Raw genomic sequence first — 144,179 nt, 5'->3', positions numbered from 1 at the left:
TCCCTGGCACTTAAATGTTGGCTGTTGGCCAGAAAATATCTCCGTTGCCTATGTCCAAGTATTTAAAGAAACTTTTATAAATGTATGTATAAAAAAATGTATGTATAAAAAACAGAATACGTTAAAAAAAATAGAAAAAAGTTAAAGATTTTCTGTCATTCAGAAAGTTATATAGAGAAATTCCACACAGTGACATATTTGAATTTTGTATTTCTTGTAATTTTGACGGTTAAGACTAGTTGCAAAGAAAGAAAACTCAAAGTTCTGCGTCTCAGAAAATGTGATAATTACATAAAACAGTATGAACTGACGAGCAGAGCTGATGAAACAAAACTGAACTTTTGCACAGAATTAGGTCTGTCACAATAAAACATTTTGCTGGACTTTAAGTTGTCCCAGATGCTTTTGCGATAAATGATGATATTGTTGTTTTGAGGCCATTTTGAAGTAATATTATTGCAATAGCATAATAATGCAAGAATGCCTTTTGAAGATAAATAAACTTTAAATTCTAATCAACATTTAACACTGAAACTGGAAGTATTTTCAAATATCCAAAATAAATAAACAAAAGAAACAACAAATCAAATGAATTATGAAGTCTTTGCAAGCAAAATTGTGCTTCGAAAAAAGGTTAGTTAAGGCTTTTGTTATCCAGTTTTGGTAGAAAGAGAGACACAAGAGAAAATGGATAAATTATGAAAATGGAAATTATTGAGCTCGTTTTAATTTATCATGCAGTTAATTGATGTGACAGGTCTACTCACACGTCCAAAGTCATCTTTTCATTTAGAGTGAGAGTTGGCAGTTGGGATGACACCACTGTTTGTTTTTAGAGGAGATATCTGTTACTGGAGAAGAAGGTAGTCAGTCTGGAGGAAGAAACAGCCCAGCTCAGGAAGAAACTGTATTTGACTGTCAAAGAAGAGGAACAGCGACTGACTCGACAGAGTCGATTACAGCAGTCCAAACATTTGGATCAAGCTACAAAGAGGACCTCTGCCTCCGTCTCCCCTTCTTTCAAAACCATCCTCAAGGTATTTCTCTAAGCCGTTCCTGTTGTGTTCAGGTTGTGTTCTGAAAGCAGGTCTGATTCCTGGGCTTGTGCCCAGACACATCAGGACCAGCAGAAGGAAGGCAGCTCTCGCATACAGGAGTTGGAGGAAGAGGTGCAACGGCTCAAGACAGAACTGGACACAAGGTGTGTTTGTCACCAAAGATGGTTTTGAACTAGACTTCATGTGACTGTTTGTGAGTTTAGGCCAAGAAAAGAGACACCAGATAAGATGGATATCTCTAAATAGGGTGGAATAATACCTTAATAGGTCAAATGGGTCATGTAAAGGTTTTACACTATTGAGAAGTGAGGAATCACATTTATGAATATCTATTTCAATAGTTCAAGCAACAAATAAACACACGAACACACACAACTTTGCATATGAATACTTGGCTTGACAGCAGAAGCTACCACTACGGGCTTCGTTATCTCTGCCAATCAGTGCCAAGGAAAATAAATGATGCTTCTGGATTAGCTGCTTTGCAAATGCCAGCCAATAGCATAAGGAGCATTGCGCCTAGGTATTTCAGCTTTCCAAGCTACATTGTCTATATATTAAATAAGCTCTATGGAACTGCAACGGTTGATTGATTCAAAATGGATTTATCTAAAGCTCAGTACTGAAACAGGAAGTAGTTTTGTTTTGAAGCAATCTGCTTTTTTGCACTGATTAGATGTAGAAGTGACCTCACTGGGAACACCATGGACCAGTCCAAAACCTCCAGGCAACGGGTCCAGTATCACCACGTAAGTCAGCTTTCCTCTGAGCAGATTAGTTTGTGGTAATTTCCTGTCTGTCAACGCTTTGTTCCAATTTTTCTGCTCTTCAGCTGTTGACTGAGATCAACACACTCGTTATCAATCCCAGGCTGCAGCAGTACCAACGCTGGCCCAGAGAATCGGAGGAAGCAGAATTCCAGGTTGTCCTTCCCACTCTGGAGCAGTGGTCCCAGCAGCTCCTCATGTTCAGGGTAAATACTCAGACAGCCTCGGTGTTGACTCAGTGCTGGAAGCTGCTCTGACCAGAGTGTTTCTGTGTTCAGGATCTTCAAAGCCGACTGAATAAACTGAGTGCCACACTGATGCCACTGCATCCCTGTGATGCTGATGCAAAAACACTTAAGGTGGAGGACATGATGCTGCTGGTGGAGGCACTGCTGGAGAATGCCTCTTCTGACGATAAACAGGTTAATCTGTACTTTTCTGAGATTAAAACTCAGCTTTTTGTTCCTGGTGCTGAAGTCTTCATGCTTGTCCTGCCAGAAGCTCAGGAGTCCCACTCGATACACCTTGGCTTCCATGGTGGCTCACTTCCAGAAACTGTTTGACGTTCCCTCCCTCAGCGGAGTTTACCCTCGAATGAACGAGGTCTACACCCGACTGGGAGAGATGACCAACACCATGAGGAACCTCCAAAATGTTCTGGACCTAGGTGACTTTGAAAAATTCACTTCAGTTGTCCATGTTTCACGTAAAGCCTCGCTAACCTTTCCATGGGATGTTAGACAGCAAAGCTTCTCCTACTGAAGTTGTGGACCAGGTCTCCAGACTGGTCTCCTTGGATCCAGGATTGGGTCGGGCAGACATTGACAGGTTCAGTATCCCACCAGCAGCACTTTGTTTTTTCTTGTTACGTGTTCTGTGCTGGTCTTCATGAAGCTGCTTTTCTGTTGTCTGCTTTGTTTTTCAGCATCATTATCAAAGTGAAGCAACATGATGAGTTTTTCCCTGCTTTCCACAACCTCGTGACAGAAATCTTAAAGCTACTTGGTATCTTTGCTTTACTCCAGTCAAAGTTTAAAATGACTACATGGTCTCCTTTCCTCTGCATGATCTGCTGACATGGCTCTCTGTGTGTTGCAGGTGTGAGTCACCTGGACGACATACTTCCTGCTCTGCAGTCTCTGAAACAGACGGCTCAGTGATCCTCCTTTCTCCACTGGACGTATACTGCTTACATTTACTTACTATGTTGCCATCACAACTGCGGCCATCAAGTTTCAGACATTGATGGCTGCAGAACCGTCCACTGAGCTTAGTAGTATGTTTGTCACCATCAGATGGCAGCACACAACGACCATGTGCCTAAAATAAAGCAGAGATCCAACTGAAAATGTTTAGTTTCAGATTCTTCAACAGGAATTGCCTGATCCACCTTTCCCAGAAACTAGATCTGTACAGTGGAAATTACAGGATTAAATTCCTGTGAATGACTGTGTAACCTCTCTCATACAATCCTGCCAGGATTGCACCATACACTCTAAAAAGAAAAAGTCGAACCAACTTAATTGAATTGCTTCTATGGGGTAACAAGCAATTCAATTAAGTTTATCCAACTTAATTTATTAAGTTTAACCAATTCAATATATTCTAATCGTCCAACTCAATTTGCTAATTTTTTAAACAAATGTATTAAGTATGTTTAAGATAACAGATTTAAGTCAGTCTTACTAAAATCATTTAGTTTACTTCAAAAAATGGTCTGAACTTACACAGTACTTTTCCAGTCACTTTGACTACTCAAAGCACTTCACATTAGAGTCCCATTCACACAACAATATCCATATGTTTCAGGAGGAAGCTGGAATTGAACCTACAACCTTGTGATCACAAGACGACTACTCTACCCACAGAGCCACAGTCTCTACCATTGAATCTGTCTCTGGTCAGCTTGAGTCATGGTCAGATGTGGGATACAAATATGGTATTGAACTTAATTATTTCAAGTCAAAGTAAAAAGGTCCTTTAAGGAAAAGATTTGTAATTTTTAAATTAGAGTATTAGAGTATAGAGGACACTGTAAAAAGAGTTTTAGACTGCAAACTAAGAAGTTCGCCCAAAGCCAAAAATATTTAGTTTGCAGCTACTTAAAAGTTTGAGTTGACTTTCTGAAGAATTAAGTCAAAGAGATTTTAAATGTTTATTAAAAGAAAATAAATGATTTGAGTAAGAGTGACTTAAATCTGTTACCTTAAACATACTTAATAAATTTGGTAAAATTAACAAATTAAGTTGGATGATTAGAATATATTGAATTGGTTAAACTTAAATTAAGTTGGATAAACTTAATTGAATTGCTTGTTACCTATGGAAGCAATTGAAGCAATTCAATTAAGTTGGTTCAACTATTTTCTTTTTAGAGTAAGTTTTGAGTTAAATGAACACAAAAAAGTAAGTTGGCATAGCAAAAGAATTAAGTTAAATTAATGTAAATAAGTCCATAAGATGAGCTTCAGCTCAAAAACACTTTATTTAGAGTGGCTGGAAAAACATGGAATTAACTTTTAGTCATTTCAGTGATGAAATGATGAAAAAATCTCAAAAGCAAGTTTATAAACGTGTGTTCCAACCATGTTCTTACGTCATTTTACTCTATATCCTCCTGACTACCAGTAGTTCATTTTTGTCCTCTGTAGAGGACATTTCTAAATGTGAATATCTCCCCCCCTCTCTGCATTCTACTGAATTAATTCCTTTTGGTATCTGGAGGCATTTAGGGCTTTTCAATGATACCACATGTGAAGGGGTGGGACTTTTGTAGTATCTTTTTCTAATTCATAAAAATGGCATTTATCAGTAATAACACATTTTATGGGAAGAGACAAAGTAAGTCACCCTGGACAGGTCACAAGTCCATCACAGTGCCATGAAAGACAACAACAAATAAAAAAATGAAAGATAAATGTAAAGGAGAATAAATTCTGTCCAGTTATCTTTAAATCAAATCATGTTTATTAAGCACTTAGTTTTGGTAACACAGCAGTTTTTGTTGTTGAAAATGTAGCTGGCTCCTCATTGAAACAACAAACTTACATCATGAAGACGATGTGAAGGTTCATCCTCAGAGCTGGTTGGTGACCTGGTGGAGTCAAAGCTTCTTCTGAGACAGAAAGTCTTTATGTTTCCTAACACCTGATTTCTCTGGCTTCCTCTTTCATCTCCATTTGCTTAGACTGCAAATATATGTTGAAGATAAAATCATTGATGAACGAGTTAGAACAACAACCTCACAATATCAAAGTCTCTCTGTCTTATGGAGCTTAATTAAAACCAGGTTAGTTTATGAATTAAAGTATAAGTCGCAACAAACAGCCTCCATGCAGTTATAACATGAAGCTGAATGATTGCTATAGTAATCATAAGTCACAATAAAATTGATAAAATAATTTATGAAACCAATGTAAGTTATATATCTTTACTGCACTGTTTATAATTAAATTAATATAATTAATAAGCAAACTTACCACCAGCTAGCAACACTTAGCAGAGTTCGTCCCTCCGGGTTCCGTTTGTGACACACATTTCATTTCCATTCGTTGTTGTCCCGTTGTGTTGTCGTCTAACTCTGACTAGGACGTCACCAGCTTGAATTTACCAAAATTAGTAACTATTGTCAAGGCCCTCTCTACTTTTTAGGCAATATTATGCGAGTAAAAATAGCTAATTTAAACAGCATCTGTTATCTTCCCTGCGTTCAAGTTTTTCTTCTCTTTGTGGCGTTTTTTAAATAAATGAAAATGTGCAATACCGCCACCATCTGGTCTGGAGTATGAACTGGAGCTAATGCCGTTGATTATAAGGTTTTACATCACACATCTGAAAATTGATTTATTCTTTCTTAAAAATTACATCATGATTATCATTTTTTATTGTATGCAATTTTAATAAATAGTAAAAGATTATTAAGGCACTTAAAAATTCATACATATTCATATTTTGTTCACTTAAAGTATACTTTTATTTAATACATTAAAAGTGTATTTTGGTACAATTATGTTTAAGTGTGCTTACAGTATTAATTTCGAAATTGGTACAAGTGTATTTTTAGTATACTTCAGATATAGGTAGAACACTTAATAATTAGTATTCTTAAAGTGTACTTTCACAAATGTAAGTATGTTTGAAGTATATTATACTTTTTTTTCACCTCGGCAGTCATTGTGAAAACCTAAATTAGAAAACGTCTAAGATGGAAATTATATCTTCAAAGTTCTTTGACAATCAACAGCAATGTTGTAAAAATTGTTCAGCTCCACCAGGAGGAGAAGCAGTTTGGTGTAGAACTGGACCAGCTGGACTTCCTGCCACTAAAGACTGATTCACAGGTCTGTCAGGAGGAACGCTAACACACCCTGTCTGCATGTAAATACTCCCTGCAAGCATGACTGGTTGCTGCAGAGCAACCAGCCATGTTTCCCCACAACAAACAGCTGCTACAACCACTGATGTTATCTACTGAACTGGAATAAGGCTCAGCTTCATGTCCAAAATGACTGTCCACTTTGTGGATGGTTCTCCAGTTCTAGGCCACCTTCTCTTTTCCTTGTATTGGCTTTAAACTTGGAAGACATGGAATTGTTTTTCATTTGTATGCAGCTCTCAGGTCTATACTAAAATAAATAAATAAAAGGCACATACTCTGCCCAGGCTTTAATGTCTTAATTAAGACATTAATGCCTTGATGTCGTTAAAGCCTGCATCAGCACTTACCTTCCTAAATATTAAGTCAATCTTTTCATCTTGACATTTGACACACTTTAAGATGTTAATTTTAATTATTTCTGTTTTTTGTTATTTTTATGTCATATAGTTGTTTGCAACTTTTGTCCATTATGTTTTTAATGTGTTTATTTTATTCATCTAATTTTACAAACTAATTTTATACATAAAGTGTTTTATAAATAAAGTTGTATTGGATTGGGTTGGAGCTGACCAGGATATGTTTTCGATCAGAAACAGAAAATTAAACTGTTTCTGTTTCAGTACATAAATTAAGTGAAAACTATAATAATCTATTCTAAAATGAGGTCATCAACATTTTAGACGTCCAGTAGCTTTAGAATAAAACTTATTTTTTTAGGTTTTGGTAGCAAGACCAACAGTTTTCTACTTCTCTTATTGATTTCGAAACAAACTATTAAGTGCTAGAATAAATATAATGTAGACTAAATAACATGGAAGGCTTTTGGTAGACATTAGGAGGTAAATGAACACACACGTTGTCCTTATTTTGATTTATTTCAGGAGTAAAACTAAAGCAATTTTTGAAGATAAAAACCATCCCTCGAAATGAGTTCACAGTAATTTTTGAGTTTGTTATTGGGAAACTGCTTTTGACCGTATAAGGCCCAGACCGGAAGTCTCCCGTTGCTAGGAGGCGGAGAACGCTGGGGATAAAATGCTGCTTTCTGCTCTGCTGCCTGGAGGATCGGTTTGATTCTGTCAGGGTGTTCTCAGTCTGTTGTGCTCCAGGGAATGTGTTCCTCATGGCCAGCGGCTTCAGCCAGGACTCCATAGCGGACTTTCTGAGGCAGAGAGGAGGAACCGTCCCGAGCCCGGAGCTCCTGGAGCGTTTTAAAGCCGAGTTCCCACAGGAGCCGCACAGCAGGGCTGCTGTCCGCAGCATCTTTAAGACTTGCGTGGACAGCGTGGCTTTCGTGAAGACAGACAGCGGAGTCAAACATGTCTGTCTGAGGAGACAGTTCCGTTTCTGTCCTGCGTCCCCCTCACCTGACGACCAGGTGAGCCGCGATGACGCAGCCGCGAGCGCTCAGGTACAGCACAAATCAGCGCGCGACTCATGTTACGGAAATGACTGGAGGAGAGTTCCGCATATTATCACTGCAGAGAGAGACCAACCGGACAAACCGGAGCAGGACTGTGGACAGCAGGGTTTGCTTGGTGCTCTGGATGAAGTGGCCGGCAGCTCAGCTCACATGGGAAACTCTGGGAGCTTCAGTGCGCAGAGGAAGGACTCCAGGAAGGAAAAGGTCGCGAAACTTGCCATTCCACAAATCACAGTGATTCAGGCTTCGCCGCTCCCTGTGGACGGATCTGTCTTCATCCTGCCTGGGCCTGAGTGTTCTGCAACTGCAGCTGACGTACACACCGACTGGACGCCTGAGGGCCTGAGAGAGGAAGAGCAACAACCTAAGCAGAGGTTCCTCTCCACCAAGCAGGACTCGGAAGAGAAGGAGGATGAACGCAGCAGCTTGTCTGGCAGCGAGGACAGCTGCAGTCCGAAGGGCAGCCGGAAGCACTTCATCCAAGTGATGATGAACAGTTCTCCTGAAGTGAGGAACAGTATAGAACTCCGCAGCCCCGTCTGCCTCACCACCAGGAGTGAAGGTGACTCGGCCTCGCTGGGCTCTGCCAGCCTGGACGTGGACAGGACCTCCGTCACCCTGGACCCTGCGGAACACGAGTGGATGATGTGCGCCTCGGATGCAGAGTGGGACAGCCTCCACGCCCTCCTCAGCAATGAACCCAACCTGGTCCTGAAGAAGGACTTTGTCACTGGTTTCACCTGCCTGCACTGGGCTGCTAAGCATGGCAAGCAAGAGCTGATTGCTCTGATCATCAACTTTGCCAAACATCACAACCTTCCCATTAGCGTGGATGTTCGCTCCAACATGGGCTACACGCCGCTGCACATAGCTGCCATCCACAGCCACATGGAGGTGCTGAAGCTCCTGGTGGGGGCTTACAACGCAGACGTGGAAATCAGGGACTACAGTGGGAGGAAGGCCTGTCACTACCTCACCAACAACGTGAGTGTGGACATTAGAGACATCATAGGAGCATATGAGCTCACTGAATCCAAAGGTGCAGAGCCTAGGGTTGGAGGTCGCTGGAGGTTCTCCAAAGTCCTTCAGAACAACCTGAAACCCATCCACCAGCTCAGCCTCAGAGACAGCGACCTTACGGGGGGCGAGGACCACCTCAGGAGCAAACCCGTCCGGAGGAGGTCTTCGCTTAGCAGGATGAAGCCCAACCTGCAGAAGATACGCCAGAGGGCGTCCCAGCTCGTTCACAGCACTTCTTTCCGGGATAAACGGGAGCTGGATGAATCTGAGGAGAAACCCTCCAGGTCCAGACCTAGAACTCATTTCCTCGATTGAGCCCAAGTCTGCTACATGATGCTTCTGATGGATTTTGCTTAATCATGTTTGCAGGTATCTTTGATTCCCTCACTCCTTGATGCTTCACACTGCTGGTCAGCTGGCTGAAAGAAGGCTTCTGATTTCTCCCTTGCATACAACAAAATCTGATTCATCTGCATAGAAATATTTCCAGCTGTGAAAAGCAGGAAGCACCACTTGTCACCTCTTTAAGATGGCATTGCAGTTGAGCAACTGACTGCAGACTTCAACAGAGCAGATAGCCTGACTAAATAAATACACAAATGAAACTCAATCCTATAATTTTATATAAACCAGTTTATGATGGGGGTTTTCTGTTTTGTCCTAACTGGTTTTGCTTAATTACGGTCCAAAGTTTAAGTGACCCGTAAGAAGCTGAAAAACTAATCCAGATTAAGCAGTTGTGACATCCTGACCCGGCTCTGGGTTGGCCTGCTTCCTTTTATCCGTCCTCAGCTGACAGCCTGGAGCAGGAGCCACCAGGGCTAATCTGGATTTCATGGCACTGACGTGTTAGGTAACGCTGTTCTGTGTCCCTGCACATTTGTAACCTGAACTGACCAAAGTTAGGCCAAAGAAAAGTTGGTTCACAGCTAATGCTTTAGATTTAGAGAGGCTCATGTTTGTTTACAGAAATTAGTTGTAAAAAAGTTGTAAGGTACAGGACACAGTTTCAGTTAATGTACAGTGTCCTGTTTGTCTGGGCAATAAATCATTAACAATACAAATTGTGATAAACAGATGCTCAATATCAATAGAAAATACATTCAACAGAATATTCCAATAGTTTCAATGAACAAGTTAGAACCGCAATGCATTCTGGGGGATGTAGGCTAAGGAAAGGCGTTAGCTGGTCAACGATTCATTCATTGGTAAGCTAGCAATAACTTGCTGAGTAATTTGTGCAGCAGCAGTTTGTTGTTTTGCCACTGGGCCTCTAGCCTGGCCTTTGCCTTCCTGTGCAATTCTGCTCAATTCTCACTTTACAGACAGTTTGGGCTTTCTCTCATTCACTTGGATTCCTTCAGTAGAATTTCTACCAGACCAATCAGTGAACAGGAGAAAATGTGAAAGATGTCAACATTTCTCTGTATTCTGGCTGTAGCTTTAGCAGTGGTCGTGGAGGTTGTTTGCAATTTCTGACGCTTTGAACTGGTGCATTATATATGTCATGGCAAAACGTTTGTAATTGGGTAAAGTTTCAAACTTCAACAGAGCCCACACCTACAGGAAGTAATTGTTTCTCAATAGCGGAGAGTCTACAGCATCTGTACGCAGCAAAGCATAGACAAACAAGGGGCTGTGCTTCACCAGGACTCATTTTCTGAAAGGACAAAATGAGTACAACAGCTCAAGAGGAAATTGTGGACAAAGCAGGACAGGTCAGTTTGGCAGTATTTTGGACATGTACAACAAAAAACCAATCAAACTCATATTATATGTTTTTCAGTCATATTGCCCAGCCCTACTGCCAGTCATATTCTGAGCACAATCCTTGGTTTTTGGATGTGAATAGAGAAGAATAATCTTTATTTGTGCCTCCATGGGAAAATAGAGACAGAAGGTAGTGAGATAACCCAGCATGATGCCCCCACCACCTTGTTTCACCATAGTGTATCCAGGGTTATTTTTTTTCCACTCAGTGTTTTGCATATAGGCCAGAAAGTTCCATTTTGTTCTCCTCAGAGCAGAACACATTCTTCCACATGCTTGTAGCAAACGGCAGTCAGAACTTCTGGGGACTTCAGGTTTTATGTTGGATTCGTCAGTCTTCATGGCGCCGTTGTGTGTGGGTGTTGTGCACTGAGACGCAGCCCTTCTCTGAGCTAACAGCTCCACTTGAAGAAATTCATCATTCACCAACATGCTGCGTCATGTCAGAGATCAGCCTCGCCCACACGCTGCACTGACTTCTCATTCCACAACCAGCTGGAACTTTCCACAACCAGCCTACAAAAACACTGTATTTTTCAGACAGAAACTTCTTTACTGTACACATTTTGACGCCACCTGTGATAAACTGGATCAGACACTTGGCTCTTCAGGTTCAGGATCAGCTGCTATGAATGTTTCTGATTTAAGGGTTCTGCTGCCCTCTCGAACTTCTGTTTGCACAGTGTGTTTTACAATTCTGCTTATAAGGGCTGTATGTGTCTTTTTGGGAGCACAGATCAAAATGTATAATGGGGTAAGAATTTATGAGTTATCTCAGAAGAGATTTTGAAGAAAATCTATTGGATTAAAAATATATATTTGAAAACAAAAATAATCTACTCTACTGTTGTGTTTCTTCTCTACAAGTTAAGTTGCTGCTGTCATAAATGATATATGAAAATGAATGAAACATTTCAGCTTCACTCTGTTGTAATCTCAGGTTCCCCCACTAGATGTCAGTGTAGGACAGCAGTGGAACATCAGTGCTGAGACTGAAGAAGATCACATTCTGATGAATAATATCTATATTGATAGTCACATGAATAAGTGATAGTCCTACACTGACATCTAGTGGGGGAACCTGAGATTACAACAGAGTGAAGCTGAAATGTTTCATTTTCAGACATGCACACACAAAAGACGGAGATTTAAACAGTTTGCAACTTAGTTTATAATAGTTCAATTATTTAGATTTTAAGTTGAATAGTGTTAACATAAAAAGTTACTTATAAGCAGTGTTAAGCTAAACAGGTTTAGCGTGATTAGAAAATGTCTTGTGTCCTAAACCATGGCATCAATCAACATGCAAGAGTAGTAACATGCAATTTAATCATTTTTTTTGAATCTCTTATATTATTTGTGATATAAACAAATAAGCAGATGAGGTGAAGTGTATTCAACTCTTAACAGCAACTGGTGAGACATTTCCTATACATAATTTATTCTTTGCTGCTTATTTTCAATAAAAACACAGATTTTAAAGTGCAAGTCTATTAAAGGAGAAATGCTTTATTAAAGGATTGTGTAGTAATACAATGCTTTGCAAAAGTATGCTGTGTTTTTCTTCAGCATTGCAAGTCATGGCTTTACTCGTGACAAAAAGGACATCAACTTGTGTTTAAAGAATCTCCTTCATTATATCTAACAGAAACAGCCAGTTTGTCTCAAATCAGGAAGAGACACGTATTAAAAACCTGCAGCAGAATATTACCTGAATATTAATAACACTTTTCATTGTGTGTGTGTTTTTTACAGCATAACCACTTTTTCCCACTTGACAATTCTGCACATCTTTGTGTTGGTCTGTCTGTCACATGGAATCCATTTAGGTTTGTGGTTGGAACAGGACAAAATGTGTGAAATCTGAAAATATAAGACCTTTGATAAATGTTTTTGGTCAAATGTTTCACTATGACATGAAGAAGACAGAAAAGGTTCCAAACAAATGATGTTGAATTACAAAGAAAGTCTTCTCTGTCCACACCATGATGCAGTCATCTTCACACCCTAAATGTTCACACTTGCTGCTTCGCTTACATGATTTAAGCAAAACTGGAGAAACATTTAGATCACTTTTCATGTACTTTAAAAAATACAAACAATAACAAAAAAGGCACTTAACGGGCTGAAAGGGAGCCGTTTGATATTATTTTATTAGTCAACATTAACTGTTTCAGAGTCTGGTTTAAGTTTTTAAATGTTCACATTGCAATACAGAAATCCTGCTGCCCCCTAGTGTTTGGATGGAGAAGAAGCAGGTTTTACAGATATACACATAACTTTAAAAAGCATCATTCTAACCACAGAAACTTCACCGTTCAGCCACTGAGTCGGCATGAGGATCTTGTCCTCAGAAGAATAAAACAGGCTGTAAAGGCTTCTGAAGCACAGTGGTATGTAACTGAAGAGTTTTACAGTGAAAGGTCAAGTCACTCTGGAAGTCAGGTCAGTTAAAGTCACGAGGCTGCATTATTGCTGGCTTGTGAAAATAGAGTACATATCTGATTTCTCTGCATAATGTTTCTTGTTTGAGTCACATCAAACAGGACTTGAGCATAAAATCCCCACAGAGGTTAAAGCTGGCAGAAGTTCACTCTGATCTTTTGACCCTTTGCATGAGATGCCGTCCTCTTGGCCATGATGCACATCAAAACAACTTATGTGCACGTTGACTCCTGTAGAGATTGTCCAGAAAAGTAATTTTTTTAAAAATTGCACAGTTGATGTCACTGTACAATACTCACAGGTGCTGCACAGACTAGGATGCAAACCAAACTTCTCATTTGATCATAAACCTTTGATGAGGAAACAAGGTGGCGATGGATAGCAAGTGTTGCTTGAAAGGACTGGCAGCTCTTGGTGCAAGAAGATGCAATGAAAGATTGTATTATGCAGAGAATGTATGCTTCTAATCATTAGTAACCTTCAAGACAAATAGAATGTAGCCATCCATGTACCAAATAAACTGATAAGCATCTAGATTTTCGACACCATTAAAGGGAAATGCCGTTTACGACATATTTCATAAGTCTTGTGCCATGACTTCAGGCAGAGTTGATTATTTGATCAAATCAACAAACACGTCAGGAGGGAGAAGGCGTGGTCCGATTTCTAAGCTAGCCATTTCCAACTTTAATAAATACTGCCATCTATGAGAAGAATAAAACAATTAGGTCTACTACTTTTGCAGACAAATTAACTTGACTGGACACTTTGAAATGCCTTGTTGCTGAAAAAGTGCTATAGAAATCAAATGTTTTCTTCTGAACAAGTAGAAGTCATGTCTGTATTGGCAAAAACAACTTGGTAAAACAATCAAAGTCACACCTGGTGTCATGTCCGACAATCGTCACAGTGCCTCAACGTGGTTGGGTGAAGTAGTTGTGAATGATCAATAAATGAGGAACATTGTGGAAATGGAAGTACTCCAGGTATCAGGCCTTGAGTCCCACAAGCTCACAGCTCTTTTTCCACAGCTTGGCCTGCAGCTCAGAGTCGTAGGACAGATCAGAGGACTGAGTCTTCTGACCGTTGTACAGATAACAGCCGCCCACTCCTTCCATCTCAGAGGCAGCTGCAGCATACACCGATATGGAGGCCCCCTCTGCTGGAGTCTGAGGACAACAGTACAACCAGTTCTAAACTAGTCTTGACAAAGCTAGATTAAGGTTTTAAAGACATACCCTGAACAGAATACTGGCCACTGGTTTCTTCATCATCTGTGCTAATGTCCAGAGGTTATTGTACAGCGCCGTGTCCACCATCCCAGGGTCCACAGCATTGACAATGACAGAGAATCCTCCAGCCGTCAGCTGCTCTTGAAGGTAGTAGGTGAAGAGGACCAGGGCCAACTTGCTTTGGCAGTAGGCACCATGGGAGCTGTAGACCACTCTGTTGGGAAAGAGGAAGTAAAACAAGATCATGTACAACAATCAATTTCCTGCTCAGAGAGTCTATGGTGGTTTCATGGTTGCACATACGTCTTGTTCAGGTCCTGCAGGTTTATCTCTCCTGCGTAGTGTGTGGCAGAGGCCATGTTGACAATTCTTGAGCAGCGACCCTGCCTTCCAGACGCCTTCAGCAGGTCCAGCAGCATGTTGGTCAGCAGGAAGTGGCTCAAGTAGTTCAGGCAGAAGTGGAATTCAAAGCCGTCCTCTGTCCGTGTCTCAGGAACCAGCATGGTTCCAGCTGCGTCAAAGTGGAACAGCTGTCTTTAGAGTCAGACAACAAAGAATCTGCTTTCATTAACGGTGACCATCTAATGGAAGATATGAGGAGCCTACCATTGTTAATGAGAACATGCAGAGGCAGAGATCTGTCTCTGAACGTCTGGACAAAGCGCCTGACTGATTTCAGGGAGGTCAGGTCCACAAAGACAAACTCAGCTGGAAGCAGAAAAGATGCGTTTCAGTTCTCAACCACAGTTCTGACAGAACACAGCTGAGCTCCCAGTACAACATTCTGGGCTGAAATCACAATTTCAGCCCAGAAATTGGGCTGAAATTTCTGTTATTATTAATAATACTCTTAAAAATCAGAGAATTATTAAGCAAGCAGAAGGTTTGATCCACTATGGGGGAGCTGATTAAATATGCAGACTAGAAATGATTCTAGCAATAACTGGATTTACACGGAGCTGATGAATGAAGACACATCAGAACACACCACTGAGAAACCTTCACACTGCCTGACACCACACTGTGGGCACATTTATTAGGCAAGTTTTAGTTTTGACCACATCATCATTTTTATACATATTTTCCAACTCCAAGCTGTATAAACTCAAGTGCTTGTTGAATTTAAACATGTCAGCTGGTGTTTAGTTGTTTAATGAGGGAGGATCAACATCCTACATGAAGGTGTGAATAATTATTAGGCAGCTTTTATTCCTCAGTCAAAATTAGCCAAAAGAGATTTAAGAGACTCTGAAAAGTCCAAAATTGTAAAGTCTTTCAGAAGGATGCAGCATTCTTTAAATTGCTAAGATCACAGAAATAATGCAAATAAATTATATTTCACTAGATCTTTTACTACAATTTGTAGTTTAGTTGATTACCTTTTCCTTCATAGCATTCTTCATTTATCCTGCTAACAGCTGCAGCGCCCTCTTCTGGCTCGTTCCCAGCTGGAGATCATAGAGATCATAAAGAGGCTTGGTGGGCTGATGTCCAGTATGTGGTTTACTTTAACTAGACCCTTCTGTCTGAGACATCAAACTGATCATATTCATGTATTAAATGACAGGCCATTGCATGCAAAACTAAAAAATAACTTAACAGATGTCACAAAAAAATTCACACATTGCTGTCATCTCCTTGCCTCTGCTTTGCAAGAATTAGAGTAGAAGGAAAACATGTCAAAGTCATAATGATCTGACAAAAGGAACATCTTATTAATGAGGCAGCAGCCTACCTATGATGACATGCATGCTCAGGCTTGCCAGGTGTCTTGCAGTCTCAAACCCCATTCCTCTGGTACCCCCAGTCACTATGGCAACCCTTCCCTTTTGCTTGGGTAAGGCTAAGAAAAGAATGTGAGAAGAAGCTATTAATTTCTAGATAAAGAAATGGAGTTAAATCACAGAGTGCAGAAAACTGTTTTAGATCCACTTTATTCTAAACAAGTTCAGGATTTTATCGGGATGAAGCTGCACACTTCTCACTCACCCTCCAAGTTACGTTGACAAAAGAAAGTTTTATCTAGATTTTTAAAAAACAGCTGGACACCAGTAGCATCAGGTTGGAACCCGTACTGACCACTAAAGGGTAAATCTGTTTGTAAGAAGCTTTTTGTGTTCTTGCACTATGTCACACTTGTTCTGTCTGATTGTGAAATGTATAAGGAACACCAATGGTTGATCCAGTGGTTTTGATCATCTTACAATTTCTATGGTGGATTAAAACTTTTAGAAAGATGAAACCCAGATAAGAAACGGCATGGTGGGATCACATGCTCTGTAAGTTTACAGCAGAACATGAACATGTTGTTTTATCATCTGTGTGTATTCACCAACCTTACAGTCAAGCTCAAAAACGTGAATCAAACTAAAATCTTTATCCAATTTACACGACAGTAATACGGTTGGAAAATTCCCCCATTCATATTCAGCTGCCAACATTCTTGTGAAGATCTGCAAGGGATAAAGAGAACAGTTCTTTCTTTGTTTCCATCCGGGACGCGTGACAACTTTCTCCTCATCCAAATTCAAATAATAAAATCTAAATTCTCCACTCTTATTATTGTCACAACAATTTTGGATGATTTTAGTCTGATTCATTAGTTAAAGTGAGAAAGTCTGCCCATTGTTTCTCATCTATAGTTTTACAGAACATATACATTTATATTTTAAAGTGTAATAATGTTAATGCTGTAAAGCAGGAAGTCCTGCCTGTCACCCAGTGGCAGCTCCAGAGGTTTTATTTCTGCAGGTGTTGATGGGTAATCATTTGTTACTGTTCTCAACACAGAAGCACAAACAGAAGTTCATTCAGAACTTAAACATCTACAACAGTCAAAACAACAAGTTCATTTTCTGTTGCAGTTCAAACGTGAAAGACAAACAGAGGTTAGATCTGACCTGGCATCTCAAAGGTTCGGTTGAACATTTGGTAGAGCAGAACTTTGATTCCACACAGATACAGCCTGAGGAGAGGAACCAGCACTGACAGCAGCCACATTCTGCAACCTGCAGCCGGTGTGACGTAACGCGGCGCGGTGGTGAAATGAGTCCGGCTCTCCGTTCCAACACTATAACATCTCTGTGGTTCCGCCCCCTCACATTTCCACGCAACACTTTGGCATTCCCGTCTGACAAACTACCGCAAACCATCAGATATGGTGTGCTACATTCTGAAAAGCTGTTTATCTTTTACTGTTTCATTTTGGACCAATTTGTTGGCAAAATCAATTCTTTATATTTTATACTTCAGAAATGAAGACATTAATTTGTTACAAATGGCAACGTTGTGCAAGAAGGGTATGAAAAGGATTAATGGGGAATATGCCACGGACTTCCGTTTTAGCACTTCCGCATATTTTTGCCACATAGAATGGTTCCGGTGCACAGGAGACAGTATGTTAACAGTGGCTCCTCAGTAGCTGCAGGACTATTAATTTTGCTTATAGAATTATTCAGATGTCCTGAAACGCTCCAACAACAACAAAGGATTTAAGCTGGATGTGTCAAAACTTCACAATAGCTTTGAAGGCAAGTTAATAAATCGTTTGTATTAACCATAATGCCTCATATGTCTGACGTAGCTAACAGGGACAAGCTTACAAAGATGCTATGTAAATGTTAAGTGTTTTGATTATCTGTGCAGTGGGCAGTCTACATAACTATGCTTTATATATATATATATATATATATATATATATATATATATATATATATATATATATATATATATATAGATCTGTCTATATTGTGCCCAAGCTATCAGTCGAAGCTGAAGTTAGCTTCCGAATGTAGCATCTAATAGCTGAAGGGCACTTAATTTTTCACTATCTTGAGCTTTTTTAATGTGTAGTACTTTAAAAACACCTAGACATTTCAAACCAAACTAGATTATTCTGTACTAACAGCAGAATAAATAAAACATTTGTGAAACCTTCTAATTGATTTGTGAAATTTGTAAAATGTCAATAATAGATTCCAGAATGCATTAGATCTGAATTATTAAATTGGCATTATTTGTTATTTTAACTTTCCATTTTCTTTCTTTTTTTAATCTTTATAATAGTTGGAGTTGGACAGTTCTGTTTGGTGGCTTCCTGGAGGGAGAGATCAGCTGAGCTAATGTTGCCAACAACTTTTCTCCTGCTATTAACTTTTCTGCTTTTCTTTATATAGAAAGTATTTCTATCAGTTGCTTTGTTTCCATTTTGCTCTATTTTTTTATTTTTACCTTAATGTTTACCTGGTCAGGTGAGGTGGAAATGTACATCCTCTTGATTACTGACAAATGTCAGAACCACATGGACTGAGCTGGTTACATCAGATCAATCTGAATCTTTATTTTTCATTAAAACGACTTCCTGTAATTTTAAGACATTGTTATAAAATTTCATCTTTATTCTGCTATAACAATGACTGCATTCTTGCAATTAAAAATTCTTGTATCCTGACCTTAATGCTCCCTTATACAACTCACAGAACAGATGATTGAAATAAAGGCATTTTTTGAAAGTATTTTCTGTGATTTTATTATAGAAATTGAGGACGAGAGGAATCGATTAAAATCAAATCTGGTATGAAAAAAGATTTTGCAAGTCATATCATCCAGCCTCATTCAGTATATTATGTGACTAACTACATATTACTTAATATTCACATTTCTTTGCTGGTATTACCTAAATGTGTTGCATTTTAACATCTCACTTGAATTCCTGATCTACATGCAAATACTTGATTTAATGTAAACACTGAGAAATGTAGATTCAATTTTATTGTAGGAACAAACATGATAGCAAAATGAACAGTGAATATATATAATATACTTCCTAGCAGCTAATCAGACATCAGACTTGTTTTGCCTTTTCTGGTGATGAAAACTCATCACTCTGGAGGAGAGGAAGTCCGGCTCAGCCCCGTCCAGGATGACTGCAGGGTCAGGGTAGCCAACAAAGTCTGCAGGTAGATTTTTGCATATCTGGTTCTAATTTAACCAAGTACTGTAAATAAAAAGTTAGTCCACGTTGTGATGATCCGGCAGACCGTGGACTGATGGACGCCGTCAGCTGGTCCAGGTGCTTGGATCCAATGGAAAGGTAATGGGCACAACGATCATGGCTGAGAAACATCACGAGGTGTTACGATGCAAACCTGAAAAATTAAAAACAAACAAAACTAATAAGCGTCCATATTTAGCTGCACAACGCAATCAAAACTAATAAATCCTCAGCTCTTTTTGAGAGTTTTGCTTGAAAATAAATTGACAATATCTCAGGAAATTAAACGTGTGAGTGAAATAGTTCTGGTATCACAAAGAAACTACAAAAAAAATGTTTCAGAGGTGTAAAAATACTGAAGTTAGGGTAGGGTAGGGAAATATTTACTACTTAGAAAATGCATGTTAAAATCTGAATACTCTTGAAAGTTTGCAGCTGAAATTAATTTAAACTACTAGCAGGCAAAGCAGAGTTCGCCTAATATCTGCACCAACAGTAATACAAAAAATGATGCATATAAGAGGCATTAGTTTATAAAAGTCGAGGCAAACCAAAATTTACCATTTTAAAAACAAAAAGCAGCGGGAGAATGTAACTTCATAACCTAATTTTCTAAGCAGAATCTCAGAGGGAAAAAAAAGAGAAATTACGTTGTGTAACACAAGAACAAATTAAAGCAGCCAAGTGGAAAAATTCACTCTAACGTGGATTATAATTATGAAACAGCAAATGTAGATGTCATATTATCGGGATTTGGGAAATACGTGATTTGTACCATTTGTTCTGTAGGTTTTTTAAGTGGATCAGTGCCACTTAAACGGCTGTAAAGCGAAGGTTTTGGACCTTAATCTGACTGACTTGTGTGGTTTGGATCGGGCTGAAGCGTTTCTGCTCTCGGCTGTTCTTAAATTACCGTGCTCGGTTTAGGAGGGGCTTGTCGCTGGGATACCGATAAATAGTCGGCCTCACCTCGACACATGGCTCTGGTTCTCGAACCAGTCTCCTTGAGAGGGGCTGGACGTACTTCCACTCTGGAGTTGCCCACGGTGAGAGGCGCCGGGCAGGAGTGGGCATACTTGTTGCCCCCCATCTCGGCGCCTGTACGTTGGGGTTTACCCCAGTGAACGAGAGGGTAGCCTCCCTCCGTCTATGGGTGGGGGGACAGGTTCTGACTGTTGTCTGTGCTTATAGGCCGAACGGCAGTTCAGATTACCCACCCTTCTTGGAGTCCTTAGAGGGGGTACTGGAGAGTGCCCCTCCTGGGGACTCCCTTGTTCTACTGGGGGACTTCAACGCTCACGTGGGCAATGACAGTGAGACCTGGAGGGGCGTGGTTGGGAGGAACGGCCCCCCCGATCTGAACTTGAGTGGTGTTCTGTTGTTGGACTTCTGTACTCATCACGGATTGTCCATTACAAACACCATGTTCAAGCATAACGGTGTCCATATGTGCACTTGGCAGCAGGACGCCCTAGGCCGCAGTTCGATGATTGACTTTGTCATCGTCTCATCAGATTTGCGGCCGTAGGTCTTGGACACTCGGGTGAAGAGAGGTGCGGAGCTGTCCACTGACCACTACCTGGTGGTGAGTTGGCTCCGGTGGTGGGGGAGAACGTCGGTCAGACCTGGCAGGTCCAAATGTGTATTGAGGGTCTGCTGGGAACGTCTGGCGGAGTCCCCTGTGAGACGGAGCTTCAACTCCCATCTCCAGCAGAACTTCGAACACGTTCCGGGGGAGGTGGGGGACATTGAGTCTGAGTGGACCATGTTCCGTGCCTTCATTGCCAAGGCGGCCTATCGGAGTTGCGGCCGCAAGGTTGTTGGTGCCTGTCGTGGCGGCAACCCTCGAACCCGTTGGTGGACACCTTCGGTGAGGGATGCTGTCAAGCTGAAGAAGGAGTCCTACCGGGCCTTTTTGGCCTGTGGGACTCCAGAAGCAGCTGATGGGTACCGGCGGGTGAAACAGCATGTGGCTCGGGTGGTCACTGAGGCAAAAACTCGGGCGTGGGAGGAGTTTGGAGAGGCCATGGAGACAGACTTCCGTACGGCTTCGAGGCGATTCTGGTCCACCATCCGGCGTCTCAGGAGGGGGAAGCAGTGCAGCACCAACACTGTTTATAGTGGGGATGGTGTGCTGCTGACCTCAACTCGGGACGTTGTGGGCCGGTGAGCAGAATACTTCGAAGACCTCCTCAATCCCACCAACATGCCTTCTGTTGAGGAAGCTGAGCCTGGGGACTCTGGGTTGGGCTCTCCAATCTCTGGGGACGAGGTTGCCGAGGTGGTCAAAAAGCTCCTCTGTTCCAGGGCCCCGGGGGTGGATGAGATCCGCCCGGAGTTCCTTAAAGCTCTGGATGTTGTAGGGTTGTGTTGGCTAACGCGACTCTGCAATGTCGCATGGATATCAGGGGCAGTTCCCCTGGATTGGCAGAATGGGGTGGTGGTCCCCCTGTTTAAAAAGGGGGACCAGAGGGTGTGCTCCAATTACAGAGGGGTCACAATCTTAAACCTCCCTTGTAAGGTCTATTCAGGGATCCTGGAGAGCAGGGTCTGTCAAATAGTTGAACCTCAGATTCAGGAAGAGCAGTGTGGTTTTCATCCTGGTCGTGGAACACTGGACCAGCTCCACACCCTCAGCAGGGTCCTGGGATCATGGGAGTTCGCCCAACCAGTGTACATGTGTTTTGTGGACTTGGAGAAGGCGTTCGACCGTGTCCCTAGGGGTCTTATGGTGGGTTCTCTGGGAGTATGGGGTACCGGGCCCTTTGATACGGGCTGTCTGGTCCCTGTATGACCAGTGTCAGAGTCTGGTCCGCATTGCCGGCAGTAAGTTGGACTCGTTTCCGGTGAGAGTTGGACTCCGCCAAGGCTGCCCTTTGTCACCGATTCTGTTCATTACCTTCATGGACAGAATTTCTAGGCGCAGCCGAGGTGTTGAGGGGATCCGTTTTGGTGGCCTTAGGATCGCATCTCTGCTTTTTGCGGATGATGTGGTCCTGTTGGCTTCATCGGAACGTGATCTGCAGCTCTTGCTGGAGCGGTTCGTGGCCGAGTGTGAAGCAGTCGGGATGAGGCTCAGTGCCTCCAAATCCGGTCAGTGCCTTGACCGGCCAAGACCATGGTCTTGACTGGAAAAGGGTAGAGTGCCTTCTCCGGGTCAGGGCAGTCGTCCTGCCTCAAGTGGAGGAGTTTAAGTATCTGGGGATCTTGTTCACGAATGAGGGAAGAAGGGAGCGGGAGATCGACAGGTGGATTGGTGCAGCATCTGTACTGGTCCGTCGTGGTGAAGAGAGAGCTGAGCCAAAAAGCGAAGCTCTCGATTTACCGGTCGATCTACGTTCCCACCCTCATCTATGGTCATGAGCTTTGGGTTATGACCGAAAGAACAAGATCACGGATACAAGCGGCCAAAATGGGTTTCCTCCGCAGGGAGGCTGGGCTCTCCCTTAGAGAGAGAAGCTCGGCCATCCGGGAGGGACTCAGAGTAGAGCCGCTGCTCCTCCACGTCGAGAGGAGCCAGTTGAGGCTCGGGCATCTGGTCAGGATGCCTCCTGGACGCCTCCCTGGTGAGGTGTTCCGGGCACATCCCACCGGGAGGAGGCCTCGGGGAAGACCCAGGACACGCTGGAGGGACTATGTCTCTCTACTGGCCTGGGAACGCCTTGGGATTCCCCCAGAGGAGCTGGAAGAAGTGGCTGGGGAGAGGGAAGTCTGGGCCTCCCTTCTTAGGCTGCTGCCCCCGCGACCCGACCCCGGATAAGCGGAAGAAAATGGATGGATGGATGGATGGATGGATGGATGGATGGATGGATGGATGGATGGATGGATGGATGTCACATAAAAAAAAGCTAAGGAGTTGCCTAAAAATAATTTCATACTCCTTAAAACACAAACCCAAACATCAACACACACGTATTGAGTTACCTTGTGCGAATCGCTGCCTCTGTTCTCAGCCTGTTCCCGTAGCAGTGGATTTCCTCCAGCATTATTTTCCTCCAACAAATTATTCCAGTAAACGAAGAACGTACAGATTCCTTTTAACCTCCGTCTCCCCATTACTGACTCTGGATCTTCAACATCCTCAAGCTTTGAAATAGCAGGCAACTACAAACCGTGTGTTAGCTGTAGTGGCTAAGTTGTGGCTACAGTCCGCTGTCGCCTTGATATCAGCAGGAAAATGAAAAAACTAAGCACTGGATGGTACCGGCTAATTACTGGACACAACGACACACCAAAATACTCGATTGTTGTACCAGTAGCTCACAGATACTTTAAGTTTTGCGTCTTGGTCATGGTACAGATCTTGTAGCTTTGGCCAAGAACAATAGGAGCAAGCAGGACCCGGAACCAATCTATGTGGCATAAATTCAAACGGAAATACGTCACCACCTCTCGTGGCATATAACCCCCATTCCGAGGTCATAAAATCTAGAAAATGTCAGCAAAGGATTTATTATTTTGCTGATAAAACACTAAACTTATTGTATGATATGACATAAGAGTGATTCTATAATTGCAGATCTATTTGATAAGCAGAGTCATTTTGTTTGGCCTGCTTTGTTTTCATGTTTTAAAATGTCCCCAATGCATTTGTGACAATATCTGGTGATTTTAATTATGCCCCACTCTCTTCCCACCTTCCAATGTTTCAGCAGTTCGTCAGCTGCTCTACCTGAGAGAGGGCAGCGAAACAAGACATTGGATATTTTTTAGACAAATGACAGATTTGACAACTACCAAAGCAATACCTCAGCTTGGGAAATTAGAACACAACCTTGTGTTTCTCTGCCTCGAATATAAAACCTTTGTTCAGACACAACCTGTAAAGAAGAGAAATGTGAGGAAGTGGTCACATGACACAAACGAGGTGTTTTGAGGCTTGGATTGCTATTTGCCAACCACAAGGAGAGGACATCAGTGCCATGACTGAGTGTGTGTGTGAACAACACCATCCCCACCAGAACAATGAAATGCTTCTCCAATAACAAACCCGGGATCACTAGTGAGCTAACTACTGAATAGAAAGCAGGGCTGTGTGGGGCAGTCTGACAGAGGTGAGGCTGCCATGCACCGGCCCTCTCACTACCAGCAGCAGGCAAGGAGCATGACAACAGAGGCCGACAGAGCAGGAATCAAACCAATAACCTCTGACTGAGTGACAAACTCCTATCACTGCCTCCACCATCATCATTGGCCATAGGAGCTGCTTTTGTTACATTGAAAAAGAGCCTTCGGGGAGGGAGACAGATAATTACTGAAGAGTACATAGAAGCAGCTAAAGCAAATTGTACAGGAACAATATCAACGATGTATGGTTTGGCATGAAGAAGATCACAGGTTTCAAGCAAAAGGAGGATCAGATAGATGGAATCTGGACGGAGCCAATGAGCTGAATTGACACTGTCCAGCTGAACCTGTCAACTAAGAACGCAGAGACTGCCCACAGCCTCTGCAACAACTATTTGAAGTTGTTACAACAACATTTATTTTCCCTTTTGAATTAATAAAGTAACTTTGAATTTAATTGTATTGAATTAATATTTGCCTTTAAAATTATTGACAGAACATTTTGTTGTTATGGGCTGCACAGTGGTGCTGTTGGTAGAGCTGTTGCCTTGCAGCAAGAAGGTCCTGGGTTTGTTTCCCGGCCCGGGGTCTTAATGTGTGGAGTTTGCATGATCTCCCTGTGATGGACTGGCGACCTGTGCAGGGTGACCCAACCTCTTGCCCAAAACATTCACTGGAGAGGCACCAGCAACCCTCATGACCCCATTTCGGACAAGGGTGTAACTAAATGGATGGATGGATCTTGTTGTTATTGTTGGTTTATTTCCCCCATCTTGGATTATAGCATAAAACATGTTTTTCAATATTCTTCTTTTAATTGTCATCATTTTTTGTCTACCTAAATTTAATTTAATAACAATATTGCTTTGAATTAATTAAAAATACCCCCTTTTCTTAAAATGAATAAATCAATATGTCCAAGAATCTTTTGTCAGCTTTGGTACCATATTGCATGAAATGATCTCACTTCCTCCATCCTTACTAATAAAATATGTGCCTTGTTGTGAAATTTCAATCTAAAAAGCATATTATTATATCATAAGAAAAACACCATTGATTTTTATCTTGAGAGATGCTTATTTAAATGTTTTCAAACTCTGATTTCATTAAGGCCGTGTACTTCTTAGAATGTACGCTAACAAGTGATTTTCTAAAGTAAATGTTTAAAATTGTCAATTTTACAGTCAAACTGTGTTGAGTGGACATAAGTTTTTCTGCTGTAATCTGGAATCAAACTTCCAGAAAAGTGGAAAAATGCTGAAACTAACTACTTTCAACTTTGTAGCATCCAAACAACCCTGAGAATTCACTATAGAACATGACAGCCAATAGGAATGCCACGCTGCTTATAGGAACGCATTCCTATAAGCAGCAGCACAACATGTACAAACTCTGAAAAGTTACAGTTTTACAGAATCAGATTTTAAAAAGAAAATCTGTGAGATAAAACATCTTCTTGTTTGGATACTATTTATTGCTCTTTAGATTGTAATTTAGATAAATAAATCAGAAAAGTGTGATGTGTGGTCACCATCCATACTAAAGGGCAGAGTGTTGCTAATGCAGGAACAAATGGTTTCTAACAGTGGGGCGAAGCAGACAAACATAATTGAAAACAGAGAACACTACAGTTCTTGCTGCATTTGTGGGATACTATGCTGCATCAGATGTCTCTTCCTGCCTGTTGCATGTGGTTTTAGTTAGTCATATGAAACAGTAATCACTTGGGACAAACGTCACAGCTTCTTGAGTTTCTTTAAGTGTGAAATGACACACAAATAACAAAAACAAAGCTGGTGTTTCAGTGACTTTAGTTGGTGTATCATGATACCAGGAAGTCAAGACCCTGCCTGTTCTCTTGTTTTACCAAGGTTTGTCTACAATGTAGCGCAATCAGAAATAAGCTTCAAATTTGCCCTCAATAATTCAACAGATACTATGATTAATACGCTATGGACGTTGAATACTTTTTAATTAAGTAATTTACAGTGTTACATGATTTTGACTTATCACGTAAATAAACTTATTCACGTTATTTTAATTGCGTTTCTTATTTTAATGGAAACACCACAGTTGTGAAATTGTGTTTTTTGACATTAGAGGAATATTGGCAAAGATTTACTGCATTTCCATTTGGAAATTCAGCAACCCTCTTGACCCCACTAGGGACAAGGGTGTATAGAAAATGGATGGATGGATATCAATTAGAAATGTGTTAATGATCCAGTGCATGACAACTTCCAATTTCTTCCCAGGTTAGGAGCATACCATCTCCAGCATGCTGTTGGAATTGTGGTGGATTAAATCTCTTCTGTTCCTGTTGATATGTGTATGAGATTAGTGATTCTCTTGTTTTATATTAGACGATATTGCTACAAATGTGTCTGGAGACTTGAGGACAAGGGGAGACGATGACTACACAATAGGGCAGGAGAGGACCAGGATTATGTCTGGACCAGTCAGAACCTCAGGCAGCAAAGCACTAACAACCAATGGATGTGGATGACCAGGAGAAGCTGAAAGAAGCTTGAAAACTGAAAATGAGATCCCAAATTAAATCACAGTACAGCAACAAAATGTTCAGTCCTCAAACATGCAGTCAGAAAGCAAAGGTATGTAAGGAAAGAGATGTAGTCATGCTGTGATCATGACCCTAACCCTATACCTAAAAATGCATTTTGTTACTCATGGGCAGGGGCGCAGTAAAGGGGTGAAAAGAGATGACAATTCTAGGGGCCCTGACCAGCAGGGGCCCTCCACAATTTATTTATAATTTGTTCATCTAAATAAAAAAATAAAAAATTGGGGTGTTGCCAAATACAAAATTAATCATATTGTATTTTCAAAGATTGTTTTTAGCAGTAAAAGTTTAATGTTGCCCCTCCCAGATTAAAAAACACACGTCCGTTTTTGCCCTGAACCCCCCTGGATCTGCATGAAATGGTTTGTTCCTGCATGGAGCTTCACGCTGATGCAGCTGCATTAGTAGAAGCTGCAGCTGAATACAGCTTCCACGAACGACTGTGGCTGTTACTATGTTGCTAAGAAAAGTTATAAAATCAGGTTTTCAAAAACAAAATAGAGAGAGAGAGAGAGAGAGAGAGAGAGAGAGAGAGAGAGAGAGAAAGGCAAGAGTGTTAATTTATAACCCAATTTTTCTCCAAGAAAGGTGAGTAGACTGTGAGATTATCAGCCATTTAGCATAATTAGCTTAGCTACAGACTATTGTTTGCTTCCATTTCACTAGCATTTAATGAATTAAGGGAAAATAAATTACCAACATATTCATATATTTAACTTGTTCCTTGTACCTTTTACCACTTAACAGATGAGTGAGTGAGCAGCAGCTCTAACCCACATCCCTCCTGATCTGTCCTCTCCTGAGTGAAATTAAAGCTGCAGTATGTCACTTTTAAATAAATATTTTTTCCACATATTTTTTAAAACTGTCATTATGTTGTGACAGTATGTTATGAGAGGTCATCTGTGAAAAATCTATTCCCTCTGGCTTCTCCCAGTCAGTGGCAGGAGAGTTTTAGTGCTGTCAATCACAATCTCATGTGGTGCTGCCCATCCTTCCTCCCTCCCCCTTGATTTGTGCCGTGCTGCAGCTAGCATAGCACAGAGCTGTGCAGATTCAAACAGTGAATGCTCAGTTTAGTTAGCATAGCTACTAATGACAGTAGATAAACGGTTTCTTGTAATAATAAGTTGCTTCTCCACCATTAGCACATTTAGTAGTGAGTGAATGAGGCTAGTTGACAGCACTAAGACCCTCCTCCTGGTTCTGATTGGTTGTTCTGGTCAGAACGGTGCATTACTTTAACCAGTAATAGTAATTCAGGAAGGAGGTGGAGGAGATTGATTGTTTTCACAGATTATCTGTCTCATAACAAACTGCTACATGGTGACAGCTTTAACAATTATGGAGAAAACATATTTTTTATTAAAGTTATGTACTGCAGCTTGAATAAAATGCAACTACACAGCATTTTTTAGAAGTCTGGATTGCTCTATGTGTATTTTGCACGTTGCTTTTGACTGTTGCTCATGGAGACATTTCAGTATCCAAAACTAATAGAAAAATGTAAGCATCCTACTTGCATACTGGATGTGGACTGTTGGATGTTCATGAGCAGTAAATATTGTGCTAATTATCAGTATTGAACCAAAGAAAGCAAGGCAGATGCAGCCTTTAAAATTTTGACGCTTTTTATGGATCAAATAGACTCAAACTGTCATGAACCGTGTTTCTATGTGTTTATTTTCTAGTTTCTGTGTGATCCTGTTCCCTTAGTCCTGTCTCTGCGTCTTTCCCCGTTGATTGTCTCCCAGGTGTGTCTCGTTCCCGTGATTGCCCCGTGTGTATTTAGTCTCTCCTGTTGTCTGTGTTCTTCGTCGGGTCCTTGTCAATTGAATGTCAATTGATCGTCTATTGATGTCACCTGTCTCCGTGCTGCCAGTTTCCTCGTGTTGTTCCCCGCTGTTCCTTGTCTTTGGAATTATTCATTAAACATATGATTTTCATCACATCCTGCGTCTCTCCTCACCTATCTCCACATCTCCTCCTGACAGAAGGACCCGACCACTAAAGGGTGAGAAACGCGAACAGGATGAATCCGACGGAGGTGGAATGGGCTTACCTCGAGGACTCCATTAGGGGCTATATGGAGGCCCTGGCTAAGCCGTACTCCGCCCTGCGTCGGCTTGGTTTCGCCACGAGACTGGTACTCCAGTTGGAGTACTGGGCTCCGCGGCTGCCGGTTCTGGGGTTGGAGGAGCTTCTCTTGGAGGCAGAGTGGGAACGCCAGACAGCTATGGCCATCATGGCTGGCGACCCTCTGCCTCCTAAACCGGATACTCCACGCTTCCGCCCCGCCAATCCAACCACCTCTGCATGTCCGTCTCCTGCCGTTGCCGCTGTCGCGGCCCCCGAGCCTCCCGAGTCCGCCGCTGTCGCGGCGTCCGAGCCTCCGCCGGAGTTTCCCGCTGCCGGCGCGCAGCCGCCGGAGTTTCCCGCTGCCGGCGCGCAGCCGCCGGAGTTTCCCGCTGCCGGCGCGCAGCCGCCGGAGTTTCCCGCTGCCGGCGCGCAGCCGCCGGAGTTTCCCGCTGCCGGCGCGCAGCCGCCGGAGTTTCCCGCTGCCGGCGCGCAGCCGCCGGAGTTTCCCGCTGCCGCCACGATCTGCCCGTCTCCAGTCGCCACAGTTCCCGTGGTGATGGGGTTTCAGGGGGCTAGACTGAATCCCTGGTGGGGGACTCGTATGGCGATCTGCCCACCAGGTGTCGGGCCACGACGTCACCAGCGCTCTGAGCCGCCGGAGGTCCCGGCCCCTGGGCGCTGGCGTCACCCTCGCTCTGAGCCGCCGGAGGTCCCGGCCCCGGGGCATCGACGTCGCCGCCGCCCTCAACCACCGGAGTTTCCCGCGTCCGCTGCCGGTGTGCAGCTCCCAGAGCTTCCTAGTGTCCCTCCAGAGTCCCCTAGTGTCCCTCCAGAGTCCCCTAGTGTCCCTCCAGAGTCCCCTAGTGTCCCTCCAGAGTCCCCTAGTGTCCCTCCAGAGTCCCCTAGTGTCCCTCCAGAGTCCCCTAGTGTCCTTCCGCCCGAGCTCCCAGCTCCCGCAGCAGCCGGCGCTCCGCCCGAGACTCCGCCAGGCCGTCCTGCCGGTCCCCCGGCTTCTGCTCCGCCCGAGCCCCAGTCTCCAGCGCCCGCAGCAGCCGGCGCTCCGCCAGAGCTCCCAGCGCCCGCAGCAGCCGGCGCTCCGCCAGAGCTCCCAGCGCCCGCAGCAGCCGGCGCTCCGCCAGAGCTCCCAGCGCCCGCAGCAGCCGGCGCTCCGCCAGAGCTCCCAGCGCCCGCAGCAGCCGGCGCTCCGCCAGAGCTCCCAGCGCCCGCAGCAGCCGGCGCTCCGCCAGAGCTCCCAGCGCCCGCAGCAGCCGGCGCTCCGCCAGAGCTCTCCGAGTCCGCTGCCGGTGCGCAGCTCCCCGGTGCTCCCCCTGAGACTCCAGCCGGCCGTCCTGCCGGTTCCCCGGCCTCTGCTCCGCCCGAGCTCCCAGCGCCCGCAGCAGCCGGCGCTCCGCCAGAGCTCCCCGAGTCCGCTGCCGGTGCGCAGCTCCCCGGCGCTCCGCCGGAGACTCCGCCCGGCCGTCCTGCCGGCTCCCCGGCCTATGCTCCGCCCGAGCCCACGGCCTATGCTCCGCCCGAGCCCACGGCCTATGCTCCGCCCGAGCCCACGGCCTCTGCTCCGCCCGAACCCCAGTCTCCAGCGCCTGCAGCAGCCGGCGCTCCGACCGGCCCACCGCGGCTCAAGCTCCGCCTCCTGCGTCGCCGCCCACCGCGGCTCAAGCTCCGCCTCCTGCGTCGCCGCCCACCGCGGCTCAAGCTCCGCCTCCAGCGTCGCCGCCCACCGCGGCTCAAGCTCCGCCTCCTGCGTCGCCGCCCGCCGGACCTCCCACGAGAGGTCTACCTCCTGTGCCGTGGACGGCCCCCGGAAGGGTTTTTTTGTGTTTGGATTCCTGTTTGGACCTGGGTTTTGTTTTCTGGACTCTGGCCCTCCTACCGTCGCCCCTCCGCCCACCCTGTTGGGATCTGGTTTTGTTTTCTGGACTCTGGCCCTCCTACCGTCGCCCCTCCGCCCACCCTGTTGGGTTGTTTTTTGTTTTTTTCGTTGGACTTTTTCTGTTGGGCGCCTGGTAGTCGCCCCTTGAGGAGGGGGTACTGTCATGATCCGTGTTTCTATGTTTATTTTCTAGTTTCTGTGTGATCCTGTTCCCTTAGTCCTGTCTCTGCGTCTTTCCCCTTTGATTGTCTCCCAGGTGTGTCTCGTTCCCGTGATTGCCCCGTGTGTATTTAGTCTCTCCTGTTGTCTGTGTTCTTCGTCGGGTCCTTGTCAATTGAATGTCAATTGATCGTCTATTGATGTCACCTGTCTCCGTGCTGCCAGTTTCCTCGTGTTGTTCCCCGCTGTTCCTTGTCTTTGGAATTATTCATTAAACATATGATTTTCATCACATCCTGCGTCTCTCCTCACCTATCTCCACATCTCCTCCTGACACAAACAATTGTAACAGCAGCTGCGTGGGGGCCCAAATAAATTATTTGTCAGGGGGCCCAAGATTCCTGATGGTGCCCCTGCTCATGGGTATGTCAAAGTAAGGAGAAAAAGATCCAGTCAGTCTAATGAGGCACACTGAGGAGCTGTTAATTAATACTGCTTTGTTGTTGGGAAATGTTCAACTGACTGCAGGCTTTAATGGGATTTAGCAGCAGTTGATGTGAAGACATGTCAACTGCTATAGGTTCTTCTGTAGGGAATGGTTCTATATTGTAGCAACAGCATTGAGTAACATGAACTGTCTTAATCTTAACCAAATGTTTTCTATTTGTTTTGAAGCAATCTATTGTCATCATGGTCAGGGTCTTTCCTAATTCTCCTCCTCTAATGACCCAGCTGTCTGACACACCCAATCTGCTCTTTAAAACCAACACCTCAGGCTAAGTTTACATTTTGACATCTGTCGTTATCCAGTGCATGCAATCAAAGCTCCAGCCAGCATGACAAAATTCACCTAGCTTCTGTTTCTAGTTGCTGGAACATTGATGGTCCGAGGTAAGAAACATCAAGGCAAGAAGCTGCCCTTCAACAGAGAGGTGGTTTTTGTGTCAAAGGAAAAGGAAAATCTTAGGAATTACCTTCATGATTTGTTTTATGTGTGTTTGATATTCAATCTATCTGTGTAGCTTTCATCCTGGTCAAAGCAGAGGGGACCATCATTTCAAAAGGATGTCATTGAAGTTCAGTTACCTGGCCCACTTGCCTTTTGTGGATCTGGAAAAACTTTGTGACCCTTGAAATATTTTGTGTGGGATTCTGTAGAAGTATGAGCTTCTTTTGAGGGCTGCCTCGTACCTGTAGGCCCAAAGCTAGAACCGTTTTCTGTACTTTTTGCTGGTCGAAGTCCTCATAGTTCTTTAACCTGTTTGTGGTGTTCATGGAAAGAATCTGAATTGAAGGTGTCTGGTTTGGGAACCTCAGGATTCTATCTTTGTTCTTTGCATATGATGTTTTTGCTGCTGACTTCAGACAGTAGTTCTGACATTGACATCTGATTTACTAAGATAAACTCATTTTATTGTCAGATGAAGAATAAATCTAAGTAAATCCTGAAAATCGCTTTCAAATGATGGAACAATCTTTCCAAACCAATCTGGCAACATGTGAAATAGTTATGAATTAAACATGATTAATCATATGTTGGGAGAAGCTTAGTTCAATTTCAGAAGTCAGAGAAGGTTTAGAATCAAAAACTCTTTTAAAGGTCCTGCTAAAAGCAACATTTCACATCCCAATCTAAAGAAATTCTACAACATATGATAAGCAAAATCACTGATATCTGATTTACTAAGATGTTTTTATGGATTTGGGACTTGAAAGAACCACACACAAGAAAACATGGAACAGTTGAAAACATTAAAATCAACAGCCCCATAATTCACAGCTATTCTTTATAGGCAAAGACTTTTATTTTTCTGACTTCCTGTTTAACTTCAAATGAAATGTTTTCAATCAGTCAGTCAATGGTAATTTGCGTGTTGGAGGAATCTGTGCCTCTGTCCTCTTTGACCCATTGTGAAGTACTGACTGTTGCTTTTTCTCAGGTCTGAAACAGAACCTGGCTGTGAGCCGAGTCAAACGTTGGAGTGGTAAGAAAACAAACAGCTCACACTTATTTGTTTCGGTTGTTTTTAGAATCCCAGAGCAAATCACTGCGTCTAACAGGGTGAAAGCTGAAACTAACTGGAACTCCACACTGACTGAACATGTTGTATTGCTGGCAGCCAATTGTGATATAACAGTGTTTGAACAAACTTGGTGACTAATCCAGACCTTCATTAAGTCTACATTTCCAAACATGAGTTTGTTAGTTTGCAAAAGCCTCAAATCCTCTGTGGGTTTTATTCCATCTGAATCTGGGAGTGAAAGGTTGGAAGTTAACTGTGTTTTCCTTAAACAGGGATCAGCTTGTTTGATTCTTTTCATGACAAAGGTGAGTGAACTATCTAATGTTTAAATATGGTGACATTCACCCACAGTCAGTGATTTCCTTTAAAAATCACTGACTGTGGGTCATCCCCCCTTCCATCCATCCGTCCATCCATCCATCCATCTTCTGCTTATCTCAGATACAGTAACATGCCAAACATCCCCATCCTCAGTAACAATATCCCGTTCATTCTGGAAGTTTCCAAGGTGTCCCCAGGCCAGAAGATGTGAACAGCCTGTTCATCAAGCATTTTCCTCTCTGTGGACATTCCCGGGAAATTCCCACAAGGAAACTCATGAGGTTAAAGAACCTCCTAATGGAACAGTGAGACTGATTTCAGCCACTTCAATCAAGCATTTCTTTTTCTGGATCATGATCCTCTCGCTTGTGACCATAGTTGAGGATCTGACTGCAAGCTGACTAATAATGGGAGAGATTTGCCTTTGGATCAGTTTTTTTCTTCACATCAACATTTTAGGAATACTCAGATTACACATAAAGGGTTATTCAGAGGTTTTCTGAATCTATTATAAATTCCTGTTTTCGTGGGTTTTATGACCAAATGATATAAAAATAAACAAACAAATACTTGAAACTGTTCAAACTGTGGGCCCTGACTCTATAATCTATGAAAGTTTAACTTTATGAATGGAATTATGGGAATTAAACAACTCCATCCATCCATCCATCCATCCATCCATCCATCCATCCATCCATCCATCCATCCATCCATCCATCCATCCATCCATCCATCCATCCATCCATTTATCCGGGGTCGGGTCGCGGGGGCAGCAGCTTCAGAAGGGAGGCCCAGACTTCCCTCTCCCCAGCCACTTCTTCCAGCTCCTCCGGGGGAATCCCAAGGCGTTCCCAGGCCAGCCGAGAGACGTAATCCCTCCAGCGTGTCCTGGGTCTTCCCCGAGGCCTCCTCCCGGTGGGACGTGCCCGGAACACCTCACCAGGGAGGCGTCCAGGAGGCATCCTGACCAGATGCCCGAGCCTCAACTGGCTCCTCTCGACGTGGAGGAGCAGCGGCTCTACTCTGAGTCCCTCCCGGATGACCGACCTTCTATCTCTAACGGAGAGCCCAGCCACCCTGCGGAGGAAACCCATTTCAGCCGCTTGTACCCGTGATCTCGTTCTTTCGGTCATGACCCAAAGCTCATGACCATAGATGAGGGTGGGAACGTAGATCGACCGGTAAATCGAGAGCTTTGCTTTTTGGCTCAGCTCTCTCTTCACCACGACGGACCAGTACAGATGCTGCACCAATCCACCTGTCGATCTCCGGCTCCCTTCTTCCCTCATTCGTGAAGAAGATCCCCAGATACTTAAACTCCAACTTTTCCCATGATATTCTAATTTTTTAGAAAGACTTTTTGGAAACTCATCATAGGCACCTCCAATCTCCAAAAAATGTTCTGGTAGTTGGCAATTCTCAGTATTGCAACCAAATTTTATTGAACTGCAATGTTATACTGAAATGGTTAGAAAATGGTTGTATTAGGCAGCAAACCTCTAGCAGACACATTTCAATCTTTTTCCTTTGCAAAAAGAAATTGTGAAAAGGGGAAATGTCAACATCATCTGTGAAAAAGTAAATGTTTCACATAAAAAACCCCATAAAATACTCAATGAACTTTGAATCACTTTGATAAAAGCTTGGCTTACTCTAATGTAACAGACTGTTGTCTTATGATCTGGACTAGAAACAACAATCTTATGTACCATTCACAATGCAATTTTTTTTCTTGTCTATTTTGGAAATAATTATTGAATTCAGTTGAAAATGAGATGCACATAAGATACAACATCCATTTTTTTGGTCAGATTCAGACATTTTCAAATATGTGAGCAGAATTGCCATGTGCCAAATGTTTTGTTTCCCTCCACAAGTTTCTCACAGTAGTTTTCTGGAATTTGAGAGCATTCCTCCTGATAAACATGGTGGGGTCACGTTTGCTCACACAGACCTTTTCAGCTCTGACCAGATATTTTCTGACTTGACATGATGCGGTTTTGATATTTTCACATCATCTTCTTTTCTTATGATGCCACTCTTTATGGTGAACCTTAAGTTGCTGCTCTGTGTGTGAATGTGAAAGTACTTGGAGGATTCTCTATAAACCCAAATATTTTCAAGTTAAATGACTTATCTACTAGTTATTATCTAATTATTAACTGTCTGATGTATTTTCTATTATCAGATGACAATGGATTCAAACTAGAGGATGCCCTGCTGGTGATACATGAGAATTTATTCAACAGCTAAAGCAACTGTTTCTGAAGGGATAGTTAAAGCACCATATGTAACATCTCTATTCTGCACAGTTTAATCAGAACCTCTGCATTAAAGTAGATCAAAATATAAAGACTTTATGATGTATGATTCCCATCTACTTAATTTATAAGAAACTGTTCCTGAATGAGGAGTTACTGTCAGAAATGACTTATTTTTGAGCAGAGGGCGCCACCATGTGGACAGATGACATAGCTACTGCATCCCAGATCTGTGGATCCCAGTAACCTGGGTCTAAGTTAATCTTTCCCAATCTTAATTTTTCATGACTCTGAAACGTAAACAGCAGAAATAAGGGAAAAATGACAAAAATCTATTTAGATTACTCTGGCACTTCCAAAGGAAAAGCCACATATCTTAAATTCTCTGTTTTACTCAACAGTTGATGTAAATTATGTAGTGAAAGATAAATTAAATTAAAATGACTTAAAAATACTTTATTTATCCAAAAGGGATATTAAATGTCTTCATAACTCATATCATCCAGGTATCTTCAGAGAGCCGTTGTGATGGTGATGTTGGACAGGAGGGATTTCTATCACAGTCAGTCATGCAACAAATCTGAAGAGGAATATTTGATTTGAGCTTTAGAGATGCTAATCAGCTGCTCCTGGTTGTACAAGCAAAACTTTGTTGCCACGATTATAAATCCTAAAAACTGTCCGAAAGCAAAAATATTAGAGCAAAAATATTTCCAGCAATGCAGCATCCAAAACCAGAGCGGATAATTTTGTAAAGATGCAACACCTCAATCAAATAAAAAAAATTAAATTAAATTAAGAACAAAATTCTACGAAGTCTATCCATCCGCTATAGTAGGATGTCCTTGTTGGAAGGACATCCAGAGTATGAAGTCAGAGCAGCACCTCTGCCCTGAGGAAGAGGTGCTGCAACACAGACACACGGGGCAAACAACCTATTGCTCATTTGTATTTATTTTTATTTTTATTTATTTTTTTGCTTTTTCTATTTCTTCTTTCATTTTTTGTTTATTTTCACCACTTTTCATCTGTTTTTCCTTCTATCCTCTATCCTTCTCTTTTCTCTTTTTTCTTTCCTTGTTTATTTCCGTTTTTCTTTGACACTTTCTTTCACACATACTACTTATTCTCTATTTTCTAGTCATGAAATTGTGTCAAACTGTGGCGTACAGAGGCTAAATCACAACATAAATATGGCTGAATACACAGAAGTGCAGGAAGTTGTGAGCGATTTGAGCAAAGATTTGAGAAATTTAGCTGCAGTTGGAGGAAGAAGCAAAATCAAGTAATGAAGAAAAAAGGAGCCATTTCTGAAGGACTGCAACAGAACAGTGAACCTAATGGTTTGTTTTTGGACTGCAGAGTTCATCTGTGTGTAATGTCATTTATGAATGCAGTTGTTCTGTTTATTGTAGAGAATAATCAGCATACAGCAGAAGGATGTCTCTCAGTGACTGTGTCTCTTCCTCCTGGTATTAATGGTCTAACTTTTTCCACAGCTGTGAAACCCAGTGGAGGAGGTGAGTCTTGCTTTGTCTCAGACTAAATGGAGAAAAAGAAGCCATCCTTGTTAGTAATGGATCGGACCTTGCTGGGGTTAAGTGGAGTGTAATGTGAAATGTGTGCAGATGACCAAGCTTTTGTAGTCCACAAGCTGAACACGGTGATAGAGAACCAGAACCAGGAGCTGCGCCTGCTGCAGCTGCTTGCTAACCGCTTATGATGAAGCAGGAAGATGAGGATGAGAATATCAAGCTGTTCCCTTCATTCTGCTCAGTTCAGTTTCGTCTGTCTGTTAATTTTGGCTGTTTGTGTTTAAAGGTTGGACGAACAGAGGGATGAAGACTTATTGAAATCTTCTGAAAACAAAGGGATCAATATAAAAGCATGCACTATATAAGCATAGCAAGACATGTGTAAGATGTCCTACTCCAAAATATCTCAATAAAATCAATTGTGGCAAAAAATATACAATTATGCAATTCAGAGAATCTGACAAGGTCAAAACATCTGGCCGAGAAAACAAGATGTTCTTTTCAACAACTTGCAGTGCCTCCAGGCTTTTAGAAGAAATGTCACCATTTTTATTAATATTAGGTGGATTTTGAAACTAGTTATAATAGACATTTTCATATTTCTACCCATAGACAATTTCAGAACCTTAAACTTTGTTAGTTTCACTTTGCACTAAATCTCCCCAGACTTCAGTCAAACAATGACTTTCTTAAAAAACAATGACGATCACTAGAATCACCATCAGAACCAATCAATAAGTATTTCCTCCACATGTCCTTTTCTAGTCTCACAGGCAAATTATGCTACACGTTGACAATAACTTTTGTGGTTTACAGTAGGTTTTCCTATTAATGAGCTGATTAGTGCGGTGTGTTTCTATTCAGACTCCTGAACCATCTGGCTGTAGCTCCAGCAGCTTTAATATACAGACAAAACAGTTCAAGCTCAGTCCGACTGGCCAGGATAGTTTAATACAATTTTTTCTGCCTTGCCACAAATTCTGAGCTGAATTCAGGTCTGAACTTTGACTGGGCCATTGAAACACATTTATCAGTTTTGATTTACATCCACCTAGTATCGTTGGCTGTATGTTAAGGTTGTTGCCTCGAACAGGTTTTCCTCAAGGATTGTCCTGGATTTAGTTCCACCATCTTTCCATCAACTCTAACCAGATTTCCTGATCCTGCTTGAGGAAAACATTCCCACAGCATGATGGTGCCACCACAGTGTTTCACTGAAGAGGAAGTTGCACTCAGGATGATGTGCAGTATGGGTGTCCTTCCATTTTTGCAGCATCTAAAGAGCATGTTGCCTGGTTTTCTTCCTCTAGGTTGATGTCCATGTCTTGGTAGATCTACAGCTTGTCTGTTTTAGAACCTAATTCTGCTTTAACCTTCTCAGCTTTGTCCCTGACCTTTCTGTTGTGTTCCTTGGTCTTTATAGCAGGTTTGTAGTGAAATACAATTACTTTACTTATTTTTCATGTATCTGTACTTAAGTAGATTTAATTGTCAATGCTTTTGTCTTTTACTCCACTACATGCTACATTTAGTATCTGTACTTTCGACTTTACTACGTTTCTATAAGTTGTTGCATTACACATGACTCTCCTGTCACATTGCAACTCCATGTGGTTCAAGACGTGGCTGCAAGTTTTGAAAATGATGTCAGTAAATTAAAATATTGTTCACCTGACGCATTAAAAAAAGGAAAAGTATTTTTTAAACTTGTTGACAGTGAGTGCCTAATATCCTTTTGTTAGGTTTGTCTGGGTCGGTTTTTCAGGCAGACAACGTCTGAATCAAGGCCGTAAATCCCATCTTATTGTTGGGAGGGACCATAAACAGCGACATTTTTTAAGATCAATTTTGGGCGGGTCGGCAAAGTTATAGTAAAATGTGATTTAATTTTTTGTGTGTGTTCAAGCTGCACCCTCAAAAATGACTAGTAAGTAGCAATAAATAACAAAAGTGTTTTTCTCAGTAAACAACCTGTTGAGACCTGTAGAAGTCAAACTAAGATTAAAGTTGCTTAGATACCAGTTTGGTTCAGTCACAGATCTAATCTCTGCTACATCTTTACATAAACGCAAGGCTCTAAATAAAAGCAAGTTTTAATAAATAACTCTACTTAGTAAAATTCCTCATAAATATTGATTTATTGCATCAATATTTCTCCCTAAGACATGACTTCTCATTACAAGTCATGTGTTATTTAAATTATAACTGAAGTTGTTTTAAACTTTTTATTTTTTTCATGTAAAAATGTAAATATGTGGGAATTGAATATTTTGGAAGTTATCATAACTTAAACTTAAAGGTCAGCAGCAGAGTTTTCTAGAAAAATATCCAGATTTTAATTTGTGGTTTTAAAGGCTCTACGTTGAATATGGTAAGAAATAAAGGCATATTTTATTTTGTTTTACTGTCAGCTGCAGTAGCTCCTCTGCTGTCAGCTAGTGCTAATGCTCAGCCGCTCCCTCCAGTTTCAAACTCTTCTTATTAAAGTAAGAGTTAGAGCTAAATATAATTGAAATTGAAGCAGTGAAAGTAAATAAAACATGTTTCATGTCTTTTAACTTTAAGTATTTACTTACTGGAGGGTTTTTTGTTAGTGCTGCAGAGCCACAGCTAACAGCTAACAGCTAACAGCTAACAGCTAGCTCCTCACTTCAGCGGCTCTAACGGCCTGTACCGATCAGACACTTTGGACTGAACCATTGTTCTAACAATGGGGGCGGGGGGCAGACCTAAAAATGAATTCTTATTTTTTTCTTAGCTGAATGGCAGATTTACTTCGTTCTTTGTTTCTATTGCCTTTATTATACACTCTAAACTTTGACAAGTTGACTTTACTTAAAAAAATCTTGGAAACAGATTGCCTTGAAAAAGGTAAGTAAGCTTAACTTACTTATTCGTATGTTTTGTTTACTTAACATATACTTGTTCAGTGTTCTTGAGACCTTGTTGTATGAACTTAACTGTGTCAAGTTAATTTAACTTAGCTTAGTGAAGTTGTTTCAACTTAGAAGTAGCAAGTAAATGATCCTCTTCTTAACTCAACTACACCAAGTTAGTCCAACTTACATGAACAGTGCAGTTTACTTAGCAGAATCTAGGAAACCGATTGCCCTAAATAAATTAAGTAACCACAGCAAAAGATTTTAAGTTCACAAGATTCAACATTTTATCTTCCTTCCTTCCATCCATCCATCCATCCATCCATCCATTTTCTTCCACTTATCCGGGGTCGGGTCGCGGGGGCAGCAGTTTCAGAAGGGAGGCCCAGACTTCCCTCTTCCCAGCCACTTCTTCCAGCTCCTCCAGGGGAATCCCAAGGCGTTCCCAGGCCAGTAGAAAGCAGGGCTTAAAGTAAAAAAATTGACTGGTAATTGAACTGGTTCTACCTCTTTCTAAAACCAAAGTAGAGGTTTACCTAAGGTTTATTTCGGTTCTAAGGCCGCTCACTCCGGCTCTAACGCCGGTTATTAGGCCGCTTACTTTGGCTCTAAAGTCCTAAGTGAACCGACGAGCCCTTGAGGAGGGAGCGGTAGAGAACGGCTGGCCGAAATTAATGTTCAAAAATCGGATTAACCTTGAGCTAAACGCCGCTTGCACCGTGGAGCTCCAATAACTAACTTGAAGCTAACTTCACTGTGGTTTAACGCATGCGCGATCTGATCTCCAAATTATGCCCCGCCCCTTCCGTGACACCTCTCACATACAAAATAATGAGTCTATATTTTATTAGTTTATATGTGCAATCTTAGTCTTGTGACTAAGACAAAAAATTGTTTGCGTGTGTGATATTTTAGTAGTGTGCGTGTGCAGATGTTAGTACAGTGTATGTGTGCGACAAAGATACAATTTGTGTGTGTGAGACATGTTACTGGTGTGTATGTGCAATTTGAGTATTTTTTGAGTGAGTCTTTCATAGTGTGTGTTAGACAAAACAGATTTTGTCCTAACCGGCCCCTCATACAAAAGTGTTTCTTCGACCTTCACCGCCTGTCAGTCAGTCACTGTGTTATTAAACCAACAGTGACGGTGACGGGTGTCTGTGTTGGCAGAACTCGGTGACTCAGCCTGGGTGTTTCCGGACCGGACCGGACCGGACCCGCCCTCTGGCTGACACACCCAGCCTGCGCTGCAGAGGCCGCGGTGACTCACAGTGTAACTCTATACCCGGTTCGGTTCGGTTCAGCTCAGCGGGGAACAGACTGGTGTTCCCAGCTCTCGAGTACTGGATCAAAACCAGTAAAAACTTCAGGAGTATCTCCACCCGGCCTGAGGATGAATTTTTGTCTACGGATATTTTCCCTCCTTTTGCTCATCACTGCAACATTAACGCAGGATGGTGAGTTTGCTGTTTGAAACTTTTAGTCTTTCTTTGTGGGGGGACTCGGAATGTTTCAGTGCAGGCGCGTCGTCTGTTGAGAGACAGACAGAACATAAATACATGTATCGTCAGAAACATTTATTATCTCAGAAACAAAGTAGAAGATGAAAGAATGAGGGAAATTAGGAGTTAATCACAGTAAGCGCTGATTTTTCCGTCAGGTTATTTTTGCACTCAGCTTCATGCTTCAGTTTTTATTGGGTATATAAATAAAATCCTGGAACTGATTACAGTAACGCAGCAGCTCCTAATAGAAAAGGAGGATTTAGGATCTACGTCGTTCCTCTGCAAGAAGCTGGGAGAGTTTTAGTGTTTTGTTTACTACACGGGTTTCCTTTAACGAAGTTTATTCCATAGAGAATTTTGAAGTGCAGCCATTTTCTAGTTGTGTTATTTGATAAGTTGTATTCGCTCCGAGTAATTTCATTTCTTCTCTGGATTTCTGTGTTTCTCAAGTGTCAAAGAAGATTGGGGCGGATCTTTATTGTAGTCAGAAAGTTGAGTGAAAACTTTAGGAACTGAGTTACCAAGTACCTTTTTTAAAGGGAAATGTTAAAAAGCTGTAAAGGTTTATTTCTGAGAAGAGGAACACAGATCTCTGAATCATCAAATGAAGCACACAACCTTTTAGTCTGTAGTAGAAGCATTTAGGAGGAAAAAGTGATTTATTCATCAAAAGTATATTTAAGTTCGTGTACAGAAGAGTTTTGTGTGTTTTTTTTGTTTGTTAAAGGACAGAATGAAAACAGTTTACAAGTAATCTAGACTGGATCAATCGTGGATCATTCATGAAGCTGAGAGAATAGTTGAGTTTAATCTTTAAAAAACAAAACTGTGTCAAAAGCTTGCTGGCAGACCTTACATTCTCTGACAATATTCCTTCAAAAAGATATTTCTGCAGGTAAGAGATCACATCGTTGGTTATGTCTTCACAACCTGGAGCTAAAAAACGTTCAGTGTCTGACATGGTGAACTGTGTTTGACTGTTTTGGATTCTTTGTTACAAGAAGTAAAACCTCAAACCTCTGAGCTCACAACATCTGCATCATCAATAAGTTATAGAACAAGTCTAATATTACAGCTCACAAAACCATATATTATATTATAGAGGTGTGCTGATCGATCGGTCACCGATCATAATCGGCCGATTTTCGTGAAAAAGTGCATGATCAGTGATCGGTGATTATTGGCTCTTGTTGCCGATGCCGATCACCTGCATCTCATTTCTCAGCCTGCCTGTGCAGCTGGTCTCCTCTTTCCTTCACACTGCGCAAACGCACAGCAACAAATCCTAAGCGATGTGGAACTATAACGCACTGAGTGAATGGGGAAGTTTGTGTGTTGCGGCGGAAAATTGAAGCAGGTCAAAATGCATCAACACAACGAAGCTAATACGACATAAAAACAATGTTATACTTGATGGAGTTTGGCTACATCGAGGCTCACTGCAGTGTTACGGCTTGATTGGCCTCATTGGTGTGTTCAGGTTGCAGTTACCTGCCCCTGACTTTGGTTTTTCTGTACTGCAGGTTATTTGGCTAGTTTAAGGTGTTTAACCTTACTAGATTTTGGACATTTTTGATGTTCCATATGTACGTTGTTGGAGGTCCATGAGGATTTTTGTACTTTTGTTGGGGGGGAGAGAGGATCTGGTTTTGTAATAGCTAAGTGCTGTCTGGTATTTATTGTTTTTGGCAACTCCATTTTAGACGACCCTGTTTGTTGTTTTAGTTTGTTATTTTTGGGTTGGACTCTGGGCTGAGGGCACCGCCGTGGTTTGCTGCCTGAGAGGTTTTGGCCTGGAGGGATTTGCTGCCAGCGGTATCTTGGTGCTTAAAGTGCCTTGGCTCTTGGAGGAAGGCCTGAAGACTAGGCTAAGGTTAGTCAGGGTTTTGGCACTTGGTTAGCTGTAGGAAAATGGAGACTTGCCATTTGTTTGTACCAGTCATGCATTTCCTGGTGGTTGTTGTTTAAATAATTTGGTATATTTTGACTTGTATCCATTTTTTTGGAAGTTGGTTTGTTGGGTTAGTTTGGTTTGAAAATGGATACTGTGAGTTTTTTTTTGTCTTCCCCAACATTGGAACTATTGGAAAAGCTTACGAGGGAGCAGATTCGTCAAGTAGCTGAACACTTTGAAGTTGATCTTGAAGCTGCAAAAGGATTAAAGTTACCTCAGCGAAGGAGTTTTTTAAAAGACAAACTTATAAAACTGAATGTCTTTACTGTCTTTCTTTCAGATGCTGATGAAACCTTCCCTGGTTCAGATTCTTTAACTGGTGCCTCAAAGTTGAAAGATGAATTGTCAAGTCCAACAGTTTCTCAAGCTTCTCAATTAAAGTTTCAGTCTAAGAAAACTGAGATGGAAATGCAGTTTGAGTTAGAAAAATTACGACTAGCACATGATCTTGAGGAGAGAAAACTAGCTTTACAAGAAAAGCGGCTGGCTCATGAGCAAGAAGGAAAGAGGTTGGCACATGAGTTGGAGGTACAGAAATGATCTTGGGAAGCTGAGCGTCTGAAGTTGAGGTCTGAGGGCAGATTAAGTGGTGGATCTGTTAATCTGCCCAAAGGTGGTGGGTTTTCTGGACATAACTTGGTTAACATGTTGAAGCTGTTACCTAGGTTTAATGAACAAGATCCTGATGTGTTTTTCTCTTTGTTTGAGGACATGGCAGAGGACAATGACTGGAGTGATCTAGATTGCTCCATGCTGCTGCAAAGTGTGCTGGTGGGTAAGGCCCAAGAAGCCTAAGTTTCATCAACTTCAGCTGAAAGAAAGGTGTACAAACCTGTTAAAGAAGCTGTTTTGAAAGCTTATGAACTGCTTCCTGAGCATTACAGGCAACAATTTAGGAAGTGCAGGAAAGCTGAAAAACAGTCAAATACAGATCTTGTCAGAGAATTAAACACCCAGTTTTATCGCTGGTTATCAGCTGAAGGTGTGGATGATTTTGAATCACTTTGTGACTTGATGGTGTTGGAACAGTTCAAGAACATTATTCCAGATCGGGTGGCTATATACATTAATGAACAAAAAGTAAAAACTGCTGCTAAAGCTGCTGTCTTAGCAGACGAGTATGTTCTGACCCATAAAGCTGTGAGGGATTCTAATTTGAAAGATGACCACAGCCTTAAGGAATCTCATCATAACTGGTTTCCTGGTAAAAATAGATTGGAGCCTACATTGAGATCTAAAGCAGACTTTGTTTGTAACTATTGTCACCAGAAGGGACACTGGAAAAAAGAGTGTCCGCTGAATACCAAAACTAAATCAAGTAGGGGTAAACGGGATCATCAAAAACCTGTGGCTTTAGCCAGTGTTGCACAGCTGCATTCAGTGGAGTCTACACCTCTAGCTAAAGTTGAAAGTGTAAGACCAACTGTTTTAGCTGCACCTGTCGACTTTCAGTCTTTTTCAGAACTGACTGATTCAGATCCCCAGACTTTTGAGAAGGATGTCGGACAAGATTACTCTCCTTTCATCACACATGGGTTTGTTTCTCTGAGTGAAGTTCAAATAAAGTGGCTGTGAAAATTCTGCGTGACACCGGAGCATCCAAGTCTTTCATATTGGATTCTGTTTTGCCATTTTCTCCATGTTCTGATACTGGTTGTAGTGTCTTAATTAAAGGCATTGGGATGGAAACTTTCTCTGTGCCTCTCCATAGGATCTACTTGCAGTCAGAACTGGTACAAGGAGAAGTAACACTAGGTGTTCATCCTTCTTTGCCTGTGGAAGGTGTGTCTCTCATTTTAGGAAACAATCTGGCAGGTGGACGTGTGTGGTGATATGTTGCACCTCCTCTAGTGGCCCGAGCTTCTCCATCTGTTTCTGTGTCGGACAAATGTGCTCAAGACTTTCCTGAGGCATTTCCAGCTTTTGCAGTAACTCGTGCTTTGGCTGATAAGGAGGTTGAGTCTGGTAAGCCTGGTTCTGTTGAGAAGACTGCCTGTTTGCCAACTCTTCCAGTTCCTTTGCCACTCAGTGAGTTGATTGCAGCCCAGCAGGAGGACGTAACCTTAGCTGCTCTGTTTGACCCAAGTCCACACAGCTGAACAGGACACAAAAACATCATGTGGGTATTTTCTACAAGACGATCTGTCGGTACATAAATGGTTGCCTTACAGTGACAGTAATATTGTTGGTCCAATTTATCAAGTTGTTGTTCCAGTCAGGATCAGAAACCTTGTTTTGAAAACTGCTCATGGTGAATTGTCTGGCCATTTTGGAGTCAATAAAACTTATAATCGAGTTTTACGTCATTTTTATTGGCCACGTCTGAAAAAAGATGCGTCTGAAAAAAGATGTTGCTTATTTTGTAAAAACCTGTCACACTTGTCAACTAACTGGGAAACCTAATCAGACCTTGAAACCAGCTCCACTTTTTCCAGTACCTGCTGCTGGTAAGCCTTTTGAACACTTGATCATTGACTGTGTTGGCCCACTGAGTCCTTCAAAGTCAGGATCAGTGTATTTATTGATGGTTATGTGTAAAAGCACTCATTATCCTGCAGCATATGCTCTGAAAACCGTTACAACAAAGTCGGTGGTCAAAGCTTTGTCTAATTTCATTTCAGTATTTGGAATTCCAAAGACCATTCAGACTGACAGAGGTACCAATTTCACTTCACGCATGTTTGGTGAGATTTTGAAACAACTTGGTGTAGTCCATCAACAAAGCAGTGCTTATCATGGTCAAAGCCAGGGGGCGCTAGAGCGTTTTCACCAAACCCTTAAGGCATTGTTGAGGGCATACTGCACAGAGTTGAGTAGAGACTGGGAAGAAGGTCTGCCTTGGCTACTTCTGGCAGCTTGTGAAGTTGTACAAGAGAGCACAGGGTTCAGTCCAAATGAACTAGTGTTTGGACATAATGTGCGTGGTCCTCTTGCTATTCTAAAAACTAACTTAGAGAGATCTGATCCACCATCAAACCTGTTTGACTATGTCAATGGTTTTCGTCGCAGACTTTTCTTGGCTGGCAAACTAGCTTCTGAGAATCTGAAAAAGGCTCAGAAGAAAATGAAGCGGTGGTTTGACCAGAAGGCTGAAAATAGAGTGTTTCATCCAGGAGATGAGGTGCTTGCCTTACTTCCCATTCAGGGTTCACCTTTTCAAGCAAAGTTATATGGTCCGTATTCTGTGTTGAGACGGGTGTCAGCACAAGACTACATGGTTTCTACCCCAGACCGTAAACGACCAACTCAGCTTTGCCATGTAAACTTACTGAAGCCTTACTTTAGTTGTACTTTGGAAGAAAAAGATGTGAAGGCAGTTGCTGCTTCTGTGAAGGCAGATTTGAGCTGCACCGCAGGCTTGGATGAGGATGTGCAGACTCCAGATGACACTGCGTTCCAGCCCAGACTTAAAAACTCTGAGATGTTGTCTAACTTACAGACATTATTGAGTCATTTGTCTGCAGAAAGAAGTGAGCAGTTGAAGCAGTCCATTTTGGATTTTCATGCCTTGTTCAGTGACATTCCAACATGTACTAATTTAATTGAGCATGACATAGATGTGGGAGATGCGCAGCCCATCCGTCAACATTTTTATCGTGTACCTCCTGAGAAAAGTGAGTTTTTGGAGTCAGAAATTCAGTATTTGCTGGACAATGGCCTGGCTAAACCATCTTGTTCCAGTTGGGCTTCGCCATGTTTGCTGGTTAAAAAACCTGACGGTACTTATAGATTCTGCACTGTATATAGGAAACTGAACAGCATTACAAAGCCTGACTCTTACCCACTTCCTCAGATGGAAGATTGTGTTGATCGGGTTGGAACTGCAAGGTATGTGAGTAACTTTGATTTGCTCAACGGTTACTATCAAGTACCCTTGTCTGCTCGAGCCCAAGAGGTGCCTTTATTGTACCATCAGGATTATACTCTTGCACTGTAATGAGTTTTGGCCTTAGGAATGCACCTGCCACTTTCCAGCGGTTGATGAATCAAGTAGTGGCTGGATTGGAAGGTTGTGCTGTCTACTTGGATGATGTAGTGGTCTTCAGTGACACCTGGAATGAACACGTGCTACGTATCCGGAAGTTGTTTCAGTGTTTTCAGGATGCTCGTCTAACTGTGAACTTGGCTAAATGTGAGTTTGCAAGAGCTACAGTGACTTATTTGGGAAAAGTTGTTGGGCAGGCAAGGACATGTAAAACCAGTAAGTGCTAAAGTCCAAGCCATTGATGGTTTCCCACCTCTTCTTCAAAAAAGGAGTTGATGAGGTTTCTGGGGATGGTGGGTTACTGTAGAAACGTTTGTGAGAATTTTTCTACTGTAGTGGCTCCATTAACTGACCTATTAAAGGCTAAAGTCCAGTTTAGGTGGTCATCAGTTTGTCAGAAGACATTTGAAAATGTCATGTTCCTATTAAGCACTACACCAGTTTTGTCTGCTCCAAGATTAGACCGGCCATTCCAGGTACAGGTTGATGCAAGTCAAGTGGGGGCAGGAGCCATTTTGTTGCAGAAGGTGTTGACCATCCAGTGTTTCTTTTCTAAGAAGTTCAATCAACATCAACTTAATTATTTGACCATTGAGAAAGAGGCCTTGGCTCTTATTTGGGCACTGCAGCACTTTGATGTGTATGTGGGTGGGGGTGCGTTTCCTGTTGTGGTATATTCAGATCATAACCCTTTGACCTTTTTGCACTCTTTACAGAGCCCCAATCAGCGGTTGATGCGATGGGCCTTATTTCTACAGCCTTACAACCTTGAAATTCGGCACATCGAGGCACTGAAAATGTGCTGGCTGATGCATTGTCTCATGTCATTGATGGACCAGACTAACAGGAAAAAAATGCCTACAGAGGTCCTAGTTGGGATCCTCTGATTTAAGGGGGAAGGTGTTACGGCTTCAGTGGGTCTCTGCCCTTTTCCTTGTAGGGTTCTGCAGACAGGTCCCTGCAGGTGATGCGTGTTGCCCTGATTGGTGCTCTGCAGCTTTAAAACTGCCATGCATGCAGCAGTCAGGAGGCTTTTCCTCCTCTCTCCTCAGAACCCTATTTGGTTTGGTTTGTATTGTATCTTATGGTTGAGATTTGATAGGTTTGTTTTGCATTTGCTTATTTCTGGTCAACTATAGGTTCTGCTTTAATCTATTTTTGGCTTCTCATTTCAGGCATTCCTTTTTTAAGGTTTATTTCTTTAATATAATTTAATAAATTCTATTTTCATTAAGTCATTGTGTGGTCTCCTTTAATGTTACCCCATCAAAAGAGCCTGGTGGACGTAACAGTAGTAAAAAAGACATATGGAGGATCAGATGGCAGGTAAAGCAGCGCACAGCTACAAACACTCACCCGGATTAGCATGACGGTCAGAAAGCTAAATAAATAACCCGCAAAATTATTTAAGTCTTCGAGCTGCGATGTGGTTCTGTTCTCGCTGTTGAACCGCTGCTACGCTACAGGTAGTAATATTTCACAGACGGAGCGCCGCTTCTGCTCCACCTGGTAGTATTAAGAGAATAAAATCATTCACTTCTGGCTCTTTATATTCTCTTGTGCTCCCGGATTCAATGATGCCATGCGTGGAAACAAAAATCACACAGATGACAGCGTCACAATAATCAACATTTATTCAAGACAGATTGCAGACTATCACCAGAAAAGCACATCACACAACATCAGAAACCTCAGAGCACAAACACATGAATTACCTGAGAGTTTTGAGAGAGGAAAAAAGACAAAAGATGGAAATGACAAACAAAAAGCAAAGACATCTTTGGAGAGTGCTGGATGCAGAAGGAAAATGAAGCAGCAGTCTGAATTGGTACTCCTGGGCACAAACCTTTATACTATAGGCATGCTTTTCTCTTTAATATATTCAAACAAGGCGTATCTTTGCTCATCCAACCAGGACCTGTCTTTGACCCTTTTAAAGTTAGAAACTCCCTGCAATTTGTTCACAAAGGAGAAACACCAGTTTCTCCTTTGTCTAAATAAGGTAGAAGCAGACTCTCCGAACTCCTGCTGGTTTATGGTTTCCACAGATCCATGTGAAAAGCTGGAACTTCCTACTGATTGTTTCCCAGACAGACAAAGAGCAGATCAGAGATCTTGACAAACAATCTGCTTTAACTATAGGTAAAATAAAGGTCAATAGGTGAGAATATGTTGTAAATTTTAAAACTATATTAGGCTATTTCTGTCAAGTCATGTTAAATTTTAAAACTAACTTATTTTAAATTTATTTTCTTGACACTATCCAGCCTCCTGCGGCTTTTCAGTCAAAGCATGTTATTAATAACTAAGAAAAATGTCTTACAAATTAAATGTCGAGTGATTTAAAACATTTTATGTTATATTCAGTTTTTTTCACCATGTCAGATGTTAGTTCTGGAAGACTTATCCTGGTTACGTGAACCGACCAAAGTTCCCTTTCTCAGAGTAATTCAAGTGATACTGTCCTCCACCTTCCTGCATATGTTAATTTATGACCTCCTGTCTTTAATGATAAGACCCCAGGAGTCTGAGCAGAAACTCTCCTGCAGATCTCTATTTTACTTTTTCCATTATTTCAATACTTACCCAGCAATAGTTTTCAAGTTTAAATCACTAACAGAAACCTGTTCAAAATTAAGAAATTTGTTCAAAAAAGATTAAACTATATTAAACACTAAAAATAATCATTTTTCCTGAACAGTAGTGACTCTCACACCAAACCTCTGCTTAAAGCTGCAGCTTATAACTTAAAAAAAATACATTTTACATACGTATTAAAACTTTCGCTGTCCTAACATGAGACAGATAATCTCTGAAAAAATAATCGATTTCCTCCCTGTTCTGCATAATTACTCCGCTCAGTCAGAAACAGCCACTCAGAACTAGCAGTAATCAGCTAGCCGCCATGCTATCAGGAAGTTTTCATTCAGTAACTCAGAATTGTTTATTGTAATGGATCCTGTATTTGCCTTTGAATGTTAAGTTTTATACTTGAATATTTTTGGCAATGTTGAGAGGTTTTATTTTGGCTCTTTGCATTATTTAGCCTCTTCAGAGCCTCCATATGTTATCAGTCTGTTAAAGATAGTATTACTGATAGGAGTACAATTTGCACAATGCCTGTTCTGTTTAGTTTTCTTCTTGGAAAAAGTTATTAAAAACAAGTTTTTGTCTAAATTAAGGTGAATTCATGGTTCCTTTTTCCACATAATGTAACCGGTAGTGTTTATGATAAAAAATAATAATAATTATGTGATCGGTATCGGTGATCGGCCCTCATGGGTGATCGGTATCGGCAGGAAAACACCTGATCGGCACATCTCTATTATCAATAATTTATCAGCTCTGAGGCTTAGAGGGATAACGACTTGCTTCATTAGATTTCTCTATACATTTGGATATCCATGGATGTTAACCATTGTATTTCGTTTCATTGGGGAAAAAATGCTTAGCTGGCCTTTTTAGGTAAATCAATCCGGTCATCAATCGTAACATTTCCTATAAAAGCTGGCAATACATTTACAGAGGGTCAGCACTGAAGTACATTCAGCTTTCCTTTTATTGGCCATATAAATGGTCCTTTAGAAAGATCTCAACAGATCGTTTATCCAGGTGTATTTAAAATATTTTTGGATTTTAATTCCTTTGCATATAAAACTGGATATTTTTTGTTGACTTGTCTTTATTTAATTCCCTTTTATTTAATGATTAATAATGGTTAATGGAGAGAAAGAGTTGTTAAATTTGTTAAAGTGTTTAGTTTATTTTGCAGCTCTCAAATTGGAAGGAAGTGAATAGAATTTGAAAATTAGATCAATTTCTATTCCAAATAACAAAAGTTACATATTTATGGTGGATGATAAAAAGTACATCTGAATGATTTTGTCCATGGTTAACAGAGATCTTTTAAGTTTAGTATCAAAATATGTTTCCGGGAGAAAAGTCAGCATTGCAGTTTTTGCACGACAACAAAAGGCCTTTCTTCTGAGTGACGTCTTTGATGAAGGAGTTTAAAATTCATAACAATGAGATTGAAAGAGAGATAAGCTCCTGATGAAGCTGATATGTGAAATCAACTTCTACAGTCATATGAAAAAGTTTGGGCACCCCTATTAATCTTAATTATTTTTATTTCTAAATATTTGGGTGTTTGCAACAGCTACTTCAGTTTGATATAATAACTGATGGACACAGTAATATTTCAGTATTGAAATTAGGTTTATTGGACTAACAGAAAATGTGCAGTACACATTAACACAAAATTTGACAGGTGCTAAAATTTGGGTCCCCTCATTATTTTATTGATTTGAATAACCTTAACTACTTTTCACTGACTTACTAAAATGCAAAATTGGTTTGGTAACCTCAATAAGCTTTGGACTTCATAGCCAGGTGTAGCCAATCATGAGAAAAGGTATTTAAGGTGGCCTATTGCAAGTTGCTCTCCTATTTGAATCTCCTCTGAAGAGCGGCGTCATGGGCTCCTCAAAACGGCTCTCAAATGATCTGAAAACAAAGATTGTTCAACATAGTTGTTTAGGGGAAGGATACAAAAAGTTTTCTCAGAGATTTCAGCTGTCAGTTTCCACTGTGAGGAGCATAGTAAGGAAATGGAAGACCACTGGGACAGTTCTTGTTAAGCCCAGAAGTGGCAGGCCAAGAAAAATATCAGAGAGGCAGAGAAGAAGAATGGTGAGAACCACTGAGGACAACCCACAGACCACCTCCAAAGACCTGCAGCATCATCTTGCTGCAGATGGTCTTACTGTGCATCGTTCAACCATTCAGCGCACTTTACACAAGGAGAAGCTGTATGGGAGAGGGATGCAAAAGAAGCCGTTTCTGCAAGCACGCCACAAACAGCCGTTTGAGATGAGCAAAAGCACATTTAGACGAGCCAGCTTCATTTTGGAATAAGGTCCTGTGGACTGATGAAACAAAGATTGAGTTGTCTGGTCATAAAAAAGGTGTTATGCCTGGCAGCAAAAAAAAACACAGCTTTCCAAGAAAAACACTTGCTACCCACTGTAAAATTTGGTGGAGGTTCCATCATGCTGTGGGGCTGTGTGGCCAATGCCGGCACTGGGAGTCTTGTTAAAGTTGAAGGTCGCATGGATTCCACTCAATATCAACAGATTCTTTAGAATAATGTTCAAGAATCAGTTACAAAGTTGAAGTTACGCTGGGGATGGATATTTCAGCAAGACATTGATCCAAAGCACCTCTCCAAATCTACTCAGGCATTCATGCAGAGGAACAATTACAATGTTCTGGATGGCCATCCAGTCCGCAGACCTGAATGTCATTGAACATCTGTGGGATGATTTGAAGCGGGCTGTCCATGCTCTGCGACCATCAAACTTAACTGAAGTGGAATTGTTTCGTAAAGAGGAATGGTCAAAAATACCTTCATCCAGGATCCAGGAGCTCATTAATAGCTACAGGAAGCGACTAGAGGCTGTTATTTTTGCAAAAGGAGGATTTACTAAATATTAATGTCACTTTTTTGTTGAGGTGCCTATATTTTTGCACCGGTCAAATTTTGTGTTAATGTGTACTGCACTTTTTCTGTCAGTCCAATAAACCTCATTTCAATACTGAAATATTACTGTGTATATCAGTTATTAGATATATCAAACTGAAATAGCTGTTGCAAACATCCAAATATTTAGAGATAAAAATAATTAGGATTAATAGGGGTGCCCAAACTTTTTCATATGACTGTACATGAAAGAGACGGGTTGAAAACTGGTGAAACCTAAATCCTGAGGAGAGCAAAGCAATAATGTCACCACACCCATGTATGGGCGTAGCTGCTGCTAACTGCACCATATCTGCCAGGTCAGGCTGATAGTTTACTTCTCTTCATGAAAAGGAACCACTCTGCTCGTTATGATGGAGAAACTTTCGTCCTTTTGTTACTCTCCATACAAAGTCTCTGGACCATCCTTATCTTATGTCTTTGTCTTTTTCCAACATGAATCTTTATAAACCACCTTTTCATGTGGCTCTGCTATTCAATGAAGCTGCTTCTGAGAGTTCTGTTTTCTAGGACTATGGCGCTCATTCTGGAGTGGCTTTCACGACAGTTTTGAATTCTTCTTTTTGTAAACTTTTGTCAGTTTTTTGGTTGAGGCATTGAATGCTAGAACAATTATTCCCTCTTTTTTTGGGTGCTGTGCAGCTGAAAGGATGTTTTTCTCATGTAGTCTTATTTTTGGACAGTTGTTATGATGTTTAATCATTGCTTAAAATTACATTTTGTTTCAATTATTTTTGAATTGAATTAAATTCTGCCTCATGGTGTCTCGTATAGATTACTACTGCTGCTCTGAATCCAAGCTTATCTGTTAGAATATTGCAGCTGGTTTCTCCGTCTGTTTAGATTTTGTTTCAGTTATTTTTCTTTGTGGTGGAGATTTTTTAGAAATTTGTGTCGTTTTTGTGGACTACCATCTAGGTGGTTTATTATTAGCTACAGTGGTGGAAAAATTCCATCTGTTTAAACTTCTGGATCACATCACTAAGGTTTACCTTAACACCAGATTTTTAATAATCTATGTTAAAGATTATAGTAACTGCATGTGCTCTCCTACAAGCCCACCATCTTGGTTTTCCTTATGCTTTATTTATCCATCAGGTCAAAACCACAAGGCTGAAGGCAGTCAGCTGAAAAATTGAACAACTTTAATCATTTGTGGCTTTAAGTTGCTGCTATTTCTGATAAAGTGTTTGAAGCTGGTTTAGAGTGTGGTCCAGGCAGCGGGTGGAAACATGGCTGACAGTAACAGTACAAACACACACTATATGTTCACCACCAGAAGGTAACTCACTCATTCAGACTTGAAAAGACTTTAACATAACTTGCACTGTTGATGACTGAAAGTGTTTCAAACATATTTGGGGTTGACCAAATGAACCAAATGTTTTTGCTTAAACTACATTTGGATGGAATCAAAAGCTAAAAAGGTCCCATTGGTTCATATTTTTGGTCTAAGTAAAAATTCGGACTGGCCAACCTTCAGCAGGTGTGTGTGCAGGCGGCCACTCAAACTGTGGTCAAGGACCACTTCACACCCACCGCTGAACAGCATCACTTTTAGTTTAAATAAAAGCCACTCAGAAAAGAAGATTTCTGTTGTAAAAACCGAAGAAGGGAACAGCAAACTGAAACAAAAAGCTTGTGGCATTTTGTATTGTGTTCCATTTTCCTCGGAATGCCTTGGCACAAGATTGAATTCCAACCAGACCAAGTTTTACTTACTTATCATCACTGATTAAGACATCTCATCTGTTAATGCCCCTGAAAGATTTAGATGAGTGATGTTGTGAAACTACATTTTCCCCTCTGAGTCCTGACTTTAGGTAGCCTTCCTGCTGATTTATTTTCCTTTACAAACCCCATAATGAAAACATCCCTGTCCTGTGTTAATGTTGTTTAAAAAGTTGTGATAGTAGATCTGGAAATCAAGATATTTAGAGGGAGGCAAGTCTCTCAAGATATGAAAATTATGCATCCCTGACCTTCCCCCTTCCTTTTTTCCCTGGAGCTTGGATCCCAGCATGTTGTTTGACCGGTTTTAGCATTTCCTTGGAACGATAATACGGTGATATGTCTACTACAGAGGACTACTCATGATTATCACACTACATAAAAAGGCAAATATGTGACATTTCCACCTGCTGCTGTAGAGGCACACCCAACCGTTCAAACATGTGGACAGTCTGGAAACAAAGTACCTGCCTTTAATTTCCCTTTGGGATAAATAAAGTATTTTTGATTTTGAATTGAATTGAATTTATTCAGTAGAACATCTGGAAGATGTGTTCAAGCATCCCCAGACTTGGGTCATCTCGCCACACCTTCATCTGCAATACAATCTAAAGTCCAGGATCAAAGCAGGCTCTATGATCATGTGAATAATTAAATATAATGTAGGAGGATGTGTTCCATTAAATGCACCATTGAACACAGGACTTGCACACGACACACAGAAATGACTTTGAAACATGACTGCACTTTTGTCTTAACATGTCACAAATGTGACATTATTTAATTTACATTAAATAGTGTTGTTGCGCAATACCCCTCCCCCCTCCCCTTCTCTCTCTCCACCCCCACCCCCCTCAGAGGAGGGAGATGTGCAGCCAGCTCTCCATCTAAAGGGTAAATTGAGTTTCCTAAATCTGATGGGATTTTACCCTGTTCAGAACTGAAGTAAACTCTGTTTAAGCTGGCATCGAGAAAGACTAGCCTGGTTTCTAACGACCTCCATCCAGATGTCCCACCTTCTTCACCCTGTGAATTAGCCAGATTGAGCAGCCTGCAACCAACTAGCTTCACAGCTTCACCTGTTAACGGTCGCTCTTTCTCTTTATTACAACGTGCACTTGTTACTGAACCAGGTTGGTTTTAGTGACTCATGCGAGTCCCAAGGATGTTGTTTTGGCTAAAAGCAACCTATAAAACATTTTCCACTTTTTCCTCCCAGAATCAAACTTCATAGCTATTTTATGACCATCAAAGAACTTTAAGGTGACTCATTAATTGAATGTCCACAACATCTTTTAGATTTTCTTACTGCTAATTATTTTATTAGAAAGGCAATTTTGCAAGAGTCAGTACAGCTTAATTCAGTAGCAGAAATAATCAAATAAGTAAAATCAATAATCTAGCCTATCTTTCCCTAATGCTGACACTGTGAACTAAAAAAGGGAAACTTTGAGAGAGACGGACAGAGTTTGGCATCTTGAACCCCAGAACTGGCCTGATGATGAAGAAGGTGTTGCAGCAGCAGGAGGTTCCCAGTACAGGAAGAGTACTGACTTAGAGCGGCAGGTCTCGGGCCTCAGGGTGACTTCCTCATGTGTGTAGCGGTCCTCAGCTTCTTGTCTTGCAGCTCTGTAGCTCCCTTCTCCTCGTCTCACGATCTTCCTGGTCCCATGGAAGGAACACACCAGTTCTTCCTCTTTATCTTTGCCTTTATCTTCATCTTTGCCTTGGTTTTTGTCTTTGGGGGTCTAACCACATGTTGCGGGGCTAACGGGTTGGTCCCCATGTGCAGAACAGTCTCCGGCTCTGTGGCCCCGGCTCTTCTTCAGCTGCAGAGTTCTTTGTCCATCTCCATCTTGGCTCCAAGCTGCCTGAAGGATCCAACCAAAGATTCCTCTTTTGCACCCACCTTATAAAGGGTTTATCCACCTTTTGGTGCGTTTACATTGGCTAGCTTTGTTGCTGTGCCTCTCATTGGCTGACTGCTTGGACAGATGATCCCATATCCATCACCTTGGAGACCTCATGACCTGATGTCTGTTCTAATGTCCCCGAGTTGCTCAACAGTTCCTCCTACCTCTGTTTCCTGCCCAACCTTTTCTTAGGAAAGTCAAAGTTTAGCAATAAGGCCTTGGTCATCTCTGCTGTCCTATCAGTTCGTCTTTTCCCCTGACCTTTCACCTCCCATCTACCTCCAACACAACATCAGTGATCTTTAATTACAGTTTCACATTTTACACCATTTCAAGTTCAATGTCAAAATCACATTTATAACCTTTTAGTTTCTCTGTTTTAAGATTCATTTATAATATTATAATAACCATAACTTATTAATCACTCTTATTATAATCATAATGTGAGTTATTACAGACATTTCTGAAAAGAAACCAAGAATATCCATTATTCTAATTATTTGATACCAAGTTACAGTTATGTTTCATCTTTAAACATTAAAGTACTTCCACAAGTGTAAGAGTAAGTTCAAATATTCTTATAATCAAACCAACATCAACCGCTGGTTAAACCAATATTAATTATTGGCCTAATTATAAGTTATTATTATTAATGTAAGTTTTTCACTCTGGGTTTTATCAAATTACTCAAAATGTTTAGATTTTATTCTTTAAAAACCTTTAATGCTTTAAAATAAGGAATGGTCTGAACTATTTTATACTCATTCAGGCTGGAAACTTCCTCTTTATTAAGGAAACCAGCTCTTCCTGCTCCATGACTCTCTTTCTGCCTGACTATGATTTTTTATGATTAAATAGAAAAAAGAAGAATCTAAGCAAAGTTTTCAGGACACAATAACAACACACACAACCAGATTAATTTTATTACCGTCTGACTCTACTGTTGGGTCTTGATGTCACCTGTGTAATTAATTTTAAAGTCATTTTATTTATTATTACTATTAAACTAAAATCTCCAGCATGGGGAAGTGGGATGAGCTCGACTTTTCTCGACAATAGGAAGTCAAGTTTTGCTGTACATGACCACAATGAAACTGAATGAAATGATGAAGCTGTCAAAAACCCAGTTTTGCTGCCTAGAAGCAAAATATAGTCAAACAAAAATGTAACGTCATCATCATCAGAGTATAAATAAATACTTTGTTACTGCTGTTATATGCTTGAAAATCTTTATCAATCAGTGTGCAAAAACTTTCCAAATTGCTCTATTACATCAACGCTCATTCAAGCAGAATATTTATGTTTATATCAGATACTTTAGCCATGCTTTGTGTGCTGAAAGCACCATGAAAATCCCAAAAACTGTTCACCAAAAGCAGAACAAATCCAAACAGATCCTACTTCAAAAAAATGTTATTACAGATTAGGGTTTAACCCGGCATGGCCCGCTCTACTACCTGGGTTACTGGTTCTTATAAAGTCTTAAAGTCTATCTTCTTAATGCTGAAGATAATTAGAACCATAGACATAAAAACGTAAACGGCTCATTGAGCAGGCTGGCCCATGCTGGGATATGGCACAGCATTCGCCATTTTGGATATGGTGTATCTGCCAGTAGGCTAATACAAGTAAATTGACCGAACTTGATAAAGGGCCGTTCAACCAAGTATTTTACATTAATACCTGTCAGTGACACATTCTCTCACACACCCTAACTTATTGGGGAATCAAAGAAAGCACTAATGGCAGTGTTCCTAACATTTTGATGCAATTATTTAATTGTTTTGGGGGCTTTCTGAATACAGAGCATGTTTACATTTGATACAACTGATTCTAATATGTTGTTTTTATATTGTCATTGATGAACACACACACCTTGAGGGGTGTATTCATGAACATATTTACACAACTCCATAATTTTATGTGCATTTCTATGTTGCCATTTCAACAAATTAAGTTTTTGGGGGTATTTTATTGTAAAGTCAATGAACTTTGATAAATCAGCTACATATTTTTCTTATTATTTTCAGGAAAAACAACTTTTGTTACAGTATAATATTCTAACTCTGCTACGAACATTTTAAACAACGTGTGAGATTAGACACTTCTGGGCAATTTAGTTATATAGGAAATATTTCCTGGTTGTTTAGAGGCTAGTTTCTGTCCACAAGATCAAGGAATTCTGCTTGTAAAATTACATTATTTTCTTTCATCCTTACCTGTGAAAGGTAATGCCAATGGATCTGGTTGGTGCTGTAAAACGGTTGAAACAAGGCCACACAGCACATGAATTGGGACCTCTGATCGCTCCACTGCCACATTCAAGATGGTAATGACTCAACGTTCAATGAGGCGTCTAATCATGTGTGTGATTAGAACCACCTGCAGCCTGGATTGAGACCCGCTGTTCTCAAAGTGATCATGTTGACTGTCCAGAGCTGGAAAGAATTTGAAAGTTCTGTTTGAAAACTTAACCATGACCAGTGAAGGACAAATGGTGGTCTCCTGAGAAAAGGATATTCTTCAGCTGAGACCATGCTGAGTTCTGAAACAACCAGCTGATGTTTGGTCTGTTGGAAGTTAGTCTAATAACATGTTGAACTCTGACAGAGTTTTAGGCAAAGTCACTCTAATTTTAATGGAACCATTTCTTCTATCCATCCATGATGTGTTGGCATTCACCTACCACAGAACAGAGGAAAGAAGAAACAGTCACAATATAAAATGTAGAACTGGCTTACCTTTGGGGTTCTGCCATGTTTTGTGTGAAATATGTAATTCTAATTTAATGAGAAAACACTGGCAGGTTCTGTTTTTTATAGATTGCGTGTGAACAGTCAATCAGTGCAAGGGAAATGAATGACTACTGTATAAGCACTAGCTTATATAGTAGTATAATACCTATTTGAGATGCATACTTTTGAGGAATAATTTTGAGTTATCTTTCACAGAAAGGTCTCTGTGTCCCAGGGTTCCACTGAACTGTTGGCATATTGAAAATGTCATGTTGTGTGTCTGGGGATTTGATGGATACGTTTTGCAATATGCTTCCTCCTCTCCATGAGTTTCCTGCACAGTGTGGCAGGACGAGGTTGACACTGTTAACCATGATCTAAGTCAGTAAGGTTCGCTCACAGCTGGAGTTGAAAATTTAACTTAATGTTGACAATTACTGAGGCAGATATGAAGTGTGTCTTCAGGCAAGTTTTATTTGTTAGGATATTTAACTCATCAACAACCAATGACCTAAGGTTCAAATGGATCATAACCTTGAGGATGGTGACATCAGTGACCATGAACAGTACCGTAGATATTCTGGATAGAACTAGATAGATGCATAGAAAATGTCCATCAGATGAAAAGTTGTTTTAATTCATCCTGTGTCCATTTACTACAGTGTTTAGGTCAATGTTAGCATAGTTAGCTATGTCTAACAAAATAACAAAGACTGAAATGGAGAAATATTTTCAGTAACTGAAATGAATAAAAATGGTAATTAATGTGGAAAACTACAAGTGATTATGAATCTAATACAAACTGAAATTATATGCATAATATCTTTATTTTCATTTTTGTGGATCTCTGTCTTTCGAACTGATGTGAAATAGTTTCTTTTTCCTCACAAGTTTACATCAGCTGTCGGCAAATTACGGTACTCCATAAATGTTCTGGCAGCTCTTACCAGAAGAGTCCCACCCAGCTGATGGTGGGATAAAACACCATCAGTTGTTGTTCAACAATAATTGAATAGATTTTTTGAAAATGGTATATTCTGCTGAGCATTAATTATCTAATCGAAAACGACATAATCACAATATAATACTTTAACCTTTTTGAATTCTGCACCAAAAATTACCAAAATACTACTACTATCACTAATGCAAACTAAACTAAAGCTATAAAACTGAACAATATTTAACTAGTAATAACTAATAAAAACTTGCAAACATACTCTAAAAGCTAATTGAAACTAACTGAATCAGACAAACAAAAAGGATGCAATAAAACAAAACTATAATAAAAAGTACCAAACTATCATAACCCTGGTTCAGGTTAGAATTCCTGATTTTAATGTTTTATCTTTGCTACTAGCTATTCAATCATAATAGAGTAGCTTGAGTTGAGTTGAAAGTGTTTTTACACTTCAGAAGAGTTTTCCTTGCTGTTGGTCAGGGAGAGTCAGCTCTTTGTATCCAAAGCTCCCAGCTTTAAATAGTTTGCACCCAGAAAGCCTAGCAGAACCCCCTCTGATGACTCATGCTATTTAAAGCTGCTCTGAACATCAGTCACTGCTGCCATGGGAACCACCAAATAAATGATAAGATTTCCCCAACTCTGTAGCTGAGCACATGTTTCTGTTGTTAAGCAGAAAATGAAGAACTGTGTTAAAGGAGTCAGCAATCTATCGTTAAACTGCATGAAAACCACGTTTCCATGAACAGACACAGATCTGAGTTCTTCTCACAGTCTGATATAGCAGACTAAACCTTTTCTTTTTACTTTATATCCAAAGGACCTGAAGGGGTTAAATGCCAGAAGGTTACACACACTGACAGTGCTGCGTATGCTCCTAACTGGTTGGTTGACGCATGCTGATGTCATGACTTTATAAGCTTCTGATGGCTTCATGTACAGCAGTCATATGACGGCTCTATAGTTCAGTCAAGAGAAATGACCCAAATTACTGTTAAAGGCTTCTGGAAGCTTAAGTCAGAGAGTTTGAAGGCAATTCTACCAAATACTGAGGAAATAGATGGACATTTCTGGAACAAAAAGGAATAAAATGGCTGACATTCAGCAAATGAAAGTAATTTTTGTGATCATAACTAAAACTGTAGAAGTTTAATCTGATTTTATGTCAGTATATGTACATGTGTGTAACACTGTGTAACTCTAACCATGGTACTCTTTGTCATACAGGATTTGATCTCTCAGACGCTCTCGGACCAGGTGAGAGACTCTCTGTTTGAGCACATTGCTAATTTAGATGACTGAAAGCAGAATTATCAACTCTGCATATGCACTTTCATTCGTTTTAGACCCAACACCAGAAAAGCCCAAAGAGCAGCCAGGGTCTCCGAAGCAATCTGGAAGTGATGGTTTGTATCTCTGCATGCATCATCTCAGCCTCTTCATGCATTATTGCAGCCCAAACAGACCACATATATCTTCCTGTTACTGTTCATTACTCAATGTTATGATAAGGTTATGCTTTCTTCCTAGAGGAAGTGAAACGTTAAACCAGAGCAATGTTGAAGGAAACACCAGTTCTGTCTAACGTGTTACTGATGGTGTTGGAGTGGCTCTGTTACATTAGGTCTGATTTGTTCATCATTGTTTGGTTGAGGTATTGCATTTTAGGACAATTATTCCTTCTGGTTTTGGATGCTGTGCAGCTGAAAGGATTTTTTTCAGTTGTTTTGGCGCATAATCATGGCAAAAAGTTATTGTTTTTAGTTTTGGATCAAATTGAATTCTGCCTTTAGCTTAGTCAGCTTCTCCCATTGGCCTGTGCAGCTACGTCACTTAATCAGACGAGGCACATGACAAACTCCAGTCAATAGTGTGTCAAGTTGCATTGTGGCTAGGTTTTTCAAGATTACGTCTCCTCAGTTTTTCCACAGATTTCTAAAGGACTATCAAAGAGTGTGAAATGACTTTGGACAGTGAGTGTGACCTGCTGTCTGTGTGTGAGAAGCTACAGAAGTAAAACTTCACAATACTGAGACACAGACTGGCATTTGTTCGGTGGTGAGGCAAGGAAACCACTACGATACCAGCTTCTTCCTTCTGCATGTTATGACCCAGATGTTGTCACACACAGGTTGCTATGACTACCCTTTCATAAACGAAACCACATGCACTCATGCAGCTGCAAAGTGTGAAGCGTCATGTTAGCAGTGAATCAAGGTTTCTGATTGGACAGAAGAATGATCAAATATGGCTGGATGTGGGTTTATTTTCCTGAACATGTGGAACCAATCATGCAGTGGCTGAGTTTGTTGAGCATGTTTTATTCAGAGTACAGCCTGAAGGTTTGAAACTGGACTTTGTTTTACCTGTATGCTCAGGTTGCATGAAGTGTGTTTTGCAGAATGACTGAAAGGCGTTTTGTGCTGCAGGGATAATCCGTTTCCATGTGAGACAGGTTGAGTGATCAAATAGAAAAATCCCTGCAATGTTAATACTTCTCCTGTCCTCAGGTGGGCTGAGCCTCTCCGATGCTGTTGGACCAGGTAAGACACAAATCTACTTTCCAGAAACTTTCCTAACGCCCGTCTAACTATGGATTCATTACCTCGAGCCATTTATTATGTCATTATTAATATTAGTTTTTAATTGTACAGATCCAACACCTGCTCCCAAAAAGCCAAGTTCTGGAGATTCTGGTAGGCTGGGGTTTCACACTTAAAGTGTGTAGAGAGCTGAAAGCTAAACTGGAACCAGGTTTTTCTTGTTTACATGTTGGCAAAGTGACCTGATGGGTGTGTGTCCTGCTGCAGGTGGCTTTGGGTTTGACCTGGAGGACGCTCTCAAACCAGGTAGGCCATGAGAAAATCCTTACACACCTGGAGCTTTCCCACATTTATAGATTCTTAGGGGAGAAAAGGGATCAGATAGACAATTTTTCACATTTAGGTTCACTACTGTACATCAAGGCAACTGATATACAAAATCAGTTCTCTTTGTCGCAGTTGCTGTACAAAAATCACATTAATTTGTTCTTGTCATGTTGTCTGCCTCTTCTTGTCTCAAGTGAACATTAATATTTGGAATAAAAGTGCTAGAACTGAATCCTTCTCCCAGAATCATTTCCTTCTGTGACAGACTTCCCTTCTCTAACTTCACAGACATGATGTCCTCTCTGTAATCAACATATTTTATTTTTATCTTGTGTTGTTTTAGTTCAACAGCTAGGTGTTAAACCATTGACCAATCACGTTACTTCATGGATGTCTGCAGTTCTGGACCATTCATCAGGAAAAACAGTCAATTAAAGCAACTTCCACTGATTGTTTTTTATTACGTTTGATGTCTCAACACTTTTGTTTTCAGAGTCTACCATTTCAACTTTATTTTATCACCTCATTTTGTAGGTACTATAGCACAATTGATACATAAAACAACTTTTAAAATATCTTTATTGGTCTAAACACAATTCTTAAAACGGATTAAATTCACGTTCTTGAGCTAAAAACAGAAATCCATGATTGTTATCTTCACATACACACGTCATTAAATAATGCCTTCCTTCCATGTGGTCACATGATGAAGGTTTTTCACAGTTTCCTAGAAACGAGAAGTGGCTCAACTTATCCAGTCATAAAAATGTCAAAGTATTCTTCATCCACTTCCACAGTGGGGCAGATATTTGGCTCTTCCTGTCATTGCTGGCTTATTCAGATCTTGATGACCGTTTGGTCTCTGTGTGCAGGCCCCACCAAGAAACCAAAGAACCCTGGGTACAATCCAAGCGGTGGAGGTGAGTGGACAGTAGATCCAGCTGCTGGTGTAGCAGCCTTATCGACTCACTGAGGCCCAGAACTAGAGCTGTGAAGCTGAGTTGACACAATGCAAAGACTAAAACACCAACATGAGCCTCGGAAACATGGATGTGTCCTGATATGTGGGAGGGAATTCAAACATGGACCTGAACTGCTCTGTTTTTCTTCCAGGAGGAGGAAGTTTTGATGATTCTGACCTAATGGATGTTAGCAAAGATGGTTACAAGCCTGATGATGGAGGACGCTCTGGAGGTAGGACCACATGAATGTCTACCATCTTTAGAAGCTGAAGCTGATGTACTGCTATGGTTTGAGGAGAGCAGAATCTCATGCTTCCAGTCTGGTTTCACCGTGTGGACTGACGGTCCAAGGTTGGAGATGAGTATTTCTGTGAGATTTGGTACCAACATTTGTGGCAGTGACACAACTGAAACCAGATTCTTACATATAAACTGAATAAAGAGACATAAACATATTTATTCTCTTCTCTTCCTGATATCTTGGCTGATTTTCTTTGACTTTTCTATCATGTGAAACAAGAAAGCAGTGTGTTTCAGGAAAGACCTTAAAATACATCCACAGATGTTCCTTCAATTAGCTCATATGTGTCAGTTAACCTATCAGAGGTTTGTGGAAGGAAACCCAAAAGGTTGAATCTGAGTACATACAGTTTAAGGGATAATTATCCCTGACAATGATTAAATGTATGTCAACGTTTGAATTTGAGGGAAGTTATGAACAGGACTATTAAAAATGTAGTAGCCATGTTTTCTGGTATTTAGCAAATATAAATAATTTTGGTAATTCCATTTAACCTAAAACAAGACAAATTAGGTTTGATTTAACTTTACACTGTGAGAAAAAATGTTTGTGTCTTTATTCAGTGTATACCTGCCTTCAAATGTAATCTCTAACAAATTGTACTTTGCTTCTTGTTATTCACATCACAATCAGTAAAAAAAAAACACCAAGTCCTTTTCTAGTTGAGTCCATTTGGTCCATTTCTCACTCACTCGTCATCATGTGTCAAATCATCATGACAACAGCCTGTTTTTCTTTAAACTTCTGTCATCTTCACTGGATTTTCTATAACAAACATAATTATGAGGGGGGAGGAAATGATTCATGGTTAATGTTGAATAGACTGTCTGAGGAGGAGCAAGCAAAAGCAAATGAGGTGGATTAGCAGTGCTTGCCAACAACTGATGTGTCATCCAGGAAATATGGAATATTTTCTCTGCTACCTGAAATGTTAACATGTCATGACAGTCATGAGACTGTCAGACAACAGTCCTCAGTCAGAGGCTTCTTCAGATTTGCTGCAAGACTGACTGATTCCTACTGGAAGGCCCTTTATTCACACATGAGCAAATATCTTTGAAGAGATTCAGGTGATATGAGTTGAACAACATTTGATATGTCTTTCTAAATAAGTAGTTTCTAGTTAATTAAGTCAAAGTTGTGACTCAGGGCTGAATACGACCCTAATCCTAACACTCCCCCACACTATTCAGATGTTCATTTGCTAAATATGTCGGACCTTGAATCATTTCCTTTCAGCGCTAAAGATCTGCACCTCTTTAGTTGGTCTGTCACATAAAACCCACTGAAGGATGGAATGTGAAAACTGGTGGTTCTTCTGCTTGAACTGGTCCATTCTAGAGAATCATGTAACAGAGTCCCACCTTTCTGGTTTGTGTGCTTGTTGGATTTTTCAGCATCATATTAAGTACATGCAATATTTTATTGTTGAAATATTCTTCCTGTCATATATAGTGTATGTTTATTTTCAAGCTAAACATGTGCTTTAAATCTTCCCATTTGAAAGTCCAAACCAATACATACATCCAGAACAATGTTTTTGATTTAGGATTCAGATGAAATAGTAGAAATGTCCCAAAAGGAAAACCTGATATTCCCATGATCCCAGTCATGGTGCTGCCCCTACCTTCCATATGCTGTTTGCCACTTCAGGTTCTCAGCACAAAATGCTGGAGAAGCCTTGATAGTTCTATTACTGCTAAGACATGAAAATAAGTCAATTCAAAAATACTTTATTGATCCCAAAGGGAAATCAAATGTTGTTGTAATTCATTAATTCAAAGTCTTCAAAGAGTTATTGCACATGATGATGGCTGTTGGCAGGACAGTTCTCTTGTAGCTGTCTGTGTCACAGCTACAAGAGGCCTCTGACTGAAGACACTCTGCCTTCCCAAGACAGTCTGATGAAGAGGATGATCAGGGCTGTTCATAACTTTCTTGATTTTATGAAGAACCCTTCTTTGTATAATCCTCTCCACAGGATCCACAGTCATCCCTAAAATAGAACCAGATCAGAACCAGAACAGAACCAGATCAGAACCAGCCTTCTTTATCAGGCTGTTGAGCATTTTTAGGTATCTGGTTCTGGTGCTGCTGCCCTAGCAGATGACGACAGAAGAGATGATTCTCTCAACACAGACTTCTAGAAGATCTGCAGCATCTGGCTGCAAACCTTGAAGGATCTTAGCTTCCTCCACAAGTCCAGTCTGCTCTGTTACTTCTTATATTATAGATGCTTCACTGTTGCATCTCCAGTCCAGCCTGTTTGTCCAGATAAACACCAAGATATTTCTATTCCTCAACCACCTCCACTTCTTCTCCCATGATGGAAACAGGGTTTATCTAATTCTGTTTCTCCTGAAGTTTTCAATCATCTCCTTTGTTTTGTTCACATTTAAGATTGTTTCCACACCGTGACACAAAGCGGTCCACCAGATCTCTGTATTCAGCCTCTTGTCCATCTCTGATACACTGCAGGGTCATCTTAGTATTATTATAGATGACAGAAGTCAGATTTGTGGTGGAAGTCTGAAGTCTGGAGAGTGAAAAGGAACATTGGGAGTGCAGTTGCTGACCACCTGCCACAGCAGATGGTGCTCCTGTGTTGCTGATCACCTGGCTGGACACACAGTCCTTAAGTCTTACAAACTGTGGTCTGATTGTGAGGTACTCATAGATCCAGGCAAAGTGAAAACTTTAGTTTTCTATAAAAAAAATAAAACGGCTTCATTTTTGCTTCTTCCATTCATGTAGAAGCTAAAAATCTCTAACCTGACAAACTTTACTTCTTCTTCTGCATCCAGGCCGTGCAATGGACTCTGGCTATGATGACCAAGGTAAGCTCCTGTGCTTTTGGTTTGGTTTCTACCACCGTTCTGCACATTGGAGATGTTAGTGCAGTTTAGTCTCTTGCTGTGACTCTGCTCTTTAGCTCTGATGCTATCAGCTGTAGCCGTCCTAAGTTTTGCTGAGATGACTGTGCAGGGATGTAAGTGTTGAAGATTAAAATTGAAGAGTGAGATGAGAAACTTTTAAGGCACTCTCTTTTACTTTGCTGCCAAGAGTCTACTTGGATCAATAATTCTCCAGAATGTGGTCTGTCTGCTGGAGAGCTCAGAAGATGGGTGACTTTTAGCATTTCACCATTTGGAAGCCATTGGCCTTTATCTGATTATACTGAGTTTTTTGATTAAGCCAATGTGTTCTTACCTATATTATGAGTATTATGGGTTGAACAACACAGACTGACTTGGTTTCTGATTTTTTTTTTCACAGGTGGAGCTGGTAACTCTCAAGGTAAACCTCTTCTATAAAATGAGCTGTAAACTGATCAAAGCAGCATCTAGAAAGAGGAACCACTTATTGGAACATTTTTTTGTAATTTTTTTCATAAAGAGCCCAGATAAAATCTATGCTTCTTAAACTTCTGCAAAGGTTTAAGAACTTCTTTTTTTTAAGGTTTTATTGCCTCTAGTGGCCTTTATTTGATAGTGAATTGACAGGAAAATAGGTAATGAGAGAGGGGGGAAGACGTGGGACCAAGGTCACCAGGCCGGGAATCAAACCTGCGACAGCCGCGTTGAGGACTAAGGCCTCCTTTTGTGGGCTGTGCTTAACCCCTGCACCACCACAGCACTCAAGTTTAAGAACTTCTTAAACTTCTGCATTAAATTGGTGTATTTTCTCTGATTTTAGGTGACACATCATCACAAAATAGAACAGAACAGTTAGCAGAAATTAGTTTTCAACATAGAATATGTTGCATGTAGATGTTCATTCAGTGTCTTCCACTCTGAGACCCCTAAATATAGAGTAGAGATGTACCAATCAGGTTTATTCCTGCCGATACCAATTCCGATCACCCATGAGGGCCAATCACCGATACCGATCACCAATACTGATACCGATCACATAATTATTATTATTTTTTATCATAAACACTACCGGTTACATTATGTAGAAAAAGGAACCATGAATTCACCTTAATTTAGACAAAAACTTGTTTTTAATAACTTTTTCCAAGAAGAAAACTAAACAAAACAGGCATTGTGCAAATTGTACTCCTATCAGTAATACTATCTTTAACAAACTGACAACATATGGAGGCTCTGAAGAGGCTAAATAATGCAAAGAGCCAAAATAAAACCTCTCAACATTGCCAAAAAAATTCAAGTATAAAACTTAACATTCAAAGGCAAATACAGGTTCCATTACAATAAACAATCCTGAGTTACTGAATGAAAACTTCCTGATAGCATGGCGGCTAGCTGATTACTGCTAGTTCTGATTGGCTGTTTCTGACTGAGCTGATTAATTATGCAGAGCAGGGAGGAGATCGATTATTTTTTTAGAGATTATCTGTCTCATGTTAGGACAGCGAAAGTTTTAATCCGTATGTAAAATGTATTTTTTTAAGTTAGATGCTGCAGCTTTAAACAGAGGTTTGGTGTGAGAGTCACTACCAGGTGGAGCAGAAGCGGCGCTCCGTCTGTGAAATATTACTACCTGTAGCGTAGCAGCGGTTCAACAGCGAGAGCAGAACCAGCGTCTTACATCGCAGCTCCAAGACTTAAATAATTTTGCGGGTTATTTGTTTAGCTTTTTGACCGTCATGCTAATCCAGGTGAGTGTTTGTAGCTGTGCGCTGCTTTACCTGCTATCTGATCCTCCATGTCTTTTTTACTGCAGTGAGCCTCGATGTAGTCAAACTCCGTCAAGTATAACATTGTTTTTATGTCGTATTAGCTTCGTCGTGTTGATGCATTTTGACCTGCTTCAATTTTCCGCCGCAACACGCAAACTTCCCCATTCACTCAGTGCGTTATAGTTCCACATCGCTTAGGATTTGTTGCTGCGCGTTTGCGCAGTGTGAAGGAAAGAGGAGACCAGCTGCACAGGCAGGCTGAGAAATGAGATGCAGGTGATCGGTTTGTGTGATCGGCAACAAGAGACCGTGATCACCGATCACCGATCATACACTTTTTCATGGAAATCGGCCGATTATTATCGGTGGCTGATCGATCGGCAAACCTCTAAATCCACTAATCTAGCTTAGGAAGTTTTGCAGGAACTCTTGTTTAAACTCTTCAGAACTACCTAAACTTTTATTTATTCAAAAGAGAAATTAAATGTAACTCATATCAGCCAAGTATTTTCAAAGAGTCGTTATGGATCCTGATGCTCTTTAAATCTCTGGGCATATTGGTAGGTAAATGTAGGAGTAGTGAATCCACCATCTGATTGTGGTCCTGCTCTGTTCATATGAAGCCAGCGTGAGGGTGTGAATACTTTCATCAGGCTGTGTATTTACTGAAACTCATACTTCTCTTTCCTAAACTCACCGAGTCTATAACAAACTTGGTCTTTTTATTTTCCCCAAGTCTTGATCAGCTCCAGCAGAGGCTGCTGCGTTTACATGTGCAACCTGCAGCACAACATTATGTGCTGGAAAATTGAAATCAGTGCATCGTCATGGTGATTGGAGCGTGCAGCCGAGAGCTCCTTCTTCCTGCCTTAGTGTGTGTAAACTCTCTTTGGGCACCTTGATGGTTTCCTGTTGGATCAGTGTTTTCTGGAGTGTTTTTTTGGGAACTTCTTGCTTCTCCTCCAACAGAATCTATTTAACAGCTGATTGTTTTCCTCACTCACCCAGAACAACGTCCTCATAGCTTCCCTGTGAAGGCTGAGCTGGAATCTTTGTGTACTAAGTCTGTTTGTCTGATTACAAGACAGTGAGTGTGAGTTGGAGGTTCCCACTTAGTTATATTTAGTTTTTCCTCCAGAGATGGAGGTGGTGTGAGGCTCAGTTCAGTTTGATGTTGCCAGCCCTGGTCTGGTTTGTCCTAGCTAAATCCCTGCTTCGATTGTGTGTCGTTGCAGATCCAGATCTTCTGTGGGGCCAAATCCTGAAGATGCTAAATGCTAACATGCCAGAGGAATTCTTTATGTGGATGTCCAACTTAAAGAAAGTTTTAAACCCCCTGTTAGAGAGGGCGATGGAGCTCCTGCAGAATCTGCCCTGAGCATTAGTTAGAGCCACGCTGTTGGTTACAGAACCATCCCTGCTTAGTATTTGTAGTTGAAGCCAGATGTTCACATACAGCCAACAAAAAAGACAAACACATTTATTTTTCAGTTTGAAATTAAATCTGACCAAACTTCTCTTGCTGCAGCTTAGTTAGAATTAACAGAATTATTTGCTAATTATTTCTATTTGCTAAGTGCCAGAAAACTTGGTGAGAACATTTTTTAGAGATTTTTTTTCAAACTCAAAAGTAACATACATTTTTATGGTCAGCATTGGGGTTTTTTAAACTCCAGCAACATGTTGTGAGTTTGTGGGAGGATACGGAAACGTTTGACTCAAATCGGACATTTTAAAAGACTTGATGCTAAACAAATAATTTAATTTGAGGAGTTAAAAATTCTCTAAAAAATGTATCATTAAGTTTTTTGGCAGTTAGCAAATGGAAATAATTATGCTGATGCTAACTGGACATAAAACAAGAAAAGTTTGGTCAGACTAAACTTCAGACAATGATAAAAAAAGGTGATGCATCTGGTTTCAGCTTGGCTGCACTTTTCTGTTGGGTTGTTTTCTGGTCCTGTGGGCTGAAAATGAGAAGTTTCTCTCAAAAGGGGTTTTCCTACTACAATAAGCTATGTGAGCATACAATAGATATTTTCCCATCTGACCACTGGGATTTGGACTGTGGGACCGCCCTCTACTTTACTGCCACTTTCACATATTTTTAGCTCTTTCTTTATAGGAAGGATGTTCTGTAAAAAAACAATCCTGATGATTTGGTGGGATTCAGACTTTGTTGCATGTTTTTTTGTTTACTTTGTTCTGAAAATAAACTAACCACTACTTGTGGTGTTAAATATGGTTATTAATGTATCAGGGTTTTGTTTTGATTTCCAGCCTTTGCAGAACTGATTTTAGCTCATTTATATTTCCAGAGTGAAATGTGAGACAGCTGCTGATTCAGCAGAACCTTAAGCCCAGCAGCCAGGTCTCTTTGTTAAGTCAGAACTTTTTTTTTCCATAACTGTAAGTTCAGTCCTACAAATGAAACTAGCTGCTGTTAAGATCCATTAATAAGCTTTTATGTTGCTGCTCCTTCCTGTGGCTTCTAAATGCAGAGGTTGTCTGGTGAAAACTTTACATGTGGTTGTGTTTGTTTCCTTTACGTGTTCTTCTGTCATGGCTTCATGACTGAAATGCCCCATTTCTGCCCATCTGTTGTCTCACCTTGGATCCCTGTAAGTTGCAGCCTGAGCTCACATTCCCCTCAAGGAGACTGGTTCCAGAACCAGAGCCATGCGTCGAGGTGAGTCCGACTATTTCTAGCCGGAACCTCTCAGCCTCACACATTAGCTCCGGTTCCTTCCCCACCAGAGAGGCGACGTTCCACGTCCCAAGAGCCAGATTCTGCAGCCGAGGATCAGACCGTCAGGGTCCCCTCCCTCGGCTGCTGCCCATAGCACATTATCTTTCACATATTTTTTAAAACTGTCATTATGTTGTGACAGTATGTTATGAGAGGTCATCTGTGAAAAATCTATTCCCTCTGGCTTCTCCCAGTCAGTGGCAGGAGAGTTTTAGTGCTGTCAATCACAATCTCATGTGGTGCTGCCCATCCTTCCTCCCTCCCCCTTGATTTGTGCCGTGCTGCAGCTAGCATAGCACAGAGCTGTGCAGATTCAAACAGTGAATGCTCAGTTTAGTTAGCATAGCTACTAATGACAGTAGATAAACGGTTTCTTGTAATAATAAGTTGCTTCTCCACCATTAGCACATTTAGTAGTGAGTGAATGAGGCTAGTTGACAGCACTAAGACCCTCCTCCTGGTTCTGATTGGTTGTTCTGGTCAGAACGGTGCATTACTTTAACCAGTAATAGTAATTCAGGAAGGAGGTGGAGGAGATTGATTGTTTTCACAGATTATCTGTCTCATAACAAACTGCTACATGGTGACAGCTTTAACAATTATGGAGAAAACATATTTTTTATTAAAGTTATGTACTGCAGCTTGAATAAAATGCAACTACACAGCATTTTTTAGAAGTCTGGATTGCTCTATGTGTATTTTGCACGTTGCTTTTGACTGTTGCTCATGGAGACATTTCAGTATCCAAAACTAATAGAACAAATTTAAGCAACCTACTTGCATACTGGATGTGGACTGTTGGATGTTCATGAGCAGTAAATATTGTGCTAATTATCAGTATTGAACCAAAGAAAGCAAGGCAGATGCAGCCTTTAAAATTTTGACGCTTTTTATGGGTCAAATAGACTCAAACAATTGTAACAGCAGCTGCGTGGGGGTCCAAATAAATTATTTGTCAGGGGGCCCAAGATTCCTGGTGGTGCCCCTGCTTCTGACGTAGGACAGTATCCCCACAGCATGATACCACTGCCAACTTTTTCCATTGTGAGGAGACTGTTTTGAGGGTGAACATTTTTCACCACACAAAGCAATATATTCAGGCCAAAAAGATCAAACTGTCTGTCTTGGCTGCTTCCCTGATAGATGCTGTCAGTAGCTGTATTCCTATTATAAAACCTTGTCTAAAAATACACAATTTTGCAATTGCGGTGTTCCCATTAAATAAGAAAATAATTAAAATTCCATGTGAATAAGTTTGGTCACACAATAAGTCATTACAAAAAAAACTTTGAAGGGAATTTGAATACGATTACATGCCACAATGATCAGATATTTGGGAAATAGCTTCACAGAGATGCAGATGAAATCCTGAAAGCTTCCAGTCGACTCTTGTTGGAACCGGACTGAATGTAACAAAGTGAAGGAATGCGAATATGCTTGGATATGGCTGTAAACGGAACAAGGTTAACGCAATTTCCTGTCTAAGGGTTTTTGTTGACAAAGTAGCAGCAACAATTACTGCAGATTTCCTATCACTACGGAGATGTGAAAAGATAAGGTGCTAACATTAGAGAGCGCCATTCTGCAGCTGGGAGGGAGCAGCTTTAGTCAAGTTCTGCACAAGATCCAGAATCAGACAGAACCCGTTCAGGCGCTCTGTTTGTGTGGGAATCTGGAGTTTATGCTGAGAGCAAATGCCGAAGGTTCCTCAGCAGTAAGTCATTCTGTGAGCTGAAATCTGCTCTGCTTTTCATGTGAGGACGACGCCCTTTTTTTAGCAGAGAATCATCACAAGACATGCATGACTCATGAGTGAGTCAATGCCCTGCAGCCTGGGACTGTCCACTTCCTGTTTTTAGTATTATATTTACTTCCCTCTTGTGGATAACATGAGTCACTGCAAAATTAAACCCTCAAAAGAAAACGTTCAGTTGTGAAACCATTATTTTATGCCACTTTTTCAATGAAATAAAGAAGGTGAATACAATTTCTATTATGCTAACTCAGTTTTTTCAGTCCTTATTAAAGCAAAAAAGAATAAATTATATCAAATTGTTCTAAAATGAATGTAATCTTAACCAAATATTTTGTGTGTTGTCTCTGCTGCAGGAGGTTCTGGACCGCTTGCAGGAATCATTAGTGCTGTAGGCGTCGCTCTGGTGGGAGCTGCGTCCAGTTACTTTGCTTATCAGAAGAAGAAGCTCTGCTTCAAGCTGCAGGGAGGTCAGTGGTGTTTCCTCTGAACAGTCACACATGGTGGAAACAGGAACGCAGTGACATCCTGGTTCTAATCAGACTTTGACTTGTTCAGGTGCAGATCCAGAGAAAGGTCAGCGAGGAGGTCAGTCTAACCCAGGAGACAACCAGAGTGAGTAACTGTGGATTCACATATTGTCAAGAACTTCTAATGTATCACATAGAGTAGATTTGGTTCTAGAGTTTATGTAGTGGTTTCTACCCACAAACACTCACCTTCAATGATACATTATCCTGAAGGTCGAAGGTTATATTTCATAAAAGGTTTATATTTCATAAAGCAACCAGTCTGCTTTATGCCAAAGGCAACCCTGATTTAATGAAGTCAGTCACATTTTTAGGAAAATATGCTTTTTGAAGGGCAAAAATGACCCAGGCACATAAAGGCAACCAGCTTTGTTTGGTTTGCCAAGGCAGGACCTGTGAAATAAACATAAATTTAAAAAATGATTTATTTAAAATCAAATAATTACATATAATCTATGATTATTTTAATAACTACTGTAAATTCTACCCTTTAGTGATTAATTATGTAAAGAAACAAAAGAGGAAGCTGTTTGAGAAAAACATTTCCATGACTGGGGATGACAGTACAAAAGACAATCTGTACCTTGTTCTGGGTTCCCAAGACAAAACCAACAAAAATTCATCCCATCATAGCTGAGAAAACAAAATCACTCATCTACACAAAAATCAAACACTACTCAACTTTCTGACTGGCCATAGAAATAGGAAAGAATTTAGTCAAAGGAAACTCCCCATTTAAACACTAACATGCAAAACATGCAAAAGTTTAAATGTCAATATCAATCAATCAAACACGTTTATTGTTATAGTATATTTCAGAAAGTGCTTTAAAAATACAAAAATAAAATGTCATACAAACAATATACATTCAACAACTAAGGAGCCAGAAACAAACATTACATTTCGATGAGGGCCATCATCAAAATCATCAATACACTTCAAATATTCTGGTCAATGTTCCATTTATTATGGTTCAAAAGCAGCTGAACCGCTGGGCTCCAGGCAGCCATGTCACAGAAAAATGCCCAGGGGAAAAAGTGAAGCAGTTTTTGGATCACTGAAGCTTTCCTGTAGTTCACTGAGGAGGAGGAAGTGGTTCCAGGTGAGACAGCAGGCCTGCAAACAAAGAGGAGCAAAGGTGGTCCTCCAATATGAGGCCCCCTACTGGTCAGTGGACAGAACAACACTGATTGGAGTCAGAGTTTGGGCTCTTTCCTGAAGGGCTTTTGATCCAAACTATTGACGTGGTCTGTGACATTTGTAGTTTGGCTGACAGGAAAAATCTCCTCACTGATGTGTGAAGTGGACCTGAAGGACATTTAGTGACTCCATGTTGGACATGTCCATGTCCACAACCCAATTTTGTACAAGAATTTTTGCTGCTTTTATAGAAACCAACTGTAGCAGATATGTTTATGGATTCTTATTCATATCTTGTCTTGTCAGTTTGAATCAGCATTTATATAACCTAAACCCATGAGGCCTAACCAGCCAATCAGAGATTATCTTTGGAAACATTGCATTAGACAGTCAATAAGAAAAACTAAATATTACTTTTTTTATTTCAAATAGTTAAATAAGATGCATTGTGGGAGGAGTTTCCTGTTTTTTATTGAGGAAAAGACTGCACTGTAAAGGACATGTTGATCCAAAAATAACTTTTGCTCTTTAGCATAACAAGGCTAAAAGTTTTAGTTTTTTTTTATCAGACTCTAATCTGGTTTATTATTGTGTTTGTGTGGCAGTTATTAGATCTATGCCTTTTTTTGTTTTGTGTGTTCTACTTGAACTTTTCAAAGTTCTGTTACAATACTAAAAATTCCACCTGTGAAAAGAAATCTGCCTTGACACCAATGGCAAGAACCTGGAGGAAACGAACTGACTCATCGTGTTGTGAACGATATGGATTGAGTAAAATAGAAAACACAGTTTGAGTGCGAGCAGCCTGACACCTACTGGTGATCAGTAGGTGTCAGGATTGTCCTTTGTGATTCTTTTTTCTTTTTGTTTTTTGCTTTTCAGTTTTTAGCAACCTGCTCCGGAACAACTAGATCCTGAACCAGAACTTGATCCGACTTTTCAGCCAAGAGCCTTAAGACGTCTTTGGTACAGAAAAGAGCCACAAGTTCCACCAACACATGCAGAAGAAAATGACAACCAGCTTATCTTACTCTGAGCTTCAGCAACAGCCACAATGTCATTTTTGTAATGATTTCAGGGTTTTATGATGATGTGTTTTAACTTCATGTAACTCTTGTAAACTTCATTTTTCTCTTTTTCATGTTTGCTAAACTGTTGGTTTCATGTAATGAGTCACAGCAGGAAATCTGTTTGCTCCAGTATCTTCCATAAAAACCTTGTACCCATCAGGAAACGATGCTTGTGGCGTTGGCTTCTGTTTACTGTGGAGAATCGAATCTCACCTCCCAAATAATCCAGAGATGAGGAAAACAGAAGTAACCTCAGCCACTGTCCAGGTCAGAATCTTCTAGTTAGCCACTGAGCTGCTAGAAGAATTGGTCATCATTTGTAAAAAATAAAAAAATAAAATCCTTTTATATAGTTCAGAAATAAGCAACTCAGAACATTTATTATAATGGGAGTTCTGGGACAAACATGATGTGTGACTCGTTGAGATGTTTTTAGTTTTATAAGACACGGGTCATAAATGTTTGATGTAGCTGGGCGGGAATCCAGCTGAAGGAGATTTAATGTAAACTGATTGTTGTGCAACCAAGGGCTGAAAATATGTGTGAGACCTTTAGAAAAACATGGAGACCTGCAACAGAGCTTTGTGCTGTTTTACGGAAGCATTTAGCTGCTAAAGCTGGAATATAAATAAAGCTGCAGTATCTCCTTAAAACAAGAAACTTTCTGGTTATAATGAGAAATAAGTCTTATTCCTCAAAGTGTTGTTTCATTGTTACAACCTTGTATCTAAATGGCAAGAAACTTTCTTATGACAAAATGCTACTGCTGTATTTCCTAGCTGTAGCAGTTAATTACTTCTGAACTGTTTGAGATTACTAGCCCTAATTCTAATGCTGCACTCTACGTTTAGTTTAGTTTTTCTTTTCTAAACAGTTTCCTGATGGATTTTAAACACACCAAGCTCGACACATAGAGTAGCTGCTTGGTTAAGCTGACTAACTAGCTGCTAACATGTTGATAGCCAGACTAACTAGCAGCCAGTTAGCTAGTAACATCTTAGCTGCAACAAAGATATAATGCTAAAGGCCAATTTTAGGGGATTGTTTTGTTTTTTAGTTGAAAAATTAAGTACTGATACCTAAAAAATGATGTTTTTTATCTCACAGTTGGATATTTGTTTATTATGCCTTTGATATAAGATATAAATGCTTTAGCTTAGTCCTTTTTGGTTCTGCTGATTCATATAAAACATCGACGCACGCTGAACGCTTCTTTGTTGAATCTTATCACTTCTCTTTCCGTTGAGCCGTTGCTGTTATCTGTATTTGGTGCCTTTTGATTTGATAGCCCAGGACGTGTTGTTGCAGAACGTCTTCATTGTGAAATACAAAAACAAGCTGCAGCTCTATGTGCTGTAAATAATCCACTCCTTTAGATTTGAGTTCTATGACTTGTTCTGTCAGATATCAGTTTGAAGTGTGTTTTGTTATTTTAAACTTATGTCTGTTTTACCTACATTGACATTGTGCAGGTCTGTTACTGGAGTACTAAATGCATAATTTGTCATATGATTTCTGGTGTGTACATGTTTTTAATAAAGTGTTATTGTACACTATTTTGGTGTTGTTTACTTCTGTTAGTACAAGCCCAGGAATAACCCTAGTTGTTCTTTGATGAGATGATCTGTGGGCTTTAGCCAAAATGAAACTTTGGATCACCTCAATGGTTTACTGCCAAAATACTAAAAATATATTTAAGGGCTAGCCAGTAATTTTGTGATATCTTTTTACAGTGTCCTGCAGTGTAACTTGGACATTCTCATATTTTGTCACATTACAGCAAACCTTCATTTATTTTCTGGGAGTGATAGATCATCACAAAGTAATACATTGCTGTGAAGTAGAAGGAAAATAATACAAAAAAACATTTTTTTTGCTCTAATATTTTTTAAAAATATGGAATGGATTTGTATTATTCTGCTTTTACTCTAATGTCTGTAATGACAGTATGGCTGCAGTTGTTTTGTAAATGCTTTGTTGGAACATTAGTAAACCATGTGAGGAGAATCATCCGTTCTCCATGCTGAGTTCTCGATGTATGAGGCTAAAGAGTCTGAGTTGAATTCATGAGTTCCATGTATTAATACCAAAATACAGCTGGTCCTTTCTGACATGCTACCTTTAAGAGCTAACAGTCAAAATGGCATCCCACAAGAGGTTCCCATTCCCTTTGTCTCTCTGAGCTTCGCCCCAAAGAGGGCGTTACCTAGTGTGTCGTCCCTTACCCCAGCTCTCATTTGCATTTCCTAACATGTGATTTCCTTAAGGTTTAGCTGAGCAACTAGCTACAAGAGATAGAAGGAAAACACAGAATAATTTATTCTCAACACATGGTAGTGACAGCATCATGCTCTGGGGATAATATTCTTCAGCAGGTACAGTTCAGCGGATGAATGAAACTTAATACACAGGATTTGTTCTCATCTTGAAAGTCTAGAATTTGATTTCCATATTTTCCAGGTCCAATGTGTAAAAAAATAAATAAAGCATAAAAAGTTAGCTATTTTCTTCTTTTATTTCCTATCCAGTTATCAGAATGAGTTATCAGGGACTCATTTCTTTCTGACGTTGAGTTCCAATAATTATTCTGTAGATGAACTCAAACCTATTGTAGGATTCAATACAAAAATACCACACTTTTCCAATTTCAAACCTTTATTCCTGTCTGTTTTTTGTAGCTTCCTTATTTAAATCTGACAGAAGCATAATCAACAGAGAACCTAGGGAAAAAGCCACAATACATACAACACTGAAGAACTCACTAGAAGTCTTGTCTTATTGACTACAGTCATGGCCAAAAATGTTGAGAATGACACAAATATTATATTTTCACATGATCTGCTGCCCTCTGGTTTTCATGTGTGTATGTCTTCATCACATACAGAAATTCAATTGCAATCATATTATGAGTAACAAAAGTTTGTATTGACAGTTAGAATGAGTTAATGCAGCAAGTCAGTATTTGCAGTGTTGATCCCTCTTCTTCAGGACCTCTGCGATTCTCCCTGGCATGATCTCAATCACCTTCTGGACCAAATCCTGACTGATAGCCGTCCATTCTTGCACAATAAATGCTTGCATTTTGTCAGAATTCCTAGGTTTTTGTTTGTCCACCCGTCTCTTGATGATTGGGGAGTTTCCAGGCCATGGACCCAAAATCTCTGTTTTGTTCCCTCAGCCAGTTAGTTATCACCTTTGCTTTATGGCAAGGTGGCAAGAGTCTCCGCCTCACAGTGCATGCAGATGCACTCACACCTGCATGCTGCCATTCCTGAGCAAGCTCTGCACTGCTGGTAGCCTGATCCATCCCGCAGCTGAAACACTTTTAAGAGACGGTCCTGGCGCTTGCTGGTCTTTCTTGGGCGCCCTGGAGCCTTTTTGGCAACAATGGAGCCTCTCTCCTTGAAGTTCTTGATGATACGATAGATTGTTGACTGAGGTGAATCTTTCTAGCTGCGATACTCTTCCCTGTTAGGCCATTTTTGTGCAGTGCAATGATGACTGCATGTGTTTCTTTAGAGATAACCATGGTTCACAGAAGAGAAACAATGATGCCAAGCACCAGGCTCTTTAAAGTGTCCAGTGGTGTCATTCTTACTTAATCATGACAGATTGATCTGCAGCCCTGTCCTCATCAACACCCACACCTGTGTTAATGGAGCAATCACTGAAACCATGTTAGCTGGTCCTTTTAAGGCTGCAATGAAGTTGAAATGTGAAAACTTGATGGGAGGTGGAAATTTGAGAAAGCAGATTGAGGTAAGTTTGAAATTATGAGTGAGGTTAGCTTGGAGCAGCGGCTCTACTCTGAGTCCCTCCCGGATGACCGAGCTTCTCACCCTATCTCTAAGGGAGAGCCCAGCCACCATGCGGAGGAAACCCATTTCGGCCGCTTGTACCCGTGATCTCGTTCTTTCGGTCATGACCCAAAGCTCATGACCATAGATGAGGGTGGGAACGTAGATCGACCGGTAAATCGAGAGCTTCGCTTTTTGGCTCAGCTCTCTCTTCACCACGACGGACCGGTACAGCGCCCGCTTCACGGCAGACGCTGCCCCAACCCGCCTGCCGATCTCCCGCTCCCTTCTTCCCTCATTCGTGAACAAGATCCCCAGATACTTAAACTCCTCCACTTGAGGCAGGACGACCCCCCTGACCCAGAGAAGGCACTCTACCCTTTTCCGGCTCAAGACCATGGCCTCGGATTTGGAGGCACTGAGCCTCATCCCGGCCGCTTCACACTCGGCTGCGAACCGCTCCAGTGAGAGCTGCAGATCACGATCTGATGAAGCCAACAGGACCACATCATCCACAAAAAGCAGAGATGCGATCCTAAGGCCACCAAAACGGATCCCCTCAACACCTCGGCTGCGCCTAGAAATTCTGTCCATGAAAGTGATGAACAGAATCGGTGACAAAAGGCAACCTTGGCGGAGTCCAACTCTCACCGGAAACGAGCCCGACTTACTGCTGGCAATGCGGATCAGACTCTGACACCGGTCATACAGGGACCTGACAGCCCGCATCAAAGGGCCCGGTACCCCATACTCCCAGAGAACCCCCCTAGGGGGTCGAACGCCTTCTCCAAGTCCACAAAACACATGTAGACTGGTTGGGGGAACTCCTATGCACCCTCCAGGACCCTGCTGAGGGTGTAGAACTGGTCCAGTGTTCCACGACCAAGACGAAAACCACACTGCTCTTCCTGAATCCGAGGTTCGACTATCCGACGGACCCTCCTCTCCAGGACCCCTGAATAGACCTTACCAGGGAGGCTTAAGAGTGTGACCCTTCTGTAATTGGAGCACACCCTCCGGTCCCCCTTTTTGAACAGGGGGACCACCACCCCAGTCCGCCAATCCAGGGGAACTTCCCCCGATGTCCATGCGATATTGCAGAGTCGCGTGAGTCAACACAACTCAACAACATCCAGAGCTTTAAGGAACTCCGGGCGGATCTCATCCACCCCCAGGGCCCTGCCACAGAGGAGCATTTTTACCACCTCGGCAACCTCGTCCCCAGAGATTGGAGAGCCCAGCCCAGAGTCCCCATGCTCAGCTTCCTCAACAGAAGGCATGTTTGTGGGATTGAGGAGGTCTTCGAAGTATTCCACCCACCGGCCCACAAAGTCCCGAGTTGAGGTCAGCAGCACACCATCCCCACTATAAACGGTGTTGGTGCTGCACTCCTTCCCCCTCCTGAGACGCCGGATGGTGGACCAGAATCTCCTCGAAGCCTTACGGAAGTCTTTCTCAATGGCCTCTCCAAACTCCTCCCAAGCCCGAGCTTTTGCCTCAGCGACCACCCGAGCCACATGCCGCTTCACCTGCTGGTACCCATCAGCTGCGTCTAGAGTCCCACAGGCCAAAAAGGCCCGATAGGACTCCTTCTTCAGCTTGACAGCATCCCTCACCGAAGGTGTCCACCTGCGGGTTCGAGGGTTGCCGCCACAACAGGCACCAACAACCTTGCAGCCGCAGCTCTGATAAGCCGCCTCGGCAATGGAGGTACGGAACATGGTCCACTCAGACTCAATGTCCCCCACCTCCCCCGGAACGTGTTTGAAGTTCTGCTGGAGATGGGAGTTAAAGCTCCGTCTCACAGGGGACTCCGCCAGACGTTCCCAGCAGACCCTCACTACACGTTTGGACCTGCCAGGTCTGACCGGCTTCCTCCCCCACCACCGGAGCCAACTCACCACCAGGTAGTGGTCAGTGGACAGCTCCGCACCTCTCTTCACCCGAGTGTCCAAGACATACGGCCGCAGATCCGATGAAACGATGACAAAATCGTTCATCGAACTGCGGCCTAGGGCGTCCTGGTGCCAAGTGCACATATGGACACCGTTATGCCTGAACATGGTGTTCGTGATGGACAATCCGTGACGAGCACAGAAGTCCAAAAACAGAACGCCACTCGAGTTCAGATCGGGGGGGCCGTTCCTCCCAACCACGCCTCTCCAGGTCTCACTGTCATTGCCCACGTGAGCGTTGAAGTCCCCCAGTAGAACAAGGGAGTCCCCAGGAGGGGCACTCTCCAGTACCCCCTCTAAGGACTCCAAGAAGGGTGGGTAATCTGAACTGTTGTTCGGCCCATAAGCACAGACAACAGTCAGAACCCGTCCCCCCACCCGTAGGTGGAGGGAGGCTACCCTCTCGTTCATCGGGGTAAACCCCAACGTACAGGTGCCAAGATGGGGACAACAAGTATGCCCACTCCAGCCCGGCGCCTCTCACCGTGGGCAACTCCAGAGTGGAAGTACATCCAGCCCCTCTCAAGAAGACTGGTTCCAGAACCAGAGCCATGTGTCGAGGTGAGACTGATTATTTCTAGCAGGAACCTCTCAGCCTCACACACTAGCTCCGGTTCCTTCCCCACCAGAGAGGTGACGTTCCACGTCCCAAGAGCCAGATTCTGCAGCCGAGGATCAGACCGCCAGGGTCCCCTCCCTCGGCTGCCACCTGTAACACAATGCACCCGACCCCTTTGGCCCCTCCGACAGGTGGTGAGCCCATTGGAAGGGGGACCCACATCTCCTCTTCGGGCTGAGCCCGGCCGGGCTCCGTGGTTAAAATCCCGGCCACCAGGCGCTCGCCCCCACCTCCAGTTCTGGCTCCAGAGTGGGGCACCGGTGACCCGCGTGCGAGGGAAAACCAAGTCCAATGTTATTACTCATCATAGGGGTCTTCGGACTGCGCTTTGTCTGGTTCCTCACCTATGACCTGTCTGTCTTGAATGACCCTACCAGGGGCATGACGTCCCAGACAGCATAGCTCCTAGGATCATTGGGACACTCAAACACCTCCACCACGAGGTGCTGAGGGGATAAGGTGGCAGTCCATGGATGGATGGATGGATGGATAGATGGTAACATAGTTACTTGACTGTTCCACAAAATGTCACTATGTGACTACACTGTAAAAAATAAAACATAGATTTTACGGTAAAACGGCGGCTGCTGGGGTTGCCAAAATTCCACTGTAAAATAAGAAAATGATTTGACCCGTAGTGATGCCAGTAAAGAAATAATTCTAAAATTGGATAATAAAGTTTGGGAAGAAGGTATATTGCCTGATAAATGGAAAGAAGCCATTATTATTCCTATTTGTAAACCCGGGAAAGATCCAAATTCAGCTGAAAGTTACAGACCAATAGCCCTAACATCATGTTTAGGCAAAATTATGGAGAAAACGGTAAATAACAGGTTAATTTATTTCTTAGAATCTAAGGAGATGATTAAAACGTATCAATTTGGTGTAGGAAAGGCAGAAGTACAATCGATCCAGCATTATGTCTGGAACATGAAATTAGACGGGCCCAGATTAATATAAGTCTTCTTGGATGGAAAAGGCTTATGACATGCTGTGGAAAGAAGGACTGCTGATTAAATTAAAACAAATAGGTATAAAGGGTAAAATTTATAGGTGGATTAAAAATTTCTTAACTGAAAGAAATATTAGAGTTAAAATAGTTCAGGGTATCAAGTTGAAAATGGCGCTCCCCAAGGCAGTATTATAAGTCCTATGTTATTTATTATAATGATTAATGATATTTTTAGTAGTTTAGATAAACCTTTTGGTGTTTCATTATCTGCTGATGATGGCATCATTTGGAAAAGGGGAAAAAACACTGAATTTATAAACAGGAAAATACAGGAAGCCTTAAATAAGGTAAAAGTTTGGGTTTTAGATTCTCAGCATCTAAATCTAAGTTTGTTGTTTTCACAAATAGGAAGGTGAATATTAATGTGGATCTTAAATTATGTGGGAATATTGTAGAAAGGAAAGAGCAAATTAAATATGTGGACATATGGTTTGATAAAAAACTCACATGGAAAATACATATACATAAAATAGTGAAAAAAAGTAAAATAATTTTAAATATTATGAGATGTCTGAGAGGCAGAGAATGGGGAGCAGACAGGAAAGCATTAAAGACAATATATATCGGACTAATTCGTTCTATTTTTGACTATGGATGTATTTTATATAATTCAGCTTCAGGTAGTTTATTGACAAAAATAGATAAAATACAATATCAGGCTCTAAGACTTTGCTGCGGAGCGATGAAATCAACTCCAGTTTCAGCTCTACAGGTTGAGATGGTGAGATGGAGCTCAGGAGGGAACAACTAGCCTTGAATTACTGGGCAAATATTAAAGGACGTAATGAAGCCCACCCTCCATGTATGACATTACAACCTTGTCAAGAAAAAGAAAAGAAGCAAATTAATAGTTTTGGATGGATTATTTTAAATAAAATATATGATATTGGGATTGATACATTTCTAATTAGTCCTGTGGTTGTTGCTCCTGTCATTCCGTTATGGGTTTGTGATCAGGCTGGAGTTGATTTAAAATTATTGGAAAAGGGAAGAGAATTGGTAAACAATGAAGTGGAAAATTTTACTAAAAAAGAATATTCAGAATATATTCAAATATACACAGATGCCTCAAAAATGGTAAATAATCAAGTAGGTATATCATTTATTGCTCCAGATTTAAACTTTATGAAAAGTAAAAGAATAAATGATAAACTGACAGTGAGCTAATGGCAATTAGCTCACCTATGGGTTGAGGAAATGGAAAAAAGAAAGTTTTTAATTTGCTCAGATTCTAGCAACGCATTAATTAGTATCCAAGAGGTAAATTCAGAATCAAGGCAAGATATCATATTGAATATAATTTACTTAATTTCCAGGATTAAAAATCAGGACTCTGAGGTTAAATTAGTTTGGATTCCTGCCCACATTGGCGTGGGAGGAAATGAGTTGGCAGATAGTTTTACTAAGACAGCCTCAAGAAAGGAAACTGTTGATTTGAATATTAAGATAAGTAAAAATGAGATAAAGAATATTATAAAGGAATATATCAAGGGAAAATGGCAAGAACAATGGGACAGAGGAGAGAAAGCGGTTTTATTATAATATCCAAAAAAAGTTGGGGAATGTAGGAAAAATAACAGAAGTAAAAACGAAGAAGATGTTATTTCTAGAATTAGGTTTGGACACACAGGATTAAATAATACTCTTAAGTTAATTAATAAACATAATACAGGTTGTTGTAGTTATTGTGGAGAATTAGAAACAGTACATTTTCTTAGAATGCAACAAATATGTACGGGAAAGAGAGGAACTACTTAGAGACTTAAGTAGAAACAAAAATAAGTTAGATATTAGAGAGTTGTTTCAGAGATCATCAGGGGATGTAGTTTTTGATAGTATTTTTAATTTTCTTAGAAGAACGGGTTTTATGAGAAGGATATGAGCTTCTGATCCAAACTCCAACCTGGAAGGTGGCGGTAAAGCACCTTAAAGTGGTTTTCCAACCGCCATAAAACAAAAAAGAAGAAGAAGAAGAAGTTGAAATGGGCTTTGGGGGATAAAGTTCACTTTCTAGGCAAATATTGACTTTGCAATTAATTGCCGTTAAGCTGATCACTCTTTATAACATTCTGGAGTTTATGCAAATTGCCATTATAAAAACTGAAGCAGTAGACTTAGTAAATATTAACATTTGAATCATTCTCAAAACTTTTGGCCATGACTGTAGATTTAAATGACAAAGTTGTCTTTGAGTTTTTGCTGTTTGAAAAACTGAGCCAGCTGTTGGCTTTCCACCAACTGCTGTCATCAGGCTAAAACGTGTGCTGCAGTTTGTTAAAGGTGTGTAGAGTAAGTCCTATTTATAAATACTCATGTAATTCAGTCAAAGAGCATTTATATCTTCAGAGAAAGGTCAGAGGTAACAAAGATCTTCACAGCAGACAATGTTGGCTATTTAAACTGTACAATAACCAAACTGGTTTTGTTCAATTAGGAAATTCAATTTAAAAAATGATTATATTAACTCACAAAGAAAAATAAATGTCTTAACCCATTTTATCCAAGTTTCTTCAAAGAGTTGTTGCGAATGATGAAGGATTTCCTTCAGCAGACTGTATTACAGTGGTTCTGAAGAAGCCTCTGACTGAAGACTCTCAGTTGTTGCTTAACAGTGCAAAAAGAGGGTACATAGGGTCGTCAGTAAGTAATGGTCCTAATGTGGAAAGTGATTCTGATCTGTATCCGAAGAACTGTGTACAGAAAACTGACAATGGCCTTAACACACCACCCCCACTGTGAACCATGAGGAAGGCAGAATCATGCTGTGGAAATGCTTTTTGTCAGAAGGAACAGAGAAGCTGCTTAGTTTGAGAAGAAGGCCAAACCCAGGACATTCCTGGAAGAAAACCTGTTTGAGGTTTCAGAAGACCTGAGGCTGGGCTTTGGGTTCCATCCGGATCCATTCCCTTCAAAGGAATGGCTGAGCTCAAAGCACATTCATGCGTTAGAATGACTTAGTCAAAATCCAGGACAAAAAGATATGAACAGTCAGTTGCATTTTATGCAATCTGGAGGAAGATTCCCACAAAATTGGGATTTTTAATGAGATAAAACGAGAAAAGGTTCAAGAGGAGTAAATCCTATCGCAAGGCAGTGAATGTTTGAGACTCATGGTTATAGGTTATTTACACATGGCTGATGTGGAAAGTGAAAAGCAACACTCTCCTGAGTGGGTTATCAGTAGAGTAAGAGATTGTGCTGTTGCACAACCCTTGTTGCCAAGCCCCCTTTCCTGCTAGTTGAATGACCAGTTGGACAAACACATCAGAGGAGAGAAGCAGCAAGGCCTCTGTTTCCTGATTCACTCCACCATTAAAAGCAGACTGAGGTGTGACTCCACATCACAGTGGCAGATTTATGCTCACAGTGAGGATTTAGGAAGTGTCCCAGATCCAGCTGGTGCACTGGTGTACCCTCGCTGTCGATTGTTCTGATGTCACCACTGACGACCGGCAGCATGCAGGCGTAGTTTGCTCCTCACCTTCCCTGTGGAAAAGTAAACCTCCAGGATTTGGAACTGACTGAAAAGAAGAAATGTCAGGTAGGAACCGACTTTTCATATAAATGATGGGATCTATGGATTCCATCATGGTTTTAATGTCAGATTCTCCAAATATCCTCCCACTAGTGGGCTCTGCATGTTTCAAGATGCACAAATAAAAATAAAAAAATGCTTTGATAAGCTGCTGCATGTTTTCTGCTCACTGTTCTTTCGCTCCAACAGTGTTAGTCTCTCTGTGATGTTGAATTATTAACAGTATGACGGGGTAGCTCATTGGAAATGAGAACAGACTCCCTGCTTCTTCTGGTTCGAATCACAAAGGGAACCAAGTGAAATCCAACACTGTCCTCAGACATAAGGTTACATGCCTCCATATCAAGCTGCAGGCCAGGATTATGGAGCTGCAGCCCCACACCTGCTATAGCTGGTCCATAATAGAACCACAGAGAGAAACTCAGAACAAACAATCCATAGAGTTTTGTTCTTTTATATATTTGATGTCTAAACCTTGAGATATTTGCACTATTAAGTCTTATGTCTCCATTCTGTGTGCAGCTGGTGAGGCCTTTGTTACCCTGGCCACCTCAGACTCCTACTGCCAGGGGGCGACAGTGGTGGCCAGAAGTTTGCAACGGCATGGAACAACTCGCCGCATAGTCGTCATGGTGACCCCAAACATCTCTGACCAGTCAAGGTTGGGGACTCATTTCTTTCTGACGTTGAGTTCCAATAATTATTCTGTAAATGTCTAAGATGAACTCAAACGTCTTAGATTCAATACAAAAATACCACACTTTTCCAATTTCAAAACAAAAAATTCCAATATAAACATTAAAATTGCCTTTTCTGAGCATCGTGACAAAAACATAACTGAAGTGTTTCTTTGATTCTCTCATCCATGTTTGAGAAATATTTTAATCTCCAGTGACAACCATTCAGCTGTGCAAAATGCCACGGTGACCTTTGATGATGAAGATCCTCCTTGGAGCTGCAGTTTCCAAATTTCCAAGCTTCGGTCTCACAGCAGCCCTCCCCCTCAACTCTTCTACTCAGCTCCTTCAGACTAGCCAGCAGCAATTAGCAAACACCGGGTGGAGCTGCACATCAGCTGAGCTAATTATACGAGTTACAAATAAAAACATTGTTAATAGAGGAACGTTAGGGTGACTTCCTGAAGCCATCATAACGGAAAGAGCGAGAGTTTCCTAAAGACAGAGGGGTTAAATTATAACATCAAATTTATTTTATGTATATATCATTTTTATAACAACTGAAGGTTGTGCTTGATTGTGCTATAAAAAAGGCACTAAGTGCCTGAAAATACATAACATCATCCCTTTAAAGAAATGAAAAAATACATTTGCAATGAATCTTTTTAGTCTTGTTCCTTGGATATGAAACAAAGCAGCTAGGTTTACTCGCTGAGTTTGGCAACGCATTGTGTTTTTAGAACTAAAGAACAAAATAAATGTATATCTTTGAACCAGACAGACCAAGTAATTCAAATAGTATTTTGTTATGAGTTACAATTTACTTTCTGGCTAATTGAACTCCTCTTGAGCAGAAAAACCCTTGAGAAAGTCTTTGATGAGGTCATCACTGTGGATGTGAAGAACAGCGAGGACCAACTCCATCTGACCATGCTGGGACGTCCTGAGCTTGGCGTCACCTTCACTAAACTCCACTGCTGGAATCTGACTCAGTACAACAAATGTGTCTTCCTGGATGCTGATACACTGGTGAGTTTAGTAGGAATATTCCACTTCAGGGGGTTCAGTCTGCCTTGTGTTTCGCTGGTGCGTGAAAATATTGGTGCATGAAAAATTGGAAGACTTTCTGGAGGAATCCTGTCCACGGTAGAGGGATGAACACAAAGAGCGGCGCCCTTAGGGGAGCAGAGCACATGCACCAGGTCTTCCTTGTTCTGTACTGAAACAAATTTTGTTGTGCTTCCGTATAATATCAATAAAAGCATTCTGAGTCTAGGTTATCATTCCTGGATCATACCCATAACCCAATCTTGGATAAGCAAGAGATGATGGATAGATGAACAAGTGTCACAATGCAATTCAGTTAATTTATATAGCACCTATTCACATCACATGACTTCAGAAAATTAGGTATGTTTAATCTAGTCATACAAACAGATTTCAAGTCAAGAAGACCAATTCCAATTGATCCTATTTATAGAACAATACAGTTGGGTCATGAGTCAACACACATCAATCTGGTAGTCTTCATTTGCCTCTCTTCTGACCTCCTGACCTACTGCTTATCTCCAACATATGAACCCTGACATCTTCAGCTGAACTTTGTTCTTGTGATTTCTCGGCCTGTGGAGTCAGTGAAAATGTTTGCTGCAGGCTGCAGGCATGTTTAACGGCCAAGCTGAGTAAATACAAGGTTCCTGAGGTCATACATGGACATACAATTTTTACTATGGTCAGTAATATTTGTGTCTGTTTTGAAGTTCTCGACTGAAGCATCCACAGTCACTTCACCAACTCCTTCTGATTAAGAGCCTGAGACCAGCCAGTATGTTCTGGGTCTCCTCCCAGTGGGACGTACCCAGAGGGGATCCTAAGCCTCAACTGAATCCTCTTGACATGGAGAAACAGCAGTGGAGGAAACTCATTTCAGCCACTTGTATCCACGATCTCATCTCATTCCTACATCGCTTGTAACCATAAGTAGGAAAGCAGATCAACTGGTAAATCAAGAGCTTTGACTCAACTCTCTCTTCACCAAAACAGACCAGTACATTGTCTGCACACTACAGATGCTGCGCCAATCTGCCCATCAATCTCTTTTTCCATTTTCCGCTCATTCATGAACAAGACCTTTAGATACATAATCTTCTCCACTTGGGGCAGGACCCCTTCCTGGACCCGGGGAAGGTACTCTACCCTTCTCTGGCTCTAAACCATGGCCTTGATTTGGAGGCACTGGTCCTCATCCCAGTTGCCTCACACTCTAGTACGAACCACTTCAGAGAACGCAACCCGATGAAGCTAATAGGCCACATCATATGCAAAAATCAGACGTGATTCTAAGGAAGAGATCCTCTCAACACCTGAGCTGTGCCCATAAATTCTGTCCATAAATGTTATAAAAACCTTGAGCTATAAACACTCAAGGGAAACTGCCTCCGATGTCCATGCAATATTGCTGAGTTGCAACACAACCCTACAACACCTAGAGCAGGTTGCTCTAGATGGTGGGCAACTCCAGGCCTGGAGGGCTGGTCTCCTGCAACTTTTAGATGAACCTCAACTTCAACACACCTGAGTCCAATAATGAGGTCATTAGCAGGACTCTGGAGAACCTGACTGCACTGAGGAGGAGATTCAGCTGTTGGATTCAAGTGTGTTGGACCAGGGAGACATCTAAGAGTTGCAGGACACTGGCCCTGGAAGACCACAATCACCCACCCTTGATCCAGAGCCTTAAGGAACTGCAGGAGAATCTCATCTGTCCATCCGTCCGTTTTTTAAAATCTTTTTAGCACCAAAGAATCTGGAATCTAGCTGACAGCTTCACATGTGGTCCAACAGTTTTCACTCAGTTATGAATGAAAATATAGAGTAAAATTAAACAGTTTTCCATACTGTTCCTTCTCAGGTCCTGTGCAATGTGGACGAGTTGTTCCAACGGGACGAATTGTCAGCTGCTCCTGACCCTGGCTGGCCCGACTGCTTTAATTCTGGCGTGTTTGTCTTCAGACCGTCCAAGATCACCTACACCAGCCTGCTGGATCACGCCCTGCAACACGGCAGCTTTGATGGTAATGCATCACAACATGTTTGGGCTGCAGGCAAGAAAAAAGTAGAAGGCTGATTGCTTTGAGGACTGATGTCTCAACTGAATACGCTAATGTAAAGTCAAAGGAGCTCTTAGGAAGTAACATGATTCATTCATTGCTTAAAAGTACACTTAAATGTCTCATCAGATTTTCCAGCTGTCTATCAGCGTTGCAGTAAAACCTGGATTTGTTTCTGTCAGCTGGGAGTGGGATTAATGTGATAGGATGACAGGATGAGCTGAGATTCCTTCTTTTTTTACTCCAAATCACAGCAATCAGAGACAAATCTGTCAAGTAAGAACAAATTAATATTTTACTAATTTCTTTTTCTTATAAATTATCAGGAGGAGATCAGGGCCTCCTAAACTCATTCTTCAGCAGTTGGAGTGTGGAAGACATCAGTAAACACCTGCCATTCATCTACAACCTGTGTGCCAGCTCTGTGTACACCTACCTCCCAGCTTTCCAGCAGTGAGTGTGTCGGCAACGAACTTGGCTGTTATAAAACTCCCATGGTAGAGTAGATGGTTTTGGCCTTAATTGAATGTTTTCTTTCTTTAGTTGCAGCCTGAACTTTGTGTGATAGTGAAAATATGAAAACATGACTTCTGGCTAACTGTGTGACTTCAATCTGCTACCCACTGACTAATGTACTGAACATGTTGCTGTTCCTCCTGTAGGTTCGGCCCCCAGGCAAAGATAGTCCACTTTGCAGGAGCCATGAAGCCGTGGAGCCCACAGAGGGACGGCTGCCACTCACAGAGTATGGAGCAGTTTGAGTCTCTGTGGTGGAAAGAATATCACAGTCACACAGCACCATCTACTCCAGACACTCAGCCCACTCCAAGAAGACCCAAACAACCGGTACCGAAACTGTTTACTGTTTTCTTGCTCAACTCTTTTCTTTTATGCATTTTGCTCATTTTTCTCTGTTTGAAATTGCAAAGTTTCCATTTAATAAGAAACACAATTATGCGCTAAGTTAAAAAACCATGCTGCATCTTCAGACCTGTCATCTTCTTTGTTTTTCTGTTACTGCAACTGAACATCTGGTTGTTGATCACATGACTCTTGTGATGTGAAAAAATGATCATTTCAGTCTAACAGGGAAGCCACTTCATCCTAGCACAAAAACCTTTCAGTGAAAAATGTCTAGTCTCTTCAAAATTGCTGTTTTCACATTAAGCAATCTTTATTTTATTTTTTGTAATTACAGTTTGAGCAATTCTAACCCTTTCTAAAAAGATAGAAAAAAATGTTTAAAGAAAAAATTCATCCATCCATTTTCTAACACCCTTGTCCTTTAGTGGGGTTGGGGGCAAACATGACAGTCATGTTTTTGGACTGTGGGAGGAAACCGGAGAACCCGGAGAAAACCCACCATGCAGGGAGAACATGGAGACTCCATGCAGAAAGACCGGGAATCGAACCCAGAACCTTCTTGCTGCAAGGCAACAGCTCTACCGCTGTCAAAAAAAAGAAAAGAAAAATATATATTTTATTTTATTTTTTTTAGGTGATCAATTGTAATTTTCTCCAAATACAAAGTTGTTATTTGAAAAATACATCAGTAGTATTGTTCTTTAGGGGTTATCTGATGTCACAGTATATTTTTTTTACCTGCAAGAGTCGACTACAGTAGAAGGAGGGACCGGGTCGTTGCCATGCTTTTTGTCTGTCGGCCATATTGGATTTAACAAAAATAGTTTCTTACATTTGCAGCTGATGGCCAGTAGTTGATAGTGTATTTTATGATGCATTAGTGTCCACTTCAGTGGTCTGTGTGCATATAACATAGAAATCCACAAGAAGCACAAGAAAATGGCTTTTAGATAGCTGTCCACTGTAGTGACCACTAGGCATGAAAGGGTTAAGGTAAATGGAAACACAACTGAAACACTGAGAAACACTGAGGAGGCTGGTGGATAGGGTGGAGGTTGAGCCTCGAGCAGGACTCCATCCTGAACAGTTTCAGATGATCCTCTTTTCAATGTTTAGCTGTAAAATACTATCTGAGAATCTAGTAGCCATATTTCATATTTCATTCCACTTCACAATGAAGCTACAACTTTGTAGAAAATTCCAGTAAAACACCTAAATGTCGTGTGAATGTAAAACATATTCATAAAGGAAATATTCTGAACGCCCACACTGGAGGTGGTTGTAGAAAAAGTCAGCAGACTCTGACTGCGTTGGTTGTCCTGGGTTTCTACCCACTGAGGATGCTGTGAACATTCAGAGTGACGGAGAAGTCAGAAACATGACTCTGACTTTGGATGCCAACATGACGTTACAACAAGCTTTCTTTTTTCTGCAGATCCAAGAACAACAGCTCAAAATGCCATTTACAGGAAACTTGGACAGCTCCAGTTCACTGCTCGCACATTTTTCTCCATCCTTCAACAATCGTCACTCTCACACCAAAGAAATGAAGGTGAGATGAAAGCTCTGTGTTGTTGACCTGCAGCAATTCTGAAAAACACTTTAAGAATCTGTGTTTGCTGAATCAAAACTTAAATCTGATTTGACAACTTCCAACGTCACTATATGTGGAGTAAAAGTTGGCTTTGACACATCTTGAACTGGTGGCTTTCAGATCATGCAGTTATTGAAAAATCCCATTAACTGTCAAAGCTCCAATATATTCAGTAAAAGGTGAAATTTAACCTTTTTGAGATTTTCTAACAAGACAGATGGTTAAATCTAAAATTCTCTGGGGTTTTTAAAGTTCTTTGAGAGAAAACAACAACACACTACAGACAAGAACTCTGGTTTCTTTCATTTATGACAGATAAGTTTTATATTTATCAGGTGCAGCATTACAGCAAAAGCTGTATTTGTTTATTTGTGAAAGTAAAACTGTTTAACTTGTTTTTGACACTCAAACAACAATCCTGATTGATATATTATTACAAATCTGTTTAAAAATATTAAAATAACACAAGTCATTTTTACACACACAGCTGTGGCTCTGAAAACCTCACAGATAATTAATTACTGTACTGCTTGATATCTAGGGTTGTATGTGTGGTTGAATTGAAATATTTAGTTTTGAGTTGGAGCTTTATAAATAAACTGAACTGAATTCTAATTGAGTTAGATGTTAAATTTCTCTGATTCTCACTTTGAACTTCAACAAGTCTTGTTCAGAGTCTAAATGCCTCTTTGCTTTGAGTTGCTGACATGTGAATAGCCAAAACTATTAAAATTGACACATAATTGAAAAGGTGTACCTAATAGAAAGGCCAATGAGTGTGAAAACACGGGACTCCGTCCTCATGAATGTGACCTCCTGGGATCTTGGTAGAAAACAGAGAAGCTGAAATCAGAGCATTTCATTTCCTTTGACTCTGTTTAATTTCATGCTCTTTCTGTGAGTAGTCATTAAAATATTTGTTGATAAAACTATTAATTAGCAGAATGAAAGGCCATATTAGCATAGCTACTTATGTTTGGAATATATCATGGTAATTATGATGGCTGCTTATTAGACAGGCCAAGTGGCTCTTGTTCAGGATCTCTGCTTCGCTGCCTTTACTTCCAGCAGTAACACTCAGTCTGTTATCTGTATGATGCTCTGAGCTACATCACATTTCTGTCACTTTCAGTTCATTTCAATTTCTATTTTATTTGTTAGATTTTAAGTGCATTGATTAGTAACAAGGCTTCAATGTCTGAAGGCTCCTCACACAGACAGAACTCCAGTGCAGGAATCACCAGTCCTGGAGAAAGAGTCTCCATCAACAGGGACAGCAGAGGTCAGCGACATCCCTGGAGCTGAAGGGACGGAGGACAGGAGAGGCAGTGCAGATGGAGACGCTCAGCCAGTACGGAAACATATTTTACTTTCCACATCTTTCACAAATGAAGTCTTCCCGAGACTGTTTACTGGACATACAGGTCCATTTTCTATCTTTGTATCTTTTCAACTCAACTCAATTAATTTAATCTAATCCAGTTGAATTTAGTTTATTTAAATTCAATTCAATTCATCCATTTTCTAACAGCCTTGTCCCTCAGTGGGGTCAGGAGGTGGTGCTGCCTCTCCAGCTTTCATTCCAGGCATGAGGTAGGGTCACCCTGGACAGGTCACCAGTCTATTGCAGGACAACACAGAGACAGACACGATAAACAACAACACACACACACACGCACGCACACCCCCACACACACACACACCTAGGAAGAATTTAGAGGCCAATTAACCTGACAGTCATGTTTTTGGACTGTGGAAGGAAACCGGAGAACCCGGAGAAAACCCACCATGCACAGGGAGAACATGGAGACTCCATGCAGAAAGACCCCAGGCCGGGAATCGAACCCAGAACCTTCGTGCTGCAAGGCAACAGCTCTACCAACTGCACCACTGTGCAACCCCAGTTCAGTACTATTTAGTTCAATTACATTCAGTTTAGTTCCATTCAATTAAATTATTCTGAGTTTAGTTCAAGTCAGTTCAATTAAGTTTAATTCAGTTCAGATCAAATCAGTTGAGTTGTGTTCAGTTCAGGTCAACTGAATTGAAATTAATCACTTTTGGGACAAAATTGTGTTTATTAATCAATAAAGAAACAAAACTCAGCCTGTCAAACAATCTTTTACTGTATCACTAATCCAAAATCACCTGTTTTTACTATAATGTAGTACAAGTACAGACTGCCTGAATCAGGATAAATAATGAGCCCAATGTATTGTTTGCACTCCAGTGAAATTAGACAAGCAGAGCTAGTGACTGAAACTGAAGAAAGAAATGAAACAGTTTAAATGATTCTCAGTTTTTATGAGCTGAAAACATTGTATTGAGTTGAAAAGATTCTTTACTTCACATATTTTTTTCAGAAACCAACACGTACTTTTGCTCTAAAGAAAAGAAAACGGGACAAATAATAAGCCTCCACAATAGTTGTCAGCCAATATTGAGCTTTTTCTTCACAGAAAACATTCTGTCCTTTCAATCATCTGTTAAAAAACCTGATAAACCTTTGATGTTTCATTTCATCAGGCAGAAGAAAGAGAGGCAGAGCATCGCAGAATGTGGGAGGCAGGACAGGTGGACTACCTCGGCAGAGATGCTTTCCAGAACATCCAGAAAATGCTGGACCGCTTCCTAGACCCACAACATGAAACCTCTCTTCCTTAAAGTGTGACACCACTCGCTAAAGTTTTTACACCCCTTGAACTTGTCCAGATGAAAACTTTCATTAATTGTATTAGGATTTTATGGAAGTGATCAATAGAAGGTACAATTTTCATGTTTGTTCCATCAAAAATATGAAAAGTTGAGTATAATTTTCCTCCAGTTCCACAGTAATGCAGTAAAAATCATGTAAAATCACAATGAATTTTTGTAGTTTTTGGTTGCAATGGGATTAAATGTGGAATAGTTCAAGTCTGATGTTGAGCTTTTCAGTGCATAGAGAAGTCATGAAGTGTAAAATCACCAAACAGCCTGAAAAATACAAACACTGTAGAGGTTTTTTATGATCTTCTCATTAAAAGTACAAAACATTTTCCTTACTGTAACTTTAGACGGATGTGGACACTGTGACTCATATTCAAACTATGTGATATGTTTTCCTATTTGTGTTATGTTAAGGTTAAAGGCTCTATGACAAAGCTGTGAAAACTGACTTAGTCATTAATTACTATTTATTTTTTAAACTTTGATCATGTTGTTTCCATACATTTTGAAGATTATATTTAGATTAAAGCCCCATACTTTTCAAAATGACTTGTATTGGGCTTATGCAGACTAAGGGTCTTAACAACAAAGATTTTTGTATTACCTCTTTTCTTTTTATTATTTAAAATAAGCATTTTTGCTATTTATTAGCTGCGTTTAGCAAACTGAATGGAGCAAGTAGGACAACATGCTAGTGATGGCAGCATTTAGGCTAACATTAACATTTTAGCTTATACACTAATATTAACATACTGAATGGAGTAAGTCCATGTTAGTCAATATACTTGTGATTCTCCACTTATTTGGTGCATGTTACCCAAGCTTAGCATTGATGCTAATTTTTAGCATCAGAATGATGTGTTCCAACCAACGGGTACACTTTGACAGGGCCTGTTTAAATTTCTTCAGAAAATTCTATTCTATTCTATTCTATTCTATTCTATTCTATTCTATTCTATTCTTTTCTATTCTATCCTAAAAAAAATCATAATGTATAGCTTCCTGTCTTTAAGAACTGTTTCGGCTCTGTGTGGTTTTTGTATGAACAGTGCAGACTAAATCAATTTGTCCTGCTTTCAGCACATTTTTATTTTTGGTTGGTGGATGAAAGATTAATTCAAAAAAGATTTAAATTACCCAAAGCACAAAATCAGCCCTTAAACAAATGATGCCTGTCAGTAGGGGGCACTGTGGCTCTTCATGCAAGCTTCTTCAATTGTGACAGGCCATCAGTGAGGGTGTAATGCAGATGATTAGATGTCTGACTGCAGTCAACAAACTGCTGAGCAATCCTTATCTAATATCAGCTCTGTGCATGTCATCTTCATGGGCATTCCTCCTGAATCGTGTTGTCACAGTGATGGAGCGGAAGGAAAAGCTGCAGCAGAGCGTGCTGCAGGGAGACGCTCTGACTGATGAAGATTAAAGTAGGAGAGCTGATCTGAGATAAAGTGCTGCTTTCGTCTGACAACCACTTTGATTAGACTATGAGAGGTGAGCAGGAACCAAGGAACAGTCCCTGAAGGCACCAATGTCTCCAGTGGTAATTGCAGCTCCTCTCATGTTGACCATCTACTGACCGTTCTACTGGACAGACCAGTCCAACCAGTAAGGCAGCAGCAGCTTTAACTGTGTTAAGGTTTCCACTCACTGGACATGTGAAATGAAGTCAAACTCATAGGATTTTGGAAAACAGTTAATGATAACAGGATAAATCAATGATGTATAATATCTCATGTTAGCATGAGATATTATACATGTATTAGAATATTGTGTGTCATGATGATCATGTCATATCATGACACACAGTTGAAATCAGTTATAACCACAGACTTCATAACCATTGTTTTATCTCCATCTGACAATAAATCAGATAGAATTTGTTCAAGCTCAGTTATGATTACCAAAATAATTTTCTGTTTGTTAAATACCAGAATGCATATTTTTTTGGAAAACTAAATCTTTCAAATCTTTAAAACCATCAGTTAAAATCTGGTTTACAGAAAATATTATTTGGAATAAAAACCTTTGAAACAACAAACCAATGAACATTAACTGTTGAATCCGGTTTACTCTGGATTCATTTAGAGATTTTTTTTTAATTTAGATGAACATATTTGTGAGTACATGCTTGTAATTTTATTTATTTTATATTTAAGTCATCAAAGAAAAACATCAAAAAATACATATTTTACTGTTTAAACGTCATGAGGAAGTCTATTACACTTCACTGTGGACACAATGAAATTGAGCATGTTGGTCACCAAAAAGGTGTGTAAAGAACAAAATAATATTTAAAAGGCATTTAATTTATATTTGAATAATGGCAAACATCTAAATGTATAATTAAAATACTTAGTTGTAAATATTTGGTGCATTTTACAAAAAAATCATTGAAAGCAAAACATGGGGACATGGAATGTTGCTGCAAAAAAAAAAGAATCACCCATATATTGTTTTCACTTGGGAATTAATAAAGTCTATTCTGTTCTATTCTATTCTATTCTAGCTTCAGATTATTGTTGCATGTCTTCTATGTAAAAGGTATCTAACCAGCAGATTCAACTAAATCTTTACTTTGCTGGAGTCACTGGTTGGTTGAACAGGCATCTGGCAACAGTGGAGAAAAAAACATTTTCCAACTGTTATTTAATCAGATTAAAGACTCAGTGAGATCAAGAGTTAGAGAAAAAAATGAGCTTCTGCATTCAGAGATCAAAATCTTCATCTCCATTGAATCCTAGTGACTTTGTTTGTTATTGTTTTTTTATTCACCAATTACTGTAAATAGAACAAACATTAGAGACCAACTAAAAGAAGCATTGATCTACAAAATCAATAACCAGATCAGAGAACGAATAACAGCAACAAGGAAAACGACAAAGCACAGAAAAATAACCAAATGGTGTCACAACAAAAACAATTAAATTGTTTAACATATGCAGATTAGATATACTTTTGTACCCTTTTATTTTTTTTTTGACCTCCAAATAATATTCCCTATTATTATTTTATGAATTTAGGATTACAGATATTTTGGGCAGAAGTGGAAAAGAGAGGGAGAGAAAATAAAAAAATAATTAAATAAATAAAAGTATATGCCAGAAAAAAGAATAAATAAAGAAGTAAATAAAGGATAATTAAAAAGCACTCTTTATTTGACTCTCTCATTTCCCCTGGTCTTGGTTTCCACGGTGTTCACCGATAATGAAATGCGGTAGAATTATGGAGTATATTTTAATGAAATATTCAAATTGATTTTTATTTGTTGCTGTTTCATTGACATATGTTGTGCGAGAAAGTCTAGTCATTGTGAGGTACTCATGTTTTTCCCATTTTTCCAGATAAGCTGTATAGTTTTCAGCAGCAGGTCTGGAGTTTAATGTTCAGATCTTCTAGATGACCGATAAACAGACAGAGGGGACAGTGGGATGTTGTGGCCAGAGGCCTGAGACAGTTTGGTGATTGTTCCTTTCCAGTGGCTTGTTTTGGTGGACAGATCCAGAATGTGTGGAAGTGGTCAGCAGTGTGTGCAAATGTCTGATTGTGTAAGTCCATGCTGAGCATCCTGTGCTGTGTGAGGTGAGTTTTATGGAGTATTTTATATTCCATGCTTATTGATCAGAATTAAAAATGCTTGAAGACATTATATTTTATATAGTTTTCAGAGTGTTTTTGGCAACTTTGCAATTTCATTGGTGCAGTCAAGTTGGCCATGGTTAGCATTATTGATGTCTGATAATGTATTGATGGCTTGTTTTAATTGGTTACACTGAAGAAACTGTTTCCGGTCGATGTTGTACATAAATACAGTTATTGTTATTGTTATCTCTTTATTGATAACAATAAACTCTTAAAATGTTAATATGTTATTTTCATGGAAGACGTGGCTCGTTGTTCTCAAATGAGAAGAACATGGAGTGTCAAATCGAGATGGAGTGGTGGTCAGAAAAACTCTAGACTTTGATTCATTTAATCCAAGACACTAAAGTTTGGTTAGAAAGTTGATAAAAACCCTGTGAAACACGACGGAAAGAAAATTCATCCGTCATCACCTGCCTGGACAGCTGCTCCCTCTGACTTCTCATGCCACTGGGCTCATTTCAGTTTTATTCATGAAAATTTGATTCAAAGCATATTTCATGTCAAGTCTGTAATGCATAATAAATGTTATCAGAATTTTCACAGATTTAAAATATTTCCTTCAGAGTTACAAAAAGTCTTTCTACTGTGATTTCAGCTTGGTGCAATGTCCAGTTCAAATCTTTCAGAAGAATTTCCTGAAACAAACCCTGAAAAGTTCTGTCTTTTCTTCTCCACCAACACAGATCTCAGATTGTCGCCCAGGTTGAGGAAGCTGCTGTTTTTTGTCTCTCAGATCTCTGCAGCATGCATGATGCCTGGCTGTATGAATTACAAAGAAGCAAACTGTGAGACATCTTTAATAATTAGTGATGTGTGCTTCGACACCAAAGCAAAACAGAAACTGTAAATTCATGTGTTTCTTTGATTCCACCATGCTAAGCTATGCGTTCTGTAACAGCCTGTGTTGCAGCGTGCTCATGTTTCTGAACATGTGGACATCAGAAGACAACATGTTCTCAATCAACATATCATTTTACCTGCTGGTAGTACGCAGAGATTTAAAAATCATTTACTTTTAAATGATTGCCAATTTCTCAAGTTTTATTAATCAAAGTGATGATTAAAGAAGCAGCTGCCATTGTAGAAAACTTGCACACTCTGTTGAACATTCATATAATGATTTAGATGTATTTATTAGTAGGAATATAAACCAAATATTTATAGTATTTTACTAAATAAATGAAATAATGTCCAAAAACATGTTTATTGTGTCTTAAATCACTCAAAATCATCTGAGAGATCCAGATCAGATGCATAATGCAGTTTTACTTCAGCTCTTATGCTTTTAGATGAGCCCACATTTTTCATAAGGAAGGTCCCTTTATAACATTTGATATAATTCATGCTGGATTCAAAGAGCAACTACTCAAAAATGTTTGAGTTTTTGTTGATGACACTCACCTGTTTTCAGTTAATTCCTATTATTTTTAAGTCAGTGTTTCCTGTTCACTTTGGGTTACCACTTTTTTCCTCTACCAGACAAAAACATTGTTCAGCATTTTTTCCATGCTTGACATTAAAATAGTGGCTGCCACACCGTCCTGCTTGTCTATTGTGGGACCTTCTCTGCTTGCTGGGCTTCGCTAAGTCTTAGTAGATGAGATCTAAAACGAGAGAAGCTGAAACAAAAGCATTTTGCAATTTGTGATGTTCAAAGCAAAACACTATGTGTTAAATGTGACAGAACTATTTGTTTCTCCTGAAACATTGCCATACCATCGGCGTCACTGGCCCCTCTGAGCACCACCAGCAGGTAAAATGGGTGAATGTCTTGCCCAATGGCAAAGTAACTGAGACGGACAGAGTTGGGAGTCAAACCGGCATCCCAATGGTTAAAGGACAAAACATCTCAAGCTCAGTCAGTCACACTGGTGAACATTCAAGGTTCACCATGGATTATGAGATGGATTTAGGTCTGGACTAGGCCGTCCAAACACATGAATATGTGTCAATCTAAATCATTTCATTGTACCTATGGATACGTGTTTAGGATGGTTGCCATGTTGGGAGGTGAACCTCCACCCTGGACTCAAATCTTCTGCAGCCTCTAACAGGGTTTCTTCCAAGACTCTCTTGGATTTACCTCCATCAACTCCAACCAGCTTCTCTCCTCACAGCATGATGCTGCCAGCACCATGTTATATACTGAGCATTCTGTGTTACAGTCAGGCCTAAAATTGACATTTTTGTAGTTTCATCCAATCAGAGAACCTTCATCCAGAAATCTGCTGGGTCTCGACTTGAACTCCAAAAAAAATAATGATAATAAAAATTAAAAATCAGCATACCCCAATTCTAAATATGTTCATCTGGGATGGATAATTTAGTAAATGGACATGAAAAAAGTAACTTACACAATTATAGTTTGATTGTTATCTGTAAGAAAACGCAACATTTTCTTTGCACTGCACAATGACTCATAGCTTTGTGTTGGTCAACACATAAAATCCCAATCAAGTCTAATTGGGTTTTCGTGGTAGGGGTTTTGGAAAGGCGTCCTCTGTGACTTTCCGAGATTTAACGTGATTGTGAGTCTGGAATGACTGTAGAGGAATCTCAGCATTTGAAAGGTATTGGAAAAAGACCTCTGCCGATCTCATGCTGTTGTTATGCCATGCTCTGGCTGCGTTCAGTCGCACGCTGTGTAGACAGAGGGGAATGTGATAACCAGTAAGGAATCCTAAACTCCTCCATATGCTCTGGACTAACTGCTTTCATCATGTGCGGCAGTCATAGCTTGATTCATGCGCAGAGCTGTCTGGTTAATTGGATCAGAGGTTCCACCAGATTCTTATGACCTGTAATTTGTGAGATCGGGATAATTGGGAACTGCATGAGTAATGACAGTCAGCTGTGGAGCGGGGGTTATGGGGTGCTCTTGTTTCCAAGCCACTTCAGCGGGTGGGGCTGGTTTCCACTGAAATCTGGGCCAGAGACTAAACCATATTCCCACAATTAGTCATAAAAGTACAGCACAGTTTAATGGATCTGCACAGATATGAGAACCCAGCTCACCTCCAGACTTGCTTGGAATCATTTTTCACTCAGGATTTTACACCTGGGAATGATCCTACATTAAATATGTTATATAAAACTAACTCCAGCAAACCAAGCAGGAAATTCTACTAATTTCATGTACATTTAGTAAAGAGAAATATTTTAGTAGTTCTAAGTGACATAAAACAAAAGAAGTCTGGTCTGATTTGACTTCAGATAGTAAGTAAAGAAAGGTATATGTAAACTTCTGGTTTTAGATGTAGCATCATATGTTATAGCTGGACATTTCAAACATTTTTAAGGATTGTCTTTTTAAGTTGTGACTCTGTGACTATAATCGACTGTCATCTGCATACATTGTTACATAAAGGTGGGAGATCACTATGGAAACAGAGATTCAAGATGGAAACTTGCATTGTAGCTACAGTAGGATTGTTTTTATTGTAAGTGATACAGTTAGATTGTTCTTTATAATTACAACATTGCAACAGGATCGCAAATATCTTTGTGTATAAAACATCTTCCTGCTACTTCATAGTCTAACATGGAAACGCTGACTCTTGCAAGGAGTCACATTCACATATCAGGCCTTTAATTCACTCAGGGAAAACATTGATCACTGTGGTCCAATGATTCTCCAAGATGGAAACATGAACTTAATCTGCCAGAGGAATGCTGAGCACCGTTTGGGTGGAAGGAGACGGAGCACAGAGGGACTGGTTAACCTCGGAGCTGTGATGACTCCCAGTCAGATACTCCTTGTTCTGATGAACTAACAGAGGTTTTCCATGTGGCTCCAGATGTTTCTTCTCTCTCCCTCTATCAAAAAAATGAAATAAAATAAAAGTGTGGCTGTATTCCCAGAGTAATAATTACAAGTTTCTACTCTTGAAGAATAATGGTGACCACTGAACTGAACTGCTAAATGCTGAATTTTTTCTTTTTGTTTTCTGCTCCCAATGTTAGAATCTTGGGTTGTTTAGTTGGATTTAGCTCATTTCTGTGCTCCTTTGTTTCTTTCCTTTAATTAGATCAGCTGTGTTTCTGTTTTTCTTTAGTTCAGTCCTTTCATAGTCTTTCTAGTTTATTATCTTTATTTCTTGTTGTGTCTAGTTATTTTTAATTTCACTAATTTAACTTTGCTTTATTGTTATATTCATTTTCCTACTCTACCTCAACTCCTGAGCCACCTTCTGTCTCTTCCTCTCTTCAGTCGCCCCCTGGTCTCTCCACTCACACCTGTAAGCAGTTAGCTCATCAGTCCAGGTGTTTTGTTCACCGTTCAGCCTCCCAGTATGTTAGCACCGTTTTCCCAGTCACTCCTTGCCGGTTTCTCCCGTCTACTCCCATTATCTTCCCGTCTATTCCCAGTCATCTTCCTATTTTGCTCAGTTCTGGCTCTCTGCATTCTTTGTGTTCTTCATGGTTTTTGGTTGTAAGTTTTTGTTCTTCATTTGTTCATTAAATTCAATAAAACCTGCTCTGCACCTCCGCCTGCTGCATTTGGGTCACCAACAATCTGCACATCCAGACACCCAAAAGTTAGTAATTAAATCATTTATACTTAAGCAAAAAAAAGGATCTTTTTCACAATATTCTTGTTTTTAGATGTAGTTGCACCACATCATGTGAAGCCACAGAAACATTTGGAATAATTCAAAAACAGATTCATAAATGAGAGTCACTTTAAATTGAAAACATTTTTTTCCCTGACCTCATGAAGAAAACAATACTGTTATACATACTTAATGAGAAAATTTAACCAAAAGATGACCAATAAAAAAGCATGTGTAGCAGAGGGATGCACTGGTAGCTTCTGTCATCATTTGATTTGCACTTTTCTTTATTTTCCAGAGTCAACACAGAAAGTGCTTTGAACACAGATTGAAAAGACGTGTTTATTACTTTGTGGAAAACTGCTCAGTCTATCAACAACAAAATACATCACAGCTGAGGACATCATTGCTGTCAGGACTGCAGACCCACTACAGGGACAGAAAGCCCCTCAGCTGAAACCAGATGTTTCCATGCACTGTTTAAAATGGGTTTGTTTAAAGACTGCAGAATAAATGTTAATGTAAAAACAACACAAAACACTAAAGCCGCGCTTAGACAGAGGAAATTTGATTTCAATTTTTAAGCTGCAATACACAGCTCACATTCAGAACTGCTGTGAAGTACAAACGTGTAAGTAAAGAGACTCATATTTGAGTTTGGCAGGCACAGCAAACTCATTGTATGAAAGGTAAACTAAAAAGATTAAGATGAAAACTGTGATCCTAATTCAATATGACTGAAGCAAAAAGAGCAACACCTCAATTTTGAGTTAATTGTTAATGTAAAACTGTCAACATAAAAATGTATTTGGTGCAAGGGACCACTGAGCGCTCTGTATGCCCCCCGGCTGTTTCGCTTCTGATACATTTTTTGGGATTTATTCCTTTTGGATTTAGTTTTTCTTGTTTCCTTTAGTGAACTCTCTTGACTTTCACCTGCTTGGCACCTCCCTGCATTTGGATCTGCAATACATTTTATTACTTTTTTCTCTAACACTCTTGAGAATGAGTTACTTTCTTTCATACATGCACATATTTTCTTGAGTTATTTTTGTACCTAATTCATTGGTTTCTTTTCGTTTGTGTATAAATTTGGTAGAACTTCCAAAAGATTGAAAATCAAACACCACATTGTCAAGTCAGAAAAGGCAAACCGTGTTAAACCATTAAACATAAATCATACATGAATTTCTTTTTCTTTTTTATTCTTTTTTATTTCAAAACAGAATTAAAATATAACAATATAACATAAAACATCTTTGTAGCTCTGCCAGTCGTAAATGAACACAGTGTGTTTCGCCTCGTCAGCAGCCACAACATTCAGGAAGTTTCAGGTGTTTGTGAGACTAAAGTTTCTAAGTTAAGTAAACCTGTTGTTGCTGTCCTTTTAAATTCTTTTTGCATATTCTGCCAATAAAAACATGTTGACTGGCATCATCACGTTATTAAGTAAAATTAATTACTGCTTTAATAAGACCCTTCCAACATGTAGCATTAGCTTAAAAGTACTTTTTACTTCTAAATGACAAGTTGCTGTGAGAAAATGAAGTGTAGACATTCATTGTGGTTGTTCACGGTGACACTTTGACAGGTGAGCTACTGTAGAAACTGTGAGGCTTCAGCTCCTTCAGTTCACTGTCACTATGTTTACCATATTAATAGAACATTATATTGCTGGCTCTCTTATTTAGCTTTCTTTATTTCTTTTCCATTTTATCACATATTGCTTGATTTCTGACATGGCAATCAGAGGCTTCCGATTGTAATAATCATGAAATGTACTAAAAATGATATATACCCTTTTACTGTTTGTCTGTGTGAATATTTAAGATTATTCATACACATTTTGAGGCAATTCTCAGAGTGTCAGTGTTTTATCAAGATCTTTTATCAAGATCTACAAATAACAAGATGCAACTCATAAAAATGTATATGGATTTTTGAAAGATTGTTACAAAACCTTTCACATATAAATGGCATGAATGGGCGATATGTAAGTGACTTGATATGTTGCCATCGAGAAGCATGTAATAAAACAGGTCAGGCTTTTCACAAAGCAACTTGATTTTGTCATTTAATTATAATAAATACATCAAAAATTCTACTTTTTGGCAGACTTAACACAAAACAACTTAGCAATATATCTTATTCTAAATAATTTACTTCCATTTAAAAAGGTCGGTGGTGAAATTGGTAAAGTTGAATATGATACAAAGATGATTAAGACCACCATTAGTGACCCCTCTAGAAAACATAACCCGTACATACGTAGGTTTTCTGTATCCAAATTACCTGAGCAATTATGTATTTACACACAGATCTTTCACAATATTGTACAAAGAAAGAAAGTAGGGTGCACATGATGTTAACTTTAAGCCTCTAAGTCAGAACATGATTAAAGAGCCACTGTTTGCTAATTGGATGGTGATTTCACAATTTTTCCAGTGACTGTAATTGTGTTCTGATATGTCTTTCAATTAGGCAGTTGCTTGGGCATAAAGTATTGCCTTGGATATGGGTTGAAAGTAAAATTCTTTAGAACACATTCAGAAATGTTGTTTTAGAGTCCACACCTGCAGTATTTCTGGCAGTGCATCGGTAAACACCAGAATCTCGTTCGGTTGGATTCTGAATGATTAGGGAACCTTGTGGATGGAGATACTTGTTCCCAAAAAGGCGTGGCTGTGCACTTACAACCAGGCGGGTTTTATCAGGTGTTTCCCAAGCCACCTCTACTTTAGGGAGCCCAGTGGCAACACAGTTCAGCTGAACTGCAACTCCATTTTTGGCGTAAGTAACAGAGGGAGGGCCACTGGTAATCCTGGGTTGGTTTCCAATGATATTTACTGAGACTGACAGCAAGGAGCTGCCATATTCATTGGCAGCTCTGCAAACATAGGGTCCTCGATCATGGACTGATGCTTGTCGAATGACAATTGTCCCATTGCGCAATATCGAATAGCGTCCAGATTTCTGCAGCCTGTTGAAGACAGCCCCGCTGGGCAGGGTCCATGTAAGTCTGAATGGCTCACCAGTTGTTTGACAATGAAGGAAAAGTGTTTCACCATCCATGATGCTGACAGGAGATATGTATCGGTTCAGAATCTGTGGCTTCCTTCCTGGGGACAGGGTGACTGTACTCTCAAAAGTCCCAGCAGAGGTATGCCCCACACAGCGGTACATACCAGCATCAGCAACAGATGGGTTGCTGATGATCAAAGATCCATCAAGTTGGTGAAAAAACTTTGAAATTCGAGCACCGGCTTGGAGAGGAGTGCCGCTGGGTAAGGTCCACATTATATCAGTTAACTCCAAGCCATCAATCGAGCAATTTAGAGTCACTCTATTCCCCACTTTTAGGGAAAAGCTTCCTCTTTTGGGAGCATCAGTTTGTGGACTTCCAACCATTTCTTTGACATCCAAGTTGACCAACATTCTAACTTCCCCTCCTTCATAACGAGCAACACACACCATCTGTCCTGAGTCGGTCTTCTTAGCTGATTGTATTTCCAAAGTACCATTCTGATGAACGGTCATATGATTACTGTAGTATGGAGCAGGAAGTATTATATTTCCTGGGAGGATCCACATGATATGAGGCGAAGGGGTTCCCTCGGTCACACAATCCAACAGTTTCCGTTCTCCCTGAACTGCATTAACTTTGATGGTATTTGAAGTTCCTCTTAAGCCATTGATGACTAGAGGAGCTGCCAAAACCTCCACTCTGGTAACTTTATTGTCTTGGCCAACGCTGTTCCTCGCCATACATGTGTAATTACCTCCATCGAATTGCTGAACCTTTTGAACAACCAGTGTTCCATCTTTAAGCACCTTGTATCTGTCTATTGCATTGGAAATCGGTGTATTTTTGGGAGACATCCAAGTGACAACAGGTACTGGGTCACCTTTGACATTGCACTGCAGTGTTACTGTCTCACCGTAGAGCACTCTGACAGTCTTTTGATCTTTATCCTGGATTTGTGGTGGGGATGTACCACCTTTCACCTTGACTCTCACCTTCATCTCATCTCTGCCAAGTTGGTTCTGTGCATAGCAAGTGTAATCACCTTCTTCTGGCTGGCCAACATCGTTAAAGTACAGCGTCCCATTGTCAAACACCACATACCTACAAACAATTTGAAAAGAGGGGGATGAATGTTACACTTTGATGACAGAATTTGTTAGTTGAAAATAGGCTTGATTCATGAAACAAATTACTTATTGTTAGCTAGTATTTGAATGTGGTTTTGCAAAGCAAACACAGGCAAATCAGGAACTTCCCTTGAGCTAAAGAATAATGACTCATACCTGCGACTGCGTCCCACACGGACTCCTGCTTTCTGCTTTATTGGGTTGACCATGGTCCCATCTGGCAGTGCCCAGCTAATCTCCGGGCTGGGGAGGCCAGACGCCACACAGTCCACCTTCAGGTCTTGGCCTTGCACCACCTCCTGACTGGATTTCTGGAGTTTTTGCTCAATTGTTGCTGGTTTGGTCAAGACATTGACCCGCAGTTGAACGTAGTCATCACCCATCTTATTACGGGCCACACACAGGTAGTCACCTCCATCCTTGTCAGTCACAGAATGAATGCTTATGCTGCCATTAAGGAATACTTTGATCCTAGACTCAAAGCTGCACAAAAAATTAAATAGTACCATTAAAACAACCTTTAATATTCAGGACATTAAGAGTTGTTATGATAATAACTATGAAGAACTTGTCCTTTATATTTGCCCACCTGAACTGACTATCCACTAGCTTCTTGGAGGGCGTCCTCCAGATGATTCGAGGCTCCGGTTCACCTGTTGCTACACAGTTCAGAAGTAGATTACTTCCATAGATTACATCTGTTCTCTGGGGAGATGAAGATGTAATCATGGCTTTAGCAGACAACAGCTTTCTTCTGACACTTAGCATCACAGTCCTGCTGCTTGAGGCTACTCCATTACTTGCTTTGCATACATATCTCCCAGAATTCTTGAAGTCCAATCTCTGTATATGGAGAGTCCCGTTTGGAAAGACAATAAGGTTCTCTCTAGTAATTAGTAGGGAAGGAGTGAGCTGTGTGCCATCAGGAGTGATCCAACGCATGACTGGCTGAGAGGCTCTTGTGGCAGTGCAGTCAATATAAGCAGCGCTGCCCTCTGGAAAAGTCATGTTCTCATCTAATCTCTGCTGAATCAAAGAGGGCATTGCAGAGACATGAAGATGCACTGACACGGTATCAGCTCCAGCTGCACTGCTGCCAGTGCATCTGTAAATCCCATTGTCAGTAAAACTAGCCCGGCTGATATGAAGAGTTCCACTATCATCTACAGCCACCTGCCACTGAGATGGCACAGAAGGTGAGGTCGCCATCAGCTGGACTGAGTTAGGGAGGACCCACTTAACCCGAGGCACAGGATCTCCTTCAACTTTGCATTCCAGTTCAACCTTGCTTCCTTCATACACATGGATGTCTCGCTCTCGAGGTTGAAGAACCCGTGGATGATGAGACATGACTATAAGGTTAGCCATCATCTTGTCTGTACCATACTGGTTCTGAACAGCGCACACGTACGGGCCCTCATCTGTTAGCTGTGAGTTTCTTATGATTAAAGTTCCATTATGGAGGACCTCAAACCTCTGCACCTTCATGTTCCTGGCGATACTCGTTCCTACACAAACAGAAGCACACGGTTGTTTCAGAAAAGAAGCAGTCATTATCCATGAACGTTTTTACATTTTGTCACAATATAATCACAATTCCAACATTTTTTTTGATTGACCAACATAAAGTTAAATACTCTTGCATAGAGATGTGCCGATCAGGTTTTTTCCAGCCGATACCGATACCGATCACTGATACCGATCACATTATTCTTTTTTTTTTAATCATAAACACTACCGGTTACATTATGTGGAAAAAGGAACCATAAATTCACCTTAATTTAGACAAAAACTTGTTTTTAATAACTTTTTCCAAGAAGAAAACTAAACAAAACAGGCATTGTGCAAATTGTACTGCTATCGGTAATACTATCTTTAACGGACTTCTTCCTCAAAGAGGTTCTCTGTAAGGAATAGCTTAGAAGTTTGCACTTAGTTATCTGATTTTTGAGAGGGTTTCATTTTAAGTTTCATCTGTGAATCCCTACCAAGCAGTCGAAGAAATGGTTCTCCTCTGATCTAAGAGGTTCCAGACAGAAGAGAGACAAACTTACTGACAGGTCAGTTTCTAAGACTTTGGGACTCTCAAGAAGCACAGTGAGGAGCAAGCAAATGTGGAAAACATGGCACAGTGTGTAAAATAACTGAGCTTTCTCTCAAATGCAACCTCACTCCTTCCAAAATTACTCCAAGACATCATCAGTGACTCATCTGGCAGGTCTCAGGAGAACCCAACATCTAAAGGTCTGCAGCGTCTCAGTTAGGGTGAAAAAAAAGAGGTCAATGATTTCATATTCCAGAACTGCAGCTGGCATTTTATAATTATGAATTGATTTTGAATGCATTAGAGACCAACTTCAGTTATGTACAACGTGCAAACCAAATGGTTAGTTATGGGTGCATGAAAACTTCTGACCTATTCTGTGCACGACTTGAACTAAAAGCAAGATAAACTCCAGAATTCATGATATATTTTCTGAAATAGACGGAATCCCTACAGGAGACAACATATTCTAGAATGAAAAAAAAACTTTTTTATGAATTTCATCTCAAGCCCGTAAGGGTTCATTCATGCATAACAAGATAAAACTGAATTAACCTCCAGCAGATCCAAATGTTGTTTGCACAGGACTTGACATTTAAACAAAGGATATATTTGTAGGTGTGTTTAATCCACTTTTAAGTGGATTTCAGTAGAACCTCCTGACCCAGACAGCCATATGCTTTTAAGAGTCTGAATGTTTCATCTGTTTCCTTCACATAGGAAAATACATGTTGAGTGATGATTACTCTTTCCCTCATTAAAGATTTTCCACCACAGTTTGCAGTTTTTGCCTGTCTGAAATTATGATATAAGTGTAGTTATTCACTTTCAAAGCTTGTTGATGTAACTACACAGCAGTCATGTTCTAAACAAAGGAAAGCAGATATTTACATATTATATCCAAACAGGCACCACCCTCTCTGCTATCTGTCTGAAATTAAAACAGATTAAACTTCAGATTTCAGAGGTTTACATACACGATCACTGCTGCTGAAGCTGGTGAAAGAGTGTAATTATCCGTGAAACGAGTCCTGTACCAACATGGGCTGAAACGCCACTCAGAGCCGAAGATGTTGGTTTTCTAAATACAACAAGCACAAAAAACACTAAATCATACTTTGCAATTTTGATTTAGTTTCTAGTGCAAATATCTTAGTACACTTCACAACACTTTAAATAAGAGAAAACTAACTTACAAACTAACTTACAAGTGACTTTTCAACAAGACAGGAGCTTTTTCAAGTCAATAACTCCTTAATATTGAAGAGAGAATATTTGTTCCATTAGCTGATTATTTCATTTATAACAAGACATTTTTTACTGTAGTACTTTTTCATTAATATTAAGGAATTATTGACTTGAAAAAGCTCCTGTCTTGTTGAAAAGTTACTTGCAAGTTAGTTTTGTCTTATTTCAAGTTTACTAAAACATTTGCACGAGAAACCAGACCAAAAATACTTGGTAAGATTTTGTTGTTTTTGTGAATACATTTTGCAGATGATCTTTCACAAAAACCTGAATTACTGAATATGTGTTCTCTGGTTTGACTAAACTAAAATTGTTCCCAGTGCCCATTGTTACATTTGGAGGAAATAATGGTAAAACTTATAGGTCTGAAAACACAGTCTTAACCCTTGTGTGTGTGAGGACTGAGGCAAACGTAGAGGACTAAGGCAAATGATACAAGTTGTACGTGTGTGGGGTCGGTTGGACCCCATTTCCACATTCAAGGGTTAAATGTAAAGTATGGGGGTGGCAGCATCAGGCTGTGCGTGTGTGTGAATGTGTGTGTTTGAAGAAAGTGATAAAAACAAATTCTCTTCTCATTCTGGAATTAACAAATAGAAACAATTTTGGTAATCATAACTGATTAAAACCAGAAATATATTCTCTGTTTTAATGTCAGATAATGAGAAAACATGGTTGTGTTGTAAATATTAGCTTCAGCAGCATGTGGAAACCTGCAGTAGAATTGTATTAAATCTTTCATCTTTTCTTTAAGAACCTGCAGAAAAAGTTTACCTGCATAGAAAACTGAGTTCTTAGATCAAGTCTTACATACCGTTGGAAACTTTTGTCCAAGACAGGAATGGCATGGGCTGACCTCCAGTCTCACAGGGAAGCTTAGCATCTTTTCCTACTTTGACAGTAATCATCTGAGAATGGGTAGTTTTTATCCATGGCTTCCCTCTTTGAACAGATCCATGCTCAGTTAGGTGCTGTGTGGACACATCCAGAGTTACTGGTGACAGTGTCTTTTGGGATGGGATCACAGTGGGTACTGGTATAGAGGTGGATGCCTGAGAGGTTGGAATTGTACTTATTGGTTTGTGATTTGGAGGAAATGTAGGATGAAAGTTAAATGATCTTCTTAGGATGGATGTGGTAGAGATGGGTTTTATTTGTGTAGCCTGGCTGGTACTGACTGTGGCATTTTGAGTGATGGATGTTGGTAAAGACATTAAAAGAGGTACTAAAGGAGAAAGTCTGGGTTTTGAGAGATAGGGGGTCTCTCTGGATGGTTTAACATGATATGGCAACGGTGAGGTAGCTGAGGCATGTGTTGTTTTTAAACTACTCATATGTGGAGAATCAGTTCCAGCATTCAGAGGTTTCTTCTCAATTGCTTCACTCTTTAAATCTTCTAATGTTGTGAGTGTCTCGGTGGTGACCTCAGAAAGCTTCCTTGGAGTTGAGAGTGATCCTTTGGAAGTTTCTCCAGAGACTGCCTTGCTTCCACCCTGGATGGGTGAAGCAGTTTGGGTAAAATAGGAAGGCTGTAGTGAAGAATCCATTCCAGTCTTCTCCCAATGTATTTGTTCAACCTCCTCAGTAAAAGTCTCCTGATAGACAAATTGCTGATTCTTGTTGTCTGTTGGAAATTTTGTCATACTTTGAAAACCCCGTGAGGGACTTTCAGAGTGCAGCAGAGGTTCTGATTCTGTTGTAAAACTTCTTTCATGCCAGTCCTCTAAATGCTCACCAGGTGGAGGAGGACTGTCTGCAAACCTCTGCTGAGGGATTGATGGGAGAATCTCTGAAATCCCTGTAGGATACGCACTGTCTGAGATTTCCACAGTGCTGTGAGGAGTTGTATTTCCATGAGTTATGCCTGGAGAAACGCTTGGAAATGATGGTGCAGCTGCAGTTCTTTGCCATGATTTGTTTTGGCTGTCCTTTGTTCCTAAAGAAGAGGTTGGTAGTGAGGAAGGCTCTTTGATTACCCCGTGGTTCTGCCTGAAGACTGAGCTTTCTTTATGACTCAGTCTGTCTGATGACGCCACTTGGCTCTCTATGAATGGAACAGAGGTAAATAAATGAACTGCAATTCCTGTTCTTTCTGTGTTTAACATTTTAGAGGCAGAGGTCTTGGCTGTAGGTAGGGGAGTATTTACAGGTGCGGTGGTGATGAAGCTGCCAAGTGTTTTGAGCTTTTGTTTCTTTCTGTCTGGCCGTCTCTTCCGGCCACCATTCCTCCTTTCAGAGCTGACTTTCCCAAGGCGTGACTTTGGCCGTCTTGTAGAGTACACCCTCCTTTTTCCAGGGAGACCGAAGGTAGTCGTTGGAGACACGGTCGTGACAACAACTTCAGAATGCAAATCATTGAGTGTTGTGTCCTTTGGATGTGACTGAAACTGTGACAGAGTTGAAGTCTCGCTCAAATAGTTTCCACTTCCTTCTTGACTTGCTGCAGAGTGATTTGGGTTGGCTGAAGGAGTAATTTGACTTTCCATAAAGAAGTCTTCTTTGTGATTTATGGAGTTAGTGACATCATTTGGTTTGTTCCTACTCTCACTGCTCTGCAGCCCCTCAGACGGATCAGCTGTTTGGATCTTATCAGCAGTAATACTTGTGCTTAGGTTCTCTGGAAAAGAAAATGTGCTGCTGCTGGTTGCAGTGTGTGCACTGGGCTGCCTGACAGTAATAGCGTGCGGTGGAACAGATGTGGTCTGGGGGAGGAAAACCCCACCGTTTAAATTTGTGATTAGGTTCAACTCTCTGTCATGGGTTGGGTGCTGTGTAGTATATGCAATTTCTGTTGGATGGGGTTCTATAGTAACATGTCTGCTGTTAGGAGTTGCATCTTGTGCAGAGATGATTTCAGGTGCCACGTGATTATCTTGACCATGAGTTCTGTGTTCTGTAGGTTTTTCAGGGCTCTGACCGATGGAATAATGCTGACCCACTCGCTCATGTACAGTCACACCATCTGATGGCTCGTCAGAAGTTTCCCAAGACTGTGTCGTCAACTCTGTTGCTTTCATCTTTGTTGGGAAAGAAGAAGGAGGTGAGGTCACAGTATTCCTGTCCCTAATCTTAGCTAAAATGTCTGCCCATTTCTCTGGGTCAATTTTACTTTTAGAAAGATTAATCCTCCTTCTATTCTCTACTAAACCTTTCAGGTTTCCATTGTGAGACCCTATTGGTTTCCGCAGCACAGGCTGTCGCTGCCAGGTGCTCCTAGATGGATGAATTCCTTTTCTTCCTGGGACTAGACTCGCTGGGAGTTTACGTCTAACACTATTGATGCGATGGCGTATTGTAGACCCGTCATTGTCACCTGATGCTTCTTCTGGATTCTCTGTAGGGACTTTGATTTGAGTGTTCACCCCTGAGGCTGACTGAGGCCTTGCTGGAAACTTGCGTATCGGTCTAATTAGACCATTGCGCCTAATTATACTAACTTTTTTCACTAGTGTGTCTACACCATGTTGATTGATTGCTACACATTTGTAATAACCACTATCTGATATCTGAGTCTTTGGGATTTGAAGAGTACCATTAAAAGTCACCAGTGCTTTGGAATAATTAGCTTGGAAATGAATTATTCTATTGTTTGGTAGAATCCAGTTTATTTCGGCATCAGGGGAACTGGATGCTGTACAGTCCAGAGAAATGGAGTTTCCTGTAAATTCCTCTATTGATGTAATTGATGTGTCGTCCCCTGTGGGGGGACTAGAGGATTCCTGGACAGTGAGATAGAAGGAAAGCACAGCAAAATCTCCTTGAACCTTGGCAATGCAGTAGTAAGCTCCAGTGTCTCTGTGAGTTACGGCTTTAATTTTCAACCTTCCATCTCTGGAAACCGAAACCCTGTTCTCAGGACTCCTAAATGGGCTGTTCAGTTTGGAACCGTCTGGCAGCATCCACTGAATTACTGACGGGTCAGAACTGTGCACGTTACAGGCCATTTCATTTGAACTTCCAAGGATAACACTCATAGCTTTCTGTGTTCTGTTTGTTGACTCGATCATGACCCAGTTCCTCTGGAGTCTTTGCTGAAGCTCAGTGTCTACTGTCTCTGAGAGGTTCAACCTTAGAGTTAATTTTACCATGCTGGTTGATGACTGAGGCCGGTTCAGTTGTAGTTCTATGGATGGTTGCATCAGCCATGCAGGCTCGGCCAACACTTTGACTTTAAGACCTGTGTAGTACTGGGCATCCTGCACAGAGTCCTGGTTATATACATGTGCTGGGTACAGATCTTGGCTTGGAGTGACTCCTTGTTTTAAATGGGCTGGAACGTTGCTGTAGTATGCAATCAGTCTCCACAGCTGCTCGTATTTTTCTCTGTCAACAGAACACTGAAGGTCTACTGACAAGGTGATGTTTGCGACCAGCTGAAGCTGGTTGACCTGCTCCCAGCTTACCTTAGCAAGTTCTTTTAGCTTGTGAGCACTGCACTCCAGATCTAACTCATTCCCATGCTCATCAGAGAGGCCAAGGGATATGTTACCAATGGGCTCCTTAAAGTCCTCTGAGGTCAATGTCTCACTCTCAGAATCTTCTAGTGATGTAGTTCTATGAAGGAAGCTGATGACCGGGCTATTGCAAACCAGAGGATGAGCAGCTTGGAGTTCATTTTCCTTCACTTGTATGGGAGAAGAACACATTGGACACAGCTGGCCACCTGGAAGGGCTCTGTCCTTTTTACATTTCAGAACGCCTGGAGCAGAAAAAAGAAGAACAGAGTTAATATAGGACTTATAAAAATAATACAAATGGGGTGCATTCACAGCAGCCCTGTTTAATTGAACTCTACTTTGTTTCGCTATAAAACTTGGTTTGTTTATGAATGTGCAATCAAACTCTGACCAAAGAAGCAAACTCTGGTTCACCTACAAATCTAGATGTCACTCTTTAGGTCTGAAGTGAAATCTAGCGCAGTTTGAATGTGAACACCAAGCGGACCAGAGATTGTGCCAAAAGAAGGACCAAACTGCAGTGCACGGCATTCTGGTTAAGGACAACAAAAATAAACATGAGTCTAGTGTGGATTTTTTACCAAAAGCAAAGGAGAAATCCAACAAATGCTAAAACTTGACGCCACTCCATTTTGTTAACATCTACTAAGGAAGGAAGGAGGAAGTTGTGCTCAGCGTCTTCAGAGTTTTCATGTTGTTTCCTTCAGTAGTCCTCGGTGGAGCGCAGTGTGAAAAAGCGAACAACACAAGATGAAAATGTAACAAGTGTTGCAGTTTTAGTCCCCAATCAAACAAAGTCTACTGGACTATCAGGTGTGAAAACACCCTAAGAATATTAACAATAATTACAATCTGACCTGGTGAAGTTTTTTCCCAGTCATGCAACCAACTCATGCTGCAGTCACAGGTCCAAGGGTTCCCATGGAGGTACAGGTTCTCAAGCTGTGGCATGGTCTCCACCAGCTGTGACGGGACGGATGTGAGTGCATTGTCAGATAGGTAGAGGTGTCGCAGGGTAGAGATGTAGAACTGGCCCATCAGAGCGAAGGTGGTGAAGGTGGCAGGATGCAGTTGTTGAAGCTGGTTTCCCTCCAGCTGCAGAAAGCGTAAGGAAGTGAGTCCCTGGAAAGCGTCTGGATGGATGAGTTCTATCTGGTTGTGATCCAAGTGCAGCCTGGCCACAGACCACAGCCCCTGCAGCGTCAGCCTGTTGATTTTCTTCAGCTTGTTGTAGCTCAACTTCAGCATCTGAACCAACAAGTATAACAGAAAAGTTCCAATATTAACCAGATTATCAAGTCAATTACATGCAAATTAAAACAAGAACCTCAATAATGTTTTATGTTTCAGTGATAAAAAATATTTCTAATCTTATGTTTCAGAAATACTTGATGCAACATAAACCCAACATAAATAATAATAAATGGGAAAGTATTGGACACGTCAGTGTTTTAACTTGGCTAAAATATTTCTGAAGTAAAATTCAGACCATCTGTCTGTTAAAACGCAGCTAGTTCACATGTATGACGCAATCAATGCAGTTTAGTCCACAAACCAAGTTATGAGTAAAAACTAGTATGAAGGAAATTCTTTCCAAAATTTAAAATCTGTAATCATTCCACTTTACAGATCAGCTGGTTTAATGTGAACTGATGGGTTGGTAAAGGGAAAAAAAAATCTGTTTTTTGTTTGTTCTTTTAATTCATTCTTTAAAACTGCATTTCTGTTCTTCTGAATGTAACTTCACGACTTACGTTTTGGGGCAATTGTGGTTAAGAGACAGAAAAGTCATTTTGTAATCAGACTGATGACTGGCATTCAACCCAAAGTCCCACTGATCTGCTTGCTGGTGTTTGAATGAGTGAATGCCTGTTTGGTAAAGTGGTAAATACTGGAAACACTATGACTTCTACCATTTATCTTTTTTCCAACATAGAAAGTCCTGCATTAGCACTGCTGATACTTTCTGTGAACCATGTACTGGTGAAATGAACATTTTCTTAATTTCTGCATTTCTGTTCAGCACCTTTGAGTTCATACTTGATACAATCCCAACAAAACAGTTTTCAAGATTTTAAAACATTATCAACTGGAATTTATTTTGACAATGATAAATCAAAACTCTTATTTCAAGTTTACTACGATAAATGTTCTATGATACAGTACATGTCCATCTCTATTGGATGTGCTGGATGATTGATTGATTGATTGATTGATTGATTGATTGATTGATTGATTGATTGATTGATTGATTGATTGATTGATTGATGGATTGATGTACCTGAAGTGATGCCAGGTCTCTGAATGCTCCATCAGGCACAGAGTGAATGTTGTTTCCATGGACCATGAGCAGCTCCAGCTTCCCCAGCCCAGACAGTGAAGTGTCACTTATTTTATGAATGCTGTTGAACCTGAAACAACACAACCTGTGAGGACAATTGAACAAACCTGCACTGGAAACATCAACCTGAAACACTCTTAATACATCCTGATAGGGCCAAGGATGGAAAAAAACCCACTGACCCCAAGTTTATGCGCTTCACTTGCTTGGGTACCGCTGCTGGGACGGTGAGGAGGGAGCGGAACGTGCAGTGGAGCTCAGCAGGTTCAGGACAGGAGCAGGGCCGGGGGCAGGGAGCAGACCCCACAGGGGACAGGAGCACCAGCAGAGTCTGGAGGACCCACAGGGTGGAGCGCTCCATCTTCATCCAGAGAGACAGACACAGCAGCTGCTTGGAGGGCCCGACTGCAACACGCACAATGCTGGAAAGTTTGTGATCTGCTTGATTCAGCTGATCTCTTTAATTTACAGACTGAATTCTCATGTTAAACATGCTGCAATGAATGTGAAGATGGTGTCATTTCAGTCACAATGTGAAAAAATGCTAATTGTTGCTTAAACCTAACTCATTGTTACAATATCCAGTTGCTCTTACCTTAAAGTACTGAAAACCTTTCTGCAGGAAGCCCCTCATGTCCCATGTTGTCATGTGTGACCACAAAGCTAAAGACCACAAACGGATAAAAAGACAAGTTACAGACTGGAGCTGGAATAATAAAAAAAGAAACAAAAAGATGGTTAGCTCCAAGCAGCAGTGTGCTCTCCTCACTCCCAGTCTGAAGCGAGTGAAGGAGCAGCTGCAGAGCGATGGCTGGAGACGCAGCAGGAGGAGCAAGGGAAGTTTGAAGGAGGGCAGAACATTTGCTCCCACAGCCAGGCAAACTGCTGCTGAGGCAGGAATGCTGCTGAAGTGTTGCTTGGATAACTTTGATTAGAATGACAAAGACTGACTTCAACAGCTGAACACAGACCAGCTGAGAGGAATAATGCAGGCAGTGACGTGTTTTTGGGCCAGATTTCAGATATTTGGCTGTGGTCCCTAACTGTATTTTTTCTTGTTTTATTTTTTGTAAAATGTGTCAAGACAACATTTGTGGTGAACTGGCGCAACATTAATAAAACTAAATTGTATTTAATTAAATGCATGTTTAATTAAATTCAGTAAAAATCTCTCATTATTCTGACATTTAGCAAACAGAAATCACTTTAATGAACATTACCAGACCAGCTTTAATCTAATGTAATGCCAGGCAGTTTTTTTTACACTGTATGTAAACATGTGGTTCACCTTTATGTCTCCTGTGTGAGAACAGCTTGATTGAGATGAATTAACAGGTATTTGCAGGACTTATGATAAAACAGACATAGGATATCTGATGAGTTCAGCTGAAAGCTCTTATATCCGAGTAAAAGGTATAAAAAAGTACAGTTTTTCATCCTGGTGTGTCGGTGTAAAGAGAGGGCAGCTGGCTGCGGGAGCAGCCAACACAGACCTCTTATTAACCCTGACTCACATAACCAGCATGCAGAGGATTCTGAACAAACAGGCCCAGACACATCCAGGCAGAACAACAACGGCCCACCCAGGAAAAACTAAAGCTGACAAAGACCGCCTGAGGACGGACAGCCCAGTGAGCCTCACAATGGACTTTTTTTCTCCGATCAGAACCGGCTCTCCTCAGTCTGGAAACTTTAGCTTTTCAAGTTCCTTTGCTGCTGCTCATCACTTGGGCATTGCTCCACTTCTACACACACATACTGCTTTACAGTGCTGCACTGAAGATCAGAGAAGGACTAATGTCAAATCACATTTCATCCCAATTTGCTGCTCCAGCCACTAGAAGTCTGGAGCAGCAACCAAACCAAACCTGCTGTTAGCTCTTTGTGACCTGCTGCTCAAATTAGACCAAAGCTGAACTTTTTGGTTAACATGAAAAGTGGTGAACACTGACCTTGCACATGATCCTGCAAAAACTATTTCCATTGCAAAACATGGTGGTGGCAGCATCATGCAGGGGGCTGATTCACTTCAGCAGGGACAGGAAGAGAAAACAGGTTCTAGAAATCATTGACTCAAGGTGCTAAATAGAAATGCATGCAACACTTTTCAGATGTATATTTCTTAGGATGAAACAATTATTCAAAGTAATTGTGATTTATTGATTACTGAAATAATTGTCAACAAATATATCAATCGATTAATTGTTAGCTAGAATACAGAAACTCTAAAAATGGCCGCTTCTTGAAACAACAAGCAGAAAGTCAAAACTGTAGAAAAGTATTTACATTTTGTATTAAAGATGAAAAATCTTCTGTTTGTGAACAACAACAACAATGATTAAGCACATTTTGTTATTAAATTATCAAAATAAGAAACAGATTAATAGTATGTTTTATCATCCTGTTCACTAAAAGAATTCTGTCAATGCATTTTAGGCTCTACAATTTCTATTTTATTATTGAAAAAACTCACTGGATTATTTGCTTATTTGTATCTTTTGATGTAGTTCTAATGTGTAAAAAAGGCTAAAGTGGTTAACTGAAAAATCTGCACTATGTGCCATTTTTAAAATATGATTAATTGATTAATCATGAGAATAAATGATAGAATAACCGATAACCAACATAATCATTAATTGCAGCCCTAATATTTGTAGACTGCACATATTATATCTATTATTGTTTTCGTGCCACTGCTAGTCCTCCTTTGTGTTGCTCTGTTTGTGGCTCATGAGGCACAAAATGCTGAAAAGTTAAAAGGGGTGTGAATACTTTTGCAGGTACTGGATGATCAACTGTTCATAACAGCAGGTTATTAATTTCACTTATGTTCTTGCAGATGATACTGTGATGGACAGTTTGACAGAGGTTTAGGAGTTATTACCACGGCTGACTTTCAGCCACTTCAGCAGCTTTGAGTTTAACGGCTGAGATATTTACAGGTCAGCTGCTTGAAGCTGTTCCAGTGAACAGAGGTCAAGCTGATACCAGCGAGCAGACCAAGCTGTCTAAACAGAGGAAGTGGACACCAGGCCAAATCTGTGTTTGCATGTTTCTGTTAGTGGAGAGTAGCATAAAGAACTATTACTTTCATTTCATTTAAAACTTGACCAAACAGCTAATGAGCCTAAATTCACTATTTAGTTTATTTCAATAAATTACAAGATCAATCCTCATCAATGATTTATGTAACATCAACGTTCCTGAGAGAAAACATGCAGCTCAACAATATTATACTTTTACTTTGTCTTCTCTTTGTACATTTTCTGAGGCTAATTAATCTTTTAATTTAAGCTATAAATTAGAAACTACAACAACTTTCATCACGTCATCTAGAATTTATCAGGATGTTGAGTAAAATCCAGGTATTTACTGGATTTTATTATTATTCTATTTTTATTTCTTCTTTATTAATTTCTTCATTGATAATAATCCCAGGTTGCAAGAGGAACTGCTGCAATTCACAAAAAAGTTTGCATAGGCAATACTGAGGAAATGGATGTGAACTTGTAAACCTGAAGTCATTATTTTTCTCACTTTTAGCAAATAAAGACAATCTTGGTAACCCAGACCTACAACAGGAAGGGAGAAACGTCTTTTTATCCAGTGTATGTAAAGTTCTAGCTTCAGGTTTCAGATGAATTTGTGATTTAGCAGCCGTCTAACATCTGAATGAACAGATCTGGATTCAAAGGAATGCTGGTAGCAGCACATGACTGCTGGTGTTTATGATGTGGTCCTAATCAAATTTCACGTTCCACTCCGGCTTTGTGACATTTTCCATGCTTGTTTGTTGAAATCTAGAGAACTTCAACACGTCCAGCTCACTGACTGAATGAGATTTGACTCAGTTACATTTAATGGGTCTTTATAAAAGTTTTATTGCTTTGAATCAAAGTATAATTAGACATCTCTGTGAAATAAATTATTTATTTTCATGAGGTTTGGTCTGTGATGAGAAGATCATGGACCACAGGAAATTGGTGGAAAAGCAACAATGTGCTTTCTGTGAAAGGCCTACAAATACTGAGGCTGTAAAAGGCTTTTGAAAGTAAATGTGTTTCAGCAGAGGAAAGAGTGGCTGTTTTAATAGGAAGAACCAAAACCGATGGTTGGTCATAGCTTCCTATACCAAAGACCACACACCCTCCTGAAATAAGAAAAAGCATCTTTAGCAGTTACACATACTAACTGTAGGACACACGGCTGTATTTGCCTGAATCACAGGATGTCCTCTAATCGGTGGCAGCAGATGCTTGATGTTTGCTTTTGAAAGAAATGAAGAAGTGAGTTCACTGACGTCAAGTTCCCCAAGTCCTACAGAGCAGAAGACCTGAGACTGGAGCTGAGGGCCAGCAGGACAGCCAGCATGTGCTGGAGCTGCAACGGTTCACATCCAAGCAGTGATAAATGTGATAAAATGGCCTAATCAAAGTCCAAACCTAAATGCAAAAAAAAAAAAAAAAACAGTGTCAGAAAGTTGACCTTAGCGAGTTAGACTGTGTTTTCCTTTGTCTTTTGCATCCTGTTAACAGACAGGATGTCAAAGCGTAGTTGTGAAGTGGAGTGTTTGTTCTGGGACCCTCAGGGTCTCACATCTGTCTTTTGGAGGCGATGTGGGTCTAACTGGTATCATCCTGTCATGCACTGGAGCCGTTCACAGCCATGTGTGAAGGTGCTGGAATGAAACTCACCCCCCTAAACTTGTAACCAGAGGTTCTTGAGAAGAAACAGCAACACACCTCCCTCTGGGTCAAGTTTATGTTCCTACCTGAAGTGTAGAAGTTAAAGTGGCATATTGCTGTTGAGTGGTGGTGAGATGGAATCCTCAGTTATGTGCACATTTCTCTGCTCTGTTGTTATAAAAAATCTGACTCAAGAAGAAAAGGAATTAATCCCGGAAGAGCCCCCAATTATGTAGCATCCCCTGCTTTGGTCTAGTGGACATAAGTGTAACTCTAGACAGTGACTGAGGAGTAAAGATGGCATTTAAGGTAATTATTTTCTGCTATGTTTTTAAGTTGATTTCGGTGCAGACTGATAAAAGCTTCACTTCTAGTCAGCATAATAAATAAAACCACACTGAAAAAAATGCTGAACTTGAAATGAAAACAAAATATACACACCTACAAAATAACCTCTAGGTCAGTGTTGCTCAACCTTTTTTGGCCCAGCGCCCCCCCAGCCTTTATCCAGGTCCCTCACCGCCCCCCACCAAAGAGTTTGCAGGCTACTTTGCACTGACTATTAAATCTCATACAAGACAGCATGTCTACTTTTTTGGAAAAGTCGAAATTATGACTTTGAAAGTCGAAATTATGACTTTGAAAGTCATAATTATGACTTTGAAAGTCGAAATTATGACTTTAAATCTCATAATTATGACTTTGAAAGTCGAAATTATGACTTTGAAAGTCGAAATTATGACTTTAAATCTCATAATTATGACTTTGAAAGTCGAAATTATGACTCTGAAAGTCATAATTATGACTTTGAAAGTCGAAATTATGACTTTGAAAGTCGAAATTATGACTTTAAATCTCATAATTATGACTTTGAAAGTCGAAATTATGACTTTGAAAGTCGAAATTATGACTTTAAATCTCATAATTATGACTTTGAAAGTCGAAATTATGACTTTAAATCTCATAATTATGACTTCCTGTTTAGCTTTTTTTTTTTTTTTTCATGGCGGAAATGGGCTTCCATAATCACTATTGTAGATGTTTTGATTTTCATGCTTGTTTCTGTATTTATCATCAAGATAATTTCCCAGAGAACAAAAAAGTCATGGGAATAGAAATTATTTTCACAGGCGTCTATGAAAAATGTAATGAATATTCAAGTTAAAATTGGTAGGCCTAACAGCAGCCAATCAGAGTGGAGAAATATTCTTATTTTGTGCCATTTTCTAGTTGTAAATATTCCACAAAATGACCAGATAAAAGATGTTCAACATGCCAGTTTAAACTTTGAACTATTTGCAAACGACTGAGCTGCAGCATTAAAACATGGATAGAACTGTAACTACATTAATCATAACTCTTCTTCTCTTCAGTGTTTGTCAGTTTCTGGTGGTGCAGCTCTGTGCTGCCTTCAGGAGAATGGGACATCAGAGTATCATCCATAAAACTTCACCCACATGACATTTATTGTTCAAACCAGAGCTTTCAGTGGAAAAACTAAAGTTCCTTTTAATGCCATACAAATATGAGACAGAAACATGGATTATATCTTTATATAGATCTGTCTATTGATTATAGATTAATAGTTTTACTGGACAGAAATGACAAAGAACAAATCTGGTTCTTAATCAAATCCTAATGAGTCAAATTGAAAGTGTCATGGAGTCATCAGCCTCATGACATTAACACTGACATGAAAAATAATATTGAAGAAATAAATATATCAAATCTGATTAAAAACATAAATAAGTGATCAGTTCTTTACTGTTATGGTCTGTAAGATATATTTATTCTCAGTACTAGATGTGGTCTCAACAAACCCATGACACTTCAACAATATTATCTTACCTTTTATCTGGAAATAGTGTCTGTTTATTCTTGCCATACAGTCTATGTATTAATTATTGCTCTAAAGGTCTTGCCATACCAGTTTATTCCTCTGTATTTACTTTAGTTTCTTAGTTTATTCTTGCATTTTGTTCTTCATTTATTTCCATTTAGTTTCATTTGATTAGTTTTATCCTCTCTTGGTTTATTGCTATGTCCACTTTAGTTTCTTTCCTGTTGCTACATTTATTTTATCGTTTATTGACCATCAGTAATCTTCACTCATCACCTGCTGCGCCGCCTAATTGTCATGTGTTTCACATCATGTGTTGATTTTTCACTGTTCAGCTTCGGATTCTCTGTTTTTATGCCATAATTCACATCTAGTCCGTCGCTCCGTTTTATGTCCCGCTTCTCCTGTTTCAGTTTTGCGCAATGTGAACGTCTTTTTTTAACCCCTAAGGTGCAGAGCGGTCGGGAAACGTATCGATGGGGAAAAGGCAGACTGACATAAACCTTTTAAAACAACGGAAACAATTTCTGCATTCTGATTATCCATCCATTAATTTTCTTTACACCCTTGTCCCTCAGTGGGGTCGGGAGGGTTGCTGGTGCCTCTCCAGCTAACGTTCCGGGCGAGAGGCGGGGTCACCCTGGACAGGTCACCAGTCTGTCGCAGGGCAACACAGAGACACACAGGACACACAACCATGCACACACACACACTCACACCTAGGGACAATTTAGACAGACCAATTAACCTGACAGTCATGTTTTTGGACTGTGGGAGGAAACCGGAGAACTGGAGAAAACCCACCATGCACAGGGAGAACATGGAGACTCCATGCAGAAAGAGACGTTTAAGCCTGAACCACAGCAGTCAAGTTGCCACAAGGCACTGAAGAGCAACACTAATTGGTTGGCTTGAAACCAAGGAAGCAGCATCCAATCACATTAGAGGAAACAGATACACAAGGCATTACTTCAATGCAAAACAATCATCCACATTAGGATTGTAACATCTTGATTTACTGTCTATTCCATGACTAATGATCCGTCACAGATGCCTTCATGATCGGCAGGTGGGTTTGGTTCAGAGTTATCAGTTTAAGTGTTGTGGCTCATACTTGACAGTAAAGAATAATCCAGACTATTTTCTCAACGAAAATCACAGTATCTGAAGAAAAGTGGCATTTAAGCCAACATGCAGGGATCTGTGTACATCTGTCCCCAAACAGTCACAGATACCTGGAAAGAAACAGAAAAATCTCACCGAGCCACTGCTTGTATGTGACAGAGTCTCTGAGAATGACTGGCTGCAGTTTGGACACAATGTCAACACCGATGGAAGCCTAATGGGTGCCTGGAAGGTTCTGCAATAAAATCTCAAACATCTGTTAGTGCATCCCGGTGTTCAGGCTGACTCGACTGCAGAAGGTTGAAAGATTAGCACTTCATTCTTCATCTTCATTCTCTTTTGCTGCTTTTAGTGAGCATGACAGCATAAGGTTAAGTAGGTTCCTTTAAGATTTATTCACACGCCTGCACACTTTCAGCTTCCAGCAGGCAAATTACAAAGTAGTGAAAGTTAGTGATGCTGCTGCTCCGACTATTAACATCAGACAGCTTTATGTTCCGGCCAAAAGAGGGGAAAAAGTAAGTCATGGCTTGGGATTCTCAGTCATGACCTTGTCAATCACAAGTACATTTTCAGACATTAACATCTGTCAGGTTGTAACTTTGACAGATTCTCTCCACTGGAACGGTTCTGACCTCATGTAGATCCTGACCTGAAGCAGATGATGGAGGAATGCTCTCACTTTTTATCACAGAAAATCTCTCATTTACAGCTGAAATTAGATATTTACACAATATAAAAATAAAATGATACATATTTTATCTATCTGTCTGAAGTTAAATGAAACCAAACTTTTCTTATTTTAGCTTAGTTAGAATTATGGGAATTATTTATATTTACTAAATACCAGAAAACTTAGTGAGGACATTTTTATTTAGAAATAGTTTTTGTAGTTTTCCTTGAATTTGGTCAGGATGAGATCAAATTGTCAGTTAAACCTTCTGGGCTTCCTTCCACAATCTGGAGTTCTGGTTCATTCCTCCTGACAGAACTGAGTTTGTTTTTGCCTCACACACACACGCGCACACACACACACACACGCACACACACACCCACACACACACACACACACACACACACACACACACACACACACACACACACACACACACACACACACACACACACACACACACACACGCACACACACACACATACACGCACACGCACACACACACACACACACACCACTTCTCTATTGGACTGAGATCAGGACTTTGTGATGGCCACACCAAAAACTTGAATTTGTTGTCCTGAAGTGATTTTAGAACCACTTTGGCCTCTTGATTAAGGTTGTTGTCCATTTGGAAGAAGAAGACCACTTCGTGTCCAGTCTTTTATTTCCTGGCTGTTTTTTAGATGTTGCTTCAATATTTCTGCATAATGTTCTTTCCTCATGCTGGTATCTATTTTATGAAGTGCACCAGTTCCTCCTGCAGTCAAACAGCACTACACCATGATACTGCCACCCCCATGCTAAACAGTTAGGACGGTGAAATCATTCAAGTTTTTCCTCTAAATGTAACGATGGTCATTGTGATCAAACAGTTCCACTTGAGTTTCATCAGAGCACAGGACAGGCCTCCAACAATGAAGCTCTTTACCCCTGTGTGCATTTGCAAACTGAAATCTGACTTTTTTTTTTACTTTTGAAGTAAAAGCTTCTTCCTCAGCCAGCATACCTAGGTGGGCCCCATATGGGGAAGAGGAGGGCAGATAATTTGGGTCCCATATGGGTTTGTCCGCGGTTTCCATGGTGGTTCCCCATGTGGGCCCATGTGGGCCCATGTGGGCCCATGTGGGCCCATGTGGACGGTGCCGCTACATGAGCCTGTGAGAGAAGAATATAGTTATCGGTAGTTGTTGTCGCTCTTTTTTCTTTTGGGCAAAAGTATTTGTCAAAATCTGCCAAGCTGCATTATGTATATTTAAATACTGTAATGTTATTGGTACACAGGCAGAGAAGAAACGCAGAGACTGTTTAGCCAATCAGGACGCAGAACACAATGCACTGTGAAAAACAAAAACTACACAAAGAAATCCGCAAAGCAGCGACACCGAGAAAGATGAACCGCATAATAACGAGGGATCACTGTATGTAGTTTTTTGCTCAGAGGCACAATGTGTGGAGGAAATCTAACGTTGCACATCATCCTGAAAACTTCATTGTTGTGAGGAAACAAATTGGAAACAAAGAAAAAAAACTTTGTTCTTTGCAAAATGAAAAGGCATGATCTCTTAGGGTTTTGTTACAAAATGTATCTGAATTGTGCATCATTTGTTTTCTCTTGACCAAGTTTTTCAAATCTAGAAAGCTGTTGATGTTGCTTTAGTGTACTCTGGTTGGAATGGGACAAAATGTGGAAAATTTCAATGGGTGTGAATAGTTCTGTAATTACTGAGACGCTGTGGTCTGTCTGGTAGGTTCCCATGTGTAGCTCTGGCTGTCAGAGGAGTCGGTTCAGGGATCAGGTGTTAGTCAGTATCAAGGAGAAAACCCTCTGGCTCCTCTTTGTCATTCTTGTTAGGTTGAAGCAGCCATTAATATTTATAATCCATAATAGAGCTGTCCCAAAGGATTCAGCAAGACATAAAGTCTGCTAAAACACAGTTTAGTAAATTGAGGATTAGAACAGATCCTGTTTCATTCATGTTTTCCTTCCCATGTAATTAAAAGGCCACAGAGGCGAAGGAGTGCCAGGTGACGTCTGCAGGCCGGGATGTGACACAACTCCACTAAACTATTTAAGGATAATTGTTTAAATCTGGGCTTATGATTCTCAGGTTTTTATAACTGCATTAAAAAAAGTTAAATAAATACAAACTGAACCAAAGAACTTCAAAACAAAAAGAAAACCATCCCTATAATCAATGCGTAAAAAGTAGCTGTTAGTGTGTGGGTTATGGTTTGCACATTCTCATGGTGTGGTTTAGGGGTTACTTGATGTCACAATATTTTTTTTGACCTGTAAGCGTTCTCTACAGTAGAAGGAGGGACTGAGTTGGTCAGCATGCTTTTCCCTCTGTCTGCCATATTGAATTTAACAAACAAACTCCTATTTTTGCTGAAATGTTATTTGTAAGTTCATTTTGTCTTATTTCAGGTATGTGCATTTCAAACTAGACCAAAAATACTTTTGTGTTTTTACAGTGTGAAAACACTGTAGAACACTTTGTTAACAAGAGAGGAGCCCAGTTTTACAGCTGCAGCTGCCTGGCTGTCACCCAGTGTGACAGCGACTCTGTGCTCGTTACATAATTAATGACAGTTTACAGCAGAAAAGCTCAAGAAATATAGTTCCCTCTCTTTTTATACCTTATGTTAAATTGGCATGCTGAGAACTTGATGTGATCAGTTTGCAGGGCTGCGGCAGACTGGTCAGTGTGCTGGTGGTTTCAAAACAGAACCACCTCCAGCCGTCTGTCCTGCTGAGGCGGAGCAGCAGGACAGACGGCAGCTGGCTGCCAGCTGCTGGAGGACTTGGCACAAGTTCATATACATTAAACACACACATATGTAAGAGGTCAACTATGTAGCATCACTATGTTACCATTCTGAGGCAGAACTCTATAAGAGTACATACTGCAATGTGAAGCATGTACTTTATATAAAAAAAACTATGATCCACAAAATAAAAGCAAAAGGAAGACAAATACAGACTGGAACAGTTTCTCTGCCTGGAAGATAACCTGGTAGAGGTCTACAGAACCCAGCATGTTCACGTTAAAATGGCCCAAAGGCCATATCTACACTGGGTAAGGAAAGCATTCACACCTCTTTAAATCTTTCAGAGTGGAGTTAAAAGTTTAATAATTAAAAAAAAGATGAGAAAATCTTACAAGAAAACCACAGGGAGCCAGAGGAGGACAAACAGAGACAGAGAGAGAGAGAGGGAGAGAGAGAGAGAGAGAGAGAGAGAGAGAGAGAGAGAGAGAGAGAGAGAGAGAGAGAGAGAGAGAGAGAGAGAGAGAGAGAGAGAGAGAGAGAGAGAGAGAAACAGAGAGAGAGAGAGAGAGAGAGAGAAAGAGAGAGAGAGAAACAGAGAGAGAGAGAGAGAGAGAGAGAGAAACAGAGAGAGAGAGAAACAGAGAGAGAGAGAGAGAGAGAGAGAGAGAGAAACAGAGAGAGAGAGAGAGAGAGAGAGAGAGAGAAACAGAGAGAGAGAGAGAGAGAGAGAGAGAGAGAGAGAGAGAGAAAGAGAGAGAGAGAGAGAGAGAGAGAGAGAGAGAAACAGAGAGAGAGAGAGAGAGAGAGAGAAAGAGAGAGAGAGAAACAGAGAGAGAGAGAGAGAGAGGGGGGTAAATAAATCTAACACTGAAGAATAAATAGATCTAAGATACTAAACTAGAGAAAGAAGGAATAACTAGACACAACAAATAAACATAAACTAGAATTACTAAGGAAGGACTGAAGTAAAGTAAAATAGAAGTAAGACAAATAAAATAAAAGACTAAAGAATAAACAAACCTCAAAACACAGGATCCTAGGAATATGTGGTTGTAATGTTTAGTTATTTTAAAGATAATATATTTTTCTTATGACTCATTTTGAGCTTGTTGTTTTGGTTTTATGTCTGTTTCATACGACTCTTTGGCCAATGTTGTTTTGAAGTGCTTTATAAATTATATTATATTTCAAACATATTTTTAAAAACAGAAAAGTGAACATGTGCAAAGATAAACAAGAACAAAATTATCTCACACTTTTCTGTTTGAAAAGGAGAAGGAAGAAGTGAACACTTTTATAATCCTCTTATCTCAAGTTAATATGTTTAATTTAATGTGAACAAAATATGAAAAATGTGAATAATTAAAAATGTCTTTACATTCCAAATGAGGAGTCAGAAACATGGATGACATGTTTTCATCCAGTGGTGATGCTGAAAGACAAATATTCATCCTCCTTAAACTTTTCATTTACAGTCACTGAGCTTCAACCAAGTGAAACTATAAAGCTGAATGTAGCAGACAGTGAAGACACACAGAGAGAAGCTGAGTGTGTTTGTGGCTCCACACTGGGAGGTCGAACTCGTCTGGGACCAGACAGACGGCTTGGTCATCACAAAGCTATGCAGATGAATAATGTTCAAACTGCAGTTCCATGGGAGAACACCTGTTGTGAGCAGGCGTTCTGTAATGTTTGCTTGTCTCACTCCTGAAAGGTCTCACTGTTACTCATGGCAACCTAACAAGAGTTGGATTCCCACTGCATAATGCCATAAACTTGTGGCTTCAATTATTTGTTTGCACAGTAATAAAGCAGCATCCTTGCTCCTGTAGCAGGGATGCTGCTACAGGATGTTCCTGTAGCAGCATCCTGTAGCATGCTGTAACTGAATCCTGACCTGAAACTGAAGGTCTCCACTGAAACCTTCAGTTTCAGTGAAACTGGAGGTTTCACTCCACTGAAACCTCCCAGTGGAGGTTTCAGAGTCTTTGACAATAACTTCACATATTAGACACATCAACTCATTCAGTAACTCCCTCCCCCAGGAGCAGCATCCTCTCAGCTGCATCAGCTCCCCTGGGCAGCAGCCAGCCTCAGCTGGGGGAAGGGAATCCAGCCAGAACCCTTTGGCTCCATCAGCAGAGGGACATGTCGCCAAAGAATCATGTTCAGCGATCCATAATGGTTCATAAAGAGTTTACAAACTGTTGTTTGTGCAGAGCTGCAAAAGAGCAGGCAGAGAGCCAGATTGTCTGAAATTCCACCCAAAGCAGAGGAAGCAGTGATAGGTTTGGTCATTTTCCAGCATCAACCAATCAGAGACCAACAAGGCATCAGTCATCCGTGTCGTAAGTGTGAGAAAACGTCTCCACTCCCAGCGGCATGGAAATGTCTACATAGTCATAATCAGGTTAGTAGGTCACAATATTTCAATGAATTTCCATGTCTGAGCTCAATAAATGTGTAAATAAAACATCAACATGAGGCAGCTGGGAATCTACAAGAGATGAAACTATGGGAATCTAAGCACACTGGAAAAATGTTTCCTAGAACCGACTTTTTAAAAAAATACTCTAATTTGTTACAGCTAATTTGACTAGTTTTGTTCAAGCTCTAATTCTCATTTCAGAATCATTCAAATTAGAGCAAATTTTAATTAGCTGTAACAAATTAGAGCAATATTTTACGTAAAAAAATTAATGATTTAATGAACTCTATTCCTTTAGTCAGGTGGAGGAATTCAAGTGAAATGTTCTCTTAAGACCTAACAGTCCGGCACCTTACCCAAAGGTTTAAAACTTTTCTCTCTACAATTTTAAATGTTGGTGATGCTTGTGAATAAAATTGTGATTTGACAAAACTGAACTTTGACAGAATTTTGGCATTTTCATTTGCTCCACTTCTGACCAGCATGGAAATTCTCCAGCACTTCATGTTCTCCAAACACCTGATTTTGCTTCTACTACTAAAAATAATGGTAATATAATCAGTCTTCAAAGAGGTTTTGTAAAACATAAAGGTTAGTGAATAAAAGCATCTGGAAGTCTCACTTTTTTTACATAACATTAGTCGTTATTTGTCTAATAATTGATGTGCATTACAGAAATGTGGCAAAAGATTACAAGTCAACAAATAACCCAATCAAGAAAGTAAGAGGGATGTTTCAGGAAAGTTCTTAGAAACTGTCTAGTAAGTTGTGGAAAAGTTCCAGGTGAGGTCAGTCAAAGTTTCCTTTCAAGTTTTGGAAAGCTTTGGAAAGTTTCAGAAAAGTTCAAGGTAAAGCAACGTACATTATTTGTACCACTGGTAGATTTAGGCATGTAATCAAAATAAACTTTGTTCATCATGTTGTTCCACAACATGGGGGTGAGGGACCTGGATAAGGGCTAGGGGGGGCCCTGGGCCCAAAAAGGTTGAGAAACACTGAGCTAGCATAAAAAACATTTTATTTTTGGTATTTTTCAAAGGTGGAGTCTTTCCATTTGGCAGATTTTTTTTTGTAATTCCAATCTGCACAAATTTAAGGTAAATGGAAATAGATTCTCGTCTTGTTTCCTGCCAATAACAAACTTCTTGGTTGAATGGCAAGCATTTTAAATCTTAATCTGGCAGAGGTATGAATAATTTTATGCTTAATTATGGGTTCAAAAAGTTTCATGAATGTTCCAGATAGTACCTGGAAACTTCTATGAAAGTTATGAGAAGTACTTGGTAAAAAACATCAGCTTCAGACAAAAGGATGGAAAAACTGTCAATGAGATTTCAGTGAGTCGTGGAAGAAGCAGAGGAGTTTATTCAGGAGGGAATAGCTAAATTCTCTGAAGCTGCCAGGATAAAGAGGTTCGTATTTTATAGATGGTATGATAAAATAGGATGAATAGACTTTTCATAAACGGTGGAACTAGATCAAAAATGTGGGATTCTTGTGAGCCCAGTGGCTGTAGATTACCTGAAGATAAACTGCTTCCCTGCAGGGCAACAAAACTGACGCAGATAGCTGCTAGCTGTTAGCGTCACTTTGTGTGATGACAGCCCGGTGTTTTCAGCTTCATGCATCTCCCAGGTAACAACACTGAGCTGAGTTTGGAGTTTCACAGGAAGCCAGCAGATGGAACGTCGGTAGAGGATGTGAAGTAAATAATGACCAAGACCTGAGAAAAACCCAGCACAGCTGTCCACAGCCCTCCTTTACTTAAAAATGTCAATTTTAAAGAGACACCTTCAAATTACAAATTAGCACAGAAACATTGAAACAACATTGAAAGTGGTCGGTGACTTGAAAGTTGAATCAACGTTACAGTTTCAACCATAACTGACATTATATCAATGTTGATTCAACCTTCATCTGTATGTGGTTCTGCACACATATTTCTGTTTATTTTACATTTAATCAATGTGGATTCAACACTCATTTGCATGTCAATTTTCATGCATATTTGTGTTGATTTTACATTGAATCAGTTACGAGTCAACATTGATTCAACCTTCATCTGAATCTACATGCAGATTTGGGTTGATTTCATATTGAATGAAAGGATTTATGCACATTTTTAGGTCTGATAGTTCTACATAACATACCACTAAAAGTTTCTTCACTGGTGTTAAACATTATATTATTGGCAGATCATGGGTAAACTGTGTACAAAAGATTAAAAATGACAACATAGGTTTGATATAACATTTTATTTAAGAAAAGAGGGACAGATCTTTAAACATATTTGACTCCTTTTGACTGTCAGAATAACAGTCTATTGTCCAAGAAGACACAGTCCATGAGGTTAAGCTTTGTACTGTATGAACCAGGGAAACAGTACAAGTTGTGGTAACCCCAGTTTGACTCTGGTTGGCGTCACTTTGATTCCTTGTGATGTCTTCCTCTCATTCTGACGTGTAATGAAGCCACTTGACGGTTTTACTGCAGTCCTCAAGAGTCAGCTTTAGGTCAACCTGCAGAGCAACGGCTGAAAAACACAAAAATAAAAGTGAGGAAGGTACCGGTTAGAAATATGATAAACATTTGAAAAGTTCTGAAAGACATTGAAAGATTAAACAGTGTACTGGTTACAGGTCTGAGAACAAATACTAACCATATAGTTCCCCATGTAAACTCATTGTCATATTAATATTTATCTTAATTGTTCATTAATATTTATCTTAATGTTTATGTATACTACATTTACCTGAAGCTGCAGTCTAGTGTAGGATTTATGATTCTGCACTCATGTTAAAATGAGGGAATCAATATTTAAAATAAAGGCTGTTTATCAGAAAATCTAAAGATAAAACTCGGGGAGGATCAGGGTTTATTTAACACATCAGAGACAGATAAATAGAGCAAAAGGTGATTTATACTGTAGTTGGAAAAATTATAATTTATACAGAATAACCTTCCATCAAATAGCTGGTTTAATCTTCAACTACAAATATTTCCAAATAAGTTGATTAAATTCATTACAAAATGTCCACGTGCTGATAAAGATCCCACACCAGTAATAATAGACCAGTTCAGTTTAACCAGTTACCAACCCAAGAATCAACAGACTGAATCAGTCATTAGCAGGTTTAGTTCAGTGTTTCACCTGCCTTACATGTTTTAAGTGTTTCTCTTCTGCCTCACCTGGATTTAATCTGTGGATGATTAACAACCTTCTGCACTTCTTGATGGCTGCAGACGGTCATGCAATCATCTAACTCAGTTGTTCTTGAACAGAGACACATCTAAGTACGTCCCTAAGCACATCATAATAAAAAGTTAAAAACAAGTGATTACCATCACAACAATTTAAAGCCCACCTGCAGCAGCCAGCCTTACACTTCCTTGTCCACCACATGCTCTCCCAGAACAAACAATAGGCCCCGCCCTATTTTAAAAACTCAAATCTCACAAAATCTCACAGGATTTCATACTAAGGCCTGGAGTGGTGGGCAGGATGAACATAGTACAAAATGAGACATGACCTAATTATTAAAAATATCTGTTTTGCCCCAAAATAACCAGGATTACTATGGGCACAAAACAATCCCCTTATTTTTCAATAAACACATTTAAGATCAAAGAAATATTGAAAAACTTACCATAAAACTGCTCAGAGGAGAATTCAATTCAGGATCTGGTTGCAAACAAACCAGCAGCAAAATGGCTGTTTGGTTGGGACAAACCACTAGTGTAAAAAAGGGGGAGTCGGACTGTACAACTCCTAGTAGAGACTTGTAGATGTTTTTGTGTCAACACATTATGCACAGTTATAATATTTACAAACAAGTAAGAAAATGTACATAAAGAAATCACAACCCACTGTTCTCAACATGTAGTGTGTAATTTGAAACATGATTAACCCCCACATAGTAATAAAATGTTCTGACCCAGAGCTCAAGGATGGGGGGAGGGAAGAAGGGATGAGAGGGAGTAAAGAGGGGAAGGCTGGGAGGAGCAGGTGGGTGTGGGTAGCCTTGGGAGGGAGTAGGGGGAGATGAGAAGGTGATGAGGGGTGCAACAAACTGCACAGATTGCACACATGGAGGCCCTAGTCCAGGGGTGGGCAATACCGGTCCTCGAGGGCCGGTGTCCTGCAACTCTTAGATGTCTCCCTGGTAGAACACACCTGGATCCAACAGCTGAATCACCTCCTCAGTGCAGGCAGGTTCTCCAGAGTCCTGCTAACAACCTTATTATTTGACTCAGGTGTGTTGAAGTAGAGACACATCTAAAAGTTGCAGGAGACCGGCCCTCGAGGCCTGGAGTTGTCCAACCCTGCCCCAGTCCCTGACGCAGCCGTCACAGGCTCAATTCCCAGCCTTGGCAACCTTTGCTGCATGTCTTCCCCCTTCTTGTCAATTAACTATCAAATAAAAGCCACTAGAGCCAAAAAAACTTTAACAAAATAAAATATGAAAATTTAAAACCCTCACCAAAAATTTAAATTGTTTCACCTGGAGCCCAAGGAGGAGGGGAGGAGAGTGGAAAGGGGGAGGAGATTGAGGGGTAGATGGGGTCAGGTGAGGGGTGGGTGGTGGGGGGAAGGGAGGTGTGAAAAACAGTTTCCATTGATTGAACATTTAGATCATAAGTTCTTCCCCAAACCTTGTCCTCAAGGCAAACTGACCTGCGTGTTTTCATTTCAGCAAAACCCTGTTAATCAGACATCAATTAAAATCATATGTGCTGAATTAGGGAAATGCCTAAAACTTGCATTTCTTGGAGGACCAGAGCTGAAACACACTGGATTCACTTTGACTTTACTTGGAATAATGAAGTTCGATACATTTGTATCCCTCGTCTGACACAGAAAGAGGGATACAGAATCCCTACTAAGCCACTGTAGCTCTATGGTTAGAGCAGTTGTCTTGTGGTCGGAAGGTTGACGGTTCAATTCCAGCTCCCTCCTGCAAGGGACAAATTGAGTTAGATGATTATAATATATTAAATTGGTTAAACTTAATGACTTAAGTTGGATAAATTTAATAAATTCAGTTGGATAAACTTATTTGAATTGCTTGTTTCCTACAGAAGCAATTCAATTAAGTTGGTTCAACTACTTTCTTTTTAGAGTGTGTTTTATAGTTGATCCACCGTCATTTGTCGACTTCAACCAAAACTCAACCATTAATCAGACCTCGGCATTTCAGTCATCAGATTTCAACCACAAAACAACATTGATTCAATGACACAGTTTCAACGGTTTGATTGGATGGTTGTCTGATGGTTGATCCACTGTCATTTGTCGACTTCAACGTTGATTTAACATCGTGTGCTATCTGGGTAAATATAATTTTTTCAAATATCTGACTAAACTAACCTGGGTCATGTGAGCACAACAATGTATATTTTCCAGGTATTTGCTGAATATTTTTTTATTTTAAACATTGTAGTCGGTAGATGATGCCTGTAAAAGCCCTCGTCCAGGAGCAGAACTCAATACATTATAATAGTTTAAAACAATTAAAGAAATACTAAAATTATATATTATGACAATTAAGTATAAGTAGTCATATAAATAATTATAAAAGTATCAATAAATTGAATTAAAAATCATTTTTATATATTTTCCAACTCCATTGAAATTTGTCCCTAGTTTTTGTCAACACCGTCAGACATGAAAAGAATGTAAAAAAAATCAGGCATTATTGGGGGGCACCAGAACTTCTGAGGACCCCATGACCTCTTCCTTTCTCTTCCTTTGCTAAGAGGGCTAGTTAGCTCTGGTTAGCTTAAGTTATTCTTTAGTTTTTTCTTCTTTTTATTCCTAAGTTGTTACAACCATGATGTGTCAACACCATAACTGACAATTTACAAAACTTTGATGAAATTTTGTGAAATAAAAGCTTAATTTTGGTATATTATAAAGATTTCATGGACCTGATGAGCTACAACATGGCCCCCTTCAGAATAACATCATATAAATTGAGGTAATTTGGCTTTTTGTCAACTCTGTCAGAGTTTTTTTTCTGACTCTTCAGTAAAATTGTTGTCAAATCTCACTTAAATGTGGCATTAATTCATTTTAATGTATTTTACATAAATTGCATTACTTCACATGTATCAAGTTTTTCATTTTACTCACTAGTTTGGGGGGGCGGGGAGGGGGGTGAATAAAAAGGGTTCGGTGAATGCGCATATGAGCATATGAAACTGGGGGGTTCGGTACCTCAAAAAAGGTTAAGAACCACTGTTCTAAACAGAATAAAAAGTGTTCAGGTGGAAAATTTCAAAATTGTTGAAGTGTACATTTTTTTGAGGAACTCAGTAGCGTAACCTAAACCTATAAACTGAACGTGGCAAAATGTGAAAAAGTTGAAGGTTTATGAAGACTTTGGGGCTCCGTACATCACCTTGATGAAAGCCCACCTTGGTTGTTCATTTAGCCAAATAAATATAATATTTCTGATATGAGTCTCCAAATGCGGGAATATAAGTAGGAAACTGAGTTGTATTTGGAAGTTATTGCTGTAAATGCAGCAAATATTAAGATTAGGTTTAACTTAATGCATATTCGATGCTGTGGAACCTGAGTGGAGTTGGCAGAAAGTGAAGTCACTCTTGGAACAAATAAAAATATGAATCTCCTCCTCCGAAGCGAACCGTGAAGGATTACGGACGACACATGCTCGGGTAACTGCAAACAGAAACCAGAGCCAGGCAGTGAATCAAACACGGGCTTCTTGTGAGCAAGCACAAGAAAACACAGCCCTGTGAGTGTTCTGGGTTAACAGGATGCAGCAGTGCAAGATAGAAGGCTGGGGAACATATGGGGACTGTATCCTGGCAACCAACAGCAGATAAACATGGATGCTCCCACAACTTCTACACAAGAAGATCAATAACTAATAGTCTTTTTACACATTACATAGTAGTTCAATGTAAAAGTAAAACTAGATTTTTTCATTCACACACAGAACCAGTTTCCTCTTAGTTTCCAGCTAAACTTTTTTATGTAGGGATAATGAAATTATTTCTGACACCTCAAACACTCTTTCCTTGGAAAAACTTACAAAACCAGAAAAGGACCAGAAAGAGAATTGTCAGCCTGATTTATTATTGGGACTAATTAGAAACGAGTTGCGTACCAACATGGACCAAAAGGCCACTTAGAGACAAAGAAGCCATTACAAAGGAACATATAAAATATAACTATTACCATATAACAAAGGTAACAGTGTGCAAATGCACTCAGGGAACTAACATTTTTATTTTTTGGAGAGATTTCCTGTGGTCTGATGAAGCTAAGCTGAAATGTTTATGTGGAAATATTGGAGAAGGATGTCAGTGCCAGAACATTTGTGCCAGAGGCCTTCAAACCTGACCTAGATACACAAGTTATTTCAGGCAGAATGGGTCAAAATGTCAGTTAACTACTGTGGAAAGAAGCCCAAAATATTTGACCCGAGTCAGACTGTTTATATGGCAATTCTACTGAGGAAATTAATCTGAAGAAAGTAATCCAAATATCTTTCAACATTCAGCCAACAGAAAAACGTATGAGACGTATCTGTACAGACTACACCAAACACAAGTTTCCTCACCGTTAGTTCTTTAATGACAACATATGTGAAAACTACAGGAAAGGCCCAATTTTTATAGTGCATTTGACATCAATGACGTTGCCGTGGAAGACTGTGGATGACACGATTTTGCTCGACTGTTCCAACTACAGCAGCGTTAACAAACACAGCTGTTATCAGCAACAGGCCAAATCAGGATTTTCACAAGCGTGTAATGGAATAATATGAGGATCAGGATCAGTTTTCTCTTCCTCAAAGTTTATGACTTTGGGTCGACATTTGCGGCTCATCTGGAAACTCAACATGTGATCCAACAGTTGGTTTGGATTGTTAGACATGGACAGACAGGGACACATTTCTTAGTGCTAATTATTAAATGTTAGTTCCTGATAACGATGAACATCATAAAACTAAGAGAATGAAACTGAGTTCAGCTTCCCTAGCCTTAACCTTAACCCTCACTCTAAATGCAGATAGCTGATGAAGCAGAAGTTTGAATCTAATAACTTCTAACTTCACTTGAAATGACTAATCAAAATCAAACTGCCAATGCTGGATGGTCTGAGGTAATATGAGTTCTTAGGGGCTTTCTTGTCTTTAAAGTTCAAGTAATGCAAACGATCAAACTGTCCAGAAAACCTCAGGAGTTGATGTGGAAGTAGATTATTTTTAAAGTAAAAACAATAATGGAGTGTGGAGAGTTTCTGAAGGCACTGAACTCTTCCTGTGCATGTCGCTGTGAAACTCAGCGAACAGACCTGACCCATCCATCATCACCCGGCTCAGCAGCTGGATGTGATTGAGCCGCTCAGTGCCCCAGATCATCTGGAGACACCAGTAGGACTGAAGTCATTCAGCTTCCCCCAAAATTCTTCAGTTTGCTTTGAATCGTTGCCTGACATTTTATTCCCAGCCTTCATTTTTCTCATGGATTTTCATTTTAGCTCTGCCGTTCAGCCAGGACTGTTTGTAAATTAAAGCCACTTAGCCTCCTGACCCAGCTGCTGCTGCCCTGGCCTTCCACTGGTGTGTTACTGTGGAGAACGATGTGGGACTCTGCACCCGTGGAGACATGGTTTTGGCCCTGGTGGAAGAAAACATTAAACATTGTGTGATGGCTGTAAGACATCCATCATTGTGCTGCTGGCCAGCAGCACAATCAGGCAGCTCTTTCCTTCTTCGTTCAGCCAGCTGTGAGCCAGTGAATCATCCATATTCTTGACAGCTAATGTGTCTTCTTCACAAGCCTCCGTATCTGGGTCTGTGTTTAACTGTGTGCAGATGGACTCACACTGAGACTCAATCGCTAAAACACCTAGCACACATGCTAAGGAAGATGTTTAGATTCCACTTTCTAGAAGGAGAAAAGATTAAATTCCTACCCTGCCAAGCTCTCATCCATCCCATTATGAATCATGAATAAGTCAGTGAAAACATCCAGACTCGTCACTGATGTGTTATCATGGAAATTTGGCCACTTCACACTCAGCAGTCTGGTGTTGGAACATCATCCAGTCATTACTTTTAAACGTGTGTGTGAGTGTGTATCTTCACATCTCTCCAGCAGCAGCCCACAGTGTCCAGGTGTGAGAAAACCTTTTCTCCTTTAAAGACACCGACTGGTTCTGGTATGAAGAGCTGCAGCACAGACACACAAATCTGTTCAGATGTTTTTATCTGACATAATTCTTCTCTTTTGGTTTTTTGATACATTTATGGAAGGTATCATTTCTTTTCCAGGAACATAGTTCCATTTTACAGCACAATAAAGTAACTATCCTTAAGTTGTTATAAAAATGTTGCATATATAACTTAAAAGAAATTGGACTTTGTATTTTAACGCATTGAAATTTAAAAACTCCTGCTTGCTCTGAAACTCCGCCTTCAGGAAGTCAACCCAACATGGTTCTTCTATTAACCCTTTAACAATGTTCTTACCAACATTGAGAAGTAGCTTGACTGTTTGTGGACAGGTCAGGTTCTTCACTTGTAAATGAAGTCTTACTCAGTTCCTTCTGACTGAAGCTAATTAAAGCATCAAGGGGTCTTTCTACATCTCCAAGATCTCTCCTCTCCTCTCAGGCCTCTTTTACACTGAAGCCATGACTGACACAGGTCAGGACGCTCTGGTATTCAGAAACTGCTTGAAACATAAACCTCATGAAAATGCTGAATGTTCAGCAACAGATGAAGACTAGGTTGGCACAGTCTAACTAGCTTTGAAGTTGTTTGACTATTTTATTCTAACAGGAAATAAAAATCCATCCATTGTGGTGTGGAATAAATGTCTCTATAGTTCACTCTAAAACTAGAAGTAAGGTTGACCCTTTAACCTTCCTGTTGTATGAAATCAAATTAGAAGTTAGAATGACAAGATCCACATGCTGCTCCTAACAAGAGGAGGCTCACCTACAATTAGTGATGTAACTGTAAAACCCGTTGTGCTGGTGGGAGTTCAGCAGTGACGTGCGGTGAGGTTCATAGCTGGTGAGGCACCGACTTCATTATAATCAGATTTACAAATCTAGACCCCCACATGCAGTGGCGCAAAAAGTGGGTATGCAGGGTATGCAACGCATAGGGGCGCAGCACCAGAGGGGGCGCCAAAACCCCGTCCGTACCGAAATGCACAGAAATGCACACACCTTGTTTAAACAATAATTACTGAGATTATTAATTTTGTTGGGCCATTAATTTGAAGAGTTGTGTTGATTTTATCCTTAATAAGATGTATTGGATCAGAGGACGTGCTGGTCTCAACATCATGGAGACGTTCAGTTTGTCACTTACTGCCGAGATCAACTCAAAACCTTCCTCGATCGTAATTGAGCCCTATTGATTAAATATGACTGTAGTTGGAAAACAAACATCAGCGTTAGTAGCTTACCGTGTAACGTCTGGGCAACCGGAGGATCCTGGACGGACAGCAGCGGTGCATGTCTGAAAGATGGCCTCTGATGCAGATCTCCAAGGCTCTCCACTCTCATTCTCTCAGCTCGATGCTCCATAGAGCTGCCTCTGGATATTGCAGTTCACGTACGATGTACAGTAAAGTTGCTCCTTATAGTTGGATCACAGCTGGTTGCTACGAAGGTGTCCCGAACCTTCAATCGAAACCCAACTTCAGCGGCCGCTTCGTTCAAACTATAAAAACTCCAGACGGTGAAGCTCTGAGTCCATGAGAGCCACCAACTGAAACACGTTCTGTCTGAGCGGTTTGTCTGAGTAGTTTGGCATTTCGTCAACTCCGTCAGAGGTCAACTCCATCAGAGTTTTTGTGACTATTTCAGTGAAATTGTTGTCAAATCTCACTTAAATGTGGCATTAATTCATTTTAATGTATTTTACATAAATTGCATTACTTCACATGTATCAAGTTTTTCATTTTACTCACTAGTTTGTCACCTTCAGTTCTGTGTCAACTCCGTCATGCAGTGTCAACTCTGTCAGATGGACTTTTTGTTGTTTTTTGTTTTAAATATTTATTTTGTTTCTTGAGAAGCATTTGTCTGTAAAATGAGTAAAAATATCACTAATAGGGTCATTAAAAATTATTTTTTATTTATTTTTCTCAGATAGTGATGACAACGTTCTAGGTCAGGTCGATTAAAAATGTAATGTTTTAAAAAAATGTTGCAACTGGGAGCCTTGTACCTTAGCATCTTTACATTTCCAAAACATTATTTGTCATATTTGCATACATAAGGTTGAGAAATAAAAAAATTTGGGGGGAAAATTAAAACCCATTTTGTCCCTATTCTCAAGAATCACTGACTCTATCATATTACATGAACTTCTTGCTTTACTTTTTCCACCTTGTACTTTGAACAATTTCATGCATATGGTATTGAAGAAAAATGTATTAAGCATACTGCATTTTGTATTGCACAGCTGATATGTCAGACCTTTTGATAAGCAATATGTGAATGAAAGCGACATGTGAAACATGCACATTATTCCACATTGTAATGTTTTGTAATTATGGTGAACATTTTGAAATAAATGCATTTGAGAAAATCATTGCCTCTTTATTAAATATTTATTTTCCAAATAATTTTTAAAAGTTCAAAACAATAAAGTACCTATTTAATATTAATTACAAATAACTCTTAAGAAGTTAAAGAAGTACTCTGTGAGAGTTAATATTAAGATCTAACACTGGATTAGTGTTAGTAAGTGTTAAATGATTAACTCCAGATTTGATATTTGACACTTTATAAGAGTTAAGGTACTAACTCTCCAAAAAGAGTTAAATTAACACTTTCTGGTGTGGACCCATATAGACACTTTAAAGTGTTAAAATCAAATCTGACAGAGTTAATCTGAGCCTCCTGGATTTGCTGTGTTGGGTTAAAAACAACTTTTCAGTAACGTGGTGCAGTAGTATCATTCTTTACTATTTCATGCTGGTCTATCACACAAAACCCAAGAAATACACTCAGGTTTGTTGCCATAACGCAATAAAAAGTTAATGAGGTGTGAATACTTTTGCAAGCTACTGTAAATGTTTGTGTATCTGATAGAATGACAGGCTCTGTGCTTTTCAG

General features: G+C 40.4%; 6 protein-coding genes and 1 long non-coding RNA gene across 13 annotated transcripts in view; 4 read left to right on the top strand and 3 right to left on the bottom strand.

The window, feature by feature from the left end:
- Nucleotides 1–3,174, top strand: part of cep70 (centrosomal protein 70) — a 5,944-nt gene extending 2,770 nt beyond the window's left edge. For 3 of the 5 annotated variants that reach the window (XM_017308057.2, XM_008430437.3, XM_008430445.3), the window contains 9 exons: nt 837–1,037; nt 1,113–1,201; nt 1,735–1,807; nt 1,891–2,031; nt 2,104–2,247; nt 2,324–2,492; nt 2,566–2,653; nt 2,751–2,830; nt 2,924–3,174. In XM_017308057.2, coding sequence (XP_017163546.1) covers nt 837–1,037; nt 1,113–1,201; nt 1,735–1,807; nt 1,891–2,031; nt 2,104–2,247; nt 2,324–2,492; nt 2,566–2,653; nt 2,751–2,830; nt 2,924–2,985 — 1,047 coding nt within the window. In that variant the 3' untranslated portion in view covers nt 2,986–3,174. The remainder of the gene's footprint in view (nt 1–836; nt 1,038–1,112; nt 1,202–1,734; nt 1,808–1,890; nt 2,032–2,103; nt 2,248–2,323; nt 2,493–2,565; nt 2,654–2,750; nt 2,831–2,923) is intronic. The other 2 variants (XM_017308060.2, XM_017308062.2) reach the window with 2 other exon arrangements.
- Nucleotides 3,175–4,769: 1,595 nt separating this feature from the next.
- LOC145554511 (uncharacterized) lies at nt 4,770–5,641 on the bottom strand. The gene is made up of 2 exons (XR_014090473.1): nt 5,305–5,641; nt 4,770–5,013 (listed from the first exon to the last, which is right to left on the bottom strand). It is a non-coding gene; the product is annotated as an uncharacterized LOC145554511 (long non-coding RNA).
- Nucleotides 5,642–7,224: 1,583 nt separating this feature from the next.
- LOC103477522 (ankyrin repeat domain-containing protein SOWAHC-like) lies at nt 7,225–9,256 on the top strand. Its single transcript, XM_008430682.3, has 2 exons — nt 7,225–8,930; nt 9,016–9,256. The coding sequence occupies exons 1-2, from the start codon at nt 7,327–7,329 to the stop codon at nt 9,023–9,025; spliced, it is 1,614 nt and encodes a 537-aa protein (XP_008428904.1). The 5' UTR covers nt 7,225–7,326; the 3' UTR covers nt 9,026–9,256.
- A 2,649-nt stretch (nt 9,257–11,905) lies between these two features.
- Nucleotides 11,906–17,147, bottom strand: dhrsx (dehydrogenase/reductase (SDR family) X-linked). The gene is made up of 7 exons (XM_008430395.2): nt 16,994–17,147; nt 15,829–15,936; nt 15,473–15,541; nt 14,700–14,801; nt 14,397–14,604; nt 14,100–14,307; nt 11,906–14,030 (listed from the first exon to the last, which is right to left on the bottom strand). The coding sequence occupies exons 1-7, from the start codon at nt 17,091–17,093 to the stop codon at nt 13,851–13,853; spliced, it is 975 nt and encodes a 324-aa protein (XP_008428617.1). The 5' UTR covers nt 17,094–17,147; the 3' UTR covers nt 11,906–13,850.
- A 23,919-nt stretch (nt 17,148–41,066) lies between these two features.
- On the top strand, nt 41,067–77,782 carry cd99 (CD99 molecule). The gene is made up of 13 exons (XM_008430376.3): nt 41,067–41,340; nt 61,434–61,463; nt 61,553–61,612; nt 62,717–62,749; nt 62,861–62,902; nt 63,017–63,055; nt 63,949–63,996; nt 64,190–64,270; nt 67,144–67,176; nt 67,616–67,636; nt 73,843–73,956; nt 74,045–74,101; nt 76,039–77,782. The coding sequence occupies exons 1-13, from the start codon at nt 41,277–41,279 to the stop codon at nt 76,065–76,067; spliced, it is 651 nt and encodes a 216-aa protein (XP_008428598.1). The 5' UTR covers nt 41,067–41,276; the 3' UTR covers nt 76,068–77,782.
- A 9,060-nt stretch (nt 77,783–86,842) lies between these two features.
- On the top strand, nt 86,843–96,441 carry gyg2 (glycogenin 2). Of its 3 annotated transcripts, none has more exons than XM_081614362.1 (10): nt 86,843–87,150; nt 87,667–87,805; nt 88,676–88,850; nt 90,733–90,895; nt 91,258–91,384; nt 91,594–91,777; nt 93,231–93,347; nt 94,594–94,813; nt 94,921–94,982; nt 95,916–96,441. In XM_081614362.1, the coding sequence occupies exons 1-10, from the start codon at nt 87,144–87,146 to the stop codon at nt 96,051–96,053; spliced, it is 1,332 nt and encodes a 443-aa protein (XP_081470488.1). In that variant the 5' UTR covers nt 86,843–87,143; the 3' UTR covers nt 96,054–96,441. The 3 variants fall into 3 exon arrangements, with proteins under 3 accessions (XP_081470488.1, XP_081470489.1, XP_008428585.1); XM_081614363.1 differs by having other exon boundaries at nt 86,844–87,150; nt 94,594–94,740; XM_008430363.3 differs by lacking the exon at nt 94,921–94,982 and having other exon boundaries at nt 86,845–87,150; nt 94,594–94,740.
- An 8,180-nt stretch (nt 96,442–104,621) lies between these two features.
- On the bottom strand, nt 104,622–119,375 carry mxra5a (matrix-remodelling associated 5a). The gene is made up of 8 exons (XM_008430351.3): nt 119,131–119,375; nt 118,718–118,940; nt 118,476–118,605; nt 117,052–117,442; nt 112,552–116,436; nt 109,035–109,953; nt 108,602–108,928; nt 104,622–108,419 (listed from the first exon to the last, which is right to left on the bottom strand). Exons 2-8 carry the CDS (start codon nt 118,900–118,902, stop codon nt 106,829–106,831), a joined length of 7,428 nt encoding a protein of 2,475 aa, XP_008428573.1. The 5' UTR covers nt 118,903–118,940; nt 119,131–119,375; the 3' UTR covers nt 104,622–106,828.
- Nucleotides 119,376–144,179: the final 24,804 nt, after the last annotated feature.

Source organism: Poecilia reticulata, chromosome 2 (genome assembly GCF_904066995.2).
Source record: "Poecilia reticulata chromosome 2, P_reticulata-male-v2, whole genome shotgun sequence".
Taxonomy (NCBI): domain Eukaryota; kingdom Metazoa; phylum Chordata; class Actinopteri; order Cyprinodontiformes; family Poeciliidae; genus Poecilia; species Poecilia reticulata.
The sequence above is the reverse complement of the archived record's forward strand: the minus strand, read 5'-3'. Positions and strand labels throughout refer to the sequence as shown.

Excerpts from the sequence above, each read along its gene's own strand:
- LOC103477522 (XM_008430682.3), top strand. The coding sequence starts at position 7,327 with ATGGCCAGCGGCTTCAGCCAGGACTCCATAGCGGACTTTCTGAGGCAG.
- gyg2 (XM_081614362.1), top strand. Across the intron at positions 87,806-88,675 it reads AACATCTCTGACCAGTCAAG|AAAAACCCTTGAGAAAGTCT; the intron begins GTTGGGGACTCA and ends CCTCTTGAGCAG. Across the intron at positions 93,348-94,593 it reads CTCACACCAAAGAAATGAAG|GCTCCTCACACAGACAGAAC; the intron begins GTGAGATGAAAG and ends CAATGTCTGAAG.
- cd99 (XM_008430376.3), top strand. The coding sequence starts at position 41,277 with ATGAATTTTTGTCTACGGATATTTTCCCTCCTTTTGCTCATCACTGCA. Across the intron at positions 63,056-63,948 it reads GGAGGACGCTCTCAAACCAG|GCCCCACCAAGAAACCAAAG; the intron begins GTAGGCCATGAG and ends CTCTGTGTGCAG. Across the intron at positions 67,177-67,615 it reads CTCTGGCTATGATGACCAAG|GTGGAGCTGGTAACTCTCAA; the intron begins GTAAGCTCCTGT and ends TTTTTTTCACAG.
- mxra5a (XM_008430351.3), bottom strand. The coding sequence starts at position 118,902 with ATGAAGATGGAGCGCTCCACCCTGTGGGTCCTCCAGACTCTGCTGGTG. Across the intron at positions 116,437-117,051 it reads CTGGGAAAAAACTTCACCAG|GCGTTCTGAAATGTAAAAAG; the intron begins GTCAGATTGTAA and ends TTTCTGCTCCAG. Across the intron at positions 109,954-112,551 it reads TTGGACAAAAGTTTCCAACG|GAACGAGTATCGCCAGGAAC; the intron begins GTATGTAAGACT and ends CTGTTTGTGTAG.
- dhrsx (XM_008430395.2), bottom strand. The coding sequence starts at position 17,093 with ATGTGGCTGCTGTCAGTGCTGGTTCCTCTCCTCAGGCTGTATCTGTGT. Across the intron at positions 15,542-15,828 it reads GAGCATGCATGTCATCATAG|CTGGGAACGAGCCAGAAGAG; the intron begins GTAGGCTGCTGC and ends TATGATCTCCAG. Across the intron at positions 14,031-14,099 it reads TGGCCAGTATTCTGTTCAGG|ACTCCAGCAGAGGGGGCCTC; the intron begins GTATGTCTTTAA and ends TGTTGTCCTCAG.